This window comes from Odontesthes bonariensis, chromosome 2 (assembly GCF_027942865.1).
Source record: "Odontesthes bonariensis isolate fOdoBon6 chromosome 2, fOdoBon6.hap1, whole genome shotgun sequence".
Classification (NCBI taxonomy): Eukaryota; Metazoa; Chordata; class Actinopteri; order Atheriniformes; family Atherinopsidae; genus Odontesthes; species Odontesthes bonariensis.
Window position 1 is genome coordinate 7,864,881 of NC_134507.1, and position 121,460 is coordinate 7,986,340.

Here is a 121,460-nt window from a genome sequence, read left to right on the forward strand (position 1 = left end):
GCTGTTTTTTTTATTTTATTGTATGAGAGCAAAGAGAGGCGCTTTCAAAACACCTGTGTGGCCCATCTGAATTAAAGATGTTCCCACTGAAATGATTATCAGGCTGTTTTGTAACCGTAAGGTCGCCTTGTAAAACTCGAGCTTCCAATCTCAATATCTGAAGGCAAAACGCGGTAATGTTAAACAACTCGGACCCCGTGACAAACTAAGCCTCTGCTGACTGTTTTCTTTTAGACGTCGAGCAACGCTGAGCGACCTGACATTAAACTGAGTGCAGATATGAGATCGACATCAAGAAAAGAAGCCTAAATCAGACACGTTGTGGACCTAAAAACAATATTAAAAACCCAATGAGATCGTGAATTAGACAGAAAACATACATGTATGCAAGGATCATTTATTTAACTTCATTGTTTGGTGTGTAATGCACGGTGGGTTTGCTTTAAGCATATATACAGTCATACTAGATTGTTAATTTGAACTTTGTTTCCTTGCAACATCTGTAATTGTTGTAAAAAAAAAAAGAGTAATACTATAGAATAAAATAGTTTTGTAATTCCGTAGTATTAATTTATTTATTTTTGTGTATACTTAGATAGTATAATAGCATAAATAGCTTAAATACTACCAGTCAACAAAATAATTGATTTACATATTGGCACTTTATTCGTAGTTCACTGTGAATCATTTTAATGGCCATAAACTAAGAGCTTAATTAGACTCGGGAATGTAAGGGAGTACTATGTGACAAATAGCTGGTTCCACAGAGATCTGTTATAGAACTCTTAGTGTTCCCTCCCTGTACCTGAATTTTAGGATTCCTCCATACTTTGCAAAATGTTCCTTTCTGATATTGTGCTTGCGTTATGCCAGAGCGAAGGAGCTGAAGGTCATCCGCTAACCCCCCGGTTGGAGCCACGGTTGCTCATAAATGTAAACATACGACTTAACAACGTCCCTCTACTTATGTTGGCTGATGATGGGAAAAATGAACTGGGGAATCAACATATTAGCTGTGAATTCGCTGAAGATCCCCAGCAAATGAGCTTTAGTCATTTTGCTGTCTTTATCTTGATAGTAAATCAAATATTCATATTGGATTCGCGGCAGTAGTGCTCAGAGTAGGGTGGGTCTTTTTGACATGCTAAGGGAACACAGATTGCAGATGGACTTGTTGTGTTGGTGCATCAAATGGTAACCTTCTGTGTTTTCTTGTGTTTTCAGCGTTATTAATATTGCTGTCAATATGTTGGGGCCTTAAAGAGACCTGCAGTACCCTATAACAGCAAAACAACTGAAAATACAGGCATGTTGTGAAACAAAGAGCTGATAATGGGTTTGAGCTGGAACATGGAAAGTATCGTGTTGGTGATGGACTTTTTGGTTTCACTCACTCATTCGCCCCAAAATGAACGCCTAAATAATAAGAAAATATCGAGAGGTCCTTCTCTGCTCTTCTAAGAAATGTGAACCGCCTCGAGCGGAGATTCAAAACATGCCCCCTCTTTTCTGACCCCCCCTCCTCTCCCGCCCTCACAGTTTCCATCCAGTCCCTAAATCAAGATCGTTCAAGCAGCATTTTTCCCTCTTTCTCGTAGCAGAAGTTGAAGCGCTGCCCTCAACCATACCTCCAACGCTCTTCTAAAACAAACCAACATTAATATCCAGCATGCGAAGCTGCTGCGATCGGTGAAAACCTGTCACGGGCCTTATTTTATGTTTGTATCAGTCCGAGAGACTTCACTTGTTTCAAGCATTCTTTTAATCAGGCCACAGTCTTAACCAGAATTTCATTTGTCCAAGCAGTGGATGAAGCGATCCACGAAGCCAAAGCTCTCCATTCATTAGACTGTTTTAATGTGCCTGAAAGCAGTTGTGCAAATAAACAAGCTGTTACAGAGAAAAGAGAGGAATCCCTGTGTCTGTGCTGGAACCCAGGAGGGAGCACCATTCCAACTTGGGCCTTTTATCATATTAATCCCACGCAACGTCATCTTGCTGGTCCCCCCAAAAAGGACTTATAAATTGCCTCTAATAGGCTTCAAATCAAGCACTAATTAAAACTGCATTAACCTTAATGAATCAGAAAAACTGAGACCCCAATTTATTGGAGTTGTGTTTATACAAGAGCTGGTTTCAATAATACATGACGCAAGCGGCTGTGTAGGATGAGCCCTTCTTCCTAATGCGAACCTCCTGTGAGTGTGAATGTCTAAGTGTGTGTGCGTGTGTGTGTGTGTGTGTGTGTGTGTGTGTGTGTGTGTGTGTGTGTGCGCGTGCGTGGTGTGTTTTGGCCCTCGTCATCATTACAGGCCTTGTTAGAGGTTAACTTTAGCAACATTCTGGCCTCTTTAGCGCCGCGGAAGGAGACGAAACCGCACGGTGCCAATCAGCGTCACAGGTGTTCATAATTGTCTGTCTAATTGCTTCATTACTGGTGAGGAGGCCTGAGCCCCGTCTGTGCCGCCACCACATCTGGATTTTTGGGAAGCCCTCTCCAGCTCGAATGAGAAGCCTCTCCTGAGTTTTAACATGTATCTGCTTGTTGCCGTGATTTCCCAGGAGCTCCTCATTTATTTGCACGCCGATTCTGCCTCAAACACCTTTAATGGAAATTCCCATGGCTGGTGGGGGTGGAGCGCTTGCGGCAATTTGTTGACGAGGAGTGCTCATTTGTTTAGGTTGAATGGGAAAAGATGTGAGGGAAAAATATGATAATAAAACATGCAAATGATGTCAGTGTAGTCGTTGCCCCAGTTTAGCAGTTTTCCATCCTTCCGTCTTAGTGTTTTTCTGCTCTGTCCCAGTCACTCATACGGTTAGAAGACCCTTGAGATTTCCCCCAAGAGACCTGCTGTCCTAATGAATCAAGCCTCTCCAATACGGGAAGGACCTGAGGGGGGGAAACAGTGATTCTTTATTACTGAGACTTCAGCAAACCTGCCAAACTCACCAAAGGTCCCAATTCACTCGTGTTATGTCAGATTGCTGACCAAAGTCAAAAGAAGACAAAAAGCTACACCTTCATAATGCCTAAATCGTGTGGTGAGGATGGTGATTAGTCAACAGAAAGCAATGCTTCTCCCAAGAAGGAAACAGGCTGTAGATTAGGCTGAGGTCACCGGCGTTAATGAGACATTTAGCATGCCATTCTCAGGAAGTGCCGCAGAAACCTCCCCTCCCAGTGGGGAGAGCTCCAGGACGCCCCAGTGAAACGGTACGTGAGGGGACCGAGGCTCGACCTCAAACCTCCAGTCACCTTTGCCCACCCGCACAGGCTGTTATGTATCCGTGCTCTCATCAAGCCCAGGCCTGCACGTGCCAATTAAGTCCCCGCCATATGGATTTCAACTGTGGCTTTTGGCAGATGCTCTCTAACTTGTCGCTCAATCTGGCACGCCAGGGATACGGCGTAACCTTCTGGGAGTTTTTGGGAGATTTCTGTTAGATTTTGATGATCGCTCCTCGTCAGTAGATTGGTGTTTTCCCAAAGGTAAAATTGCAGCTCAGTGTAGATGTTATTTATACTCGAATGTGATCTCGGTCATTTGCAGTGCCAGCAGTCAGTCATTAGAGTGTTTGTCAATTTTCACCTGTGAGATGTGTGCTCAGTTTAGATGAATATTGTGGATTATATTTATCACATTACATCCCGGTTCCTGTGCGCCTGTTGTCAGATGTCGATGGGCATGTCAGTACTTGATTCTCCCTGACAACCTGAGATCCAGACTGCCGTCTCCAGTCAGGCATGCTGAAGTCCTCTGAGAGCTCCCTGGTGTTTCATGTAATGTCAGCACTAAACACAACATGCTAGTCTCGATTTGTATCATGCTATATGACTTGCTAATTCTCTGTCATAGCACAGGAATCCAGCTGTTATGAAGCACTTAGTTGTGACATTATGGGCTCACAATGAGCATCATCAGTTTGAGTTGGCTGTAATTTTTCAGTAAGTCAAAAATATGCTCTGGTTTGCTCTTACAGGCTGCGTGACGTCCTAGCACCGTCTATAACAGACTCCACAGTGACTATTTCAACTCCAAGTGGGGAAATATTTCATGTTCTTTGCAGTTTATGTGCAATAGACTTGGCCAAGGGACAAAAGCAATTGGAAGTGATTTATTTTCTTAAAGTAATTAAATGCCTACTTGATCATTTTGTCTGAGAAAATGTGAGAATGTGGCAAACAAATTAAAGGAGCACTCCATGACTAAACCTATCCCTGGGATTGGTGGAGGCATCACGAGTGAGACATGAGCCAAAACCTTCTTAATCTACACATAGCTACATTTGGGAGTTTGTGAGGAAACAATTCGGAAACATGCATTCTATTTCTGTTTGCGCCCGATTATTAATTTCAATTTATGTAACCCCACTTACTCTTACAGTTTAATTAATGATGCTTGTTATCGGCTGCGTTTAAGAGGTAATGGACAATGCTGAATTTTGAGTGTTTACAGTGCTGGAGAAAAAAAATCCTGCTTTACCCCTTTGTAATGGACTGCCAGCAAACAAGAGATTAACAGTGTTTGTCACTCTTCCTGCAGCTGTGTTATAATGCAAAGTAAGTATGGGATGGGATGGGGGGGGAGGCATTAAGCACATAACTTTGAAATGGTGACTTGAAATAGCCACCACGGTCAGAAGAACTGGCATGGCACCTCCGTCACCTAATCCATACCATAATTCCCAATCTAATTAGAGGAAGGCTCAGTGTTATAAGAAGGAAGAACATAGAGCGCCCAGAAAAGGGAGGACATAAGAAGTGAGCGGAATAGAAAGGAGAGGAGGAGGAGACAACAAGCAAACAGTGAACAGAACAGGTAAACATGACTGGCTGTGTGCACATGCTTAATCTACTCTGTGTGATTACTGACGGCAGGAGCCGTGGAAATGTGCCCAACACTGAAACATATTTCAGCTATAAATGATGCCAGCAAGGTGACTGGGTGGAAGAACTCATTTGCTTGAGATTTTAGTCTCATTATTTCATAGTAATAGCAAAGCAAGCTTTGAAAAATAAAAAAATAAAATACTCAAATAGTCCAACACACTCAAATATTCCACTTAAGAATCAAATCAATCAGCAAGCCACGAATAGAACTTTAAATAGCATTTTCAAGAGGCAGCTTTATTACTGTAAGACCTGCAGATCTGCCAGTTATTCATGTCAACGTTACTATTTATGTTTTTTACTTCTTGCAATGCCACATGGTTATTTCATGAAGCTTTGGGGCCAGTTTTGTTTGTATCATATGCATCCATAAAGAAGCAACGCTTTAAGTGTATTACTTGTGTGAAACTACAACAAACTGCAGTTTGTTTAAACCACAGTAGTCTGATTTTCCATTCCTTCACCAAGGCTGAATTTAAATTGAAAAAATAAAGTAAAATCAACACTGACACTGTTACAGGACCTTACTGGTAGTTATCCTTAGCCATTTTTATCCGTTATTTGCTTATTTTTTTAATAAAAGAAACCCAATTAGGATCCGAATAAGTATTGTTCTACTTTGTCATACTTACTGTATGCTGTACATGAATTAACATCTAACTCTAAACGTGTAAAAATGTGTGCTTAATCAAAGCATTTTGGATTGAGCATCACAGATTTGAGTCACAATATGTAAGAATTGAAACACTTGCATTATTATTAGTGTAACCAGCTTTATAAAAGAGTTGAAACATCCACCTTGAACATAACAGGCTAAAAATACCTCTGTGCGACTTTTTACTTCTGACCACACACGCTGGCGTTCTCACTTAAAAGGTTTTGAGTACTTCTACTAACTGATAACACTGATAACAAGTTTAAGATGAAGCTCTGACCAATTCAGAGGGGATTTATGAACGTTAAGCGGACAAGGATACGTATATTAGAATTAATAGGATAATAGCCTTAGAATGTTAATGAGTTAAGCTTGTATGTTTTTAATTTCACAAGACTCAGTAGACAAAAGTAAGCCTCCTGCTAACACATTTTATAACTTTGTCTTAGTATTGTTTCAGTAACCATAATGCCTGATTCAAGAGCACACACTTTATTCTTGAATTCCTGCCTCCTTCGGGTCTCTGTGGAGCATTACTCAAACAGCAAGAGCTCAAAATAAAAACCAAAGTGTTACAAAGAGCAGGAAAATGTAGCGCACGTGCCTAATCTCTGTTTGTGAAACCTAATGTTTCCCCCCCTTTCATCTGGACAAGATGAAGTCATTTGAAAAAGCCTGGCCCTGCTCGGCTTCAAAGTGTCTGTTTGAGGTCTCAGACTGGACACTTGCTGCAGGTGCAGTGTTGGAAACACTGATGCAACACCAGAAATGTTCAGCCCTGTTCCATACGGGAGGTGTGTGTGGGGGGCATGGCACAGGGGAGCAATGAAGTCACCTCATGCGCCCACGTGGATGGACAGAAATTCAAATTTCCAACATTTGAAGACCTTTCAGAACCGAACTGCATAAAACGAAGTGGTGAGATAAGATGCCTCCCCTGGGTGGCCAGGTGAAAGCAATAAAAAAAATCTCTCGGCTGCTTTTTCAGATACAGTGAGGCTACAATAAGTTAGCTGAGGATTACGCTGTTAAATAGCCAGAGGCTCGGCTTGTATCATCAGCCGGGATAACTGCACTATTGCATACTACACAATCATGCATTGCCAGTAATGCGGTCTGTTCTATGAATTACATTCACGGGGAAGTCTGTAAACTCCCCTGTGATGTATCTTTGTAGGTTAAAAAATTAAATACACTGATCCACAAGTAAGATAGATGTGCTTACCAAGGTCAAGGAGGCTCCCCAGCGTAATTACACGACTACCAAACACAAAGGCCATTGTTATTGGACAAGTATAATGCCGCACATTACCAGAGCAATACAGCTGTTTCTATCAGCGAACACTAGCTAGGGAAGACATAGGGCGGGCATCAATTTAGCCTACTTATCTAAAGTCTCTAATTACTTGGTTTATTTGATAAACAGAACAAGGAGAATCCTTAAATGATTCTGCGAGATCCAAAGGGGATTAATTTCTTACTCCTTGAAAAACAAATCACTGGTAGAATCCCATATTTCACTCTTTAATCACGCATTAATTAGGAGCAATAGGGCACCAGTTACACTTGGCATTTGGTGAGATTGGAAAAGAAAAAAAGGGGGCCTGCATTAGCCTCTCCAGAGGAGGAGGCGAGCACATCAGGCTAAGACAAAGACGGCGCAATCAGACAGAACAGCAGGAAGTGTGAGTTGGGAGAAGGGGGATCTGAGCTTTTTCAAGCCCCATTCCCACACAAAGTCCTCAGGCAAAAACTCCAGCTGGATACTTGACAATGATCTAACAGTGTGGATGAAATGTTTTATGATGGGTTATAATGTGTTGTTTTTGTGCGGGTCTGTAAAAACACATCATTACTCATGTCATGTGCCGTCCTCCCAACTACCACAAGTGTCTCTGTAGCGGCCACGGGCAGAACAGATAACACCGTCGAATACAACTGAAAGGAGTTTGAACAACAAACAAAAAAGTCACCAAAGTGAAAGAGAGCAACAGATGAACCAGTCTGTAAGATCAGTGACGGTGATCAGTTTGTTTTTGAGCATTTGAAAGAATTGTGGAACAGACTTAGAAGTGACCAGAGGGGAGTCAAACTCTGGCTGGCAGGTTCAGCTGGAAAAGAATAGCACTCAGGGAGAAAGGCTTAGTACAAAGCAGGGGCTAAACACCTTGACTGTGTCTACATGCATGGACTGACTTAATGAATGTCCAATTAAGGCTTGTTTGAGCTACGCTATTTACAACCAGCTCACGAAAACAAAGCCAGTAAGGACTCGTTCAACAAACAAAAAAACCCATTTTTTTCTTCTACTTGTAATAGCACTGGCAGTCATTTGTATTTGTTTGTAACTTGTGCTTTACCGAGTGGCTGCATACTCGTTTACATCAAACAGACGTGAAGGACCAGCGCTGACGAGAGCCCCCCTACTTGGTCTCCTTACGTCATCACGGTTTGAACAAAGAAGCACTTGAACACGCCACAAAGAGAACTTCCAGCTGCTGGCCAGGAAATCCAAATCATGCCTGTGCAAGAAAGACATGGCTTACCAGCGCAGAAAGGGGCGGCTGGACATGCGTATACAATAAGAACAACAGAAAAAACAACAACTAGGCAGCGTGTGCTTTGTGTTTTTCTATAATTACAGACAGAACTGGTGTCTGTTGAGTCCCAGTGATCAGGTGGTCTTCGGCTTCCTCGCTCCACGTGGACGTGTGGTCTTAAAAGTGTTGCTCGACGTGTCAAGTTAGCCGCTTTCTGTCGTCACTGCTGCCCTCCTTCTCGTGCCCTCATTCGCTACACTGAGCAGCCAATCACAGTGAGCTCTCTCACCAACAGACATGATGCAGATTCTGCATGTCTATATATATATATGTATATCCTACACTGTAAACCCGGAATTTGTTTTCAATTAAACATTTTAGTGTTCATTACTTATTCTATTATGTTTTGTAAAAATCTATGTAATTACTAAATCAAATTAGTTCTTTGGATTAGAAATGTGAAAATATACACTGCAATGATCATGTTAAGCAGAGATTACATATAAAGTTACGTTCTGTGAGGGAGGGGCGGAGCCTATTTGAAGTTCAACTGAGAGTCAAGACCCGTCCTGTGTGAGAGCGTGACCAGCTCGATTTTTGGAGAAAACTGAATTGTGTATTTAAAAATAAACTGTGGATGTTTTAAAGTAGTTTTAACGACACTAAGTAGACGGAAGAGTGTGTAAAGCAATTATTAAGATCGGTCTGGTTGCTAAACGTTTGCTAAAGGTTAGCTTAGGACTGCACCAGTCTTAATTCATTATTGCTGCAGTGAATTATTTGTGTTAATTTTTATTTGTTAATTTCAATGTTTTCTGAAATAAAATAACTTGAACAATTTAAAAGTATTTTTTAATTTCTTCCTTCCCATACAAATTTCTTTTTAAACAATATATTGTGGCGTGCTTTGGGTGTGTTGCCGCATTGCATTATGGGTGCTCTCTGTTCCCCGTTTATGTGCTGTATTTAGTGCTGTGGTAGAGTTTGTATGTGTTTTATGTTTATGTTCTGTACGCAGTGACGGTGTAGTACAAGGTTTTTGTTCGTGTTGCATTTTAACTAAATCTGCACCATAACTGAAAGTGGTGAGATAGAAAGTTACAACCACTTGTTCGAATACATGGGGGTTGGTTGAAATTCACTATTGTTCCTGTGAATTGTCTGTCAAGATAAAAGTGCTTATTGCAGGAGGAAGTCTGGACTAAGCCTTTTCTTGCCTCCACCTCTACCATTACTACAATGGTATATACAAACTCCAAATCAAAACAGTATAAGTCATTAATTAAAATTTGAAGACAATACATTACTTATATCAACAAATGATGTTAAGAAATGCTTTTATATATATTTATGTGCATTTGACCTAAAATGGTTGGCTAGACCTCAGAAAAGAGATAAGTTATGTGAACTAATGGTTTTGAGTAAAGGTTACTAATGTAAACTTGAATATGTCTAAGTTATCTATGCCAATACAACTTAAAAGGTTTAGTTTCATGTTTTGTAAAAACTTAAACGGGATAAGGCAACGGGTTTCCACGCGATTTTCTAGTAAACTCAACTAGTTCGGGTTAAGAGTGTATGCATGTTGGCTCTGCTATACATCCACAAACTTTTTTTCTTTTTAAATCCAAGACTGGGAAAGTACTTTCAAACACACTGGATCTCTTACAGCAACCCGAACCAACTACTTCTAAATGTCGATTATGTCTTTGCTCAACGTCTTCTGGTCGACCCTTTATCTGAGATGAAAACCGTATCAAACGCAACGAACAAAATGAGCTATAAAATGCGTTTTGAAACCATTTTGCTCTCAGGCTGTTTTCTGATTCCACGAGCTTAAATAAAGAGGTAGCTTCTCAAGCAATCTTGGTCTTGTTTGTTTAACGTAATTACTACTTGTCCTCCCATCCTGCCGGCCCAGATGATGCATGGAAATTACCATTCCCCTACTTCAATCAAAGCAGGAAAAAGAAAAGGGAGAAAGGGGGGAACAGAGGCGAGCAGATGGGAGGGGGAGGCGGTGGGAGAGGAACTCTGTGAGACACACAGAGCTCCCTCCCTGCATAACAAGAAAGGGCACTGTCTCTGATTAATTAGCTGGAGTTGGTAATCAGTTTAATAAGACTGAAGTTGATGGTGAGAGGTCCCCTTTGGCACAGCCATGCTAAGCTTAGCACTCTGTTCAGGGCCTTCGCTTTCTTCCACCAAGTAAACACGCAGTGTCTATTTACATAAACAGTTGTTTCTTTTTTGTGGGGGGCTATTTTTCCTTCCAAACCGCCTGAAAGCCTAACACCACCGCTTAAGTCATTCCCAACAATGGCAGCAGGAACTGCAGACAAATTCATGAATTTTTCTACATATGAGAACTAATTAAATTGAGGCCTTATTTTTTTTAAATGAATATGGTGTGAGGTACTTACTGGCCCTATGCACACAAAGAGGGTACAATTCAACGATTGAATTCTGGCTCGATAGCATTCAGTCTTTTGCCATGGTGAGCTATACAGATGGCTGGGGTCCTTTTCATTCTGTTCTTTCTTAATGGCAAATCTCATTATTGCAGTTATCACTGTATGGAGAAGAGAACGGAAATGATGGGCCTCAGAGGCGCGCCGTGTGTGGGAATTTGGTACCTGTCTATTGGAGAAAGTGATACTTGATGTAAGGTCAGATCACGGGAGGAATGTCGAAGTAAATTTTGCACAACTGATTCTCTGAAAATATTTTCTTTGTTACAAAGCGTACGGAACACTCGTAGTCGCTGGTTTCTCCATTTTCTCACATGTGCCGCTGAGAGTTGGACTAACCCAGCTCTCATTAGTGCATACTGAATGTAAAGCAGTTTGGCTTAAAGACTGGAAACAGCAACATCACTTTGCTAAATTAATTTTCATGTTTTTATAACCTTAGAATGAGCCGTCAGTAGTTATCTTTGGTCCTTCTACATAGCAGAATGGCCATATTTGCACTGGAGTTAGTGGCTTTAAGTGCTATTTTGCGAGAGGTTTGAGGGTACGCATTTCAGAAAGAGAGGATCGTACCTATTACGTATTTCAAGAACAGGCAACAGTGCACGAATCGACCTTGTCGAAGGAGCAAAAGTAGAAAGAGTCGAAGCAGGTTTGGGATAAGCAAAGGCAGAAGACTAGAATAGTCACTGGTGGGACTCTTCCCAGATTAAAATCACGAATTGCATACAAACATTTTTGGACTGGTGCTTAGACATCGTGTTTTCTTCTCGACAGATACCCTACTTATAAGATTTATAGATGCAATTAGTTGCTAGTTAGTGGATGGATAGCATGTGAGATGGTTGCTAGCTTTGCCAACAGATGTCAGCAACTGTAGCAACAGAAGATCCTGCTCTTGGACCGCCTTCCACGTCTCGTTTGTTCTTCAGGCTTTTCTTCTGTCACTTGTGCCTGCGTTGTGGCAAGTTTGGCGCACTACAAACAAAGATTGAGCTGCTAGCTCCTACTCCCTAATCATTAGTTGACCATTCAGAGCTGCCGAGGCTTGTTGGGAGGGAGCCCTTAAGCCAAGTTCTCATTACAAGATTTCAGCTTCATCAGATTGTTCACACAACACAACATCTTTCTCTTGTGTTTGGGACTTTTAAAGTCCTAGTGTGTTCACGCTTTCTTTCAAATTTGACATCATCATATAAAATCAGTTTTCACACTCAGACTATGCAATGTGCATCAATGCTCATGCCCATCTAAAATTGTTCAAAGTAGAGTAATCATAGGAAGATTCTCTCATGAGAAAAGCTGTTTAAAAGTGTAACTTTACTTTCTACATTTTTCATTCCATCACTCTGAATGTAATAAGTGACTTAGACTCTGTAAAAAAAAAAAAAAAAAGTTGTTGCTGTCATGGCCGAGCAGTCTCTATCTAAAGTAAACTCTGAGGACCAAATTGGAGATAAGGAGGCACCATATCACCTTGTGGCGTTAATGATCATCCACTGTTACAGCACGAAGACAGTCGAGTAGCAGATAAAGCACAGAAATGATTTAAGCTGTGCTAAGTGGTCCATTGTCATTCAAATGATAAATTATGCCTGGCAGAGGTTTTAAAGTCACTTTTTACAAAGCGCTGCTGCTGTTTGTGTAGCGACAAGCTTTTAAGGAGCCGGAATGGAGGGAATTAGTTGGGAGAGTCTGGAGTTCCTTTGGGTTTGGACACAAATTGGTTCGCTGCTCATCGGTTCTGCCACCATCTGTCAGACAGGCATCAAACATGGCAGCGTTAGTGTTCGCACAACACTGCACTGGTGACACAATGCCGTGTAACTGAGGATCTGAAATAAACATGACTGCTTGTATTAATGTTGCAGTGAGAGGATGATTTAGAGTTTAAGTTTACATCACAATAATGAAAAACTTGAATCTTTTCACTCACCTTTGGGAGGTCAAAACTGATGGTTTAAAATGATCTGTATGCATTTCGTATTAAATTCCCAGAAACCTTCCTCCTTTTAAACCGTCTCTGCCAGGTATACAGCGTTCACTGCGAGCCACACCCCAACTGCTGCTCACTACACCTTTAAGCGACAGTGATGCAAAAATAAGACGCTTTTATGTCTATCTGTGAACAAAAACATAGATTATTATGCAGGCCATGTTTCACCCACTTGTGGAAAATATGTTCACTCGCATCTGAAGGGTTAATTCACCGACCTGCCTCTGACGTGTTGCACTGTAATTACAGTTTAAGTATTAATTGATCAAAAACAAATGTGGAGCAGCTTCTCCCCCCCTTCCAATAAAGCTGGTGTTTGTAATTTTCTGCTGCACGGTCAGCACGAGCCAGTTACAGAACACTTCCCTGGGACAAATCGAGGTAGTGTTGATTACCGCTTCATTTCTGGTTGATTTAGATCATGCGGCGTCCATTCTTAAGATACACGGAGAAAAGCAGGTCGGTGACAGTTGTACAATAAAGCTGTCACGCCCGCGTGTTCGGGGCGAAATCCAGACTACAATAAAGATCTTTGACACATAAACACATCTTTGTATTTTGCACAAGCTGACCGGAGAGACTGGTCAAACGAAATATTTTCTTCACCTTTTTGCAGGTACCTTCCCTGCTTAAGATGTCATTACCTCTGTTGGAACTGTTAAATGGTTCCATAAAGAGAACTGAAATATTCATTAACTTGGTTAATAATTCATTCAGATAAAATGGAATATGTGCTCTGTAGAATGAAGATGAATACAAAATGAGTGCGCGCTCAGCACATTTGTGCTTGGGAATGCTTTTTCCGCTGCATGATAGCAAAAGGAAGAAAATTAATAGAAAGTTCATTTCAGTTTTTTTTTGTTTCGACAAGTTATGCTAAATGATAAAATTGATGCTTTCCAAGCAGTTTATAATGAAGAAAATATATTTCACTGACATTATATGGTATGGTTTTTAATTACAGCGGACGTGCACTTTAACAGTTTTCTATGAATTACAGTCGTCAGCTTGACCTAATTGCCAGTGCACTGTTAAGCACTTTGTACTCTGCCGGCTGAAAAATCGGAACCATAACCTCTGCTTATCATGCGACAAAACCCTGCAGAGTGACTCGTGTGCATTGACAGATTCACGGGGAGCTTGAAAAACACCCAGTTGCTGCTCCATATGCCACATCAAAAGTGTCCTTACTTTCCCATCCGCAAACAGCTGTAAGTGTGTCCAAGTTGCTTCAGTCAACACCAGAGTGGTGAAGTGTTCCCACACTGTCACACTGCAGTGTAAACACCACTCATCCAAACACTGTCAAACTAATTTCCCCGCGCCACAGAGGTTCACTTTGGCTTTCAGATGAATCAATTCCTCCTTTAATTATCAGTTGTGACACCCGTAATGGCTGGAAGACGGTTGCGCTGAATAAATGGCATGTCTTTTGTGTTCAAATTCTGTGCATCTTGACAAACATGACCCATTAAACAACCCTGTGGCCTTTATTTCAAGAGTGATGATTACACTAATTAAAACTGCTAAACATCGGAGAGGGCTGCAGACGTGCCAGAATTAAACAGGTTATTAAATCAGCCGAGGAATATGTCAACATCCGCGCTGCCTGCCCACTCCCGCAGTGGAGGAGGGAGACAAAAATACAGAGTATACCCATAAATTACACAATTTCTTTGGCCCCTAAAATGCAAAGAATAACACTCAGGGTGTACTTTGTTGGTTTCCTGTAACAAAACTTGTGTCTACATGACAGAGCACATCATTTTGCCTCGTTTCAGAACTCAGGATTTATGTCCATACGTTTTTTGCATCCATCAACGACACATAAACGGAGCTGAAAACTCCTCGGAGCTACACTGGGGCGCGAGGTGTGAGCTGTTTGGAACATCGCCGGCCTTTATCAGCTGCATCTCGGAGATCTCTCCTCTCACTTAATCCTCTTCTCACCGGTGATAGCGGTTAGTGATAGAGCCGATGCCTTGTTACCAGCGACACATGTTCCCTTTCTTACAACAGCAGCTTTGCAACCACTTAATGGGATTGTTGTTGTTGGTTTACTAAAACCCCGCTTAACACAACAAATTATTTTCCTAGAAGTGGTGCGACTTGCGCCCAAGGAATTTGTCTCCGAGTTTCACAACAAATCAGCCGAGGTCAGGGGCTAAGACTGGCCTCCAGTAACAGACTACTGAAAACAGCTTCTCGACATGACGAGAGGGGAAAGTGGATTTTCCAGCTTAAAAGCAGAATCATCTCCGCTCAAGGCATTATCCTGCGTTCAAAGAGATTAATAAAGAAAGATGGTATTGATACGCAGCTGTGCTGCTTTTGGATCGGCTCAGATCGTGTTCGCTGACATCTTCAAACCTTTAAAAGTGGCTATGTGGGTTTTACATAAAGAAAACACAAATATCGATGCTTTTTGCCCCCCCCCCCCAGAGAGCTGATAAACATAATCCAATAGCAGCGAGCACAGAATAATTAAACTATTACCACTCAGTAGTTCTAAAATGCTTCAGAATTGTCTGCGAGGAAGTTTTTTCTCAAGCACTTGTGTGAAACTTAAGAAACGCACTTGAAGTTTTTCTCTTTTGTCCCTTTAATGAAGCATCTCTGATGTTTCCTCAGTCAAAATATATTTTTCAGAGCACTCATCAAAGTGAAGAAATCCCACGCTGCACTTTGATGTGCTTAACACAGTTTTAACTTGCGTCTCATTACAGAGATAATTAATAGTTTAATTAGCACCAATTCTCGCCAGCTGACATCTTTCCAGACGCACAGTGAAGGGATGTGAAAATGCACACGAGTTTCTAAATTCAGCCCATGTTTTTTCCACTCTCATTTAGATTTTCTTTGGCTAAGGTGTTTTGTATCATTGTCGCCTACAAACTTTTCTAGCTGATGCCGGGTTAAATCTTGCTCGTACCGATTTTCAGCCTGCGCAGCAAAGCCACGAGAGCAGCCCACCTCACGAGAGGACAAACTGCTCAAATATGTGCAATGCAAACAACTTAGCTAGATTAATTTTAATTCTCATTACCTTGAAGCAAGGCAATCATCTTCCATGGTTTGGGAGAAAAAAAAGCAAGCATTACGAATAAAAGTAATTATCTTTTTTTTTTTAAGGTTTTTTTTTTTTTTGCATGCTGTTTGCAACTGAGTCTTCCCGGAATCTGAATGAGCATTTTTAGTCGTGTCGAGTTGCTGTCGAAAGGCAGACGCACGCTGCTGATCTAGAAAGATCAAAGCAACTGGAATCTTTGTTTTGTTTTTTTGAGTTTACAGATGCTGAACTCAGCTCAGCACACAATGAGCAGCAAGTGTAGGCTGGAGAGGGGAAGAAAAAAAAAAAAAACAGCATGTGCCTCTTGTTCACGCCGACAAACAAAAGCACGTCTTCCAGCCCGGGTGAGAGCCAACAGCAAAGCGTCTCTTTTCAAACTTCCAGTTTACGACCGCTCACAACAGTTTACAGCAGCCAAATTTCATTTTCTGCTCCCAAATCCGATCGCACATTATCCTGTACATTGCATTAGAGTCCTAATCTTTTCTTTCTCTTCCTCTGAAGAAGAAAGGAGCGCCTCCGTGATTAACCCACTTTACAGCAATAAATAAACGCATCATCCAGTAATGTACACCAGATTTAATTTGAAGGGAGGGAGAGAAAAAAAAAGGGCCAGAGCGCTGAAATCACTGAAATGTAATGAAAAATAACACAATGCAGACACCAATGGGCGCCTGAGGAATTAATTTGAATTCTCCATAATTTTTTCTCTCCCTTATGCTCTCTGGATTGGTTTTCTCTCAGCCAACTGCCTGACTCTCCAACCCCGCCCCCCTCCATCCCCCCCACATGCTTCTGGTGTAAAGTCTTCAAAATATACAAAAAGGAATAAAAAAGAAACAGGATCAGTCGACTATTTAAAAAAAGTTTTTTTTTAATTAAATTAACTGAAAAGAAGAAAAAAAACATGTTTGTCACATGAAGCCCATGTTGCTTTTGGTTTCCCATCGTTTCTTTGCCTCGAACCTGCAACACACACATGGAAAAAGAAACCTTAAACTCCTGAAATCTCTGTCGACGTAGTATTTTAGCTGTCAGCTTCGACATTAGCTAAGATTCAGAGAGCAGCTAATTCTCCCAAGTGTAGCTCTGTCTCAACTGTACTTGAACCCAGAGCGTCCCGCTGATGATGACAAACGGTGATGAGGACAGAGACTGCGTCATACCCCCAGGCTATTTGGTTCTTCCTCTTCTGTGCTGCCCTCAAAGCTTCCTCTTCCTGTTTGCGTTGCACGAAGTCACGGCAGTCGGCGGCTTGAGTGATTTTCACGCCCATCTTTTGTGGAGACAGACAGAAGAGGGAGCAGAAATTAGTCTGTGGCAATAAAGAATTCTGACTAATGTGTGAAGGTGGCATCAAAAGTCCCCGCTGCCTGTCCTGCCTCCTCCCCAGCATACGAATACTACAATGTCCTACGGTTCATTCATTTTTACATGACAGGACGTGACACTGGAGTCGGCGGTTAGGGTAGAAGAGCCGTCTCAGGGAAGGAACCACAAAAGCATACATTATTTCTAACCATGGAAATGATAATAAACATACATTAGGATGCAGAATACAAGGTTCCTTCAGTTTGTTTATTAGCTTGTGCAGACGTGAGACAAGCCAATAGCCAACCGTATGAACCTTTGTGGAAGCATTCAAAGTGCAATAAGCAGGGGTAAAATGAGACTGTTTGATGTGACATCCTGTGCTAAATGCTATAATCCTGAAGCTAAATTTCTTTGTTTGAGTGTTTTCTGTTTTTCATGCATTGTCGCAATGATGTTCAGGAATGGCGAGGGACTGAAAGACCCCTTCAGTCTCTGAAGATATCTTTCTGTGTCTTTTTCTTTATGTTTGGGATCACTGCATTTTTTTAAATGAGTTTGTGGCCCCTCTCATTACACCGCATGGTGGATAAATGGTCCACACTAACTAACACATTTACAATGTGCTTCTCATTCAGCCATTTACACAAACACTCTACAGTGCTGCTTATTGGATATTTGTACTTTGTATGCGGAGCGGTTCTCTGTACAATGAAACCCAAAGAGCACACCTGGGGTAATACGGGGTCACACCGACCTGAGGAGGTGCTCGGTGAGGGGATGCTCAGGAAAGCTAAGGGCCGAAACGCTCACATTTTTGTTGTTGAAGTAGTTGAAATTAAATTTAAAGCTACACTAAAGCAGTTTGTGAATCTTAAAACAATGTGCGCACATCCCAGGGCCTGAACACCGCCCTGGTGGGTCCAGGGCGCCGCACCCTTTTGCTTGACGGTCCCCTTGACATTTTTTGTGGGATTTTGACGTTGTCTTTGTGGCCTCTTCAACATACCAACAAATTCATGCGAATGGCTGTACATTTGCAGGGCTCATGCAAAGGTTTTTCTTTTTTTAATGACATTGGTGTTACATCCCACAACTGGTGGGGGGAGCTAAAGAGTAAAACAACAGGCCAATTTGCTAGTGTTACTTTAATTGAGAGTGCGGATGGTTTCAGTCCTAGCATGGATCACAGGATCATAGAGTAACTTGTTTTGGTTCAATCGGCAGGCAAATGTGCAATAGTCTATAGTAAACATATTCTTTCTTGTTTTTTGCAACCATTCAGAGAGAGGTTTAGTTTGAGTCATATTTTTAAAGCTCTCTCACACATCACTTATTTTCTCCTTGCTTAATGTAAAAGATGAATTAACCAAACAATTAGAAAACAACGTGAGCCATTTTTGCCTTTTTCTCCCCCTCAATATTAAAAATGTTGAATTTGCGCTCTTTTCGCTCGTCACTATTGTAAAGGAGACCTTTCCGTTTGGGGTAATGCAAGCAGTCCCTCAAATCAGAAGTGAAGAGAATGACCGTGACTGCAAGAGGCAAACATTCAAATCCCAGGGAAGACATGTGCGTATTGTGAAGCAGAATAATCCCAATAACCCCAGTCACACAGAAGCTCTGGAAACAAAGGGCAAAAAATCCTGCCGCTTTTTTCACTCCTGAGATAGGTTTATTATTCAAGCAAAGGCAAACTTTGATAAACAACTTGGAACAATTTCGCCAAACCTTTTGGTAATTCTCCGTAATATTCAGAGAACAATCAGGGGGAAGAGAAAGTCTTAAGGTAATGAAGAAATGTGCCACCACTGCGCCACTTGAAGGGAGGAAAAAGAAAAAAGAAAAAGACCTGCTGGAAAAAAAATGTTTCAATTATAATTAAGTGGGATAAACTTTATTAGAAAGACTGAAACTAAAATATCTCCTAATGCATGCTGGGATTAAGCAGGTCAGAGCGAGCAGGCAGGAAAAATTAAACTCTAAAGGCTTTTTATCACCACATTTCAGGAACCAAGGGTGTAAAATGTTCTAATTTGGGATACATTAAAAGCCATAAAGGTCTTTCAAAAAGATTAATGGTACTTTGCTTGGATTTAAGATAAGGGCTTCGGCTGGCTGCAAGTACTGGGCTCCGGCTGGGCCCTCAAGGCATTCATCTATACAGTCACTGGAAGATTTGTTAAAGCGTCTGAATAACCTGAAGCGTACATGCTATGACAGTTCTACAGCTCTTTGCCATTTTATTGGTTTTAAATTCCTCAAATCGTGTTTTTCTCCTCTTAAGGAGAGTTACAACAGATGATGGCTCAAACATTTGCAGCAGATCTCGCAGGCAGATAAAACCACTTCAGGGTGTTCCCTGCTAAATGTTCGAGTGGTGTAGGTGCTGCATGTCTTTGATGCACGCTGAGATTATGAACCACACGATTATTAAAATGTTAACAAATCCGAAAACAGCTCTCTGTGTTAGCAAAAAAAAAAAACTCCATATTGGCTGATTCAGGGAGCAAATCGAATGAAACCGCCGGATGCTAAATGGATTCATTTGGAGATTTACAGACTGAGCTTTTTTCTTTTTTCTTACACAAGGATTACCCACATTAACCAGCTTTCCTGTGGGGATGTGTCTGAAATGCAAAAGGTCTTGAAAACACACCTTCTAAACATTCCTAAAGCAAAAGCCCACTTCTGTGGACCTCGTCTTCCCCTCTTTAAAATTCACAACACAGCCTTTACTATATTTAAAGCATTAAAGGTCTTAAATTTCCTTTTCTTTTTTTTTCCCCCCCCGTTATTATTATTATTATTATTATCAGTTTAGTCTACTATCCCCGATTGTCTTTACTGGAGCTCAACATTAATGTCAACCAAGTTACCTAGGAGACAGAACAGATCAAAGAGACAAAAAAAAAAAAAAAGCCCTCAAATGTCTGATTAATCAAGCCTGCAAACAGCTTATTTCTTTTAGCCTGCATGCAAGTATGAAAATGAGATTCCGAGAGCAGTACATTGTGCAGATTTGTTCATTCTTATCTGAACAAAGCCAGCGGCAGCTTATTTCATGGATCACTGGCACTGTCAGCGCTGTGGCGCCGAGCAGGTGACGGCTCCTCTTTCTGTGGCGAGAACAAAATTAGCAAAAAGTCGGCACAAATTAGCCTCTCATATTTTCAGTAATATGACATTATTTTTCATTTACTTTTTTTGATCCACTTTTCAGGATCCCCCCCCCCATCCCTCCCCCCCTCCCCTGCTTGCATCTTAGTGCCAAATCCTTTCGCATCAGAGGCTGGTGGAAAAACATAAGAATGGGAGTACAAAGCAGGAATAAAAGAGAGACACAGGAAACCTCCTGCATTCTTTGTTTAGGTGGCGCCTAAAAAGCAATTCTTCCCACTCCACCACATATTAACGTACGATTAAGAGTCCATCACAAGCATGTTTCCGTGCAGTGTTTCTCTCTCTTGTGTGGCCCGTGTGCAGCCCTGCTAAAAACAAGGTTTATTCAGAGGATTAATTCTCTGACCTTTGGAAGAGTTGCAGACGAAAAAAAAAATCCATCCTGCACAATGCTGGCACTGCAGCAGCAGCAGCAGCAGCAGCAGCAGCGGCGGCTTAGGGCCACTAGGAGGGTTAAGTCAATAGCACCGCTTTCTGTTCATTCATGTTTGGGTCGTCATGGAGACTCAAGTGGAGACCCAAACATGAAGCCGTGAAAAGAAAAGAAGACTAAAATAATGGCTCGGCTGCTGTGTAAACTATACGGAAGACGGAGCGAGTCTATCTTAGGAACATTTTCACACTTTTTCTTTTAAGTGCCCGTTTTATTGCATCATTACCGAGGCGTTTGATAAATGAGTAGCGCGAGGATCACAAAAACACTGTGGCAATTATTGTGCAGAAAGACAATAGCTGAATGAAAGATGAGCAAAACACGTCTCCATGTGGATAAAGTGTTAAAGCTCCTATTAACAATATGAAATAAATGATGGCTTTAAGGAAGAAATGGCCTTAAACCCATTCATAAATTTTCTATCCAGGAAGCCCCTTCCAATTAAAACGTGTGAGAGGTGGATTAACAAGGGCTATATGGCTTTGCCTCGCTAAATCACCTCCCCGAGCTGCTCTGCTGCATTTGACGTGTAAACGATTAATGACCACCCTAATTCCTTTATCACACTACCTTAATGCCTAAATAATGTGGCCTTAGTCAACTTTGGAAAGCAGGGCTATATAAGAAAGGAATGAATATCAGATTAGGCAGCTTGTGTGTTATTTCTGCCTAATTTCTTGGGAGTGAGGCAGAGGGGAGAAGAAAAATGTGTCTCTGGCCACAAAGCCTCTGCGCTGCGAGGAATACTGGGAGGGGTCAAAAGATCAAAAGGTCAATTAATGCCACCCATATCGCATTAAAAAGGAAGGAATACGCAGTTCATCGGGTTAGTCTTTTGGAAATCTCTCGAGCAAAGTAATGGATCACCCCAAGCACAATTTTGTGTTCTTGCAGGATCACCTGACGTGACAGTGCAGATCTCGAGGGTCATGAGAGCTCTTTTGCTGTTTTTTGGGGGTTTTTTTTGTTGCTGTTTTTCAGTTAATGCACAGTACATTCACTTGTGTAAATGTTAAGCACAACAAAGAGTTTCTAAACCAATAGACGTGACCTGAGCTTGTCATAAAAAAGAAAGAATCAAAAATCATCCTCACTGTTGCTTTGCAGCAACTGAAGAGATTAATTACCCATCATAATCAATGATAGATGATTATTGTTGTTGTTATCTTAAAAAAAAAAAGCACTGAATTAATTGGTGCTTAGGCAACAGTTTTATGGAAAGGGAAAAAGGTTACAATTTCAACAATTCCTGTTATTTTTTCATTATTTACCGGCACAAACACAGAAACTATTCAGATTATTGTAAACCAAGATAATGAAGCTCGGAAGATTCTCTCATTGGGGAAGATGTAGCCTCATAAGAAAATCAATGATCTGTTGATCGTTGAGGCGTGTAACTGCTTAATGTGCTTCCATTCCATCCTGTTGGGTAGTTTAGCGTATCAGTACGTCTTCATTTTTACGCTCCGATGTTTTGTTTGTGGCATTTGAACATGCAGAACTGCTTCAAACTGCAGCTCTCAATTAAAAGCAGTGAAGTCCAATATTTCTGTCCAAATTGTGGCATAAAAAAAGACTCAGGAAATGGAAATGACTGAGTAAATGTGCACCTAATATATAGGCGAGGCAAGTTTATTTGTATCGCACCTACAAAGCAATTCAAAGTGCTTCTCACAACACATCAGAACAAAATGAGCAGAATAAAACATTTAACAAAAGAGGCAACAAGACCAAAAATAAAAAATGTTTTTATTTCTATTTTTTTAAATTATAAAATGTACTTAAGACAACTTAAAAATAATTAAAAAGACTTAAAACGGTCATTAAAATCCTTAATAAATACTCTCATCAGACGCAGCTGTAAACAAATGAGTCTTTGACCTTGATTTAAAAGAACTGAGAGTTTCAGACCTGCATTTTTCTGAAAGTTTGTTCCAGATTTTTGGAGCATAAGAACTAAAAGCTGCTTCTCCCTGTTTGGCTCGGACTCTGGGGATGGAAAGCAGACCTGAACCCGAGGACCTGAGAGGTCTGGATGGTTCGCATGGTAAAAGGAGGTCACTTATATGTTCAGGCCCTAAACCATTCAGAACTTTATAAACTAACAAGAGCATTTCAAAATCTATTCTTTGAGAGACAGTGCAAAGACCTCAGGGCAGGGGTGATGTGATCTACTTCTTTGGTCCTTGTGAGGCCTCAGCTCCAGCTGTGAGCGCCAGTTCACCCAAAAAAAGTCCTCTCGGAGCACTTTATGGAGATGGGGAACACCTTCAACACAAGCCCTGGCTCAATCCAGTTTAATTGTCAACGAAATCAAGAACAAGAAACTAAGTTAAGTCCAAATACAAAAAACAAAAATTGCCCTCCCAGAAAAAGTTGATCGGTTTTCCTCGGGGAGGCCTCATAAGAGCTTTCGGTAATCTTGCCTCCACTTTGACAAGCAGAATTACACGGCGAGCCAAAAGAGAGCCACTCCAAGCGAGGCACAGAAGAGCAGGCATCGCTCCACTTTTCCTTTCCTAGTATATCTGATGCTAGATACACATGTCGTGTCATCTTCAGGGAAAAGACAAAAAAAAAAAAAGAAAAGAAGGGGAAAATCTCTGAAAGTTCGCCTGCTTTATGCACACTGTATTATCTCGCCTCTTCTGAGTAGGGTAGGCTTATTAGCAAGCTTTGAACTCACACTTACAATAATATGCCATCAACAGTTTTATAAGCTAATTAGAAAAAACAGTTTAATTAATGAGTGACTGGCAATAAAATGGCAATCATGAAAAAGGAAACCGAGGGTGCTAAGCTTCCACTACCACCAATTAAGGCCTAATTACAAACAAATTATATATGTGTTTTGCTGTGGGCTTTAATTTAAGAGAAAAAAAAATGGCTTTAATTAAAAGCGAAAACATGCTAATTAATTAAACAGCACACAAATCTACATTGAAAAGTATGCTTTGTCTATCAAGTAATTAATGAAATACAATAATCCAAATGAGATTCCCAGGCATTTGATAATAGCTTAGTACCCATTTCAAAAATTAATGGGCGAACGTTTAATGTGAGTCATCCAGAGATACAATAAAAGTTCATTCAGTGATAAATTGCTTATGCTGAAGGAAAAAGGAACAAAGAGGAGAGTTTCCCCTCAACTCTCAGCGAGGTGGCCTGGGGGGGGCTTACGGGGGAGACGGAGTCAGACTCCGGCTCTGATGTGGGGCGGGGAAAGTCAGGATCTGATAACATCCACTCTCCACAAAAGCCCTGCTCATTAATTTTTTTGATTACAAACACGGGGCATGGCAGGGAGAAGGTGGCGAGAAGAAAAAAGGTGTTAAAGAACATAAATATCATGAAACCCTCTTAGTTCAGCTCTTTGTTTCAACTAAGCCACCATGTCTCCTCTGACAAAATGCCGCAGCACCTTTGTTTCACAGCATTTAAGCGAGGCTTTCCAAAGGGTAGATTTCAAGGACAGTGGGGCTTTTCCTTTCAGCAGCTGCTTCCCTTGAAATATGAGCTCCTACATAATGAGGGATATTATAACCGTCCGCATGTTCAAAAGCCACAGAAACAGCTCCAGTTATTACATATTCATGTGGCTAATTATTGTCTATTAGGAGGGACCAATTTGACTAAACAGTGTTTACAGAAAACTTCTCCAGTCAAGTCCACCCTCTAGTCAGAAATGAGGCTAGCGGCGTATTAGCTTTACAAACATTTTTGAAGAACCGGGGGGGGGGGATTTCAGGCAATCAGTTAACAAGCACTAATCTTAAAGTTATTAGTTTAACAGCCATAAGTCAGAGGGCCGGTGACGAGGTTAATGGATGGAAAACTAGTTCTAGCTCTTCATACATCAAGGAAGTCGCCTGTTTATGATAACCATCCACCACATTTGAGCAGATTTGATGGATATGAAGACCTGTCCACTCCTCCTACTGACTGTTCTGAGATGGCGTTTTGCAATGGAGCTCAAACTACGGAAGCCCTCCCTCCTTATAGCGTCAACTGCCTCAACAGTTCGACAGCAGATATGTCTCAAAACTTAAACTCATCCCTCCAAAGTATCGTTTGGACCGAAGATTCAAAAACAAAAAACAAACGAGAGCCCAGCAGCAATTTAATGAGGTTTTTCAATTTTCTAATATTGTTTAACTCCAGGAAGTCGTGAAATGGGACTCGACTTCCCTTTTTGTAAGAGACTGTAAAGAGTTTGTTTTGAAATTGTAATGCCGCTCTAATGGCTGTGATGAGCGCTACAGGAGGAAGCGTGAGCTCTAACGCGGCATGACTGTCTTTTGCCAAGAAATGTACTCACTGTAAATAACACGGCGGCTGCTAACGAGTTCAAAAACAGCTCAGAGACTTTGTTTATTGGTCATACATATTTTCTTGTGAGAATGTTGTTGAATGAAAATCTTCAAAACTTTAACTGGCAATTCAACTTATTGCCACTTATTGCCGGGGTTAAGAGACATTGCCATTCTGTTTTCAGTTCTACTGACCACAATAACCTTGTAATAAAAGTGTGATAACTCTAACTCTCAAGTCCTGACACTTTGCAAACAGTGAATACATTCTGAAATCTGAAATCGATACCAGTGCCAGCATTTGAAAAAGTTGGGACATGGCAAAGCAAAATGTGGTGAAAACATCTCAGAACTAGTTAGCTGCTTAATTAGCAGCGAGTCAGTAACACAACTGAGTATGAGAGGAGCAAATTTGGGGAAATTTCACAATACGTGGAACAAAAGGTCGTGAACCAGTGTTGACTGGCGGTGAAAGTAGCGCTGAGGGTTATAAACGGGCCCGATACTGTGGTGGAAACCTGTGCATGGACTCGGGAACGCTTCCTTTAAGTAGGACTGTTCTGCGGTTGGACAAAATAAAATCCGAGCCGCTTCTTTTGGAATTCACAGACACCGCATCATTGCAGATGGAGCCTAGTGTGTTTTTTTTTTATTTTATGTCTGCTACTGTGTTCTGGTTTTGGAAAGAGATCTGATGTCTGTGTCAAACTTTCAGGAAAAAAAAAGAAGCGTTTGTGACTAAATCTAAAAAGTTATCAACCCACAAACTAACCGATGGCATTGGGAGGCCACACAGTATTCTGCAGTGCTCAGCAGATATCAGCTTTTTGCAATGGTTCATGTACCAAGAAGGGGCCAAAAAAAAAATAAAAAAATCAGTCCGTCAAATATGAGCAGCCGGATTGCTATCGAGCTTCCTGTCGGGCTTTGATCAGTTTATAATGTGTCCGTCGGTCACAGAATGAATTAATTAGCCCATATGCAACTTGCTGAAGTTCATAATAAAGACTGATAATCAAAGGATGGAGACCCGGTCTTTCTAATTGGAGCACTTGCACCTTTTAATTTACTGGACCTACTGAAAGTGCTTAGCTGCTTTCATTTGAACATCATTCTGCATCCTCTAAAGCTTGTGAAAAGAAAACTAAACCGATTAACAGAGTTTTGTGTGAAAAGGAACCCTATCTGCAATGTTTAAACGAAAGCGTTAAAGAGCTTTGGCTTAGCAATGCAGATATTATACATTTTTTACTTTTATTATACATTTGCAGCACCTTTGGAGGCGCTAGTATTCGCTTTGAAAAAAAAAAACTAAAAAAAAACAAACTGAACACGTCTCCGTGAATTAATCGAAAAACAAAAGCTTTCAGCCGCGGGAGACATTTAAAAGCACCAATAAGAGGAGAAAACCTTCAGCTGCGGTATCCGGGCAGAGCGTTTAAGAAGTCTGATGGATGAAAGAGGGCATATCTCTAAAATTTTGTATGGAGGCTTCAAAAAAGAAAAAAAAAGGTTCTTTTTAATCGAGTTATTCTAATGCTCAGATTTGAAAGGGGGAGGAAAGTGGAGCAAGCAGAAATCATTAATTGATTTGAGGGAGTAGAAAACAAAAGGAACAAACATTTTTGTTTCATTAAAGGGGGATATTCTGACAGCAAGCTCCGTTTCTTCCTTTCATTTCCTTTTGCTTTGAGGAGATAAGCGGGAAACCGGAAGATTGAGGATGTAAAATACATTGAAACATTGTCATCCAACGTGTATCGGCATTTTCTTTACTGAACAATGCCCAGAGGGACAAGCAGGCCTCTTTCCATCTTCATAGCTGTCGGAATGCTTTTGCATTTTCATTTTTTTTTTTTTTTAAATAGAGAAAACCTGTTCCTATTCTTCCTGTAAAAGCCTGCCATGATCCCGTCTTGCTGTTATGACCGTAAACAAATTAAACATCTAAGCCATCCCATAGCAAATGAGCCACTCAATTATAACCTTGAAATTGATTCTGGCCACAGCGGAGATTATTGATCCTCTAAATGTTTGTCACTGTGCTCTTGTCAAATGTGAACAGGATTGCTCTAAATGCTATCTGCATTACAGGCTGCATCGTTTAAGGTTTACCATAATCCTTCCTAACTAAATCAGAATCCTTCAAACTTTGCCTCCTTTGCTGCTCTTTATACGCGCAGCACGTGGGGCTGCTTTTCTTTTACGCCGGAGTAAACACGCACAACTTTGCATCGCTTCAGTTTGAGGGATTTGAAAAAGGCACATTTTTTATTTATCCCCCCCCCCCCACCTCCCTTCAAATGAAGTTATCACCGCTCAACAATGAGTCGCAGCTGCCAAACTGCTGTCACGTCCCATCACTGTTCTGGCAGCACATAAGGCAGGTGCCAGGGAGGCGAGAACCTCAGCTCAGGCTAAAACCAATCCAACGGCCCCGTAAGAGGCTTTCTGAAAGTACAGCGCAGGTGCCACTCACAAGAGCTTTCAGTTAACTCCCCAATTTCTGACCAATCTGCTGGCAGTTATATGAAATTTAAAAGGACTCTGGTGCTGCAGACAAATGCCCATTACAAAATGTAGATACCAGGCCACATTTGTAAGGCCAACTCCATGAATTGAACAAACCCTCCCCCCCCCCCCCCCCAAACAGTGTTTTAGGAGCCTTCCTACAAATTCAAGCTGATGAATTTTCCCGGGAACATCTTTCCTGAGAATGTGAAAAAAAGCCGGAGCAATATATAATATATAATGAAATATTATGCGAGGACATATCCCATAACTTTCAAGTCAGAGGCGTCATTAATCCCTGTTTATTGCTTATGTTTGGGTGCACGTCTTGACATTTCTGATGCATAAAAATACATGTGTCATGTGTTACTGCGTGAACAGAATGAGGAGAGGCCATTTCAAGCGACCCGGTTTCTAAAAGGGAAAATTCCACTTGTTTTTCTGCATTACATGACGCAACGTATCCGCTATGCCAAAGGTCGGGTCTTTCCAAAAAATTCAAATAAAAATTACAACTCAAAACCGGATTTTGGTGAGAAACAACATAAAGGTTAAAGCAGGTTAGCCGCTTCCAGTCTTTACACTTACCTTTACACCTTTTGGAACGAATGCTTTAAATCTGATGGCTTTTAGATGTATCAGGCCAAAATGAGGTTAAATTAGGTGACCGACACTGGCGTTATGTTATGTAGCAGCGTGCCCAATCTGATACATCTATTCCTTAATATAGTTGGCCTGTACCCGTGTATTTATATGCAAACATATAAAAAGTCCTGTTTGCAAAGTTAGCAGCAAGGCTATCTTGGTCCGCCGCTGCCATGTAAACAAAGCAGAAACAGGTGCATGTGTGTGTGTGTGTGTGTTAAAGGTGATTAGCGATCTGATGTCACAAGCCCCAAATCCCAGGTTTCCAGGACACAAAAAAAAAAAGTTACACCCTGGATGTAAGTCCAACCGAATCTGTATTCAATCTAATTCTAATAAAACCAGGCTGACGCACCCAGATGTCTCAGTAGAGAGTAGAATTAGTCCTTCATGTGCACGTTCAATGGGACTCAAACTGGCCTGAATGCTCCATGCATGATGCACAGTTCCCATTCTGGGTTTAAACCCCGAAAGCAACGGAAGAAGCCATTACTCAAAAAGAGAAAAAGTTGGAAACAATGGAGAATTACCTCAAGGGACGGTGTGCATCTCATTTGTGAAAATAAAAAGGTACTGCACGCATGAAATTATGAAGAGATGTAAAGCTGTCCAATTTACTGCTCGACATGGTAGTAATTGGCTGCCAGCCAAAGTGTTTGTGTCAATTATTTTAGTCCGTCGCATTATAGATCACCGCATTATAGACAAAAACCCAGTACACAAGTGGAGCTGGGCATACTTCTGTAAACAAATCGATTCCCTTCCCATGCTTTTACACTGGGATGAGGGCAGCCGTCCAGTCAGTTTAACCGTAGCTCGACTAAACTGCATGTGAGCATACTGAATGAGACGTTTTTGGAATGAATTAAAACCTTTTGGTTCAAAACTGCATGACAAAGTGTTATAAAATCATGCCTCTAACTAACATCCTCACAAAAGCAATGGCCACTCATGGCTATTGAAGTACCCCCCCGCCACAGAAACTGCACATTAAGAAACCTGGTGGCCATAACTTAAACCACCAGTATCATTACAGCATGTACTAGTTTGTTTTGTGTTATGCTGACAATAACTTGAAATATCACTGAAATGAAAAAAAAAATTGAAATAAAAAAATTCAAAGTACAGCGTTTCCTGAACTAATGGCCCCTCCCATTTTGCAACTTAATTGAAATCCTTGCCTGACAATGAAAGCCTGAGCCTGCAGTATGCTCCATTACTGTGTTGCCTTTATTAAACGCTGCTGTGCTGTAAGCAACGCTCATCATAAAAACAAAGAAGTTTAACTTTGATGCTCAAAAGTACGGCTATTCCCCTCAGTGGAGAAGCAACACTACAGCTATGTGTCTTTTTAACCGCAATTATATGTGTGCGGGCTACATTTTATGCTAAATTAGTTTCAAACCACTTGATCCTTGATGCCTGCCAAGGCGGTTAGTTACAAAACTTCAGGCAGTGCATTTAGGGACATGTACACTTCAAAGGTATGAAACTCTTACCTGGAGAATGATTTAACAGTTGGCTTGAAAGCGATGTACCCTTCATTAAAAAGCAGAGCCAAAAGTCCTTTAGACACTGCAGCACTTCAAAACTAAGGGGAGGGCTTTCCATTAACTCAATGGAAAAGGGCTGCAGGACTGAATGGTGGATGTCTGCGTGTGTTTTTGTTCCTCTATGTCTTTGCAGCAGAAATGGCCACGGATCCATTAGCCTGATTTGTCACAGCGGGAGCACCCCAAAGATCTCTTATCGGCTCAACGTACCTCTCGAGTGGCGAGTCTGTCGCTCATCTCCTCCGCCTTTGCAATGTCCCCTTCAGCTATGGCCTTCTCTATGCTCTTTTCTAGGCCGGACTGCAGAAGAGAGGAAGAAGGAAAAAAAAAAAAAAAAAAAAAATTCAGATTTTTTTTTCTTTTTAGAAATAGAAGTAGAGAGAGAGAAAAAAAATATCAAAGAGTAACTTCAAAAGTCCCCAGGGCCTTATTTTTAATATGATTGCCATTACCACAAATATGTAGATTCCGCTTCACAAATGAAAACCTTTTTGATTGGATATTAGAGAGGAAATCTTAGAAATGCTACAGGAGATTACCAAACATAAATGTGGTTCTTTAATTACACATTTCCATTACAGGCCAAAGCAGAGGAGGGTGGGGAGGGGAGGTGGGGGGGGTGCAGAGAAGCCCCCGGTTACTGATGGCGAGCCAGTTCTGCTGTGATGAGCTCAATCGGACAGGGCCAGCCGACACATTTCTGCAGCCCCCCAAAAATCTCATCAGGGTAGGAAAATATACCGGAAAGAGGCGGTAATTATTCATTTGCCCCCCTGTGAATTATTTTTTTACTGTAAAAAATAAAGAGACAACACCACAAATTTGAATATTAAACAAATTAGAGAGAACATTTTCCCTGCAACTTTCAAACAGAACTCAAACTGACAAACCATCGTTTTATATGGCCTGAAATGTTTTTTAGGTTACTGAATAAAAGCCATTAGGAGATGAATTATGACATCTGGCCACTGGCAGCTACAATATATTTATAGCTCCTACTCAAGCGACTGTGCGAAAGTCTTGCTAGTATCAAAATATTATTAATTACAAGACTCTGCATTTGAGGAATGATGGAGTCCCTCATTATGTGGATGTGACAAGTTTTGTTTCATTCAGCTTGTTAATCGTTTCTTTTATCCTTTCATAGTTGCCTGATTCAAAATGAGGCTAAATCATCAAAAAAAAAAAAAAAAAAAAAAAAAAAACTTCAATTTTATGCTGCTCTGAGATAAATTAAGCACAAAATAACCATTAAGGGGATTTCAAATTGAAATGAGAACAGTTCCCATTCACTGGGTCAGTTAGAATGTTCTTCGAGCTTGCAAATATTTTTTTGCTTCCTTGGCAATTTGGAAGCCTTTGCAGAAAGTGTTCATTCATCTTTAAGTGTTTTCCAGCTTTCCATTTGTTTCAATTACGAAAAATTAAATAGCAGCTGCACATATCACTGTATTATATAACCGTTTATTCAAAGTTCCAGCTGTAGTCACAGAATCTGTACAAGGTCCCTGTTCCTTTGTGGAGCAACATTTGGATTTTCCATCATGTTTTTTTTTTTCCAGGGAGAAAAAAAATCTACATCTCACTTTAATCTTAAGCACAGCAGAAAGGAAAGTCATCCTAATCTTATCACTAAACGTGGCTGAGCGTAATCCCTAATATTCTTCTCTCTGTCAGGTTGACTTACTACAGAGGGTTCCCTCTAATCCACATGTCATATCAAATAAAACAATGAGAAGACACAGTGCCACTGAGACACAAAGGAGATGTGAAGGTGTTACTAACAGTTACAACAGCCACAGAATTAAACCTTGCAGGATAAGTTGGAGGGTAGTCTTTGTTACCTTTGGGGGGGGTTTGAAGCATGCGGGGGGTTGAAATCGATCATTGACACCAAAATACTGCTTAAGCTCATCCCAGGGCTTCTCTCGTTCCTCTTGACACTCTCTGACAACAACAAAAAAAAATGTCTGTTAATGTCCACAACATGCAGGGTAGCACTGCAGTAAAACAAACTATATATTCTGTAGTCCCACTTCTTCCTTTAACCTGATTTCATTTTTACAACTGTGATGAAATCATATCGGCGCGTTTTGCTGCAAAACAAATACACTTATTTGAGCTGAACACAATTTCTACACCTAATCGTTACACTTGTTTGCTTCACCTGTGCAAAACCAGATGCAGGAACCTTCCAGAAATGTTGTTTTCCACAAACGTGATCCGTGTTTCTTATGTGGTTCAGTGACACAGACGGATTTTCTGTGTCAAGATGCTAAACTTCTAATATTCCATCAAATGAAAACGCCGCAACTTGATTGTTGGCATGTTTCTGTTATCAGCCAAAACTAAAAATTTGAAAAAAGAAGAGCCCATTAACTAGAAGCACAACGACGATGGCTAAAAGTTACACTGCAAGGACCTAAAACTAATAACAGCATGACATCAGATTTAGAAAATGGATGGATGGCTGGATGGATGTATAGATGATGGATGGACAAGCGTTGTGTGTGTATTATTCAGTTAATAATGAACTAATTACTCAACTGTTTGTGTCACTCAACCAATGCATTGTGATTGTGATATCCCTACTTTTCATGCTTTACTTTTGTATATTTGGAAGTTAGTTTTGAATTCACAGTCCACAGCTACGTGGTACAAACTCTCCTGATTAGACACTGCAACAAGTTGTTACCTTGTCTCTGTAGGCTCTTTACTTTCTGCTCCTGTAAATTACATAAAAGACACACATTTATATTTTGTTTAATACTTACATGCAACAGAACACCAGCTAAACACAATATTTAAATAACACAGGGAGGAAGAGCACCAATATGCTGCTTCATTACATCAGTGCATGGTTACTGCTTCTACCTTTCTTGCGTCTTCTTCTTTTTCTTTTTTCGGGGAATTTCATTGTCTTCATTTCCTCTTTCTTCTTCCGAAGCTCCTCGAATTTCTTAAAAACCCACACACACAGTGAAGTGAATTCACAGCACCACAACATTGATATATTTCTGCTGCACTCGTGCAATGTGCACTCTGTCCTATAGGGCTCCCAAAGTCTTGCATGCATCGTTCCACTTAGCTGTTAGCTCAAGTTCAAGCAGGTCTGGGGATAATACATACACGGTAATGTAACTCGAGAGTTTGCTTCACTTCTGCAGACGGCACCAAAGCAACTGGCCGGTAGCTGCTACTATAAAGCACCTCACCGCATATTACAACAACCTACTTGCCACATCTCCGGGGATATTCCGGGCATACTGCTCGTCGGGGAGTCCTTGTCGGCTTCTCTGTCAGTGTGGGTCGACTGTGCCTCCACGACCGAGCCAATGTTCTCCGTAGCACATCTCAAGTTTTCAGCTGAACCATTTTTACCGTCCCTATTCTGTTCAACATCATCTCCCTGCTCATCCTCTTCCTCGTCCGGACTAAGCTCTTCTTCAGTCACACCTTTTGGCAGGAGTCCGCTGTACATAGCGAGTCAGTAGTTTGCATTCACATTACAGAAGCATTTCACACTTCAGTATGTTGAAAATGTCCAGAAAATGTTACACTGCTGTGTAAACAGTGCAAGTTCCCATTTCCGGGTAAACACTGTGACGCTTGATTTAGGAACGCGCTCATTGGTTGATAGCTAGCAGCAGTAAATATATCATCCAATCAGACCTGCATTCAGAACAGCTTAACAAGGGCGCGTGTGAACGAAACAAAAGCTTTCATTGGTTGTTTTTTATTGCAATCTCACCCTACAGAAAGTTTTCTTGCGATTGTCTTTGTATTTTTGCTCGTATAGCGTTGTATTTGGTCGGGTTAATGGGTTATGGTGACAGTATAGCTCTGAATTGAGACGTTGAAGGAATTCAGGGGTTAATAGTGGTAAAAGCATGCTCTCGACTTGAGAAAAGTCGAGAGAAAACTGTTGGAGACCATTTCTAATTGAGGTGAGCCTGGGTACTAACAGGTCCATGAATTACCAGGAATCATTCAAATGTTAACCTATATTTGTGTTATGTTCTGGGCGAGATAAGCTTCCTTCTATGACCAGTAGTTCGCAATTTGCTCAAAGTGCTGTGGGCATTACATTATTATTAGAATGATTAGCATGCAAATCTTGCATAGCCCCCAGCACTGGCACGGGCATCTACCCTAAAATTGCTCTTTCACAGTCATTCACATTAGGCTCTCTTTTGGTTGCATCTTATTGCAATGCCCATAATATACATAAATTATACTCTGTATTTTGTGTGCCATATGAATGTAGTATAAAGGATAAATCCCATAAATGCAATGTATATGTGAAAAGGTCAATTGCTAGGCTGCATTGTGTATGATATTGAAGTGTTGTGCGCCATACTGCATTTCATTTATTTATTTTATTTATCTCTTTTTTTATATATATAACTTGGAGTCCTTGAAAGTTCACAGACTTTAATAAGAAGCACATAAACGTTTTCTTTCTAAAATACTGCTTAAAATTGGCTTGATTTTAAGTTCAAGCTGGCAGGGCTGAGACACTTTCTCAATTAACCGATTGAATAATCAAGATTAATGAAGAACTATTTCAATAATCATCAAGTGAATAATTTGATCACGTGATATGGTGTGGCTCCGTAATCATACTTCAAATTATGCACATTTGTTGTTGTTTTTCAGTTTTATTTCAATTAATGGAGTCCTTTTTTAAACAGTGACCACACAAGGTACTTAAAGGATAAGACCGGTTTTTTTACATTGGGCCCTTGATTTCACATTATAACATGATGTTCTACTCACCCCTGCTTGTTGTTTGTCATTTGGAGCTGTTCCGAAGATATTCGCGAGGCGTCTGGCTGCTCTCTTGAGATATTCGGCCATGAAACGGTTTCCTATGGGCAAGCTTAAACAGGCACAAACTATGCTTTTTATAATTTATTAATTACTGTACACTAGCACTGATAACGTGGAGGTGTGTCGCTTACTTAAAAAAATCCGGGTTACTAATTTTGAATTTTAGCCGAATGAATAAATAGGCAGCAGGTCTGTGGGCTGCCTGTGGTAGTAGCACGACGATGACGTCAGTAACACCCACTTTACGACGAAAAAAACAAAATTACAATAACCCGGATTTTTTTAAGTAAGCGACGCACCTCCACGTTATCAGTGCTAGTGTAGAGTAATTAATAAATTATAAACAGCATAGTTTGTGCCTGTATAAGCTTGCCCATAGGAAACCGTTTCATGGCCGAATATCTCAAGAGAGCAGCCAGACGCCTCGCGAATATCTTCGGAACAGCTCCAAATGACCAACAACAAGCAGGGGTGAGTAGAACATCATGTTATAATGTGAAATCAAGGGCCCAATGTCAAAAAACCGGTCTTATCCTTTAACAGTGTAATTCGGGGCTTTGGAGACTTATTAACCAAAACATGAAAATATCGTATCAAAAGCTGTTAATCTGACCAGACATTCAGCACAAGCTTTTCACACTTAATGACTGATAAGAAAAGGGAAAAAAAACAATATTGAAATGTAATACTGAGCCCCGTTTTCGACACAAATGTAGTACCGAGAAAAGCTGGAGACCTCACTTGCTCCTTGACCCTCCCGTAGCCTAATGTGAGAGATTTACACAGTCTTGGCTAAATGCAGTGTGTATTAAAGTTGTCTTATCAGGCTTATGCTATATTGAATGTCATCTCGGACATGTAAAATATCTCATCCCCAGAAATGTGCAGCCATTAACTGGTATCACTCACTCAGCATTATCGTGACTTTAATTACATGTGTGACAAGTTCACGAGCACATCAGTGACTGAAGGTAAATGAGAGTCGCAAAGTCCTGCTAATACTAAACAATTGTGGTTTTACAGGTCTGATTCATTTTCTTATTGATTACTCTGCTTTGTGCTCTATTTCACACTGGAATTAAAGTCTCTCAGCCTTCTCACCATCCATGTCTCTGTCTCTCCCTCTCTCCCTGGCATGCGCTCCAGTTCATTATTTCTGTCATTTCTTGGTAATTTGGAGTTGGCTGTTTAAAACTTAGAGCCTCTTATTAAGTTTTGGCCATGGTGGATAAGAGGCAGGACTGTAAGAGCACAGAGATAAACTAATCATCTTAAAACCCTAATTATTAGTATCTTACTGTGACAGACTGTTTTTGCGAACCAGCCAAATTGAGCCTCAAATGAGGAAAGGCATATCTGTGGAAGTGGTAATAATTTTAAGTCATCTCGATCTGGCTTGGTGTGGCAGAATTCATTAGTGGAGATTAGCAGTGTGTGTACAAAGTAAATGAGATATCTAATAGCAAACGTGGAGGTCTGGGAACTCTTAATTTCCTCCCCAGTATGAGGGATGATGTTAAGAGGTGATTATATATATTTTAACATTTTGGCTTCAGCTACGTCGACTTGCCTGCTCCTCTGCCAAACAGTTACACTAAACAGAGTCACTAAACTGTTGACCTCTCACCTTCTTCTGAGTGTCTGCTCCAGAGAGGTGACAAATTTGAACCCCAAATCAGATTAAACTGTGTTCCTCTGATGCAGTGACGAGCTGGGTAGTTTTTTTTTTTTTGTGAGAATATGAGGGAAGTTAATTATGTGCGCAAGGAGAAGGTTGAGGGGAAAAATAATAAGATTACAAAGAATAATTTGCTGATATAATTACACCAAAATTGGGTACACACAATCGTAAAATACATGTATTGCTTGACCTGGGTTAGCCAGTGAAATAAATCCTCCTTCTATAGCCTTTGTTAATTTGTTTTTATCATCTCCAAGTGGTGTTTGTGCAGGCAGTTCAATTTGCATGTGTAATTCCACTGTGCAAATTGACAACAAGTAGATAATTCGAGGAAATAGGCTGGTTGCAGGCCCCTGCTATCTTCCCAAGCCTATTCATTTTGAGGAACCGCTGAGGCATGAAACTCATACATCAACTATTTCCTGACAACGCTTAGGCTTATTGTCCCCTAAAATGTCATTACAGCCATTATTTATGAAGCTAATTCATTTATTAAACCATATTTACTCTGACAGAATTTGTCACATTCTATCCATATCCAGAGCATTGCTTTTGAACATTGTCTTACCGTGAGTATGTGCGGACACGTACGACTCAAAGTTTGGAATCAACCCCATATGTCACTCAGAGTAGTTGGAACATTGCAAAAAAAATAAAATAAATAACAGCAGTTCTTTGGTTTAATAACTTTTTTCGGGGGGGGAATTATAATGGCTAGAGCCTATATTCTGTCACACAGGTCCACTGAAAGCAGTTTTTATAATCACCTGCAACCTTTTGTGTACTTCTGCTCAAATAGAGTAGTTAAGAAGAACTTAATCAAATGCACTGCAGCCCCTCCCCCGACAGTCTCCTGTGCATTAGTCAGTTTTAACGCAGAAAGAAATATTACCGAGGAGTTTTTGCATCAAGCCTCCTGGCCTGTTGCTGCTGACTTTATGGATCTGTCAGTTTAGTGCAGCACACTTCATGACAGTGTGGATAATTTTCAATTGTGAGCGATGAAGTAACACATGGGGGGGGTCATAAATTTTAATGTTACATGTTCTCCCTGGATAATTCCGTCACACCATTCTCTCGCATCTCTTTCTTTGGACTTACCTGTCACCCAAAAGCACTTATCACAGCAGTGGCGATGAGTTGTGTTTGAACTGTTTTACAATATTGATTTGGAGGCATGACATTTTAATTAATACTGGGTGTTAGCTGTCATATAGGCAGCCAGCCTCGTTGGTTGGAATATGAGACAGGCGAGGTGGGGGCAGTGAAGATAAGACTAAAGCACTTACGGGGGGAAAGGCTGTAAAAAAAAAAACAGGGATCAATGTGGAAGGAGAGAGACAGTCATGGGTAGAATTTAAGGTGGAAAAAAACAGTAATGTCTGTGCACACTGTACTCCTGTCAAAGCCCATTCTGTGCCCGATGACACAAATCACTGAGACACAGCGTGCCCTCTGTCTTCCACAGGTTGCAGAGCACATCGTGTTATTGGGAGACTGTGTTGCCAGCCGACCCAGAGAGACGACCGGGGGGAAATTAGGTAACTTTGTGGCACTCCATTGAACAGCAATAAGCTTTCAGGACTTAGCAAGCATAAACACATTAAACTGATGAGATTCATCAGCAGTCTTGTGTCAAATCTATTGAGCCCACAGGCGGAGCTCAGATACTGCTCACAACAGAGCTACGGACAGGTTAGAGGCAAACCGGTGCTATGTCCCCCGTATGCTTTCCTGGTTTATCCAGAATGAGCCAGGTGGGGTTTTTCAAACTGAAATAGGAACCTTTAGAGGAACGAAAACAGTCAGCCCCCTTAAACTACATGGAAATAACAAGATGTTTAAAACACTGTAAGCTAAAGAATTGTTTTCATGATTGATTAATTCCTTTATTCTTCTTTTACCTGAAATTTGACCATTTTTAGCATATTGAATTCACAATTTAGGCTTTTTCCTAATGATTATGACCTTGATTATGATAAACCTTCACGGGTTTGACATCAGACTGTGCTTGGATAAAATGTCCAGAAAAATAATATACAGCAAATCGCCAACAAAAAAGGCAGCAAGTTGAACATACACAGTATAAGCAAACATAAACTAGAATTGTTGCATCTACACAACATGAATCTATTTGCAATCTGTAGCTGATTTTTCAGTTGATTGCGTCTTATCACCCAAAGTTATTTCAGGGTAATACTTGTGTTTATGAACAGTGTAAATCGGTTAGGAATATGCATCGGATCTAAGTGTGGTTGTAACTGAATGTCTGGGAAAAGCATAATGCCAAACAGGAGCACACAAGGCATTTCTTCATTTGCAGTTAGTTCACCATATTTGGTATCTAATTGGTGTAATCTCAGAGCTGCCAAGCTGGAGGGACCTTACCCTGATAAAGTGATACATTTAAATTGAAATATTTCTTCTCAAAGGTAAGAAGGCCCTTCAACTTAATTTCAACCATTTATCTGTTGTCTGTTCCTCTCCAAATCATTATAGCCCCTCGCTTTTTGGATAGTTTCACTGGAGGCAACCAGATCGGCATGAAATTAGCTCAGTTTGAATCTTTATATGGTCCAATCAGATGAGCTGAGATTTAATCTTTGCTGGCCTGCCCTACCAGAGTCCGACCCCTCAGATGAAATGGACTACATATTCATAGGTTCCCTTGCATGGTTGATTATAGCGGCATAGATTGAATGTACAACCTTTCTTCTGTTTTTCTTTATCCAATTTCCCTGTGTGCAAAGGAAAGATTGAATATTAAATATGAACTCCCCCTCGCTGATCTAAGTGAAGCTATGAACAAACCGCATTTGCTTTTTCACAGCCACACTGTCCACATTTCATCCCATATCTCAGCAGATTGTCATTTTGAAACGTTTCCCTTCCACGATTTCCAGCAGCCCACTGTGTAAAATACACTGAGACGGAGTTGTATTCTGCAGCTCCATGGTGCGCGTGCCGTGATAACTATTCATTACTTACCCTGACATAAAATAATGCCTTGGTGTAATGGGAAATAGTACCTGGTGAATTAATTGTCACGATAAGATCTAGGGTAGGAGGTGTAAATGCCATCTTAAATTATATGCAAAAAAATTTGAACTTGTCTCATTTGCATTAAAGGAGCAGAACAATGCATAAATATTACGCTTTATTAGAAAACAGGGAAATATACTAACTGGAAAACTGCTTGATTGAGTTTAACGACTGACACACAGAGTAGGAAATAGGTGAAATAGTCTATAACTAGTTTTTGACTATTGTATGCACTGACTATACAAACTTTGTGTGTGTGTGTGTGTGTGTATGTGGATAGAAGGGGGGTGTTAGGGGAACATATCTGCGTAGATGTATATAGATTCATATATACTCATATATCCCTTAAAATAAATTTGTTTCTCACAACGATGCTACGTCATTTTTCTCATTACTACATTCAACTGCCAGGGGTGATTGTCTCCTGCAGTGGTTCAACATTTTTAATTTACTTATTGCACAAAATGCCAATTTAGAAACAAGGAATTAAATTGGTCAGTTCCTAGATAACAAATATTCAAATGTACTGAAGGGACATACTAATGTAATTTGTTGTATTGTTTCATTATGTGCTCGAACACATTGAAAGGTCTAACGACAAAGCATATCAAACAGGTTGGGTTGATGACATTTGACAGGAAGATTTACTAAAGCCCATCACTGCAGTGATGAGGATACAACTGGTAAAACTGCAGAGAAGCAGCTTTATTTTATAACGTGACTTGATTGCTCGTCCTGATTTGTTTTCATAAATATGCCCCACTGGACTCCGTTTATAATTGAAATGATGGTTGTGTTTGTAACGGCAGCTTTTGCAGCCATTGGGTTTGTCCCTTTCACCTTTTGCTCGACCTTTAAAAGACCACCTCATTTTCAGAATGTTTTTTGCGTTGTATACAGTGGGGGGAAAAAATTAATCTATTTGTCCGCTTTCACAAAAGAGCCCATTGCTAATTAAGCTCATACAGTACAGGAGGTTCACAGGTAACCTCTCCATCACGACATCATGGCACAGGAGGAGGATAAAAGCCCCCACATTGGAAATCTCCTTCTCCTGAGAGAAAGAGAGGGGGAGAGAAAGTAGGAAAAGGAATGCCTTGCCTTCCTCATTACACTGCTGTCATTTACTCTTCATCCCCCGTACTCTTTAGTGGCATTAAGATGGGATGTAAATTTGACAGTTAACGCTGTTAGAAAATGGCTAGTTCAAGAAGGGCAGGAATTAGAGATGGGCATTAGGCGCTGATAAGCTCCTTTCCTCTGCCGCGGCGGCTGCTTAACATTCATGGGAAAGTCATCATCAAACAACGTTATCACAGCTCTGTTGACGGCTGAGGAACATCATCACTATGATAATTTTTTTTATAGCTGTGAGCCAAAAAAGCCCTCTTTTATTTCAGCGGTTTGTTAATGAGATAGGAGCTTGTTGGTATGGGCAAATGCAAACTTGCCACTCACCAGCATTAGTTTGAGTCCTCCTCACACCCCCCACCCTCCACACTGTTTAATGTTGCAAGGAGTGGGGGAGGCATTTTTTTTTTTTTTATGTACTCCTTTCGAGGGTGCTGTGTGTACATTGCTGAAGGAGGGCCTTTATGTGTACCTTTGCAGATCAGTCGCTCAAAGAGAGGAAAACACGCTTATATCAACAAACGCTCTCTTCTAACAGCCCTGTAGCTGGCAGCTGTCACTCACCTGGGATTTAGCAACAGATCTGAATAGAAGGAGAATTTTGATATTTATTGAAGCTGAGTAAACTCCCACCAGCGGCAGCATATGATTTTTACTAATAATGATGAAAAGGCCACTTAAACTGTCGGATCTAGTGTGTTCAGCTATTATAGCTGTAAATCATCTTCATTGTTTTCTTCCTATTTAGTTATTGTGCTCATACAGTAAAAGCTCAGTTAGGAGTTTGCTCGGATGCTCTTTTTTTCTGCCCTGCTGCCACTGGAGCTATCCGCCTATGCACTATAGCTGCCAAGGCTAAGCAGCTTTCTTGTGGATAGGGAAACAAACTGTGGGCTACAGATACCAAAATCTGATTTTGGCTTTATCACTGTTTGTGTTGTGGGTTAAGGGCGATTTAATATTTCGAATTCTTTACCAATGGAGACGGCAAATCATCCTCTAACTTGTTCTAATGACTTCTAAAACTTTTTTGTCTGCGCTACAGTTCAACAATGGAGAGAAGTTATTTCATGTACTAGACAACATCAGTTTATAATGACATTTTAGAGTAAGATTTAAAAATAATAACAACAACAATTATGGAACTTCTTTTTTTCTATGCTACAAGCATTAGGAGATTTTGCTGTACAACAATTTTGCTGTATGCACCAGCCACAAGACCCACATTTGACTCCAAATCAGACCCAGATCCATCTTGAGCCATCAAGGTATAATACCAGCTTTGAGGTGTAGTCAAATATGAACTAATTCTTCTTCTCGTCTGTTCACCAGAAATCAGAAATGTGGGCAATAAGTTAATGTGTGGTGCATAATTCACGCGGTGACTTTGTTTTAGAGCTGCTACTTATGATGCGTCACACTGTCAGTGTGTTTTAGTTCTGTCTAAAGGATGAGACCCTGTGTTGAAAAGAGCAGTAGTTTGCGGCGCGTGTACTTGAGGCATACTTAGAGCACCTAAAAGAGTTTTCTTAAATTCTGTCACACAGCCCTGACATCTCAAAACCAGGTAGAGGAGCGCAGCATCAATGTCCCTCCTCTGTGATGTAGTGAAGCTCTCTGTAATCATCATGGCAGTTGGAAAAGTCAACACTTTCTGGCATAGAATTACACCAGACAGCATTTTGCATAAAATTTCACTGTGTCAATTAAAATTATCGTGCTCTCAGGTATTGTACTGTTCATAAGTTTTTATACCCAGCTTTTTAACCCAGAATACCTTATGATAGTTGGATAGTGCCTGAGTTTGTTTGAAACATTGTTAAATAATTTGTTAAAATGAAATATGCTTGTTTTTCCTTCTTTGAAGCCCTAACGAAGATCAATCAATTTGGATGCACATGAAGCCAGAGTGTGCCACACGGCTTTTGAAAATGTTTCTTTAAAGCAACCACGCAACACAAAAGGAGGTATTAAAATCAAGTTTTCTTTTTATTTTAACAATAAAAGCGACATTACTTTACCCTTTTGGGATTAACAGAGGTAACTAAATTTCCCCTTGGGCTTAAACTTAACCAAACACGAGCTTAGGAGATGTGCTTGTTGAAAAAAAGCAAGCCCTGCCGTTGTAAACAACACTGAAAACTTACCTATCCAGCTTTCTACAAACTTCAAACAATATCCCACTCCACAGGGGGGCATAGTCTTGATCCATTATGAACACATACCTTAGAAAATGCACAGAACTCTCACAGTAACACGTGGCACCCTTAAACTCACCTCCCAACAGAACAAGAAATCAAAGGGGAATAAATCCAGGTTGGATGCTTTTACAGGTGTAGATAATCCTCCCATTTGTAAACATAGCTATGATCAAACTGAACGTTTTGCCAAATAAAAGGTGCCTCTTGTATCCAATTGTTGAAAGAAAAATCTAATTTTCTTTTAAGGAAAATTGATTTTCCTTTTAACTTTTCTCTTGAAACCACAAATCTGATCACTCGAATAAATCCATCTGTTGACCACTGATTGTAACTACTGTTACAGATCCATCCATCCATTTTCTATACCCGCTGAATCCGTCGGTCGGGTCACGGGGGGGCTGGAGCCTATCCCAGCGGTCACCATGACAGATATGGAGTAAAATAACATGAATCAGTACAGCTCAGTTTAAAAACCCAGAAGAGTACGGGGGATGAAGCGTAACCCCTGCTTATTAATTGCTGGTTTTGTTTACAGCTTCAACAGATTAAAAATGGCGTTTGTGAGCGATTGTTACAGAAACGGACCAAACCGCAGCGTGTTATTGAGTAAGTCGGTGTGTTGTACAGTTGGGTTTCTTTCACTGGAATGAAAAAAATATATCACAGATGTTTTGCAGTCCTTTTTGGATCAACGGCAATTCTGTCCTTTAAGTTGCATTCTCCCCACTTTATAGTGGTTTCAGGGCCCTTTGTCGGGTTCAGCTTCCCTCTGCATTGTAGGCTGCCACTGCTTTGTGTGAAGCTCTGTTATTCAACACTTTGAGAATGTGGGTTGATCTTGTGTTTCTGGTCACAGAGCTGTTATCGTTGTCAAATGACTGATAAGAGTTGTTTTTCTTATGATAGAATAGGTACACTTTGAGCCATTCTAAATGTGATCTGGGGTTAGGTTTTTGCCACACCAACTCATGTAGCTATAGTTTGATTTTCCTTCTTTATGGTAATGAAATGTAATTCCTTCCTTTAGTGACATACACAGCTCTTATACTCAGTAAATTATTCCCTTTTTTGCCCTTACTTCCATATTTTGAAACCATTACTTAATCACATTGTCAAAATCCCCATTCCTTCTCATCAATCCCACACTGAGCTTTATTTGCAATCCGCTCTGTCTTTTGCCCTCCCTCCATTTCTCTCATTCAGTTTTGCTTCGCATTGGTGTTTATTTATTTTTGAGGATGACTGGATTACCCCTACTGAAATAGCTGTTACTCAGATTTTAGGTCATCTGCCAAATCCATTAGGGAGAAATAAACAAATAACCCCACTTCTCTCTGCCATCCACAGTGGCCTGCTGTTTCTCATCTCGTTGCTTTACAGTCATGTTAATGCAAAGTAATCTGCCCACGTTTTGTCTCCTGCTGTTTTAATGGTCATTGTGTTGTGGGAAATAAACATTTCATGACGATTATACGTATGTCAGAACTGCAGACGAATGAGTTGCCAGCTTAATCACTTGTTCAGTATGGATGCAGAACTACGTCACATTATTATCAATAACTGACAGCTTTTAGAACACCAGAACCAGCTGCAGTAGTAGTCATAATTTGTAATGTATTAATTTGTAATAAGCATGTTTAATGAAACTGATACGGCAGTATTAGTTATTAGGTGTACAGTTTCAGCAGAGACAAATCTCCTCATTCAGTACAATAAATATGACCACATGAAAGAAATAAAGTGAAGAAGCAAAGAGCATTGAAGCTAACGAAGTGTATTACACACTTATTAAAGTAATTTTCACTTTGCCTCCCAGACCTGGCCAAAAACACTTTCAAATTCTCATTGTACTCCAAGGTAGGCAATGTGGAGCTTTTTTTCCCCCCGTTGTTAACTTTGAAGTCAGCTCAAAAACGTATAGGTAGACAGGGGTGGCATCAAATAATCAGCAACTTCAAAAAGCATGCTGCCACTTAGCACTCCTAAAGCTAATGTCCCCAAGACATTCAGAATGGAAATTATTCAAACTCATTTAGTGGCAGCAAATTGGTCTAAGTTCAATCAGAAAACAGACTGACACTGAACAAGAAGTGCAGCCTAATTATACTTGTTTGTCAAATGAAAATTTCATTTGGGCAGAAATGAAACCTCCGAGCAACTTCTTTTAAGGTGAGCTCCTAGTTGTATTATCAGCTAAATGCAGTAAAATCCATAATCATACGATGATAATGAAAATGGAGCCAATGTTAACATTTAGGCTTCCAATGCCCGGGGCACATGGCGATAAAAATTAAGTACCATAGTCCTCTGCCAGGCACGCTGACACCCGGGCTGGTCTTTAGCCTCGTAGATGCGTTTTTGCATTTTAAAAACTTTATCAAAGCACTGTTGCAATGTGGAAAATGTCAACGTGAAATGCACTGAAGGCAAATTGGAATTTCATTAATAGTAAAATTATTGCTTTTGACTGATGTATTACTATGCATGTTAAAAGCTGGGGAGTGGAACGCTCGTCTGTCTGGTCGGCAGCCTTGCCTCCTCTTGTCCTGTGCCATTCGCTAAAAGTTAGAGATCTACTTTCCAAATGGAAATGGAAATGGAAAGTTGTTAAAGTTGCAGGAAGCGAGGAATATCCGGTACGAAGACCTCCGTCTAAGTGGTGTGAGCACCAATGCACCTAACAAGTATACATGCTGAGATTATGACTTTATTAAAAGGAAATTAGAAGTGGACATTGATATGTCATTTTCTCCATCTGTACACACTGTAGCATGGAGCTGATGCTCATTGCTTGATTGGCCGACGCAATGTGAATATGTGCAAAAGAGCAGAAACGTGTGTTTTCATTGTTATGTGTGGTGACATGTAATCTTACCTATAAACGACAGGCCCTCGAGATCCCGCCTGGGATCGGTATCTCGGGTAAAAAGGCCTAACCTGATGTGAAGGTATGAGTTCCCTGAGATTTACACGCATTTCTGAAGCCGTGCTGTTTATTGATTTACCCTCTAATCCTCTCAAAGTCAAAGCTGTCAGTGACGGAGGAGGACATGAGAACGCCGTGTCAGATGGAGGACATTTTCTTTGCCAGATTAATTTTGATGGCACACGTGGCATTAATGCTCTCCTGTTGGTTTTCACACTGTCCAATGTGGCGCAGACTGGACTAAAATGATTTATTCTGTTAATGCCGGAGACCAGGCGGCAGAATGGAGACGCTCGTCTCTGTACAGTTTTAATGTTTTAAACATTGTGTTTGTTTCGGTTTGTTATTTGTAATCACCACAATTCCCAAAGTGTACTCTGATGAGGTAGAGGAAAAAAAAAACATCATTATACAGGAGAAGAATGTGTCTGCTACAGCATGTTGGAGTGAGCTAACTAGTTTTCTAATGAATTTAACAATTTTTCGGGAGTTTATCTTCAAAGTGTTTTGACCACTGAAATGAATTTGAAATTGTCGGCAGGTTTTAACAGGTTGCTTTGTTTGTCAGAAATGTCGGACATGGACAGTGTCTGATATCGATTTGCTATTTTGGATAAGCTTATTTTTAAGATTCTTGACAAAATTCCCTGATCAATGCAATTCATGATTTGACTTTACCGTGTCTCAGAGCAGTTCGCACATCGGCTTCATCTTTCTGCGTAAATCTCTGCCTCACCGTCAGTTATATGTTCATTTTGTTACCATCAACACTTTTTCTCTCAGTTACAGCTACAAGTTATTATCTTCTGCTCAGCTTTTCTGCCTCAAATAAAAACTATTTAAATATTTATTGTTTGGAATGAAAGGCTTGTGCGCATTGAGACTTGTAGTCTAAAGAGAGACCCTCTCATGGAATGGATGGTGACTTTGTATGCTTGAGGTGGACTGTTAGAGATGGACCTGGTCTCATACGCACAACTGTGGACAGAGGGTTTATTTACAGTGCCATATGGATTTTATATATTTGTCATGTCGGAATCTTAATAATATATTATGATATAATATTACTGTCGGAACTGTCAAAAAACAGGATTTTCTCCCGTTAAACATGCCTTTTTAAATCAGTCTAACAGTTGCTGTTCTCTTCCGTGTCACATAGCAGTGCAGCCCACAGCAGCACATTCTCTGATAACATCGACATTTCACCATCACTGACAAATTACACTGCTACCTGCTTTAGTGCAGGCTTTTAGTCATTTCAAAGAATTTCCAGCCACACAATGTTGTCACCCCTTTCATCTTGTTTAATGACAGTATTAATTGGATTTGTAATGATGTTTTAGGCAAACTTATTTCAGCAGAGATCAGTCAGACACTGGCCTTCGTGATAACGATGAATTGTGCACGTCTGGCATGCAGCAGCCGTGGATTTAACACAGTTGGAGCATTTGTAGTGGAGCTCTGACCTCTTGTGCCATATTGTGGAAGTGCAAAATTCCTGTGCCGTGCTGGCACTGTTGGTAATACCAAGATTTCTAATGGAGTAGCTTTCTAAGTATGCACTTCATTTTTAACTAATGAATCTTCTTCTAGGTCATTTTTACAGTTCCATGTAGCATTTTGTGAACCAATTAGGCGTCCTTCAGATAACCATTAGGTGATGTTTTAGAAAAGACGGAAAAAGGATCCAGAAGGATCCATTTGTGGGCTGGTGAAGGAACCTTTGTCAGTTTTCCGAAAGGACATATGTGAGGGCGGCCTAACCCGAGCTGCTGCAACAGCTTGTAACAGAGCAAACTTGGTGTCAATCATTTCATCATCGCATTTGCATTTAATTAATGTATGTCTCGTGTTGCCCTATGGTTCTATTCTTTCACATGGCTCATGACCTTTGCTGCTTGACATCCGCAACTCTCTCATCATTCCTGTCACCCTCCACCGAGCACAGTTAAAGCAGAAATGTCATCAAATATTCCTAATGTTCCTTAATCCCTCAACAATAGTGTGTTAACTCCTGTCACATGCCACAAAGCAGCAGGATGAGGAACCTTCGCCTGACTTCTGCTTTTAAATGTTACCTTATTAACTTTGACAAACAGTCCGGTGTGGCACAGCCAACTGTAGTCACTGATCCACCCAAATTCACCAAAAAAGAGACTGTTTCATGTTCCAGAGCCAACATGAAACAGCCATGCAAGGAGCTCAAAAAAGAATCCAGTTCAGTGGGAATTTCAGGATCAACGTGAGATGATGTGGAAAATGATTAGGTGCCGTAATATTGCTTTGACTGGTACTTTGTGTCATGTTAGCTATGAAAACACACCTAATCTTACTATGCTGTCTATCGTTTTATTCAAAAGAGCTACAGTAGTACCGTAGTTTCTTGATTTCTCACTCAAATCTATTTCGTGATTGCCATTAAAAAGCAACAAAGCAATAAACAGTGACAGTGACAACATGCAGACACCAGGGAGACGGCGTGTGAAATTTCTTCCATTAAATTTGCGTTTGTGAAAGCAGGTCTGATTTCATTCATCATTTTAAACTGCTGGCACTGACGTGACCTCATGGGTGGAATGTCCATTTTTATCATTGTGACCTGCTTTGTATTTTTGTTGAAGCTTCCACTCAAAGATTCTTAATAAAATGAAAAACCTTGGGGGAAAAAAATTACGATATGAAACTTTTAAATGAATTGGACTCCACAGAATGTAAAAAAAAACACATCTTATAGATTTAGCCACATTGTTTTAGATGATTTTAAAACTTGCTAGTGCTTTTTCGTTTCGCTCCTCATGGATCCTAAAAGTATGACCAAAGCAGCCCCTGTGATATAAATCCTTTATCCTTTATCAAACCTGCCACTGGCTAAACTTTTATAAAATCTCCTCAAATTTGAGGAGAAATCAGCTTTTAAACAGAATATGACAAATGTGTTTTTTTGTGTAAAATTCTTAATATATTGGCCCAGTTTTCTGCGGCTCCTCTTTTTATCAGTCTTTTAAGTTGAAGAGCACATACTTAAGTCACGAGAAGGAAAGTTAAAAAAAATTATGAGTTGTGCCGCGTTGCTTTTGCTTTGTTCATTCATCTTGTGACGCCATCTTTGTTGGCCTGATGAATCCTAATGAAGCAGCAATCTGTCCCATTTACTCAGCAATGAGGGTAGCTGGCAAACTTTGTCTGGAAAATGAAACTATTATCTTCAACTAGACACGCACAGGGCTCAATCTAAATAAATAAAGTCGCACTTATCTAGTGGCCAGTGTGATTACTGTAGCCAAAGCTGACATCCTAAATTGACTGTCTTATCGTGTTGAAGTGACTTCAGCAGAGTGGAGACAAAAGCAAAATTATCTTTAAACAGTTAATGATGGTTCCTTGATAAGTTGCTCCACAACAGTTTTGATCAATGAAGCATGCATTCAATATGTTGCCTATTTAGATATATGAGATAAACTTGAGTGGTTCTCTTAATGGATCACAAATTACATTTCCCTCTGTGTAAGGTAATGCCTCCATGGCCTTCTTACAGACAGTATGAGTTCTTACATGTTGGATACGCTTTTCGGAAAAGTGAAGGCGAGCTGCATTCTGAACATCTACTTCCTTGTCGATTTTATTCAGTCTGGTGAAGATGCATCATTTTAAAACATGAACAAGTAAACGCTCTTAAGCATCTTTTCATGAGCTGCACTTTTGAGTGTTGTCCACTGGTCAAATAATTGAAAAGGGACCTTTAAGTAATCTATCAGGAGCAAGCTTTTACTACCTCATGTGTTAAAGCCTATGAATTGAATTTGCTGTGCTCTCCCACGACAAGACCCTGTCAGGTGGGAGCTCCCCGCTGAGGAAAATGTCAAAGCTATTTTCCTCTTTACTAGTCAATGCAATGCTTGTTTAATAGTAATTGGAATCTTATCCGGCTGTTTGCTCATCATTTCCCGTGCCTAGTTATTCAACACCTAAACTCCATTTAAGTTTTTAATAACATTTTAGAATAGCTCCTGTTGAGGTAAACACAATCTGATTACCTTGATGGATTGAAAATGTATGTCTGACGGTGGTTTGTTTGATTTGTTTATTCAAGGGAACTCAAATGGAGAGACTTGAACTGGGGCAAACAAACGGGTTCTGTATCTTTTCCAAGAGGGTTTACAGAAACTGAGATTATTATTTTGTTAGCCTCTGCACTTCTCTGTTCCCCTGTTGAGAAACGCCAAGAACCAAACTGATGGTGGTTGGGCTGGAGTTGTTTGTTCACATGGATTACTTTGTTTGTAACATACAGAAAGGATCGTGTCATTCCCCACATTGTCTCCGCCTGTTTAAGAGTAACTGTCTACTCCAGGTTTTTTGGAGTGATATTTCTAAAAACTGAATACGTGCAGTGTCCAAGAACTCAAGAAGCCAATCAGCAGGAGTCTACAGCTATTCCGTGATAGTTTTGGATTTCTCTTCTCCATAAGCCTCTCATTGTGCTGGAGGACCTGCTTTGTACAAGTGCTTGCCAGCTGCTTTCCAAATGAGGTTATAGTGTTTCCCTATCAACTGTAAATTTCAATAATTTGTTGGAGGGGCCTCTCACTGTCAGTTTTTATCATATTATCAATGACGACTCAATTTCCCTCTGCCACTCCATCTCAAGCACTGACCCCCGGCCCTATTACAGTCCTGTAATGAAGTGCAATGGAGTGGTAATTGGTCCACATTATACCAGATCAGGTAACAGTAGACTTATTTTCTTATCACAATGAGCCCTGCTGGTGACTCTCAATGAGAAACCAAACACAGTTCCTTTCTTATGCAGGCTATCATCCAAATAACATTTCAGCTAGAGACCCTTTCCCCATTTCAGTTTTCCATTTCAAGATTGCACTCTGTGTCCCCGTTCCGTGCTTTGTTTCTGGTTTCCTCCGCTTTAAAAGTCTCCCAAACAACCTCCGAGGCAGTGCAGATATGAGGTAGAGCCTTTCCCTGAATGGGGAATTACAGTAAACGAGATGGTAACGTGACCATTGTGTCCGAAATATTAGATGCGTGCTGCTCCGCCTGTACCCTCCATTATAGCTTCCTGCCCTGGACTTCGCGGTAACATCGGGTTCTAATATTTTTCACGTTTTTTTGTGGCTACGCATGTCTCAATTAACGCATTTTCTTGAGCTCAGGAACCAGTTTCCAAGCGTCAAAAGGCATTGGCATCCTAGTGTCAAACTAAAGATGCATTTCTTCCATTCCTCGAAAGTGTTGCTTCATGTTCATCCGCTTGCTTGTGTGCATTGCAGAAATCATTTGTCTGTCTGCCACCAAAAAAAAAAAAGATTTCATAAATGAGTAACAATGGCTTAGCTTAAAGTGTAAAGCCTTTTTTTGCCAAGGGGTTAACCAAATACCCAAAAACTATAAGTAAAATAAGCCAAATGTTTCAAACTGCTTTACACTGACACTCAAGAAACTCACGAAATAAACCATTCTATACTTTTATATATATATATATATATATATATATATATATATATATATATATATATATATGTGAAACTCTGACTAATCCAGTGCGAGACTTACAGAATATTACCGAGCTGTTAGTCATCGTCTGAACTCTGAAGCTTGGAGAGGCAGGATGTCAGCCCTCTGTTGTGGCTGACACACATGCTCTGGTAGGGTAGAGTCTCTGTGTGTGCAGAAAACACACAGAGCACTAAAAACACAGGATATTGGATAACAAGGTTAAAATATAGGAGCAAATATATTCCCTTATTAAACTCAGGCTGCCAGGATTTGATTTGAGCCACCTAATAGATAGTGGTTTCAAGGGAGCCCAAACAAAAGGTAACGGGCCGGTCATGCTTATGGTAGCTAATGGCAGATTTAGAAGAAATTAGGGGATTCTTTTTCTACAGGAAATTGTACTTAAAGGCAGGTCATGGATCACCCTGCTCTTCATAGGCAGCTTCAGAGGTCTGCGAGTGAACTTTACAAAAGTCTGCATCATGACGAGAGGTCAAAGCAGTCATGTTATTGGACGAAGGCAAAGATGCGTAAATTTGCTTAATGACTCAAATTCACAGGCAGGTGTATGAACTCTTTTTTTAAACTATTAAAAAGAACTAAAGACGAAGGACGTGGCAAACACTAACAAAAGGTTTTAGTTGGCGAACCACAAAAAGCGGCGTCCTGGCTTCGTGTGTATCTGTAAGTTTGTCAAACTGCATGTGATGGTTCCCTGACAGCAGTGGGAAAAGCTGTTTGAGGCGCTGCCACGGACTCTCGTATGAGCACTTTTTCGGGCTTTGATTAATCAGTTCTCATCCAGTCATCGAACACCGTTGGCCTGACCTGTGTTTACTGGCATTTACCTAATTTTTTATTAGGTTTAAGGGCACACAGGCCTTGACAGGAAAATGCACCTAAAGTATAGTATTCAACACTTTTCATTTGCACGAGTAACTCCTTAAACAAGATTGAGATGAAAGTTGGGCTTTGCAGTCCTTTGGTTGAAAGTGTTCATTTCTTTTGGTTGGATTTAAGTTCAACATTTGATATTGGTACTTAATTATCTTTCTGCATCCATAAAATGTGTTTAGATGCAATTTTTTTTGTTGTTGTTTGTGTGTTGTTGTTTTGGGAGGGGGCTCCATGATGAAATCTTCGTCGTTGCTTTTTTTTTTGTCAAATAAAATCATATCAGTAAGAACTCTTTCATGCTTTTCCTAAAGAAAAACAATATGTATATATATGGAAGAAGGCAGATTCATTATATATATGAGTGTGGCATGCAAAAGTCCAATACTTACAAATATAGACTCTGTAAGTGATAAATGACCAATGAGTTTTTTCTTCAATCTATATAAGTCAATGAATCCACATAATAACGTGATCTGAATCTGATGAGAAAGAATCATTTGCTTGGAATATTTTTTAAAGTGATGACATGAAATTTCCACCAATGAGGAAAACAAGACATGTCTGTCGTTGACACACTGTGATTAGGTCTAATTCAATATTAATGTACACCTATGAAGACATGCCTCTGTCTTCCCTTTGCACTCTTTATAGTCGCTGCTGTCTTTAGTTTTATTCTTCTGAAAATTGCCCAGCGGTCTGTTGGCTGGTGTAAATGAGTGTTTCCTGCCCCCTAGTGGTCATGTTGGAATATAAAGTAGAGGAAAGGTTTTCAGTCAGACACTGTGGGCCTCCACATCATTATTATCAGATTATCGCATACATATTTGAAGATTGAGCCAAGAGAGCCAGATATTGCAATTTGAGACCATTTAAAACTATGCAAAACATTTTAAAACGAGACTGTTTTGAAGCATTTTTTTAGTTTCAGACTCTGGGAAAGTTAAAAAACTATAAAGTCCCACCAAACTACTTGTTTTTTTAATCGACAAATCACTCACAATCAGACTACTTTACAAAATACTTATTGCTATAACAGACCGAAAACTTCTGGTTTCTTCCATTATCTGATTGCCTAATGAAACTGCATGGAAGCCCTGGAAGTCTGAAACGTCACATTCTGAGTAATAATTGCACCACACGGATGTTTCATTGATCACATCGACTCATTCGTCATTTGACTGAAGAGAAACAATGTCTGTGGTTGTGTGTCTACTGGCGCCGTATGTGTCTGGGTGTGTGTGTGTGTGTGTAATTGTCTTTGGCTGGATTTTGAGCTCAGAGACATCTCTGCTTAAGATTGAATCACTAAAGTTATTAATGCAATAATAATAACACTGCCATTTGCTATATCTGTCACAGTAGGCTAAATGTACATACCTATCAGAATTTATAGTGGCACAGAAACAATGAATCTGCCTTCTCAAAGTAGGTTTTATTACCAAGTTGAAGCATCCACCACAGTGGAATCTTGATCGTTGGTAAGACTATCAGGCTGTTAAAGTTTTATGGTGAGCTTGCGTTATTTATTTGAACTATAGTCTTATGGTTTGACTTCATAAAACTTTCACGACCCATCGCACCTTGTTAAGGAAGTGAAAAAACAGAAGAAGCAGATGAGTCACACAAAAGGTGAATTGATATTCTAAGTGTGTGTGTGCGCACATTTTTTGAGAACAGAGAACAAAGGTGTCCAAAGTTGTTGCCAACAGATGAGACTCGAGGCCTTGTGCCGGTCTTTGCTCCAGGGTCTGAGCCCGTGCATCTAAAATTGAACACGCTAAGCCTTAGCTCCCCTGTCTTTTGTTTTGAGTTTCAAGTAGTTTTGCCCCAGATTAACAGCAAAGTAAGCGACACATGCACTTGCAGTCAGGTTGCACATTTTGATATGTCCGTGTTGCATTTTGTCACTTCTTCTACTGTTTCAGGAAGTGGGGCAGAGTCACCAAAATCAGGAAACACAGCATTGCTATTTATACAACTGAGCAAAGAGCATACATGTAGCTGGTGAAAGCTTGTGTCGTGTCACTTGACGAATAAAGGAGCTTCAGAGAACTTGAGAGACCGAAAGGAAATATTTGGGCATATAATGTTTCTTTTGAGGTGATTTTTTTTGTGCATTTTTTGGGGCTTGAACCATGGAGGAACCAATCTCAAGTACTGAATCAGGTGAATTTGACACGTTCTCTCTGACTTTCTTGAGATAGTATCAAGTTAAATGCGTAGCAAAAAAAAAAACAAATAATATCTACATAAAAGCATTATTTTAGACTTGGTTGTCATCGCTTTCTTTTATATTCTACTCTTGAATGTGTGTTTATTTATTAATTGAGCTGTATTTGACAGAGCTTTCATTGAGAATTTTCTTTACGAGTTTAAAAAAAAAAAAGAGGAACCACACATTTTAGCATCCGTATGGTTGAATTCACGTGTCATTTCGTTAACAATTCCCCACACATCTAAATTTGAGTCAGTGATGTTAGTTATCATTAAACAAACAGATGTCGGCTGTCGCTGCGCTGCCATTAGTGGGAACTGTGAAGAAGGTGAACACTTGTGTTGGGTTTCTGTCCCAGCGAGCGTGTACAGAGGTGAACTTGACCTGATTAAACACTGTAATGAGTCAAACAAAATTACTCTGACCAGTGTTGACACAGTGCGGTGTTTGCACAACTCCTTGTTGGCTCTGCACTGAAATATCAAACAGTTCGGACATTCATTCTCCGACCACAGTCACCTTGACATTACGCAGCCGGACAGCTGGTATGTTGTGGAGCATTTCCACGACAAACACAACCTGCTGCAACATGGAAACTAACGCATAATATCACTAGTGTTATGTCATTAGTGGGATTTTTGAGCAGGACTGGGAGTCATTTCACATGTTTAGGCCTAATCAGAGGTGTTTAAGAGAAGATGAGGAATTATTTTCTGTTTGAATACATGCACTGTACACACAAATCACACTGTGAGGTTTCTCTGCTTTGCAGCCAACTCCGAATCCCTCCCAACATACGAGCTGCTGATTCTGCACACCGCTGAGGCCGAAGAATGGGCGACGTATTTGCAGCAGATCTTGGAATCTTTTCGAAAGTTCCACAGAACGTCCATCTTGCCGTATGTGGTGAGCTCGGCCGATCAGCTCCGCGGATATAACTTTGAAGTTTTCCAGAGCTGCAGGTGCATTGTGCTGCTCCTCTCAGGAGTTTTCATGGACATCCTCTGCGACCACGAGCTGCAGGGAGCACTACAGAGACTCCTTTATCCTCCGCACAGAGTGGTGGCATTTCTATGTGGAGTGTCAGAGGATGACATCACGGCAGACACTTTCACAGACTGGCCAAGCTGGAGGAAACTCTATGCTGAAGATGAGCCTTCCGTTTACCTTTCCACCATTTTGGAATCGATCACTGACAGTATGCCAACTTTTTTCACATTTATTATTCACTAAACTAAAACACAGCTTTTGGGGTGTATTCTTACATTACAGTCATTTTGCAGATGCTTTTATCTAAAGTGACTTACAATAAGTGTGTTCAACATTGGCAGGCAAAAGTACTTCACGTCACAAGAAATCATAAGTGCATTTCCTTCCAAAACTATTCTTATAGGTTTATGCAAAAAGCTATTTAGAATGAATACCAACTGCTTACTGGCCCAGTTGGAAACATAAGTTCAAGTTTCAGTTGACGTAAATTACAAAAAGACAAATCATTTAACTGTAATTGTTATTATTCTTAGACATCAAACTTTGATCCTCTGGAGTTAAAGTGAATTAAGTATCGTAGTGAATTTGATTGTCAAAATTTGGTAAGAAAGGGAACTATTGTCTCTAAAATATCTCATTGAGCTATTTTAGAGACAATTTCCTGTCAAACTAAAATAACCTCAAAAGTTTGTTTTTTTTCCCCTCGTGCTGAATAGTCCCCATTGAGAGCGACACAAGTTTTACCTGCACAGTATTAGATATTTCGAAAAGCACAAATGAAATTCCATTAAGCTCTGCTGAGTTCCGGTGCTGGCAAGAAATTTGGCGGTTTAAAATTAACTCAAACTAAAATTAGCTTTCCAAGTAAGAAAGAACACAGGTTAGCTCCTTAAAGACTGAACCGGATGATGTCAATCTATGTATGATAGATTTATACATAGATTTGTACATATGTCTAACAAAGATGTTTGATAGATCTATAATGAACGGAACTCATTTTTGATGATAATCTAACTCTTTTTAATTTAAATTTTTTTTAGGCAGACGAGCAGAGGCCAAGCTTGAGAGCGAAGCTGCTGCAGTCTCCGTACGTTTGCATATGACACCAGACTCTTCAACTGAAAATCCCACCTCTCGTGAAAAAGAGGAAGTTGAGGTGTTAGAGGAGCAAAAATACAGCGTCTTGAAGGATGAAGAGCCTGTGATGACTAGGAGTCCAAAAAGCAGAGAAAAAAGTCCACCCACACACCTCAACTGTCTCACCGTTCAACCGAACAGAGTTCTGTGCGGGGTAAGACAGAAACAGTTCCAGTGACACCAACAGCAGTATTCACCTGGCCCTAGAGATGCTCAAAGTTTTTTTAATGTTATTGAGAATTATTTCCATTTTGTCGTCATTGCTGCGACACAATTCCTATATAGATATTAGGGCTGGGCAACGATTAAAATTTTTAAGCTATTTAATCACATGATTTCCCTGATTAATCACGATTAATCGCATTTGTACGCAAAATCCAAAAATGAATTCTAAAGTAGTGCATAGCTTTTAGCATTTAGTTTTATTTTAAATGTGCTGCCATATGAATGAAAGTGCCATAACATTTGTTGTGCAAACACACTTTTAACATCAGCATCTTTCTGTAGTTTTTATGTAGAAGCCTCGCTCCACTGTCTGTTTCCTTGAATGACTTGCTGCTATCAGTTGTGTGTTTTGCCTTTAAGTGATATTTTAGACTGGAACTACTACGCTGAGAAGACAATTCAACTTGGCAGTGTTTACAGATGACTTTAGTTCTGTCGACTCCGCTGTCTGGAAGAACTTTAAAATGAAAATGGCCGAGTAAAAGTTCCGTACCCTTCTCCATGTTTGGTGGATCCGCCAATTACTTTCTTTTCCGGTTCTGCAGCAGACAGCAACAGATTTTTACAAAATAAAAGCCTGTGAGCAACAGACTTTTACAATAATAAAATAACTAATAAAACCTGCACTAATGCGCGATAAAATAGTTATCGGTGTTAAATAATTAGCGAGTTAACGCGATAATAACGAGTTAACTCGCCCAGGACCAATAGATATATTGTGTTGCTGCTACTATGATTTTTAATTAATATCAATAAAATATTTTGCCCCAGTTCTTGGTTTCTTTATTTAAAGAGGCAATGTCTGAAAATAATGACCAACATGCCATTTTATTGCACTTTTCTGTCTTTTGAAGGAACACGAGACACTTTTTATCATTTTCGCAACCAAAGTGGATGACTGCTCAGTTGCAAAAGTGGAGTTTTCATCTGAAAACGTTGCGGCAAAAAGGATGCCAGTCACTCTGGAGAATGAATACACAATAAGTGTTGCAGCACCTGGTAAGTATCCACAGGAAGTCATTTGACCTTAAACTATTCCATGTCTTTTCACCGCTGAGTGCAAAATCTTCCAAAACGTAAATCTAAAAAGGATTATCAGGTAATCTGCATTTGTTTTGTCTAGATATGCCTGCTGGAGTGATCTCACTCACTTTGTACACTGAGCGATCGTGTGTCAGCCTGAGGCCTGTCACATATTATACCAGTATGGGAGAAGTCAGTCGGTATCTTGAAAAGGCTGCTGATCCAGTTAACTTCATCTGCCAGGCGAGACATTTTGCCATATTGTTAGGAGAATTTTTGTCTCTTTTGCTTGTTCTTCAGCTTTATAACTTGTGCTTTTTTTGTATTTGTTTTACTTGCAGGCCTTTAACTTCACATTGAATGCAACAGAATCTCTGGACACCTTGCTAACTGACTCATTTAAATCCAGGACGCCTGCGACTGGTCTTCAGCTGTTTGGTGTCAGACAGATTGAAGAAGACAACATGACAGCGTGTGAGTTTAAGTCCTTTATTTTATTTTTCCATTAGTTGTTCCATTTGTTGCCTATTCTACTTGAATGTTGTTTGACATGTATTAAGAGAACCACAGGAAAAACTCTGCTGTTTGCTTGTTCCTTCTTTGTGACGCTTGATTGACTTTTTAAAATGAAACAGCACAGAGTAAAAGCAGCATTTAGGAACCGACATGCAGTCAAAAAAGTGGTTGTTTGCCTTTTGTTTTTCAGATCAACGGAACGAGGAGCTTCCCACTTTGCTCCACTTCGCTGCTCGGTACGGCTTGAAGAAGCTTACCACTGTGCTCCTCAACTGTCCCGGGTCTCTGCAGGCTTACAGTGTGATGAACAAGAACGGAGACTACCCAAACAAGCTGGCGGAGAAGAGTGGCTTTATTGAGCTCAGACATTTTATGGATGAATATGTTGTAAGTCAAGTGAGAAATCTGTTTCGCATGCAGTCTCCAGCAACATAATGCTACATTTTTCTTAAGTGTCTGTTTCTTGTGCTTTAACTCATTCAGCAAACAGCAGACATGCTCAACTCCCACTTGGAGGACGCAAACAGTGGCGCAGAAGTATATGAGACGATGTTGGGAAGCTCTCAAGATATCATGATGAAGTACTCAGGTTGCTCAGAAGACATTTACGAGTCAATGGTGGAGATCAACCCTGAGTGTGCAGACGGCCTCTGTAAGATCAGATTTTATTTACTGGTTCTAGCAATAAGAAATGAGCCTTCTTCAAACCTGGTGGTTCCAAATGCTGATGGTGCTGCTTTGTTCTTTTATTTGATCTATTTATTTATTATTAGACGAAATGATGACCGGAGCAGTTGAGAATCCAGAGGAAGCGATGCTCAGGAAGTTCTTCCAAGGTACGCAGTTATGTGACTTTCATGCAGATTGTGTTAAATATCATCACACACTGCATGACGTGCATTCATGTGTGTGTGTGTGTGTGTGTGTGTGTGTCCTGCAGCGAAACCACATGCCACAAAAGACCAGGTCGACAATCTGTACCCTGAAAACGAGGAAGAAGAAAGACATGAACAAAATAACTTTGATCAGACTGAGGATGAGATTGAGGATCCATACAATCTTAATATGGAAGATATCTATGATACTGTGGATTTAAACAGCACCTATGGCCCAGCAGTCCTAAATCGCCCACCAGCCCCTATCCCCAGACCTGAGCACGAGTCGGAACCTGACAAACCTGCGACCTACATTTCTAGAGGTATTTTGCAGTCTGTTTTTTATTCACTTTGTTTATTCATACGTTGTTTTTTTTGGTTTTTTTTAATGTTCTTAAGGCAAAAGCAGATAAATGGATATTTTTGACAGTATTTTCAGATAGAGGTACATCCCAAAGTAAAGCAACGGAAGCAGGAAGTCCTGCAGGTAAAGCACAGTTTGACTAAATCTTTGTTTGTTTTTTTTATTTATTTTGATCTTATGCAGCAAAACCAGGTGCTATTAATGGTTTTCGTGTCATTTCAAGTTCGTTAGGCCATTTCAGTTAAATGTTGCATTGGCTGAGTTTAGCTTCAGTAATGCACTGTTTTTAACAATGTGCTCACATGTAACTCGTGCACGTATATTAAAGACACATTATCGCCAGCCAGATTCGTAATGTTCGTGGTAGAAGTGTTGTGAGACGGGCCTTTAAATTATACCGAACAGGTCAAACAAAGCCAGAAACCATTACTGGTGGCTTAGTGGTCAGGTCTAATTTTTACTCTCAGAGAATGTAGCTAACTGAGAAAAAAAATGCACGTGACCTTGCAGTGCAAACACGCTTTAAACTGACATGGCGTGTATATGAAACCACCTATATCTCATGTTCTCTGTCCCAGAGCTTCGTTTTTTTGCGAGCGTACACGATGCCGAATTCCTCAAAGTAGTTCATCTAAGGCGGTGAGAGGAGAGCATTAAAGCAGGATGTGTGATTATCATTTGCGGGCCGAGGCTTCTGAATAAACTGCAAATATGAACAGTACTGAACGGCAGTAATACCATACGAACGTGATGCACTCAAAACAACGATGAACAAAAGTCAGTTATATGTTCTGCGGAACTGTTGCATTGAAATCAAGAGTAAGACATAAAGCAGTATTTCATTTAGACATTTTGTGGTTTTATCACGACATCTGATGATATCGCTGGAACCAACACGAGACATTTTATCATACGGATGCTGAGAAAATTGCATAATTGCACCTACATGTCACACAGTACTCTTGTGAATTTTACAGTGTAGTTAATTAGTCTGGTTTATTTTTCTGTTTATTTGTATATAATATATGATGTCTAATTAGAATAATTTATAAAGACTAATTTATTAGTACATATATGTGATATATATATATATATATATATATATATATATATATATATATATATATATATACAGGTAGACTTTAGAAATATGTAATGCTTTTTTTTTTTTAAATTTTCCCTTTTTGATCCTTTCAGTTCGGCCAATAAATGAACCCCCCACATCAACTTACGATCCTTATGCTGGGATGAAGACCCCCGGGCAGAGGCAGCTCATATGCCTGCAGGAGAGGGTAAAAGTGGGGGAAATAACTGTGGATGAGGCAGTCCAAGAGTTCAAGGCTTGGCAGTTTGACAACGAGAGGAGGTCGTACTCCTTACGCTATCAGCAGGTTGATCCAATTCGCAAACTTTGTCGTCAAATAAAGGCTGATTGATGCGCAAGCAAAAAAAATATAATTTTTTTTTTTGTCCTTTCTTTTCCAAGGACAATCTAAAGAAATTACGGGACAGCATCACCAGGCGTCACAAAGAGAGAGAGAAGTCAGGAAAGGAACTCGGTATAATTCATTGTTAGAATGTATTAATTGTGTAACTTGGAGTCATATTTCTATGGTGCAGCTTTGATAGAAATATATTCCCATGATAAGGCAAATGATATGATCTGTTTATGAGCTGAACCGACAACATCCTGTTGTTTTCAAAAGTTACGATTTTTGATGTGATCTCTCTGTCTCGATCTTAGATTTCGAAATAAGCGCTCCAATGCAGAGGAACTTATATTGGGGCTCAAACGTGACATTAGAGTGTGCTGTCTATGAGCCGACAGCCAGAGTGATGCCTCTGCCCCCTCCACCGGCTCAGACTATCCAGAGAGGCAGCTGGAAGACAAGCAGCACATCCAGCTCATGCAGTAAGTCCCAACACTTATGGGTTTTTTTATTTCCTTTTTTTGTTCCGCTGCCATTTCACCCATTGGTGAGATAAGTCCCCCTTAGAAAAGAACCGCATATGGATTTAGATATGCTCCAACACAATCAAATAAAAAATTCTTAAATGACAAACAAAGACCATAAGAATTTGAGAGAAAATAGACCTCGCTGAAGCAAATAAGATATTATTTCAAAGGTAAAACCTAAGATTTGCCAGTGCGTTTCTTTGTGTAACTGTATAGAGTATAATTGGTCTTTTATATGTCTAATAGTATATCTTTTTGTTATCAGCTCATTCGGCTTCATTCACACTGATTAGACCTTTGCTCTTGCTGTAGTCTTTGCAGTTATACTGACAGCCCTCTCCTTTGCGCTGCCTGAATTTTTGTCTGCAGTTCTAGCACAAATGTCTCAGGTGGGAGGGTTTCCTTAGGGGGTTGTTTCCATTGGCTTGGGTTTTTATTGAATTACAGCTTAATTCCCCCAATGTTGCCCAGTGTAGCTGGCTACAAACTTTCCAAGAAGCCCACCAAAACAAACACTCCATGTAGGTGGACTAAGCACCAAGGTCTCATCACCCATTTACAAGCTATTGTATATTTCTACAAGATTTAAATGTTAACTATTGATCTTTTTTTTTTTTGGCTGTACTTAGATGCTTTGTGGTCAATAGAGAGTTAGATGATAGTTGCAGTATTGATACATTTGGGCGATGGCTCACTAATCTTCTCTGATTCCTGTAGCTAATTTCAATAGCATGCTTATTAACATAAGCTGTTATATTATCCATATATAACTAAGAGTGAAGATAGGACATTACGGTAAGAAATACTCTGCAACTGGCCTGTGAACCACTCCCTGCACACGAGCCGTGTGTTTACTCAGCTATCACTCAATCCATATATGGCAAATGATCAAATGTTATCTGATAAAAGATAACCTGAATTGTAAAGTTTGGCTTTACTTATAGAAGACGTATTTTGAAAGAATAACTTTTTTTCTGTGCTTGTGAGCACATATTTGGGTGTCTGAGGTCACTACCAACTAAAAAACTCCTAACCCTTGCATTTTGTGTGTGCCGTTCACATTTCCAGGGTAAAGTTACGTTTCTTTACAAGGTTGTCCAGCCTCCTTCTTCAATATCTTCCTCAAACCTCAACTTCAGAAACTTCAAACAATACTGCATTCCTGTAACTCGTAAGAAGGAAGCTGAAGCTTTTTCTTTGCTATTAACATCAAATCTCATCATTAGCTATATAGTTCACTTAACTTAAAAAATAAAGTAGCTGATTATGCTCTACGAGGGCTTAGTTTAATGTTTTATATCCTGACAAGAAAATGTGACTTCTAATTCGTGGTCAAAAGAATTTATAGAAGGGCAAGTCCAGAGTTTATAGAGCCGATATGTGATGGACGAATTATGATGGGAATTCTTCATGGTGTTATTAACTAGCCAGTGGCTGTTACATTCTGAGGTGTTTCAACAACTTGGACCTTCAACACATGACTAGCGACAAGATCGTGACTAAAAGAGGGATCCGTAACCTACCAGGTGTACAGGCCATGATATTTGAGAATGTGGTATGAGCTCTATGGCTATTAATTGTTTGCTCCGAGGGTTAATTAAGTACTACATGTTGCAAAAGAGGCAGATGCTGAGGAAGAAGAGTGGAGTCAGGTGGGACAGACTTGGCAGTTTAGCAGTTGCATGCACAAAGCATGGAAAGACAGAGAAAATACTGTTTATGATCAAGTCTCTCGGTTAAATCTTGTAGGAATGCTGTTCAGTTTGTAGATAAGTGATAGGAAGGCTGCAAGCTGTAATGAGCGGGAGCATAGGAGGCATGCAAAAAAGCCGTCACTTAAAGAAGAAAACAACCCAGCAGCCAATGGAAACAAACCCCTCCTTACACCGAACTGCAAACAAAGCAGCGCAAAGCAGAGGGCGGTCAGCTGCAAAGGGAAAAAAACGGAAGAAAGGCCGATACTTTTTAGAATTTACCAAATCTTTTGTTTGCAAACCATGAATTTTACTTCTAAAAGTTACTATTTTTTTTCCTTCTCACTCCATTTAGTCTGTGTTTTGCATGTGAGGTGCAACAGTTTATGTAAGTTACTGTTGCTTTGTGATGGACTAATAATCTATTCATAGTGCCTGCACCTGCTTTATTGTCTATGCCCTTGTTTCTTTATTTCTCATGCAAACGGTTGGGGGAAGTTTTCATTCCATCAGGGCTCATTAGGTATAATTTTCTGCTCCGGTTAGAGGAACTTGGGAAGGATAAAAGAGATGATATTACTCAAACACTTGCACTGAGAATGCAAAACGTAAAATTTAGCAGACTCTTCCAATTGTCAGAGCTCGCGCTAATCAAACGCCTCCTCGACACAAATTGACTTTGACACTCATGACACTCGGTCATGATGAAGGTCTGTGTCTGGAGTGTATGTCGGGAAGCTGTCGCTCGCTGACGTGAACGCAGATGGATCTCAGAAAAGCTTTGAGTATTGTAGAGATACAGCACATGAAGCTCACTTTCAGAAAAAAAAAAGACCCTAGCTTATTTCCTGAGATTGCTCAAAAAGAGAAAAAGGTGACTCACACCATGTAACTGTCACATTTTTTAACTTTTAGCTGACAAAACAAAATAGACTAATTAAAAGCCTGCGTCCTTTTTATGAAGATTACAGCACAGTCAGATTATGTTTTGATTTGTTAAGCCGTTCGGTTCCTGCGTGTGGTCCTTAGCGGGTCTCAGAATTAGGGCAACCTCAGATGAACAACAACATGACAAATTTCATTGTGCCATTAGTTATTTAGCCAAAACCAAAAGTGAAATGCAGAAGCAGTGTCTAACAAAACTAAGTTCACCCCATGATTCAGCACCTTCTAGAAACACCGTTTTTTTGCAATAACATGAAGAAATCATTTTTGTATGATGTTATCTGACTCTTGCATCGTTGTGGAAGACGTTTGACCCACTCAGCTTTACATTGTTGCTTTTCTTTTTATCAGATCCTGATACATCGATATGTGCTTCCTCTGTATGTATATATTTTTTTTACATTATCCACAGACCAGAAAGAATAAAGAGGACCTTAGACTGCTACGATTAAAGTTATTTTTCGTTTCTCTTTAACAGTTTCCTGTCGCATTAGAACCCGCTCAAAGCTAAAGGAATCACTGAACACAAAACATTTTTAAGGACAAACACTGAGCTGTCACAACACTGGTATAACTTATGATTTTGGTATTCTGTTCTATTCTTCCCTGCAGACATGTACATGTCTGTGTGTGTTGTGATACTTAAAGAGACATTTTTAACCTGAGGTTAATCTTACGACACGAGCACTAACCCCTGAGAAACTGGAAATCACGTGCTTTCTTACTACATTAACTTGTGGTTTTTTTTGTGTTTTGTTTTTCCTGCAGGCACAGAGAGCAACAGACTCAGCACTCACAGCATTTTCAGCTGCAGCAGCGGGACAGAGCCTGAGTTTGAGGTGAGCTCCTTACGACAGGTGCCCTTGCATCATCTGGGCACCTGGTGATGTTATCTTCACACAGACCCATGTCTTTTTACACCACAAAAAGGCCCACTGCACCACTTTATTTATTTATTTTTTTTTATTTAGTATTATTATTGTTTTAAATTATATAGCTGTTTTATGTCTTTTAATTTATTCTTGTATTTTCTTCTTTTAATTTTTTGTTTTTATTTTTCTGTACAGCACTTTGGTCAACTGAGGTTGTTGTAAAGTGCTTTATAAATAAAATTGGATTGGATATAAACCAGTAAAACTGCACCCAGGGGTAGACGGGGGGGTTGGTTTCAGTTTGATTTTGTTTTCAAAGCCTACTTCAGTTTTTCATTTCCCCAAAAATAAAGTGCACGTTTACTTATATTTTAGAACAGAATTGCTGAGAGGCTCCAAACGTTTCTTTTTCTCATCAAATGTGCTTGTTTTGTTTCTTTTAAGGACGCAGTTGAAAATCTCCCTATTCCACCTCGACCTCCGCGACTATCCGATGCCACAGCGCTGATTCCTCCGCCCAGGATCCCTCCACGGATCCCAGAAAGGTCAGCCTAAAGACTGGTGATTCACATTGCTGTTCGATATTACTGTGTGGCGGAAACAGACAGGGAGACTGTCAAAAAAAAAAAAAAAAGGAGAGAAAAATCTTCAAACAGCGGTGAGCGAGACAATAAATGAGAAAGAGGAAGCACTCACCCACCAGCGAATTCGCAGCTGTGCGATAGAGAGGAAGCCAGTGAGAGAGAGAGCGAAGGCGAGGATGTTCATACTCTTACAACATATGAATAACTTCTGTGCACGGAGATGTATTCTGAGAAGGATTTCTAATGATAGCGGAGGCGAGAGTGACTTTTAAGTGGTTTGATTATAAATAGCTTCAACCAATCCTTGTAAGTTTGTGAAACACGGCAGATGATTTGAGCTCTTTTAAGTTTTATACATCTCTTAGTCCTTTGAAACAGAACAGGTTACAACTATATCACGCATGGTATTAAATCATTTAGGCTACAGCTCTACAACATATGCTATCATATATGTTGTGTAGCATCTTTTTTCTTCATGTTCGCATTGTGGAGGAATTAAACAATTTTTTTTAAGTCTCTTAAATAATCAAATAAACTATGATTCTGTGCATTATAAAAGCAAAATTCCTCTTTCTGTTTAATCACAATGTAAATACATCAGTAAGAGGCAAATATATGAATAACATGTCTTATTTGTGACACAATGGGACGTTGAAATCCCCCGACCTATGTTTAGTGCATTATTATAGACCAACATTCATTTTTCAAAGTGCGGGGAAAGAGGATGGGGGGGATTATAACACCTACCACATGTTCGCACTGAATTTTGACGTGGTGGTTTAATTTTCGCTTAAAGGAACTGTGAGATCTTATCAAGAACTTTGTGTAGGCGTGTGTGTGTGTGTGTGTCTGGTGTGACCGTGTTCGAACTTTTTCTAAACCGAGAAGATTTAATGATTGAGCTGTGTAATGCATGAACTGTATGGGAAAAAGCAACATGGTGTGATTAATACAGGTTAATAACAAACAATTAATACAAACAGTCAATATGACACTGTAAGAATAAACGTGATTAAAAGGTTTCATGGTACAGAAATGAAGCTCACGGCCAAAAATTATACTAAGCGATAGAGAACAGTGTATAAATTTCTATTTACCATATTGACTCAGTGCATAATCTATCAGTACTTACATATTTGGTGAAAAAAATGAAGAATTAAAATTTGATCAAATGCCATGATGCAGTAATGTGAGCTGTTCGATTTAGAAACCTGTGGGCGAAAGAACTCACAGTGAGAAACAGTTTACATATTGGGGACTTCTCCAGCACGATGAAAAGGGGGCAGTAGTTTAACCCAGTAATGATGCAGGAAAAAAACTACAAGCTAAACTCCCTCTGAAGCTAACTACACTTACTTAAAGAGTTTTTAACTCCTGTGGCATCCATTTGATTTTTGCAACAACATCAAGTATTTTGAATAATTAGAATTATTAGCTGATTAATCAGACTGATTCCAGTGCAAACTCTTTATTTGTTAAACATATTTTAAAGCTGAGGCTGGAAACAAAACAAAAAAAAGGTAGAATAAAGCATTTTGTATCAGGAAGCTGTTAGTTTTGTAAAGTAAATGTCAGAATACAAAGTGAAGTAGATTCATTTTTAGGTGTTACGCTGCCACATGCAGTGGTTCAGTGATCCTCAGAGGCATGAAAAACAGTTTGCCACACTGAGAAGTGAGAACTTTAAACCTTTTATCTTATCTTAAGTATCTCAGCCTTTATATGGCAGCACAGACTAGCAATTCAAATAAAAAACAGAGATTTAAATGTACCGTGCAAAAGATTTGGAGCCGCCCCTCGTTTCTTTAATGTATTGCAAGGAAAACCGGAAATAAGTGCACTGATTTATTGAAGCACGAGCAAACAGAAGTGGAAATACAGTATTTAAAGAAAAAAAAGCTTGTCAGACATAGTTTGAGAGGCCTAAAACATGTTTTGTTTTTTGTTTTTTCGTGGATGCAAGTGAAGAAATGGGAACAATTTATGTATCTTTTCAACAGGCTATCTAAAGTGCCTAAAGATACTATTTAAATTGGTTCTTTGCTAAGTTGCCTGTTATGTGTTGGCCCAACACTGGTTCCTGCCTTGAGTTACCTAAGAGTTAGAGTTAGACATTTGCACAGTACTGTACATGTAAATACTTTATTCATATATTCATGTGTAACACGAGTAACATCAGTGCATCACAAAGGATTTGGAGAACTCTAATTTTCTAAAAATAACTCTGAGGTTGCACAACACTGTACAGACCACAGTTTTCACAGTCTCGAGATGTTTGTCTCAATTGCTTAATTCTTCCTTTTTTATTCCTGTGGACTGATGAGCACAATGAGGTCACAGTTTACTGTATCTGTTTTAAAGCTGAGAGCCTTACAGCAACACGGTATGTTTCCGACAGGGTCCCCGAGATGCTGCACGAGCGCTACATATCCTACCCGACGCGAGCAGTTCCTCAAAGGCCCTTGTGCAGACAGCCAGATTCAGCACCTCCCCTCCCTCGCCGAATGCGGTGATGCCCACACGTCTCCACTTTTACTCTTTAGAGTTGAGAACTTATAAGGTGAACTGAAGAGAGGCGTCTGTGCAGGATGCATTTCTCGATCAGCCATCGGGATTTAATGAGAAGAACCCATGCAGAGGAACACTTTTTTTTTAAAGAACTGTTTTTTTAACAGGAATTAATTGTATACATCAGCTTTTTTAACAGAGTAATTCAGTCGTCATATTTCATTGTATGGGTGTGGGTATGTGTTAAAGGACATGTGTGCGATGCTTAGTATATACGGTTTGTTGTGGTGTGTTTTTGCTGTGAAAACTTTGACCTGTAAAACATTTGGAACATTTAATAATTCTGCTATAATAGTTATTGAATGATCATTGATGACGGATGATTAAAAGTAATATATCAAAATTTTTCAATGTATCCTTCTTATCCTTGGAGAATTACCTGTGTCAAATCTGGATTTTGGTGCTGCTTTTAGTATGTTCTGTTGGACATATATGTCCATTATATACAATGTAAACTCATTTAGCTACCGGAAGGTGTCCCCATTTTAGTTGGGCACTAAAACCCAAGGTGTGTTACACAGTTTGAACACTTGATGGTGCTCTCTACTTAGCTCCTGATTTAATCTCATGATCCACACAGCAGTTTAATCAAATTACCACACTTCTATGAGCGTAAACGAACCAAGACTACTGAAGGTGTCGCTCTTAATTTGTTTTGGGGGGAGTCTAATAAAGTGTAGACAGTTGGGACTTTCGGTTGAACCTTTCATAATGAAAACGTTTATTGACCGACAATGGGAACTAATGAAGAAGAAATGTTTGGCTGCACATTATTCAGGAAAGCACCAAGTGAACAAACATGAGTAGAGGTAGACCATAAAGTCACATTTAATGGACTTTCTTGTGCTGTGAATATTGGCTCTTGTAAAATATTCTGGTGATTGTTCACAACAGAAATATCTGTTCTTTTTGTTAGACCTCTACATCTGAGTAATAATATAGTCTCGTGTATTTTCCGTGGTTGCGGATTCTTCTGCTCCAGTAAAACATATTTAACAATGGGTAAGTTTACTATGGATTGTTGCGTTGCTGTATATGGAATGATTTAGTGTGATTCAGCTCATAGTTTTTTGGTGTAATGGAATAAGCAGCATATTCTGAGCCATGTAACCTCCTCAGCCTCCTACCAAAACAAAGTAGCTACCTGGTCAGGCTTTGGTTATGAGAAATAAGGCCAAAAGTAAGTAAAAGCACCCATGTGGTGGACAGAAGAAAAAAAACATCCTAATGCATGCCTCTGCAAAGAAACGCTGGCCGGAGTGCAGGCTTTTGCTGTGAAGGACACGCGCCCTGTGACGTCTGTTGGTGTTTACGCAGCGTAACGCCGGTGAGTGAAGCGCTGACAGGACGCTGGTGGGGAGCAGCGGTTACTCGGAGCTCAGTGAAGTGTGTCTGCAGCAGTAAGCCCAACGCTGGATCATCAACACACAGAGGTGAGTGTTCCTGCTCCGGATCACAGTTAATATGGATGATGCGGACCTCTGAGGTAGATTTTCTCAGGGTTTTTTTGGAGGGGGGTGGGGGTTATCACTTTTCTAACACCTGGATTTAGTCTGTAGAGGCTTATAATCGTATGACGTGTAACCAGCACCAAATGTAAATGTATTTCTTTTTGATGGCTCAGCCCTTTACTGTTATTTTAGCAGACTTTATCACATACAAGCGCTCGTGCGAGTCAGTAGATTTAAGATCGTGCATCTCGGCAGCGCGCAGCTCTGGCTTTGGGACAGTTGCTGCAGTAGACACAAATCCATACCGTGGAAATGCGACTCACCGCCTCTGATGCTGACCGCCCAGAAGAGAGTACAAATTCTGACTCTACACCATCCTGCACACCACCTCGTTTTAATTTTGTTTTCTTTAAAGTTTTTCGGCCAGTATTGAAGCTTCTGTCATTGTAAAACAGGGAGCAGACCTCAGACTAACCCACACGCATCCAGTATGACTGTGACATCAGGACCATGCACTTAATGGAATGCATATTATGCGGCATAGAGATGTTAGGGACCATCACTTTTTTTTCCCCCATGCTAGATTAGAAGTTTTGTCTTATTTCGGTTAAAGAATGACCAGCTAAGCACCTTTGTTGTGCTACTGCACGGTAGTATTAGTGCGCATTCTCTGCCTCTATTGACAAAGGGACATGAATGTTTAACTACATGATGTGGTCTTACAAACAGGTCCTGCCTGCTCCTAATGAACAGCATGGGGCACGGACGACTGCTTCACAGCACAACAACACATTTATGTGCACATTCAGCTCTCAACAACACATTTATGTGCACATTCAGCTCTCAACAACACATTTATGTGCACATTCAGCTCTCAGCTACACTGCCACCGGACATTAGTAAAAGAAATTGAGCTCAAGTGGTCTTATTATCTCAGTCCAACAAACACGCAGCATGAGCCCCTTTATCATTAAGTGTACATCCGTTTATGAATGATATTGAATGCCATTGGAGAAAGAGAAAAAAAAGTCACCTTCTTTCCAAGATGAGTTGCTCCTCCTCTGGGCAGTTGTGTGAAAGTCAGCAGATGTACATGTGTCTGCCTGTGTTTCCATTCATGATTTTGCTACAAGGAGTCTGCGTAACGTGACGCTGAATAAGTTTGATAAAATATTAACCCCCCACACAAATAATTCACTAAACTGCTTCAAGGACAGAGGGAAAGCAGTCCTATAGCTGATCTATAGCTTATCGCAGATGTGTAGCTTGTCACAGTCTCCCCTGCTCGCCCCGTCACATGGACACAGCTAAAGGAGATGTGCAGAGATATGGTTGTGTCGAAAGTACAGGACATTCTTTAGCTCCCCACACATCCTGCATGTTTTTCATGTTTCAATAATATTGACTAAGTAGCAGCTTTGCAGTGAATGAAGCGGGTGCCTGATTTGCAGTATGGCAGAAGAAGAGGTGTACAGTATGTTCAGAGAAATACTTGCCTCTCTCATGTGTTTGGGGCTCAGCAGAGCATCCAGTTTCTCTGACTCTTATTAAAGTGAGCCAAATATGAACGATGCAATGTTTTTGTTGAGTGTGAAGAGATTCAACAAGGGTGTGCTTTTGTTCATTTTAACTTTGACATTAGACATTAGACTCTTTGTTTATTTTTGTATTAGCTAGATTTAGTCCTAACTGTATGCGATGAAAGATTTTCTCCATGAATTAATCAGCATTTTTAGGGTGTTTCGATATGTCTCGACTGGATTTCAGGGTGCGGACAGTTGCTGTATAAATTCTAACAGAGCGTGAAGTTTGAACTTTTTTCGCTTTTATTTCATCATGATAAATCACGGTCAGCATGTTGCAGTTCAGTCTTTTTGGTTTTGACAAACAGAAGTGATAACCTCTCGGGTAAGGAGAGGACCTGTTGAAATGACCCCGGTACACAGTTGTTAATATTTCATTAAGCTCGTTTAGCGTCGTATTACACAGTTCTCCTAAATTTAAGAGGAGCAACTCTCAGAAGCATAAATCTCAAAACTGAAATCATTGTACGAGCCAGCCATTGTGATTGGCTTTTAGTTTTTTCTTACCGCACAGGCAAAGAGAGTCTCATTAGAATTTAATTGCTTCGCCAAATAAGTGTGGCATAATTTGTTACCGAGTAAGATTTGAAAAGAAATTGCCATTGCAGGGTACAGTTTTCCAACTGCACTTATGTGCTCAGAATGAGTTTAAGCTAAAGAATGTAGTCTATTTGACTGGAAAACAGCCAAATAATTGAATGACACTGTTCTCCTCGTTAAAGCATATTTATTAGCCAGTGTTTATGGAAACCACCTGCTTAGTGAAACTGGGTATTTGCATGACATGAACAACGACCTTGGCAGTGACAGTGTTTGTAAAAAAAAAAAACAGTCTTGTCTTTACTGTGAATAACGGATGGCTTTGGATCAGGCCGGATGTCTGAGCCAGACACCGGGTTTCTGTTTTCACTCCTTGTTAATGTTACGGCAGGTTGCCCGGCAACGCACTCCTCACCCCTTCGTCTGCTTCAGCCATCGCCTGCCATTGGTTGAAGTGGATGGTAAAGTGAAGCGTGAGGCTTGTTACAAAGACGCCCCCCGTTCATGGGTGCATGTAAACACGACAGTGAAAAGACAATATGTTGCTTTGGTGATGGATTTAAGCCAAACCCGCCCCCTTTCTTTTTGTCCTCATGTTGGATGTTAGCAAGGGATGGGAAAACAACAACATCATGGCAGTGTTTTGCAGATATTCTAATGAGAATCAGACGTTTTTTTCCGACTCACCATCCCACAAACTGAACCAACATTGTCAAGTGACACTAATACAGTTTGTAGAAATCCCCGTATGACATGAGAAACAGTTCTGCAGATCTGATATGTGTGCTGCCACCTGTGAAGCTGGGCTGTTATTGATGGAGCTGCCTGTTGTGTTTGTGTCTGGGTGTAACGAGACAAGTCATACTGCGCCCACATTCTTGAAATAGACCTATGATGGGGACCCTCTGGAGTCCCGCTGCACGCTCATTTCACACGAGGATGCCTTCATAGCACTTAAAATTGCTGGATTATCACATCGCTGTTTAGATTCCCATTTAGCCGCTATATCCTATGACTCAATTATCAAGTAGTCCTGTCACACAGGCGCTCAGAGAGTTATATTAGGGAACACGCTCAGAGCTTCCAATCCATGTTGGAGTCAAAACATCCAGCACTCTCTAAGACAATGATTTAAATTGTCATTGCAGCTCACCTAATGTCCTGTATCTAAGCCGGGAGGAATCTGTAGTGCACAGCTGAGCTCATTATGTAGTCATGACATAAAATAAATATCATGCGTGTCTCTTACTCACATTCCCATATTAAATACCACATCTCAAATAATTGATTCATTGTTTTTAATGATGCTACTTCACTTTTTTATTTTTTTGGGGGGGAACTTTTCACTCAGTATACAAAAGCAAACTCGGAGCTACTTAAATATGAATTGTTTATCCTCTGTGCGAAGCCTCTGATCCAAGCTTCCTCACTCTTGGAGTGTAGCCTGGAGGGCTTTTTGTGAAGATGCATTGCCTTGGGTAACATTCTTATTACGGTACCTCTAAAATCCGAGCAGACTTGCTATAAGGAGCCTGCCGCCTCTAACTGTTGTCTGCAACAGGCAGTGTGGTCCATGCATCCAGCTGCTGTCCTCCCCAGGACTTTCACACATAGGAGTCAAGTGCTCCCTGTCCAAAGGATCTGGCCAGGGCCGCATCCAATAAGTATTTGAGTTTCTCATGGACACCCTGACAGGCTGTGAGCCTCTCCAAGTACTCAAGGACATGGGCATCATGAGTCAGTTTTGCTTTTCGCTCAAAAAGGGACCTTTGAGGGTCAGGGCACATCTTTAAAACAAGCCCTTATTATGATAGTGATACCGTTCAATGTCTTTGCTACTGTGATATTTTATATTGTTTGGGGTGGCTGTGGCTAGAGTTGGTTGTCCAACAACCAGAAGGTCGGCAGTTCAATTCCCACTCTCGCTTGGTGGAACTGATAGCTGGAGGGGTGTCAGTCCACCTCCTTGTCACGGCTGAGGTGCCCTTGAGCAAGGCACTGTACCCCATGCTCCCCGGTCGCTTTCATGGCTGCCCACCGCTCCAGGTTGGCATCTGTCTCTGAGTGTGTGACCCTGTGTGTGTGTGTCAACAGGTGCCAACCTGGATGGGTTGAAAGCGGAGGACGAATCTACCTTCAGGTATAAATAAAGTCATTTAACTTAACTTATTTCATGAATTAAGGTTTGAAGAATTTAAAAGCATAGACTCCATGTCCATACAGCTCAGCTTAAACTCAGTTCCATTATCAGCATGAGGGTGTAATCCTGCTTAGAGGCCTATAATGACTGTAGTGTGTAAGTTACATGCATTTCCTTTTATGCTGCAGTTGTTTGAAATGAACTTCAAATAGCTTTGCTCCAGGAATGTGTTGAATCCCAGGCTGCTGTCCAGCATGGAAGCTGTTTATGGAAGAGAGTTGGGAGGGTCTCAATTAAGGGGATAAGCTGCTGCTCTGGAGTGGCCCTTTCGAGCCATGTTTGGAGCTGTTTGGTGATCTACACGCAGCACTGGATAGCTTCTCCCTCCTCAGCCATTTGTTGACAAAGCAGAAGTCAAACGGTTTTACGTAACAGCCCTTTCTCTCTGTCCACAGTACAGCTGAGTGTGTGATGAGAGCTCTTTTGTGTTGACATAGCACAGTGTCAAGGCAGCCTCTGAACGTTTCATGGAGAGACCCCCTGCATGACACACATCATAGTTCAACTTAGTACCACCCTGCCTTTGTTTAGTTTTCAGAACGGTCAAACAGAAAATCTGGAGGCCAATCCACACAAAGTTGCTGCCAATAGAAAAGAAATTGTACATCGTTTCAAGGAAAAATAAATCTACTATTATCTACTAGGATTAGACCAATAAAGTCTAGTCAGTTTAAAAATGTTTCTTTTCAGTTTATTCTTGAAATCAAAAGACAATTATTTCCATATGTCTTTTCTAATCAGCAGGTGTGGATGCTCACTTTGCCTTAAAGGGGCAGAAGTTCAGAGTGTGAAGTAATAACAGTTATTACGTTATGGCCCAGATATATTTCTTAGAGAGGGTGGCATGCTAAGACAGTAGCGCTGACCCATACACTCACAGACAGTGAGACATTGCTCATGAAATAACATTATAGTTAGCTACAGTGCGTCACCTAATGTTATACTTTAATGCAGTGCAACAACTGCTATGAAATAGTTTACATTTGAGTTGCGTAAGATGAGCAAAATGTGGTCTTCTTTTGTTCCTCGGTCAACACAAATGTACCTGATTCCTCAAACTGAGAGTGCTCTGACTGCAGGTAAGACACAAACGTGTTATAAGTACACAGCGTTTTGATGCAAGGGCCCCCAATTTAGCATTTAAAAGTTTTAGAAATGTTGAGTACGGCTTCACTATGGCAGGCCACTATAGACATTAGCGAGTTTTACATAGAAAAACCCCTCCCTGTTCTGAAAAACTGATATCACATACTGAGCTGTTGAGCCACACAATATTACTGTTTGGTAACAGTACTGGTAATTACTATTTGGTAATTGGTAATGGTGGATAACCCTTTTTTTTGGTTATTCTTTTCCGATTTCAAAGGCTGTTTGGTATTTTTGTGGTTATAAACCCCTTTTTACACTGGTCAGAAAAATGTTTACTAACCGTAACCTTTCTGAAAATGACAGCAAGGACTCGCAGATAAAAAGAGATGAGGCTGGTCGATTTTGCCTGTCAGCGAGACATTTGGCAGCTGTGTACAGACCACCATTCTTTGGTCATACTTGTTCTTCTTCCCACATTCTTTACCCAGGTCACTGGCCTAAGACATCTGATCCCAAAACAGTGAATCAAAATCAAATATCAGCAGCAGCAGCAGCAAATCATCATGCAGGGTAAACATCAAATATGTGTCCATCGGGATGGAGTTGAAGCTGGTGTCTCACTTGCCACCTTTAATTTGAAATACATTTAAGTTAAACATCTGTGGGAAGCAAGTATATTCTTTTCAGTTCTTTGAATATAAATGGAGAAACAAACGTATATTTCAGTGTTGGAACTAATGTTCCCTTAAAGCATAGGAAGTTAATTGATGAGACTATTTTGCTCTGTGGATATGAGGCAAGTGAAAACGAGCGGTTAGCTTAGCTTTACATAAAGTTGCCGACTTTGTTCTGTGAAATTGATTTTAGAATGGTAATATTTTTGAATTACCATTTTAAAGTCAATCTTACAGAGCACGGTTAATTAAACGTTAATTTTCACTTTCTATCACTGTCAGCTGTTGTGGCTAGCAACTGTGACAGCTAAGTGGGCCAGCGACAGCTAGCAAATATCTCTCTCTCCCAAACATTAGCTAGCCCTAGCTTCCCATTTTATAGGTTCCTTACATGCCCTTTAAACTATACAGCCGCATCCTTCCAGTAGGCAAGTGGTCAGGAATTGTTCCTCCAGTGTTCTTCATCGAACGTAAAAGCTGTCTGATCTCGGCATTTCACCAATAGTTGATTTCTCTCATGATATACCTTGTGAAATATACAAAAGAAATTCTTATGGACATGTTAGCAAGGTATAAAATAACATTATTAGCAGTCAATAATCACAGAAATCCTTCTTAATGTATGTCAAAATACATTGACATACAATTGCCAGTAATTGTTTTTGCTGTCTTACTATTCTTAAGATTTAGTGTCATAGCTCTAATTATACATGAAAATGTTATTGTGGAGTTGAATTGACAGCGGTATTAGGGACCTTAGAGATGGTTCAGTCATCCAGTCACAAATGGTAGCCATCAGCCTCCAGCAGTCTGTCTGTGCCTCCTGCCCGTCCTGCCTGAGCATTTGGAGGGGGAGGAGGATTTTATATGTTGGTCTGCACAGTTGCTGAGTAGGTGACACATTCCCAGGTGGCATGTGGTGACAGGTCCATCTGGAATCGCCTGCTGTTAAAAACAAACAGACCCCCTAGATAGAGAGGGTCAAGGTCAGTGCTGGGACCGTCCCACCCAGACGACCCTCAAAGATCAGCCAGACAGCTTTCTCAGAGCTTTAGAGGGAGCTGTTGAACGTGGGCTGAGGACTATCCCCGCACATCATCAAGTAGGTAATGTATCACTCTGCATCAGTAAAGCTGTTCGACAGTCGTTGCCTTTTGGGAGTTGTTTGTTTTGGAAAACTATTTCTGAAAAACCGAGAGCGTTCAGTAGCAGTTTATTTATCTGCATGTGCGTGTCATTCAGTGGCTGAACTGAGGCATACAGATGGGATTTGTGACTGGTCCTTAATTTTTTCGATTTTAACATTTTTAATCAAATCGCTGAAGAACCCAAGGCAAAAATGTGATCCTGACGGCGAAGATATTTTCTGTCTAACTCAGCATCTGTTGCACTTTAAACCAAATCAACAGATGTTGAGGTAACCTCGTATCTGTTTATTTTTCCAAACAGATGAGCCAAGTTTTTAAATAATTGGTGTCTAAAAGCTCCCCAGATTCTATGAAGTGACTGTGCATTTAGCAATTTTACAAGAATTGGGCTGACGCAGTCCTCTCTTATTTTCCTGTTTGTCTTGGCCCAACCAACACTGGCCATCTCAGTGTTGCAGCACTGCTCCCCTCTTTTTCACAGGCTGGATGGATGGCGTTTCTTGCCCTGCTTTGCTTATACGTAGCTCTTCCAAAAAAGGCCTGGGGTGATTTCTGCTCTAGTGTGTTTATATAGCAAACTGAACACTGCATGCTGTCATCATCTCTTTATTTATCATATCTGAGAGGTTCAAACTGCATAGCAGTGCTTGTTTCTGCTGTAGATTCACCGGTTCACATGAGGATACGGCAGGAGCAGTGTTCACATAATTCCAAGCACTTCTCAAAGGAATGCCCGTTAATAGTTTTGGAAATAAGATCATGGATCTCATCCTCTCTGGGATGCTGGGGGTCAGGAAGCCAGTTGATTTTAATAGAGAGAGGAAAAATAAATACACACTCTCTGATGCTCAGGGACAGCTCAGCACCGAGGCTGGAAGACATTTAAAAGGTTTGAGCTCGGTGTGCCCTTGAGACTTGTTTTGGAATCGCTCCCATTTTCCCCTCGTCCATTTAGGGCTCTTTGTGGAGGTTTCCAGCTGGAACGTCAGTCCCCGCCCTATTCCACAGGTTGGCTTATTTACGGCGACTTGTAAACATAAACTCAGCACAAGCTGAAACAACCAAGTGTAAAACCATAAAAGGTGATTTAGATTTGAAAAATTAATTCGGTAGATTGTTCTGTTCACACTTTTAACACTATTATCCACAGTTTACAAGTGAAAAAGCTGTCTAAGTGTATTTGTGTGTGTGCACAAGTGACTGCACGGTGAAATAAATTTAAATGTACAAGTTAAACATCTGTGGGAAGCACAGTTCTTTTAATTTCTTTGAATATAAATAACAAGCTTATATGTCTGTGCCTTTCAGTGTGTTTGGATCTTGATTCAATTGGCCTGTTTCTTGGCGTTTGAAATGGGGACATGTCTTAAATCAGCCGTGCTGGCTGAGCTCAATGGGAGGCCCAGCAGAGCAACGGGAAGTGTTTCACAGCTACCTTTCTGGTGGCCTTGGTACTGCTTCTGCATGCTCCACTGATGGCGCTTCGATTAGCACGTTTGTTCTGTCTCGCGGTCCTCTCTCTAGATCTTAAAAGGGAACACAGCTGCAAGTTTGGTTTTGTTTTTGTCATTTGTCCAGTGTTGGTTAGCTTCCTTGCTAATTTTAAAGCTCGAAAAAAGTTCCCCGACAGACATGTCTAAATTGCTGGTGCATGTGAAGGTTATTTTGACACGGGTCTGATCAGCAGGCAGCTCCAGGATGTGTTCCATCTCTTTCAGCTGGGATGGGCTGACCATCAAGAGATGCCTTCATCCTCTTATTTAAAAGAGGAATCTCCAAAGTTATGTAATTGTGGCATGTTTTTATTGTTGCAACACTCGTTTAGCCTCTTTATGTATGTTTTCCACACGCCATTGACTCTGACCTGTTGTTTAAACCTCTACCCTGTCTGTTGTTCTGCAGGGCTCTCCAGCAGAGGGCAGCATAAGGCCAAGAGCAACTCCCAGTAAGTCTGCTCTCTGTCTCTGTCCAAGTTCATCAAATAACTCAGTAAACCCCATGTCTGTCGCGCTGGGATTTTAGCTAAATCAGTTGATGTTAACATATCACTTACTAATAAATAGTTCCATTCTGTTTGCTGCAAAGAGTGGGTGCAGAGGCACAAATAATGCCAATTTAGAGCATATATGAAGAGGGATGTTTTTGTCTCTTCGTGTTTTATTGGTTTTGTAGAATCAGGTCCTCGAGCAGTTTGCGCTGTCAGGATCACACCTCTGAAAACCATGAAAGGCTCTCCTGACCTGATTCCCACCGCAGGTAATGTTTCCCGCCACATCTTTTTCGCACCTGCAACTGCAAGACAACTCAAACCCGACAAAGAAAAATAAAAGAGGCTTAATCTCGCCTGGGGTGTTAAATTTTACAACCTGACAATAAAGAAAATGAAAAAAATGGCACAACAATCCCCGACTGGTCTACTTTCACTGCCGACAGTGATGGTGGTAATTAATTAAAATATTAATTCCACGGCCTGGTTTTGATGCTACAGTTCTATTTTCAGTCATTTGGGCCATGAGGTGGCAATAACTTGAATTCCCAGCAGCTCTGAAGCCGGAGCGGAGTACTGAGAATGTAGCATCCACGGAAGCTGTGGAAACGAGGGTGTCATTTTTAAATGTGTTCAGACTTGGACCCGAGCAGAGTGTGCAAAGGGAAAGGAGTCGTGACTCTAAGGGCCACGCTCGTGCACATAGACGATGAGGACTGCGTCTGCGAAAAGCCAAACGTCATCACAGCGCCAAGTAAGTCAGAGCCTGTGCCCCATCCGTTTCGTAAGAGCTCTCTCCACATGATGAAATAATATTTAGAAGGCAGTAATAATTTCATGGCCATGTTGGAAAAAAAATGGCATGTCTTTGTGGAATGTGGACAGAGGCCGTAATTGTTGCTGTAATTTAGGAGGCATTTCATCATGATATTTAGTTGTAAAAATTCCATACATGCCTTTTGGAGCTGTTTCTGATGTCAGGATTATATAACTCCTCATGTTTTTGAAGTGTATGCGCAGTTGTTGGACACACTCATAGAGTCATGATAAGGGGTGATTGCTCATATTTCCATGCCAGTCAAAAAGCTTCTTTGTTCCGGCCCGCCCACACTGCACTTTGGACCCACCGGCCTTGACTGTGGGCTTGTTTGTTACTTAGAGCACTCTGGAACTGGCCAGGGCTGTTGGGGAGATGCTTTAATTGTTGCAGAGCCTGAATAAAAAGGCCATTGGAACAAACGATCTTTGCAGCTCACTGAATAGGCTTTTTGTTCTCATGACAAAGTTCAGAGATTGTGGGAGAATCTTGTTTTTTTCCCTTTTCTGGGGATATTAACAACACTGTGCATGAAAACCACCAAAGAAAGCACTCACCCAGCTGAATGGAATGGAGATTCATTGGGACAGCAATTATCCGTTATGGTTTGCTGTAATGAGTTTACAGAATTGCTCATAGTTTTTCTTCTTGCTCTACTGCCTGCCTAACTAAGAAAGTTCTGGACTCTTTTCAGGTGGCTGGGCAGGCCAGATTAATGGAGACAGCGCTAAAGCGGGACTGGCTGAGGGAGGCATCAACACCACAGCTCATCTACCTCCTGAAAACAACACTCAGTGCCAGGTACGTTTACCTCCAATGAGATCTTTGCTCCGTTTTTAAGCTTTACAGCAATTAGACCTCTGTGATCTTTTCATTTCTCTGTTTGATATCTGTGAAATTTCATAGAAAGACTATTCTCAGATCCTTGACTCTTTCAGCCCTCAAGTTTTGTCTTTTTTTTTCCTGCTATTTTTAGGCCAAATTACCCAAAAGCATAAACGAAAACCACGCTCCCCCCTCCACGGACATTCAGAACTGTTTCACGTCTACTCCCCGTTTTGGTTATCCCAGTACGAGCTCGGTAAACCCCACCATAGTCCTGCTGCAGCACAACAGAGGTGAGCACTGTCTGTAAGCCGTGGGTGACGCATATCGAGGAGAGCATCCAAATGCTATCGGAGTCTGTCATTAACTCGGCCGTGGGAGACTTTACTTGCCAAGATTTGTGGTATTGTTTGCTAAGTCTTAACAGTGTGTGTGATCCCTCAGCATTGCCTGTGGCTGTGGAACATACAGAATAACATGTGCTTTCACACGCTGGCTTCACTGCTTGGTCCCATTTCACCACCATATCTCTGTGTGTCTTTCTCTCACAACAGTGCAGCAAAAGCATCTCTCTCATTTGGAAGGTACGCATTTGGGTTCTGGTGATGAACAGATACTTTGATTCATTCTTTTATTTACTGCTCTGTATTTCCAGGTACAGCCTCAATTTTTATTACAAGGCAAAAATCTTTGCTTAATGTATTTAAAATAAACCTAATGCAGTGAATGACTCACTTTTTATCTGTTAGCAATTTTGGTAGCCTTCCTCGTGTATTGTTACTAATGAAATCTGGGACAAACCCTATTTGTAGTAGTTGTTATCCCTTTCAGTAACACAAATTTGCATTACAGAATGGCATCCCGCTGTTTGTGCAGTTAGATTGTATTTTCTTTTCTCTCACCTACTTGACACTCGATGCACCAAATTTTTTGGCGCTCGGGACCCGTTCATACTCTGTTGCAAACACTCACATGGATGCAGAGTTGTTCTTAATATAGTACCTGCTTGGAATGTGCGGAATGCCATCCGCATATAAGCATCTACAGAAAAAGGTATCTCTCAGAAGTCTGTGGACAAGTCAGCATGGTCACAATAAATGGGAGGTCGAGTGGCCTCATGTACAGTACATAAACAAATTCTGATGAGGATATTTCTGGGCACGCAGACCCTACTGGAATTCTGCATACTCGCTGACAAATGTTTTAGTGTCACATCCCTGATATGTGTCAAAAACGTTACCCTTGAGGCAGCAGGTGTGAGCTGTACCAGGGACAGCCATGAAAGTTGCTGTTACCTATGCTTATACAACAGATAGGCAATCATACCGAGATTTAAGAACTTTAATAATGCATAAAGCAAGTCATCGATGAGCAACTGAAAAAGTTGAGTTAATTAGCATTAAGTTATATATTTGCTGAATTCATTGCACCCACGAGGCTGGCTCTTTCAGGATAACTTTGTCCGATTAAGCAGAAGTAAAGACATTATGGAGTCTCTTCACTGTAAGCCCCTCGCACACACAATGCACTGCTTCTTGACGTAAGCTAAACCAGTTGTATACAGCGTTATGAATGGACTTTCCTGCTCTGTAATTTTAAATGAATGCTGTGGAAATAGTCTCTTTCTTTTTATATCCCACCTGTATTTATTGCATGAGGTCTGGATCATCATCAGTGCTTGATTTAATGCAAAACAAATTAGTCCCGATGTGACCTGAACCTGTCCTGCGAGTTATCTGACATGTCACTAGAAATGTGCTGTGAACTTTGAATTTTGTCAGTCTTTCAGGCTTTTTTGGATTATATCTTGCTGTTGTGCTTTACAGAGCCAACTCCAGAGAGGGACAAAAGCCCTGACCCTGGGAGAGACTCTGTGAGTCCGGTCTCTGACATGGACGGGAAGAGGTTGCGGCTATCACTGCACTCCCCGGTCCTCAGTCCTCTCAACAGGCCTATTGTGCCCGTGCGGGTGAGCCACAAAACCAACTGTCCAAAGAAGACCAATCAGCTCACTACAAATGTTTAATTGGTGTTTTATTTCTATGATGGATTGGTGATTTTTCTCATAGCAGAAGATGTTTTATTTACATACAAAAGCATTACAAACATTGTAATGGCTTGTTTTTTTAATGTTTGTCCTTGTATTAGCAATAAAGCTTTCCGGACTTGTTATAGCAGGTGAAAAGCACGGGAAATAATAATGTTTCATTTAAGTGTTAGCCTACAAAGTACCAAAACTCTAAAGCTTTAGTGTTTGACAAGTCAAAAATATCTGCCAAACCAGTATTAAAAAGCAGAGGGTTGATCTTTGTCAGATGTTCTTACTTCCCAACTAACGATTTATAATTTCCACTGTTTCATTTCAGAACACCGAAAAGTCCAAAGACTGGTATAAGACAATGTTCAAACAGATTCATAGGATACCTGGTGAGTCTTTTTTTTTTTGTGTGTGTGTTTTTGTTTCCTTGTTGCTGTCCAAGATTCTTCTGTGTTTTTGTTTGTGCGTCTGTGTTATGTCACGCTGTCCTCTGTCTCTCCATCACTGTGTTCAGAGCCTATTGAGGAAAATCCGTACCGCCCCACCTACATTTTCCCTGAGAACTATGACATTCACATGAAATCAAAAGGTATATGACGGCAGTAACTCTGCTCTCGTTGGCTTTACTAATCCGCGGCCATCTCGAGCCCTCTCAAACACTACAACTCTTTTTTAAATTTCTAGTACCTGCTCGTGAAAAACACATCAAAGATGCATTAAAGTTTCCTAAAATATTATGTTATCTTTTCTTTGCACCAAAAAAAAAAGGTTTTTAATTTTGTGTGTGCAAGTTCTATGCAGATTTAATATAGTACATTTAGGTATGTTGCAGATAAAAAAGAAAATGAATAATTGTTTCTTTAAGCTGCTTCAGAGTCGTGTATTGTGCTTTCTGGCTCATTGCCTGACATGTTTCCTGCTTTTTCTGCTAGTAAAAGTCAGGCTATCTGTTGTGGAAAAGATCTTTACTCTGAGTGGTACAAATATATTAAGTGGAACAATCCATGATTTGAAGAAGACGTATCCCACCTCTACACCTCTACAATTTAAGATTATTCACTGATGAAACAAAAACAGACTTCAGCAGTAGCAGCACATTCTTAAGTCCCAAAGTCTTGTTCTAGCTTATCGCTCCACGGCCTGTCGGCAGTTTGTCCGGAATTATCTCAGTAGACACTCGTCAGAAGATCCACAAAAACTTTGCCCTTTCACAGATACCTCGACTGAATCATTTAGCCACAGAGATGTGGCCCTTGTCCTGTGTCCATCCCACTGGACTATGACCTAATCCCAGTTCCCCACCCAAAGCTCTGTTAAGGCCTCACAGATTTCACTGTAGTGTTTGAGTGAGTTGATGAGGGCTACAAATGGCATAGAAATGAGAAATAGGCCCGACAGTGAAGGCATGTGTTGTCTGGAAACAAGTTATCAACATTAAAAAAAGGAAAGTAAAAAAAAAGAAGAAAAAATAACCCAAATTTAAGATAAGAAATCAACAATTGTGCAGTTAATCACCACAACAGGGAGAGGCTGTCTTTTACAGATAAACTTTCTTCCTCAGGCCGAACCCAAACATGCATGGTTTGTGAACATTTTGTAAGGGTCAGGACATTTACACTTACGCTGTGCATCACAAGTTTCGCTAACCTTAGAGGAAAGTCGGCAAATTTATAGACCCCGAGAAAGGACACGTTACAGCATTGAAAACATGCATTTAGGGCTCGTGCACTTGGTGAAATATCAGTTTGGCAGCTCAGAGTTATTATGCATTAAGTAGAAATATCTGAGTTCATGAGTGTGAAAACTGGGATTGGGCCAAAGAAAACCAACTTTTACTGTCTTGATATAAAACCACACCCTGTAACGCTCAGTCTATGAGTGATGATAATAGTATTGCTCAGTGGTGTCCCTACGTGTTGAATTATTAAACAGGCTTTAAATATTGTGCGACATTAGTCCCACAGTGTTACATGTGACGGTCACATATTGTGTCATGCATGACCCTAATGATGTTATTATTTCAGAATGATTAAGAAAGTGTAATCATTTATACAAACTCCCCCTCACAGACTGATGGGACTGGTGTGCCTTTTGTTTTTAATGTTCTAGGAAAATGGGACAATGTAAGGTACAAAAAGTCAGGTTAGCATCTTCGTCCCTTCCTATTGATTTTATCACAGAAAATATAGTTTGGGTTGTGAAAGTATTAACTTAATCATGTATGGCTCTTAACAATCTTATCTACACAAACAAAGTTTTTCAGAAACACTCTGAAAAGTACATTTTGATGAGAAGGACGTACAAAGCCTTCAAATCTTATTGAACACACTCACACATGGCCTTTTTTCCCCTGTTAACCATCTATCATTTATAGCCTCTGACACTTGTCTCTTCTTTTTCTTTTAATGTTTGGTTCATTGGTTCATTTTGTAGATGCTTTTTCTAACAACTTTACAGAGCATCATCTCTGCCCATTTCTGTGCTGCGGAAGTAGTGCACTGTTTTAGCCACTAGATGGTGCTGCAGTGCTGCATTGTAGTTGTGGACTGTTCTCCACAGAGATGTAGCTCCCTACAACCCACATTTCTCCTAATAAACTTCTCTAATTTGTGTTTAGGTTAGATGCTCCACAGTGTTCGGTTCATGGTTGTGGTTCTGGATCTGACACTTTTAGAGAATATTTATTTTTTAGAAACAGGGAAAGGGTTGTGAATTAGCATATTTCACATCAATAATCTCTGCTTAACACTGGATGTAAATTAAACAAGTATCATGTGAGACTGTGACTGTTATGATCCTTTAAATGTTATCTTACAGAAAAGTATAAAGAGATCGCTCTGAGTGTGGCACTTTGGCCCTGTGGCTCATTCAGTCTTGATGCTCACTGATGCTTGGATCCCTTTTTAGCTCCGTAATGCTTCCAGTAAAGTGCTTTGATTTGACACACTTTGATTGTGTTTGGTGAGCCTGTGATGGTTAGCCTAATGGAAGGTGTGAGGCAAGGGGTAAAGGATAAAACAGGATTCTGAATTATTTAGTATTGTGCTGTAGAAGTAGGAGATAAATTTTTATAATGAATGTTTTGTGATAGCTTTCTTCTACCGTTTCAGACGACGCTCCTACCCCCTTTGGTTACCTGGAAGATGGTGAGTTTCGGAAAATGGAATCTTTGGATCACCGTTTACCCAGCATTAAAAGTCTGTTGTTTACCTTGAAGCATAACGATTGATCGGTTGTCTTTTTGTTGACGACTTTCAGTGAAAACTGTCCCGCGCTCGAAAAGCAACGACGAGGTTGATTCAAGAGGCAGATCCATGCCGGTGCCAACGCGCTCCTCTTCCCTGAAACCCTCTGCCAAAAGGTCAGTATCCCTCATCTGCTCCAAACCTTTCTTATGATATCAGTTTGGATTTTAGTATTATTGTTTGTGTGCAAAGAAAGGTGCTCTGTGATACAATTTAGTCATTTCGAATAAAATCATTTCTGATCATATAAGCTCTATTTACATCCATCTTGTTGACAGGCAGCTTTCCCATATATGACCGTGGCTGTAATAATTAGTACACAAGTGTCCACTTTAATGTGAGCCGTAGTGAGTGTTACTAAACATGACTGTCCAAGGCAAAAAAGACTGTTCCATCTTCCTGACTCTTGAATCTCAGGTTATTTTGCTTCCAGAGGCTTTCATTGCTGTGTCCTCCAGCGTTTACATGATATCTGATTAGTCTGACCCCCCTACACACGCACACACACACGCACACACACATATGCCAGCACTGACAGAGGCTCATCGGCTCTCAAAGAAATGAATGATAGAGTGATAAAGAGGGACAGGTGAAAGAGGATAAACTGTTGCCCACAAAAGCTGCTGATGACATTTTGAGGACTGACCTTCCTCTGCGGCGCCGCCTACCTGAACACATCTATGTCAAGGTGACTGAAAAGATCGTTAATGTGAATTTCATAAAAGAAATTGTGTTTTTTTTTACTGGTGGAAGTCAGTGGAGTCATTTCAGCCTCGGCAGTCTGTTAAGAAATTCTCTCCGGAAACGCTGCGTTCTGTTTTTTGTCACTGGGTCCAATCTTGTTTACGTGATCTAATTACAGCTTGGCCCCAGCCGTGAATTGGATTTTCAGTCTTATCATCATTAGAAGAAGGAGACAGACACATAGAGAGAGAGAGAGAGAGAGAGAGAGAGAGGGGGCACAACGAGTGCCAACGTCATGTTTAAAATAAAGAAATAAATAAGAAATAAATAAAAAAAAACATCTCAGCCTATGCTGGTTGCCATGGAGACCACTTGATAAGGATTGGCTCTCTTCGATCCCACACCCCACCCCTCCCTGACACCCGCCTCTCCACAGGAACGAGTGGGAGCCCCCAGATAAAAAGGTAGACACCAGGAAGTACCGCGCCGAGCCCAAGAGCATCTTTGAGTACGAGCCGGGGAAATCGTCGGTGCTGAAGCTGGAGAGAACGGTACGCCAGCCGCCCGCCTGCTTCTCTCTCTCTCCTCCGTCTGTCTGTCTGTGTTCATGCTGTGTGAGCTTTCCCCCATTGCACCCATCATCTACCCCCACCCCCCACCCCAACCATCTCCTCTGTATCTAAGCTCCCTGGTGGCTGTATCACTAACAGCTCGGAAGGCGACGTGTGTGTAGCCACCACATTCCTAAAGGGTGTCCTGTTGCAGGGACAAACGATCCTGCTTGGACGCGGGCAGGGGGGAGTATCACTTACAAGGATAGCCGTTGTCTTGCTGTCTTCAATTTAAGGTTATTGGGCTGGATCAGCGAGAGGCACCCAGCACAGACACAAAGCATGGATCTGGTGTGTCTCCTTTGGAGGAAGTGTGACGCTGTCTGTCCCACTTACATCTCTGGACCAGACAGCTTGTGGTGAATCAAATGATGATGAGGAATTATTCTGTGTCCTCACCGGCTGTTTTTTTTTCTTTTCTTTTTTTGAATTTCAAGACTTTCAAGTGATAAGCATTTTCTTTTATATGATAAAACATGTTCATTGTTTTGATGGGGTAGATAGGTAGTTATGCACTTCCTGCTTGTTCGATGCCCAATTGCATCAAGCTAATAGATGAAGCTAGCTGCTTTCTGAGATCTGGCTTGATCCCACTGTGCTCATTAGGGTCCGCTCCAGTTTGTCCTTTGACTCTCTAAAATAATGAACACTGTTGTTTTTCCTCTACGAGCTCAGTTATTATGGAGCAGTATCCTTCTTGCTGCATCTTAGGTCCATTTATTTCACTCTGTGTATTAAGTTGTGTTGGATAGTTTGACGGTTATATACATGAAAATTGAGTATGCATGTTCTGCTCATCATATGTATGTGTTTGTTGATTACAAAGTGGAAATAATGTGGTGTACATGAATTTATTTGACGGTTGCACTTTGTGCTTTAAGGTTAGGTTAATATCTTGTTCAAGTTTTTCTTTTTTAAAGCAATAGAGATGCACTTTTATTGAAGGAGGCTTAAGTTGTTTCTCCTGTTCTGAGAGAGTGTGATCAGAAGTATAATGAAGGTTAATGTTAGGTTTCAGCAGTCAAATCAAGTCAGTATCTTCCCAAATGAAAGCCTTTTTTTATGCAAAATATCCACTTTGTATTTGATGTGATGATTTTTCCTTGCTGGGCTGCAGTGGATGGTAACTGTATGGACAGGAGAAACAGTTACCTTGTTAATGTTTGAGATTAAAGGACCCACTCTGTCCAAATATTCAGCGAAAGCTGCTTAGCTTAACTTAGCACAAAGACTGGAAACATCTAAACAGCTCAGTAACTCACATATTAGATTTTTTTGCACTTGATCTGTGCAAAAACTAAAGTGTTACAAGCCTGACAATTATTTGGCTGGGAGCAGTGACTTCCTGGAGTCTCAGTCGGTTGCCTGGCAACCATACTCGGCAAGAAGACAAATGAGATATCACGTATTAATTGGTGAGCTTAAGAGGTGCTAGCAAGCAGGTGTTGTTACTGTTGGACAGATCCAGTCTCACTGTCTGCTCCTTTTTTGCCCAGTTTTTATGCTAAGCTTTGTTAATCAGCTGCTGGCTGCGACATCAATCCTCTCATCCAACTGTTTGCAAGAAAGCAAATAAGTATCCTCTGAAAATTTCAAACCATTTTTAAGATGGACTATAGAAAACAATCACATATCGTCCCCCTTCCTCGAGTTCAGTGTACACCAGCTGCATTATCGCAGATGTATTTTTTTCTTGTCAGGTAGAAACGCTGGCTCAGACAACTATGTCTGATTGGCTCATTACCGTGGTGTGTATATGCTGTGCTGTCTGAACTGTCTTCTCTTTGTCTTTCTCCTCCTCTTCTTGTTGCCATGCCCCTAGACTCAGGATGTAAGTCCAGAAGATGTAGATTTAGAGAATGAGCCTTGGTATAAATTCTTTTCAGAGATGGAGTTTGACAAAGCGGTAAGTGGTCGCTGTCTGCAGTTCGACAGCATATTGTCATTTATTGCATGTCATAACATCCATGTTGGAATAATGTCTAAACAAAACTGTCTTGCCTGCGAGGACTACCTCAGTCTCTTCTCCCTCCCATTCACTTGCAGCAATTTATCGAATCATTTCTTTATTTGATCCTGCACATGAAAAACGTAAATGCCCGTTTCGTGTCCCATCAACACAGCTTTATGAGACAAACTGCTAAGCAACTTTCATCTGCCTCTCATCGCAGTTTGTCATGTTTTCCTGAAATTTCGACACATTTTCAGGATGTTCAGTGTTCAGTACTGTGCAAAGGTCTTTAGCCTCCCCATCATTTCTTTATATACTTCCAGGAAAACATAAAATAGGTGTAGCAGTTTATTGAAACATGGAAAACAGTTTGTATAGTTCGAATGAACTCGAAAGTCAGTATTTGATATGAGCACTCAACTCAGCCTGTACCCTCTTAGACATGTTTTTTTTGTCATTTCTTAGTAGTTTTCTGGAATAGTCCTCCAGGCTTCTTGAAGGACACTCCAAAGCTCTTCTTTGGATGTTGGCTGCCTTTCAAATAGGCATAACCTCAACCTTTTCTCCATGTTTCCCTTCTGTAAGAACGGCTTCTTGACAGCCACCCTTCCATGGAGAGCATTTCTGATGTCCTTTTTTTAATGGTGATACAGTTCATCTGCTGTACATGTCTTTTTTAGGCCTGCCACTTCTTCTTTTGTCCTCCAGTCAAATTTTTTGATGACGCACTGCACATCGTGCTGAAATTTGCCAAGTTTTCAGGTAATAGCTCTTGAGGAATCACCTTCTTGGTGCAAAAGATATTTTTTATTTCTCTCAAACTTGGCATTATTTTTAAATCGAACTTAAAATATGTGAAGAAATGATGTGTCTTTGTAACAAAGTGTCTAAGTTCTTCTTTATGCTGTAATGATTGATATAGGTCAGTGTTAAATGGCTTGATAAAAAAAAAAAGACACTGTACTGAAAATGAGAAAAACTTCTGAAAAAAGATCTTCTGAAAGTCTGGAGAACTATTGCAAAAAAATCACTTTAAAAGATTACAAGAATATCTGTCAGCTTGGAAGCAAAATATAAAGAAATGACATTTGCACAGTACTGCCTATGCATATAATCATCAATGCAGCCCCCATTTTCATGGCAACCGAAACAGCCTCTTGTCATTCAGCATAATCACCTCAAACAGTTTAAAAAGATGTTGTGCCCAGTGGTGTTTAAAATAGTCAGCGAGAGTCTATTTTTGTTCCCCTCAAAAAGAGTTTCTCACCATTTTATTTGCATCTGGGAGCCTGAGCGAACACATTCGGCTCAGGAAACGAAAGCTGTCTCAGTTACTTGAGCTGTGGCCTTTATCCCTGTACAGTTCAAAGTTTGAAGATGTCGGTGATTAATTAGCTTTCTATTTACTTCAGTATTAACAGAGGTACTCATGATTAAGAGTTAAATGATAGCAGCAAAGGCTCATCATCTTTATATCTCCGTTCCAGTATTTCTGGTCTTCCATGTCTTTAGCTCGACGCCCCCAAAGAAACACTTTGTCTTGTTCACTCTGATATGCATCCGAACAACTAAAATACACATCATAAGCTGGAAAACCGGATCGAATGATTCATCTAGAAGTCACTCCTCACTTGGAGAGGCTGCAGTCCACGCGAGCATCGGGCTCAGGATAATCCCAGGCACTTGAAATAATAATTGCTGTCTGTCTGCTGCACGATCTGTTATATTTACCAAGATATCCACAGGGTGCAGACATGAAGCCGTGTACAGTCTTGTGACAAATCCGTGCTTTGGCTAGCAACAGAAAAGTGTGGCGCTGGCCGCCCACAAACAGATGTTGATTCTCCTCGTGCTCTGTCAGTCAGAGCCACACCCTGGATCATATGAGGTGGCACCACGGGCTACGACATGAGGTCATGTCCGAGCATCTTCCAGAAGCGGCGGGCAGACGGTTCTGTTCCGGGTTAGTGTACATGTGAAAGACGTCCCGGAGGCGGCCGACTGTGTTTCATGGCAGCCTGGATGTTTGCCAGATGCGCTCGGTTTGATGACTGGCTCCTGTTTAATGTCAAAGTCACTTCTAAAGCTGCACCTGGTATGTGCGGTATTTGACCTTAAGGCTCAGCCAGACACAGTGGCTCATTGGAGTTTGATTGACGTATCAGTACTCACTTGGTAGCAGAGGGAAGATATGGCAGGAAGTCTGAAAAAACGGAAGTTACACGAAGCACCTTCTCAGCTCTGATTCAGTTAGGTCTTTTTCTCATTAACACCTTTAAAGCACCGAGGAAGAACCATTCCGCTAATGAAGTGCAATAATGAGGGGAAATGTCTCTGATGATAATAATCATATCCTTTGATCTAAATCTTTATAACAGTCTTAGATTTCATCCAAATACCTCTAAAGAGCAGCATCACTGTTAGTAAAATATGCACATTGTTTCTTCCCCATCGTGGCCTGTCAAATCAGCATTACTTATCCACTAGAGGCCTCTTCGAGTCAGGTAATAGCCTCAGAGTTAAAAAGAAACCTGTGGCTAATCACACTAATAGTCCTTCTGATTAATACAAGGAAGTTAAAGGTTCAAGAGGAGTCTGAAAGCACATCCGAGCACAGTTACAGTCAAACGCTGGCTCATCGATATAGATAGCTAGCTGGAGCTTGAATTCCACACATATTTATGGTCAGGAAGAGTACTTTGGCCCCTTACAACCGACAGAGTGACTCCATCTGTTGAGCATATGCTGACATGGGAGGCTGCTGCCACACTGTCTCAGCGCTGAGTTACTTGGGAGGCGCCCGCCCCCCCCCACCTGACATATTCTAAAGGGGGCAACTCTGTAAGCCTGCCAGCTCATTGTGCTCTAATATTTAACCTCTGTTATACACTTAACCTTTACCTTTAAGCATTTAGCGGAGGGAAGACGAGGGGCGCACACGGCAGCAACAGGCCCCATGGGGGTAGCTGTTTTGTTTTCATAAGAACATATCAACACAAATAAGGCACTGGAAAGAATGGGATTCATGTTACCATGACCCACTCATGATCGCTATTTTGACTATGAAAGCGGCATTCAGGAGTCTGAGCTCTGAGTGGCCGCAGACACCTGTTAGGAAACACGCACATGAAATTCTGCAGAAACGTTGTCATCGGTGTGCCACGGAGGCCCTCGCTCATGGCCATATACAGCTTTAAGCATGTAGTCACATCCTTTCTGTGGGCCTGTGCCTCATCCGTCAAATGGGTTATCACATCTGACTTTTATGCTGTCAAACCCCCATCTTCTGTGTGCTCCATTTATTTAAGAAACTTTGATTTCACCATCACAGAGTGATGTGATGTGTTGTGATAACATTGCATGGTTAGTCAGAAACTTTTACCCTTTTAAATAGAGAAAAGTTCATATAAACTGACACTAATCAGGCATCTTGGAAATAACCAGATCAAGATTCCATTCCTTTACACCAGATAAGCCGTCCGTGATTGTTTCCTGTTTACCTTCCGCTGATGCTGTGTGTGCGTGTAAGCCCAATAACCCACGAGTGTCAGAGGACACTATCTTTTCCCCTGATAAGACATCTGAGGGGGGATACAAGACGTGGCGAAGCAAGGAAGAGCAGCAGATTATTCAATGACACTGGTGTCTTCTCCCAGTCGCTATGGAACATTTGGCTTTATAAATAGATCCGACTATAGACCTGCCAGACTGATGTTCTGCTCCTACAAAGATAGGCACTTATTCTGAAAGGTTTATTAATGATCATTCTGCCCTGGCAACTAAGTGGAAAGGCATGTTGTGGCAAATGAGCTGTTCAGAATGTTCCCTGTCTGGTCATTGGTGTGGGAAGCGGAGGCTTGGTCGTGCCGTGGGGAAGTGGATGTGGTATTAACAGCAGGGCCCTCGCTGGCTGAGGTGGGGATTGTGCAATCGTATTTGCAAACAACACTTGTGCTCATATTCATAGTGCCCCAGTCACGTCTGTTATTTTTACCTGCTGTGACGTCCCGAAAGAGGGAAGCAATAGAAACAGTGGGCTAAAATTAGTTGGCATTAAACCATTCAAAATGCTGGTGGGAGTTGAATGAATGACCCCCTCGTGCATTTTTTTTGCTATTAAATAACAGCTACACTTACTCCTACAGTCCTATAATCATCTATGAACTCACTTTGTGGTTAATTTCCCTCTGCCTAAGTGTTTCCTTTGTCTTTATAACATTGTTATAATTACCTTTTTTTCTGGAGGAAACATGTTTTACTATTTTTACTTTGTCATTAAGTATTTGTGTCTGTTTTGACATGTGTGTGTGTGTGTGTGTGTAATTTGGCCTCCTCGCACCACCAGCTGGTTAATTGTCTCTCGGTCTGGGTCCGGTGGTAATGAGAGTGACTCAATACCAGACAAAAGAGATGGCTTCACTGAGAGACAGTCACCCATTGGCTGAGCTTGTGACAGCCCCCTCCCCGCATGGGCGCCCCCTGACCGATGCACACCCGCCCACCCCCCCACCCCCCCCTCCTTCAACTCTCTTTACTGCCGCTTGTTTTCTCCAACTTGCATGCAGGCCAAAACACACGCTTACCACTTCATGCCAAGCCCAGTCCAGAGAAGCTCAGAAGCCCGAGTGCTCGACACAGAAACCCACAGCAGCCAGAGAACGATAAGAGAGGAAAAGAAGAGAGAATCTGGCCCTAGCTAATGCTGCTGCCTCTGTTCTAGCTGGAGGAGACCTTCCTGTGGATCTATCAATGACTTCTTTGTTTGGTTTGTTGCAGAGTGCCCCCTCCTTCAGCCCCCTGGAAACCACCTCCGACCTGCAGCAGTAGTAAGTCCCCGCTTCTCCTTAAAATCTGATTACTTGTGTTTCAAATCTCGCTTCATCCTTCCAGTATGTAGTTGATTATTTCAGGTTTGTTATGGGGATAAATGTCAGTGAGAGATTTCTCCAGCCCACAGAGCTCGCCCGCCTACAGCGGCGGGGACTCCTGTTTCCTGAGGAGATCCTGTTAATGAAGTAAAAAGCTTCCAGAACAGAGTGTCCTCTGTCTGCTTTTCATTTTTTCGGGGGGTGGGTGGTTGTAGTGAGGCGACATGGCTGCTATGTGAGGATTTATTTAAAGACGGGAACCTGGATGTCACCGGGATAGAGGGAATTCACCCAGCTGCTGCATAACTTAAAAAAACCGTTATCTCCCCCTGAATGTGCGTCTGCAGCTCTATGACCAGCTACTGGATAGTGAAAGATGATGCTAACTTAGATTAAAACAAACCTCAGCCAGCCTTTGATCTTTTTGTTTCTGTGTGCTGAGACTCACAGCGTCTATTTTTGTACGTGTAATAAAATGTGAGGAATTTAGGAGCAAGCAATGGTGACTGTCTCACGCTTTCAGTCCAGTGAAGATAAACTTCTCTCTTCGTTTCTGCTCTCCATCTGCTACAGTCATTATGTCATAATAGCCAAGTACTTTAAAAGAGATTCCCAATCCAGCATTTTGATCCATTGACTTTTGGTTAATTTGAAAGGAAGGAGTCCCTGATTAAAGGGTGGTGGACGTTCGCTCACCCAAAGGTTTTTCAAAGGAAACCTCAACTCATAAACTGGCTTCCCTTCAAGGCACATACGTGTATGGCAGGATGTCTCTTTCTTTTTTTTGGCCACAGTTGAAACTGTGAAAAACTGCTTTACAAAGATCATATCTGATTTTAAATTCAAGCGTTTAATAAAAGTATTGTTTAATTGATAAAGCGCCATGTGTTTCAAGGAAGCAAATCTTTAGTGTTCTCTGAAAAGTAGTTAAAATAACATGAAGATGCCGTTAGAGTTGGAAGGTTGATATAAATAATCCGGCGTCACAACAAAAGCTGTCACCATGATGCAGTAGAACTCAGTTACTAGCATTTAAAGGAACGCCTCATCACCCCAGATACATAAACATTGCTCTTCAACGGCAAGAAGTGCTCCCAGTGGTTCTCTCTCAGGTATCGCACTGGCATATTAATCTTGCATAGCTGTTGTGCTATACATTTCCTGCATAGCATTTATGTGAATTCTTGTAGTTAACCTAGAGCTAGCCCCGATTTTAATAGGTCTCAACAGCCAGCAGTGCACATATTTTTCTACCAGCTATGAAAGAGCCTCTTGTTGAGGTAGTGAATAAGGACAGTGACGTATCCATACATTTGTTCAAGCTTGTAAAGCTCTGACTCGGCAATACTGCAGATGTCAAACGCAGTCTGGAAAAAATGTTCCTCTTTTCCCATAACACCAGTAAAAATGGTTTGTGTCTGGTTTTGTTTTGCTTTTCTAGAGGTTTCTGGAGCCTCAGCCGGTGTAGTGACTCTGTTTGCTAGTACAGTGAGAGGGGCAGCGTGAGTAACACATGACAGCATGTGAAAGAGAGTAAAGCTGAGAGTTGTACAGGTGCATGGCAGGGGCTGATGCGCCATGTGGGAATGTTGAGAGAATATTTATAGAAATCTACACAGTCGGCCTCTCTGGGAAGCCAAGATATCTGCTGTAGCCAGTGTCTTCTCTCAACATCAGCGTCTTAATTCTGCACATTCCCTCTCAAGTTTGGCTTTTTCTGATTCTCATCATTTTGTTTCCCACAAGTCTGCAAAGACAGGAATTACCTCAAGATACGCTAAATAAGAACCAGATGACGGCTCATTACCCAATTTGTGTGTCTCTGTTTATCATAAAAACATGCAACACAGCTACTCTGAACCTGACTGTTTTTAATTAGCTGCCTGCGCTCCTCTCGTTTGTGGTCTAGCTCCTCAAGCAAGTCTGGACACAGCGAGGTGGAGAACGACAGAGAATCGTCCACGAGTGAGCCCACGGCTCAAGAATGCGAACGACATGTTTACAAGAGCGTCCTGGAGGGTGGGGACATTCCCCTGCAAGGTCTACGAGCTCTAAACAAGCGCCAGGGCAGCTCATCCTCCTCTAAAGGTAAGGCATAAGCTCCTTTACATATGCAGCGCATAAAATCTCAGGTGTGTGCGTGTTTATGTACATGGGTGTGATAGACTGCACTGCAGGCTGCTAAAGGCCTTTCATGCTGCAACAAAATCGAGACACGTAGTGATGTTCGACTGTTGAAATTTTCAGACAGGGATACATGTGTTTCTGTTTACCTTTCTGTTGGAATTCACACCTTTTTTTTTTGCTCCCGGAACTCAGCATTGGCCAATCACTTCACAGCATTCACCCCCCCCCCCCTAGCTTTTGAATTGTTATTCATGCCGTGGACCTTTTCATCAAACCTGTCTTGGCCATCTGCTTTGGAAAACTCACGGAGGGAGGGAGGCTGTCTTGTTAAGTCGATGAGAGCTAACCTTGGAGATTTTCCCCCCTCTTGCTCCAGTTGTGAGTTGCCAGTCGCCGGGCAGGCTTAGGGCAAGAGTCCAGAGTGTTCTAGCGCCAGGGAGTGGAGGGCCAGAGGGGGCACGGATGAGGAGGTACAAGTGAGATAAACAGAGCTCTGCTCTTCACAACCCAGCCAGACGAGGTGGAGATAAACAGGAGGGACACAGAGGGTGGGCAGGCATGAGGAAGTCAGCTGTCAGTGTGAGGTCAGGGGCTGGAATGCTTGTGCACATGGCCAGGGAGAGAAACACTGGGGGTGGAGAGGAGAAGAGATGCAAATAAGAAAAAGGAAGGGACACTGTGATCCAATACATATCATTGCATTGCATGTGGGAAGACGCACAACAGATATCACTGTTTAATGTGTCTGCCCAAAGTTGGTATAGTGTCTAAAATAGTAAATACTATATTTAACAAGTGTAAATATTGTAAAAAAAAAAAATGGTTTTGGAGCTAAGCTATTTAGAAGTACTTGTTTTAGTTTATACCAGTTTGATTAATCAAGCTCTCAAGTCAACTGACTAGCACACTCCCTCACTGAGCTGCTGCCTGAGGCGCCATCATGATCATTAGTCGCTTACTGTTCATGACACAGAAGGTAACGTGTAGACAAGCCCAAAGAAACAGCCAAATCTGAAAGATCAAACGCCTCATCATGTGTTGCTCTCTTGTGGTCATGGAATAAAATAAAAAAAATCTCTTCTAAGCTTTCAGTTAAAAAAAAAAAATGTAAAAAGACGCTGCTTTCAGGGCTTTTTAGTGGCCACAATTGTGACTCTTAACTTGCCATATGCCATGAATAAAATATCAAATCAGCTTCCTCAGCGTGTGTGTTTTCCTGGCAGATATGAATGTGACAGATCGGTCACTCATCCCACAGAGGCGCCTCACAGCATGTAAAAGTGTTGTGTCATTTTCCGGTACCATCTGCAGTGCTGTCACATGCATACTCTCGCCAGGAACTGACATGAGTTTTTGTTGGAGGTTTTTGACAGACATATTTTACTGGGCCGGATGACTCAGGATACATTTTTAGTTTACGGCCATGTAGCAGTGTATTAACAGCACTGCCAGCAGCCACTGCAGCCGTCTGCCTAATGGTTTAAAAGTGGAAAAGATCTGTGTGGGAGTCGAATGCTGAGGGATAAAAACCTTGACTCCTTACCTGAAGATGACATAAATAACAGAACAGATTTATTCATTTTCTTTATTGTACCATACCACAGTTACAACTATTCCTAAATAATCTCCAACATCACATAACATTTCATTGTATATTGCTGTTTTAATACTTGTTTCCAGTTACACTGATGATACAGGGAACTGTGACAGTACATTTCCTCTGGTTCCATTTCTATAAAGCATTATTCTTCACTGCAGTACCATGCTGTTAGTACAACAGTCATTTATTACTTGATGCCCAGTGCATCAAGTCTGCTTCTTCTCATCTACTTTTTATGGAATTTGGTTTTTAACCTTAGAAATATGCCTGACTGTTTTAGTGTGTATGTGTGTAAACCTGTGATCATTGTAAACTAATATGTTGTTTATTCTGTTGTCCTGCATGCTTGCCAGTGGATTATAAAGGTGGGAATGGCTATATAATTTCACCCTGCTCCTCTGTAAATAGTCGATCGGTTCTTGCCAGTAATGCAATAGGTGACCAGTGTAAGAGTAAGAAGTCTCTATCTGCTGCCAAAGCCTGCATACCCCAAATTCTGCCATCTAAGTTCAAGCCCAAGCTGCTGCCACCCAGTGGCAACAGTCAGGAAAGCAGGACTAAAGCTGTCAGACACCCAAAGGCCCACAGCTGCGAGGATCTCTACACAGGGCCATGTGACACAGACTGCGCTGCAGCTGAGGAGAGCGAGAGCAGCCAACCAGCAGACTGTAAGTCCAGCTGTGGCAGTGAGTCTGCTGACAGCCTCAGGAATGTTTCCCCTGCAATAAGGAGGAGTGCTTCTGACTTTTCCAGCCTGTACAGGACCATGCATCACATCCAGAGGCCCAGCTCGGTTGGCTGCAGCCCCCATGGCAGTGTCCGCAGCCTGGCTTCTCTTTTTGAGAAGTCAAAGGCAGACGGTGAGAGGTCAGATGGGTGTAACATTCCACGTGACAACGTGTCATCACGAGTCAGTGATTTTGAAATGATCATTCAGCGATCCAGCTCCAGCTCAGCTCCGAGTCGCTGTTCTTCCCTGCCCACCCTGCACTCCAGCCACAGCCACAGCCCTAACCATAGTCCTGCCCACCTCTACATGGCGTCTGCAGTGTCGGCTGAGTCACTTACTGTAGCCGGCACCACACAGACAGATGTCTGCACCCTTGTGGAGGCCGAGGGCAAAAGCTGCAGGGAGGAGGCCCTGTCACCAGACAGTATGACTGTGGAGGACGCTGCCTCCTCAGAGGACGGACATACCATCAGGACTGAGTCCCCCTGTAACTCAGAGGCCGAAGTAGAGCAGATCTTCAATAAAAGTTTCCAAGAATTAACCCACCAAAGTGTCAGTGAATCAAAGAGTCCCTTGGCACAGTTTACAGCATCCCCTCCACAACACAACCATCTCCCCCACCACCACCACCATCTCCTGCACCACTTGAACCATCAGCTCCTCCTGAAACCAAGCAAATGCAAAGGCTCCTGTCCAGCCTCCTACACCCGATTCACCACCATCCTCAGGCATGAGAGGCAGCAAGCCACAATCCAACAGGAGAGGCCACCACCTTCGGAGAAGAAGACCACTCTGCCCGGGAACCTCTTCCTCATGGGCCCTGCTCCCTTCAGGTTACGGAAAAACCTGCAGTCCCACCAAACTCGAAGGACACTGTTAGCCACCAAGGTGACAATGGGCACCCAGAGGCCCTCCAACTTGTCACCTGAGCCCGGGCCCCTAATCCCGCAGCGCCTCTCCTCCCTGGAGGTTCTTGAGAGGCTGAGTAACGGGGAGGGGAGCAGCACAGACCACCTGAGTAACGGGCAGGGTTTGGACGCCAACGGGAACCTACTGCAGCCGCTGGCAGCTCACCGCAGAGGTGGCTATCTCCATCCCTTCACTGCTGTCACCCTCTCCCTCTGTGGTCACTCATTTATCTCGACTCTATCTTCACCCCGTGTCCCTTTTCTCCACAAAGCAATGCCACCGCCTTCCATTCCTTGTCTGTGTGGTGTGTTTAAGTGACAGGGAATCCTCCATGTCATTCTAAGTGTGCTGTTTGGTGCTCTTCCATTTCATTGTGAATGAGCATGGCCCCAATACTCATCAAAACACTACAGTGACTGTAGGAGGTTCAGGAAGCTTTTGGTAAAGTATATATTCTCCAGACATCAGATTTGAGCTGTATGCATGAGTTCTAGTGGCTGCATCGATACATTTTACATCGATGCAGCCAAAGTTTTTTATTTTATTACATCTTGATGATGTAATGCTGTGGCAATAACTTTGAGTACCTTAACTTATAGTTAATTGCCTGTCCTACATAAGAAAATTACTTTCCCAGAATTCATCTCACATGTAACAGAAGAATAATGGGACTTAACATTGCATACGCTTTCTCAAACTGATGTCTTAACTTTATAGTTTTGGTATTTTTTCTGTGTTTTGTGACACTTCTGCCATCTTTAAATCCCAGAGATGGGATGTTTCCTGCTTTGACCTATAAAGGGTACTCGGAGCTTCAGACACAAACCTGAAACATTAATAGCTGTCCCACATGGAACACAGGTTGAAACCTCTATGATGGGATAGAGAGCATATTGAGTGATAATAAAGTGGATGCTGGTTGTTCCATCAACATCAGTCATTTTCTTTTTATCTCAAAGTTAGAGTAGTTTTTTTTCTTTTTCCTGCATTTGTTTTTTCATGAATACATGTTTGGTCATTCTATTCATTCCTCTGTGCATGTAAATATACATTTAGCCTTATTTTGGTGTGTGTTTCTCTTGAATGTGCAGTAATGCCGGTGTTCATTTTCAGTATGCATGGTTATAATCATTGTATCTTTTTTTATTCTGTTGACTTGAGTTAAGGAGGTGACTGCCATATCATCGCCTTATGTCTGAACATTTTTGTTCTTTATTTCTGAGTTTGCTTTGAAGTTGTCAGGGAAACCTTCTCTGCATAATCACCTCTTTGTTTCTGTGTCAGACTCCTCCCCAGCTCATGGGGAAAGCCAGGATGAAGTACTGAGGAGGCGTCATGGTGACAAAGAGGTAATATTTCCTAAAGTTGTGAAGTAAGAATTTTTTGTAATTTAACTTCAGCAATAGACACATTGATATTAAAGTAAGCTGTGTTGTGAATGATGAAAACACATATTGTACATGACAAAGATTTTGTTCGGTGAATAAAAGAGTAGAGGAGACCCATATCTAGAATGGACAAACAGTGCAGTCTGGTTTCCTGGCAGAAAATCTTGGAGGAGCAGAGGCGGCTAAAACGGGAACAGGAGGAGGCTGACACAGCAGCCAGGCGACACACGAGCATTGTCCCGACACATCACCAGTTCATCACCAACGAGCGGTTTGGAGACCTGCTTAACATCACAGATAACACGGAGAAAAGGAAATCAGGCCTAGAGGTACAATGCAGGGCTGTGTCTTATCCTTCTGTAAGCAGGAAGAGAGGAGGCAGATGCATTGTCATTTTGTGTGTCAGACTGAGGGCTCGGGTGGGGGGGGGGGTTGTGCCACATTTGTCAGCAGGCTCTCTGCAGACACAGATGGCTCTGTCCTCTGAGTCCAGAAAGGGTGAGAGCAGGGACAGGAGGCAAAATAAGTGCTGAGTTTGTCACTGAATATATACCATCGACATTTCGACTTTAGTTCACTCTGTTTACTAGTTAAGTAGTGTGTAGTTGGAGTGTATTAGATGCAACCCGTCTGGGTTTATCAAGGTATACCTGCTCATTAAGCTGAACAGTCTTACAGTAAACAACTCACAGGAGCTTTTCACTGAGCATGCTCCAGAGGTGAAGTAATCCAGTCAGTCACAAGCACATCATTCCTGTCATTGCTTGAACATTTATGTTCACGGACACTGGAAGGGCAGCTCAGACAACACAGATTTACAGCTCACAATAAAGTCCAGGAAGTGGCAAAGCCCAAAGGGAATAACAGCTGAAATGGAGCAGATATAGGTACTTAGGAGTATTATATTTTAGGGAACCCTTTAACTTGCGCAGTAATAATGCAATGATACCTCCACTTGCACCCAAATCACCCAAATTTGTTTTTATATATATTTTCACAGAGAACTCCAGCCATGGCGCGCTTTGATTTCAGAGCAGAAACGCTAAAGTAAGTGGAAATAATCAGATTCTGAGTGTAAATATGGTGGAAAAAAATGGTAGTTAATGGCTTTTATTGTGATTCACTGCGTTTGCCAACATTGAACAAAGTGTTTCCTAGAAAAACTGAAAGTGACGGGAAATTCCTGTTTAGGAACCGTAATTTTATGTGCCTAACACTGCTTTGTTGTTTCATTTTAGGGAATTGCCATTTCAGAAGGGAGACATTGTGTACATCATTCGACAAGTAGATCAAAACTGGTATGAAGGCGAACATCATGGAAGAGTTGGCATTTTCCCACGAAGCTACGTTGAGGTTGGTTCTGTCTGCTTCCTTTTACACAAAAACTAATTGCAGCCACGGCTGTTTGTTAAACTCTTAAGCCTCATCGTCTGACAGTGATTCATAGAAATATGTTTCGCCATATCTAACTGCATTTGAATGTTTTTTTTAATGACATTGCAAGTCACCATTTGAGTCCTATTGTATTTGTTGGGGTCGGTCAGCTTTTTTATTTGATTACGCAGCTGCTCCCACCAACGGAGAAAGCCCAGCCAAAGAAAAGTGTTCCAGTGCAGGTACTCGAATATGGAGAAGCTGTTGCCCGCTTCAACTTCGCGGGGGACACAGTGGTGGAAATGTCCTTCAAAAAGGTGTGGAGCTGGTATTGATATTTCAATGCTCTTGTCACTAGCTACTCTCCAGTTAGCCATGTTTCCTGCATGTTTTCTGAACGTACCTCTGTCTGCTCAGGGAGAGAGGATCACACTAATTCGCCGAGTTGATGAGAACTGGTATGAAGGCAAAATCTCCGGCACCAATCGGCAAGGCATCTTCCCCGTCACCTACGTAGAAGTGCACAAACGGCCCCGCATTAAAAACGGCGTGGAGTATCCCGACCCTCCTGTCAGCCACTCGCCACAGCGCAGCACCAATGCTTCTCCTCAGGTAGAGACTCAAACTGAGATGCGAATCATATCATGTTCATCCCTGGATGTAGAGGAAGATAAAGCCACTATCTGGTCGAGCCACGTTGTAACTGCTGCATCACTGATGACTCGGAAATTCCTACATTTAGTCCTTCACATGTTCACCTCTTTTAAATTGTTTTATTGGGTTGATTTGTCTCATCTTTCATTTCCCTTTCCTTTCTCTCATCCCTCCTCTCTCGGCCTTCATCATCCTGTTACGCTAAAAAGCTGTATCGTAATCGTCTGACCACCTCCCCCCTGCCTCTCCCTCGCTCCCCCCGCCGCTCTGTGTCCCCTGAGGTCCATGCCATCTCCAGTGAGTGGATCTCCCTGACTGTGGGGGGTGGGAGTCCCCCCGCCGCCCCCACTCCTCCCCTGCCGCCACTGCCCACTGTGTCCTACCGTTGTGGCGAGTACCTGCCACCGCCGTTCTCTGTTAGCCCCGTGCCTCCCATCACCGGCAGCCCATACTGCATCTCCCCCATGGCCTCACCATCTGCCTCCCCTCTCCCCCCTCCTTACCCGCCCAGACCTAACTCAACCACCCCCTTCCTCACGTTCACTCCACCTCAGGGGGAGGACTTCCTGCTCTCCCCTCCCTCCTCGCATCTGTCGCGCAGTGTGAGCCCTAGTAGTGGGCCGGTGTTGGAGGGCTGGCTGAGGGGGGAGAAGGAGCTGAATGAGGGGGAAGGCGCTGAGGGGGACAGGGGCCGAGCAGCCCCGGGCAACAGGCGAAATAGCCCTGCAGAGGTATCTTCTGCATGGTGTGTGGTGTTGCATCACTCTGGAACATGGGCTTTTGGTCAATGTGTGACCCTCCAGATTAGATTTTCTGAAGCACTGCAGTGGATATGTGTTCATGTTCATGTGTGAAACGTAACTGTATATTTGACTGGAGTTGGTTTTAGCTCTGTGAAGGCATGGAAAAGCAGAGTGGTCATTGAACTGGTCATACAGCTGCAAGTCTGCATGATGTTGTGTGCAGTGCACTACTAACACACAATGGTTTTACAGTGTTTTTTACAGTGTTTAGATTTACCAGCCTTTAAAGGACTGTTAGCGGAAGTACGGTAGCACTTTATATGACAGGACATGCAGAAGATTGACAAGACACCACTACAACCATAACATGACACCTGTCTTAAACATGAAGGAGTCTGTATAGATGTTTATGACTACTACCTTTGAGGGTCATTTGGTTACTTCTGTCATTTCAATGCCGAAATGACATCGTTTTAAGGTATCTGTGTTTTCACAACCTGACTGACCAAGACAGCGTAGTCTCTCAGTGTCCTTTTTACGAGAGTCTGACATTACCCAAAGGTTAGGGGTTAGGGTTATATGAACAAGCTTATATGACACGACTGTAGGTCAAGGAAAAAATTCACAACACAATTTTATAGGTTGTGCGACTGTCACGAGTCGTGACAAAACGTAAATGACAGCTGAACGTGATGCCATGCTGGGATTTATTAGGTTTCTGTTCATTTATTAACCAGCCCTGCGACAGTTAGCCATCTTTACGACATGTTATTTAGTCTTGGTTAATGTCAAGATTTCATTACAAAGACGTGTCAAACAATGTTGACTTTGCATTAGAAAGGATGTAACTGAGCAAATGAAAACAGTCATAAACATTCAGAAAGACTCCCTCGTGTTCATGGCAGGTGTCATGTCATGGCTATGATGGTGTCGTGTCAGTTTTAAGCGCCCCCACAAATAAAGTGTTACCAGTTATGTATTGCTCGCATTTTTAGGATTGATCTCATGTTGCTTTGCCTTTGCAATGTTCAGCATATGGTTGCATGATGTTGTTGTTCCACCTAAAGGTGCGATGGCTTAGATGCCAGTCAGAGGTTGGCAGTTTATTTAGAACAGTGACATATTTATTAGGATGTATTTATAGGTTTCACATGTTTGCCTCTGTTTCAAAAGCTGTTGCGAGGTTGAAATTTCCACCTACAGGGTAACGCAAGCTGGTTGGTTCTAAAATACGGTGACGTTTACGGCTCAAATGCTTCCATTTTTAAGTGGCTGTTCTGATTTTTTGTGTTGCAGTTTGTGAAAAATGAGGCTGACCATCATGGACGGAGCTCCAGAAGCCCTTTGATGCTTTTTGACATTCAGGATAACAACAATGTTAACTCATTTGCGGTAAGATGATAGAATGGGCTCTTTTTCAAAAGATGTAAAAAGTTAAAGTGACATCATTGTCTGTTTAACATGTTAATCATACCATGCTTTAAGATCCATTTGACTCACATCATCTTTAACTCCCATTATCTCTACGTTGTGTTACCTGTTAAGACTTGAGATATTCCTTTTCTAGTAGTTTGGCATTTGGGGGAAATCAGAATTTGCTTTCTTGCTGAAAGCTTAGTGAGAGGATCAATATAAATTTATGTTTTTGGAAACAGTATGAAGCAGGAGCTCATTAGTTCAGCTTAGCAGAAAGGCAGAAAATAGCAAAACAGCTACCCAGTGGAAAAAATGCACTTAAAACTCATTTTGAAAGAGGTACTGGAAACTTGGCAGGGTTTTTTTAATATCATAGTAATGTGATAAAACATATCATTATTGGTGTCACAATTCTAAAGATATTAAATTTCAATTAAAGCACATCTGCATTTCATGGGTTCAGAATGCCATCTGCTGTTCAAACCCAATACTGACATATAGTCTTATCTGTTCAGGATATCATGAGCTTTACATTAACGGACATACTTGGCCTCCTAATCAGAGCCTATTTGGCCCAGCCTTTGCCCCTGAGTCTGTGAAACAAAGCCTGCTTCTCAAGACTCATAATCCAGCAGAGTTTTTCCTTGGTTCAGATATGTGCTTTTCTTTCTGCTTAGAGGCCACCTCGCTTTTGTCTTGGCTTAGGAAAGGGTGAAGCTAAAAGGTATTTTCTGGGGGTTGTGTGCAGCAAAAGCCTGCTCAAAAGGCTTTCGAGCTTTATCTTGAGCATTCAGATGTGAATGTGATGTCAAATCATCTGCATGTACATCTCAGCAAGAAAGTAGATTACCTAAAATGTCAAGCCGTACCTGTCAGCTTCCCCTCTATACTGCATGCTCATACTGACTAATATCGTGTCAAAGTAAACTAATGTTTCATATTTCCTGTCTACATGCTCCCACTCTGGTGTCCTGCCTTGTCATGCCTCTTCTCCTGGTCTCCTCAAACATCTCCTCTACTTATTCTCCTGGCTTTTAACGGATCACTTCCTTTTCTGCCTTGCTACTTATTGGACCTACCTTCCTGTTTCGCCCCCTTCCTTCCTCCCCTCTTTAACTCCTCACCTCACTTCATCTTGGCCTCCTTTGGGACTCTTGATGGGGCCCGCTGTCTGTCCTTCTACTACTACTAGGAGGCAGTGTGTAATGAAATCTTGAATATAGCTGAGACCTCGGTGAGGTACTGCAGCACCCTGTCCCACCACCGTAATGACTCTCTCCATAGACTTCACCCCAAGCCCAGTAAACAATCTCTCATCATTTCCCAGCAACCCCAGTCCCACAGCAGCAGCCCGGAGCCGAGCCGTCTCAGCTGTGGAATGTGAGTGTGATCTGCTTCAGTTTCACTCAGTTTCAGTTTTCTTTTTACATATATATATGCATGTTTTCTGCAAACCCACCCATTCAATTATCTCGCATTTTGTGCTTTCTCTGCGTTGCGTATTCACAAAGTTTTTTCTTTTTGTGCTGCTCCAGTTTCCAGGCTTTGTACAGTTATGTGCCACAAAATGATGATGAGCTGGAGCTGCGGGAAGGAGATCTCGTCAGCGTCATGGAGAAGTGCGATGACGGCTGGTTTGTTGGTATGTGGATCAGGATACATTCCTCCGCACTCACTCTGTCACATTAATGCCTATAGGGTTTCTGTAGAATGACAGCAAAGCACTGCATGCGTGCAATGGGCATACTAAGGGCTCCTGGAGAATTAGAACCATCGTCACTGTGTCACAGCCCTCCATATAGGGTTTCTGAAGAATGACAGCAGAGTATTGAGAACGATATGCATGCGCAATCCTTGTCAGCTATTTTTGTCTAAAACTGAGATCATGTTAGCTTTAAGTCTTCAAAGAATCCTTTGACTTTCTTTTTTCTTGAGCAATGTTTGTTTTCTTTTTCTCCACAGGTACGTCAAAGAGGACAAAGCAGTTTGGGACTTTCCCTGGGAATTACGTAAAGGAAGTTCAACTGTAAAGATATCTAATCTGGCTGTAACACATGGTTGCCTGTGAAGCTTGGGAAGTCATTACTACCGCGCATGGCTGTTGGTTAGAATAGTCATTTAGCCAGGCCAATATAACTTGTCTGGGAAAGTGATCAGTTCGGCCTGGGGTATGTCAAACTGCACGAGGCGAAGATGGGGACAACTCACTGCCCAAACCTCAGCAACGGTGTGCACCGTGATCGCATATTTCTCACTTTTTGACAGAATTCATCCGTCTCCACATGTGCAATTACTCTGTGAAAACGTCCCACAAAGTAGCTTGTGTTGCACAAATCTTGGCTTCCAATTTGTCCGTGTTATTCATCAGTACATGAGTGTTTACGTAGCACCTCAGTCGCGAGGCAGGCAGCAGAGCAGTTTAGGGATCAAAAGAGTGGATCTTATTACCTGAAAGAGGACTTTGGAAGAGTAGAATGTAATTTTCGGTTGTGTGGGGTCGGAGCTGTTTGTCATCAGCTACCTTTTAGGACCAGAAGTGAAAAACACAATTTGCCAAGTGTAACACAAGCCATGACTTTAAAAAATAACTTTTAAACCTTTGACATTTAAATCAGCTTACCATACAGTTATGAAATGTTATGTGATTGCTCATTCTCTGTCCAACAGAACATTTCCCTCAGTTTAGATTTTAAATAACTGCTTAAAGTATTTTTCCTCTGGAGTCTGATTATTTTACACCTTATGTAAGAGTCCCCTTCAGAAATTGGTCCGACCCAGCTGTTTTGCTTTCTTTAGAATTTTCTGAATCCTCATGATCTCTATTGTGGCCTGCTTTTGAGGAGCATGACAGCTTTCACATCTCAGTGTTTGAATACCACTTCAGTATTGCCTTCATTTTCTATCAACAAGTTTTTTTCTGCAGTTATTAACCCAGTCATTGCTTGTCCAGAAGCTCTAAATGCACTTTGTTCTCTGTTACCACAGCTACAGATACAGGACACATGGACTGCATTGCGTGTCTCATAAAAGTGAAGAAAGAACCATTTATATGCTCATCTTTTTGTTTTGCAGAAATATATTTTTGTCCTTTTATAGCTCTCTTGTTAAAACAAAAGCAAACTGTGTTGGCCAATTATTGATGCCTTTAAGGTAGCTGATGGTAGAGACCCGACCTCAGCGAGACTACAGGACAGGCGTGGTAGCACTTAACTTCCTGTTTGGTTATTTAGGAAGATCCTACCTAACAAGACAAAAGCAGATTAATGATCAAGTGAAAGCCAACAAGTTATCTTCGGCTAAGATAAAACAGTTTTTACATGCATATCGAGATTTTAACCATGCCCTTACTGACAGGAATGTATATATACGTGTAAATGCCTACAGAAAACTAAGAGGCCTTCCAAATACGGCCATGTATTTTCTTATGAAATGACTGCAACCGTATGGTCAGCGTTAGTACAGCATGCACTGTAAAATCGACAAACTAATCAAACTGGAGCATGAAACATGAATCCCAACCTTTTCAGTATTTGCACCTTTAGCTTAAAGCAAACAGGCGAGGGTTTAGGCTGTTCGTCGAGCTTTAATTTCTTCGAATTCTGCAGTCAAAGCATCAGAGGCATCTTCCTGCGAGAACAAACCTCCCGCATCTCCACCACTGTCAGACCGTGTAAGGGTACATTTTCTAACACCGATAAACACCCAAAAAAATAGCTATTGTATTTCTTTGCTTCTTTTTTTTCATGAAATTCCTTGTTGTCACCAGTCACTGCACTGTGCTCATTAGTCCAGACCAGAGCTGTCAAGTTGTACCTGCAGATAATTCTCAGTGCTTGTTAGGACCTGCTCAGAGCAGCATATGGATGTAGTTTGTGTGGAAACTGCTTATCGAGTAGTTTTTAGTGTAAATCAGGACATTTAATATGCACAAAGATGCTGTCCGTGCAAGACTGTCATCATCATTTTACCGCTGATACAAGTCTAATCAAGTGGCAGACTATCAGTGGGTCTACCTTTTAGTTAAAGCTTGTTACAATTGTCTGATTACATCAAATCTCTGAACTATAGAAAAGTAACTCACTAGACCCAGCAGGGCATTTCGCTGTGGCTTTGTCAGTGCGTCTGATTGTGTAAGCTACAGTCACAAAGTGATAATCAAAACTGCTGCGTGGCTACCACACGAGTCAAAAACAAAGTTTAACAATTCAAGAAGTATTTGAATTCAAATCCGCTACAATCAGTGTTTCATCCTCTTTGTTTTTTGGGGTTTTTTTTTGCTGTTTAATCAGGTTTTTTTCTTCTTGTTCAGATCACCTTTGATTATTTTGCCAGCATCAGCAAGGGAGTATTTTCTTAGCAGGACAAAATACGACACTGTGGGTTTGTCTGTGTAGCACTGATATAATGTTCACTTGTTTTGGTTCACCACAGAAGCCTCCACTGCTGGCTAAACGCGTTTGTTCCTCTGTAACTTCATCTCCTCATAAATATGATGACTGATCTGTAGCCTTTGTTAAAGTTGTTTTTCTTCCATGTCAGAACAAAAAGAGACTGACGTCAAATACACTTGATGGTGGGCAAATAACCAATAACTCATTTAGTCTGAAAACAAATCACTATACACTCTGTTCATTGTTCTCCACAAAACATCATGGGATGTGCGAATGTATGATTATATGAATGTGGTACAGGCAGTGTACGCTAATATGTAAAAATGATGTCTAAATTTCATCTTGAGTGAACGTGCAGACTGTCCCAACGGCAGGGCACAGGAAGGATTGTAAATATGTAAAATAGAAAATAAGCTGCGAGTGATGAGAGTGACTGACTGAGCTCTCTGTCACTTGCAGTGGTTTATTTGCCTGAAGGATTTTTTTGGAAAAGCACAGAGTGGAGCGTTACTCAGCACAGAAAGATAGACTCATGAAAATTACGCTGCCATTTGTAAGGATCATAATGCCTTATGTTAGATGCAAAATTGTGCCTCATTGTCATTTCTTTTTTTCTTTTTTTTTTTTGAGTATCACTGAAATTTCTCATGACATTATTTAATGTAACCATGATTTTCCGGTTAATCCTAGTCTCCACGATGGGAGAACATTTACTAAGAACTTGTCTGTTACTGTACAAGTACCTACGAGCGTGACACAGTGCTTCATAATGAATTAATAATCAGAAGAATGGAGTACTTTCATGAGACACACAACCTGCAATTGGTTTGGTTTGTTTGCTTCTATTTGCAGTGCTCTTACATTGACGATATTAGAATAAAAATACTATACACTGATGTGACTTCGGTATTATGCAATATTTAATAAACAATTTAAAACATCTGGTGTGTCACTTGTTCTGTTTTTTTGTGAAAGAAACTCCCATGAGAACAGAGTTTCTCAAGCAAGTTGAAATGCAAACTATGCATGTGAGTGGGGGTTTTTTTAAGGCTTATCATCGGAGTCAGTGGTTTGGCTGTCTATTTCTGGGTTGGTGAAATACACTTTCTTTAGCTGTGTTGCATTCCACATTGTAGGCCTACATGTACAGTACCTCCTAACCCTTGCTCCCTGCTCAGGGAATATCAGATAAGAGAGTTTTCCCTTAACAACATTCCTGTTACGAACACCCTTCAATAACTCCAACGCAGACAGCATTCTTTCCATACATTACTGGTCACCCAAACACCTGAGATACAGAGTTTTTAGCACTGAAAACTAATAATAATGACACTTTCACATCAAAGCTAGCAAAAACTTTGTTAGCATAGCTTGCTGGTAGACTTGTTTAGTTGTCATTAATAGCCTGTTTCCTGAAATTATTATTATAGTAATGGTATGTTCCGAGTTATTATGTGTAATAATGTTAGAATAGAGAATGTTAAAGTACGTCAGGCCTTGTTGCATGCTAGGTAAGGAGCGCCATCTTGAGAGGTTTGCTCTCATGCTACCTTTGCCTACTAAAACAGTGAGTTTTTCTTTTGTTTGGCTAAAAATGGACAAATCTAAAGGAGATGGGAAGAGATGGAGAAAGAAAAGGGGAAAAACAAGATGGGCCTTACAGATAGTGACTGAATCGCACCCCTAAATGCTAGATTTGATAATTAATAAGCTGGTATTGGGCTAAACTCTGATTCCCCACTAAATCTTGCCCCCTCTTTTGGCCAATTTATCACATTAACTAGGGTTATTTCCAATGTATTCAGCAGTGTGTTAATTTTGTAGAGTCATAAGCTGTGGGTTTTACAAGTCACTTTATTATTAATTGAAGTTTTAAACTTCAAACTTATTAGAAACGCGTTTCAAGCAGTGGACACACAAGTTCATCATTTGGTCATTAGGAGTAGAAATAGATATGATAGATGTGATTTTAGAGGTTAATCCTAAATCTGAGAGTAAAAATACTCTTCTGGAGTTAAGGTACTGGGTCTATGTATACAAAAAACACCTGCAGAGCACGCATAAATACAGCATGGTGTCAAAATGAGCTGAGCTGTTATGCCATCATCCCATTCTCTATAGGCCCAGAAATCATCTTTTTTTTCTAAAGATATTAGATAACTTTTCGAATTTTCAACACCTGTCTTAACCTCCCAAATTACATCCATAATGAGAACATTAATAACGGGCAAAGCATTTGAACAGTTTAGCAAACTTTGTTTGTTTGTTTGTTTTTTTGTTCATGACCCACTGACTAATGGGGTAATCTGGCTAATCAACTTAATGTGACCCGTTTTCCAGTTCTTCCCCCCACAGCTCCCAGTTCCCGTTAACCTGTGTGTTTTCTGCTTGCTCCACTTTAGATTCCCCACTTAACATGGCTGAACATCCTGTGCAGTGCGCTTTACAAGGAGCTGTTACTCTTGTTCATGAGATGGGTTAAATCCCACTGAGGAGATGATGACCAAGCATGAAGTAATAGTTTCACTATCCACCAAAGCTGATTCCACACACCGAAGGGGCTGAGTATGGGCTTGTATGGATACATTTAAACCCCCTCAAGAAAGAAAGAGTGTGTTTCACTCAGTCAGTGTGCCATGGCACTTAAGCAAAGAGCTCCTCCTGGCAGGAATTCGGGTTTTGGGAGTGGCACATTCCACATCCTGGGATTTAGCTCTACCATAAATGGTAAGCTTGCACATAACGCGGTGACGTAACGGCATGCCGACATCCCTAAAACAAACAGCGGCGCTCACACGAGAGTGGCGAAAAGTGAAGAGCTATCTCTCCGCTCTGCTTTCGAGGAACCTCCATTTACTTGGAAAACTGACGTGGTCAACAAAGTGCCGCACTTTCAAGAATTGTTTGGGTTGCGTTTTTGTGTTATTACTGCAGCTGGGATAGCCTCCAGGCTCCCTGAATAGGATGAGGCGAGTGTGGAAGCTGCATGAATGAAAACTTGTTCCCGTTGTTGTTGTTTTTAAAACTGGCTTTAAGTGTACTCACAACCAAAGCAAAGATTACTCCATCTGAGTTTTATTTATGTAGCGTTAAATCACCAATAAATCCAACTCACCATGATAAAATCATGATTAAATCAAATGAAATTCATTATATTACAAATCAGTCCATTTCATTTGGAATTCATTCAATATTCGTAAAGTAAAGCTAGTCATTAGTGTTAGTCAAAATCAGTTCAACTGAGTTGAGTTAAGATGTTTTTTCTGTACGGCAAGGCAATTTTATTTATAGAGCACAATTCATACACAAGGCAATTCAAAGTGCTTCACAGCTACCACAAGAAGGCAATAAAAAGAAATAATAATCATAATCATAATAATAAATATAATAATAATAATAATAATAAAAATCAATAATAATAAAAATCAAATTAATAAAAATAAAAAAATTAATAAAAATAAAATTAATAAAAAATTAATAATAAAAATAAAAAATAACAAAACGTTACAAATAATCATTAATTAATTAATTTAAAAGTGAAGAGTGCAGATAAAATACTTTCAGGTGTCATATGCACAGCTAAATAGAACTGTTTTCAGCCTGGATTTAAACATTGTCAGAGTTGAGGCCTGTCTCACATCTTCTGGAAGACTGTTCCAGATTTTAGGAGCATCAAACTGAATCCTTGTTTAGTCCTGACTCTGGGCACCAGCAGGAGACCCCTGTTCAGTTTCTTTGAAGTGGCAGAAACCAAAAAAATAACCAACTGTGGTATCATGTGACCAGAAGCGCAGTTAGTTGAGCATCAAGGAGCCAAAGTGGGAGTCAAAGTGACCCATCCTCTTTATTTACGATCTGTGGTCCCTCGGTTATCAGAGAGGAAACTTCAAAATCGATTCGTCCAGCTCCAACCTGAGGATCCACCCCCTTTGCTGTAATGCTCCGGAGCTGTGGTTTAGCGCATGTCATATGCAGAAGGAACTGAGCCAAAGGGCTGAAGTAGATTAGTTATTCTCACAAAGTTGCCTACAGTGTTGAAACCATTCACATCATGCCTCTCCGGGTGGTGATGCAGGGTCCTGGCCCCTGGGGATTCCGGCTGGTTGGGGGAAAGGACTTCGAGCAGCCACTGGCTATTTCCCGGGTAAGTTGACTCTACACTTGGCAACTGTTTTTACTTCAGGGTAACCACACCTGTGCTCGTCCCGAGTCACCTTATCGATGCCTCTACAACTTTATTCCAAGCAAAATTTGCAGACTCCACGTCTTCGGGTTAACGGGAAGCTAACGCTAGCGTTAGCCACCTCTGTACTTTATTGAGGTGCGTAAAGTTAGCGGCTATAACCTGTTGGGACCGTGTTTTACATGGAGCCCCTGTTCGTGGGAGAAGATGATGAAACCGTTTGTTGTCTCCATTTATCTGTTGTTGTTTTTTTTTTAAATGTTCTTATAGACAGTTTAAGTACTGTAAAAACGATAGCTGTAATCAGGGGCGAGGCTAGGGTATTTTTAGTGGTGCTAAGGCCCCACCGTGAGATAGCTCGGCACCCCCCTGGCTCAGCACATTTTTAAAATATTATATAATGCAAAAACACTTTTTTTTTTTTTTTTTTCTGCTCAAGGATGCATTATTTTAGTGACTATTTTATTTATTTTCTAGCATTTGTTTTTGTTTTAACTCTTTACTCCCAAAATAAATGTTGAGTTCTCTTCAATATTTGTCTCAGGCTCTCTGTTATCCCTGTCCAAGCCACAGTCTTTTGAAATTAAAAGGGGTCAAAATTGAATGTTGTAGGGGAAAACACTACTCAAAGCTAAACTAATACGGCTCCAAAATTTATAAATGTACTAGTTCGCCTCAATTAGAGAGAAATAATGTGCCTCTGTGAGCACTGGGGGCTGGGCACCCCTAAAGACCAGATCCTAAAATCGCCCCTGGCTGTAATATACTACTTTTTTTTTTTTTTTTTGCCTTACCTTATAAGGGAAACGGGTCCATTTTTAAAATTTTTTTTCATTTTCACTCACTTCTTAATTTTGATATTTCGCTTCCTTAACATGTCTTTCTGTTGCACACTAGCAGTACAGAAATGATTTTAACGTGGGAGGTCTGTGGCCCCATCAACTAGCTTCAAGATGATAATTCGTAGTACACAGATAACAACTTGTGGAATTTCATAAGCTGAGCTGTGCTCATACTCTGTGGCAGAAGTTCTTGCAGTTTTATTTGTTCGTCAGATCATTTATTGCCAGATTTGAGTTAAAACTGTTCTTATCTTAGACCGTGTTAATCCTGAAGTTTTACATTGATGTTGACAGTATTTTTTTCAATAGAGTGATTAAGGAGGTATATCTAAAATTTTTAACTTGTGTTCAGAATTCCCATCTGGAAGTCTGTACTAACAGTTGTTCGGTTACTTTACAACACCTTGGTAAACATGATACAAAGCTGTTATGCAGCATCATACAGGAGGACCCTTTAGCGGCTGTATTGTAGCAGTATTCCACTCTCCACTGTGTACTTTGCCTGTGTGGAGGCTGCTGTTCCTGTTGTAAACGTTGTCCACTCCACCCATGGAAAAGCGATTTTTGGAATTCCTGGATTGTGCCGGTCTCTTTCTCTTTCTCCGCTTCCAGCTATTATCTCGAAGGATCATCTGCCCTCTGGGCCGCAGACTGAAAACTCTGCCTCTGTTTACTGTAAACAGCCAAATGTGTGTAAAGGTTCTCGCGGGTCAGCTTTAAAAACTGCAGCTCAAGTAGATCTAAAGCCCTGATTAGAACGGAGGTTTTCAGCCTGCAATTTAATGCCGCATTTTCCACACGTACCAGATTAACGTATGTATTTTTACACGTTGGGGCTGGGTATTTTTAAAGAATCTTTGGGCAGACAACTCTTTGATAGTTACAAAAAAACAAACAAAGCTGTGAATCTGACGATATCAAATACCCTAACACCCACTGACCCATCTTACGTTCTGGCTCAGGAGTTGCTTTTGATCATTAAGTCTGTCTCTCTGTTGTAGGTCAACCCCAGCAGCAAAGCAGCCCAAGCTAACCTGTGCATCGGAGACATCATCTTGGCTATCGATGGAGAACCAACAGAGAGCATGACTCACTTGGAGGCGCAGAACAAGATCAAGGGCTGCGGCGATGAAATGGTGCTCTCCGTAGACAGGTAGGTCGGAACCACGTAGCCACGGGCCAGGAAAACTGTGAGTAATGTGAGACAGCCGAGCCATAATCCAGGTGTTCAGCGAGTGATTGTATGTTGGCTCATTCTTTGTAGAGGGTGGATTTCTTTCCCTTTGTTTTACTAAACCTCTTATTCTGAGAAGCGTCTGTATGCCAGACTATGTTGCAATCCTTTATTTATTTCACTGCATTGCATCATAACTTTCTGGCAGCAGATGAGTTTAATCAGCACGGATGTTGAACAAGATTCAACAGACAGACTGAAACAAATATGCTTGTTTGTCAGAGGGCGGGGGGCAGAAGAAAGCAAGCACATGCAGGTACATGCCAGGGCTCTGCTGCACTCAAAGACGGAGACAGAGTATCATGGTCATGTCATGTGCTATGATGCAGGAAGCCACAGCCAGAAACAAACCAAAAAAAAAGATTCCCTTTGTTGTGTTTAAACCCATGATTTGCATCCGTTAAGCCATGTTTCCCTTCTTCTGCTTCTCAGGTCAGAAGCTAAACTGTGGTCGCCACTTTCATCTGAGGAGGGGAAGGCTCATCCGTACAAGATGAATCTTGCATCAGAGCCACGGGTGTGTGTGTCATCATCAAAGCTGCATCTAGACTTGAAACTTTTGAAATTGCTCCCCCAGCTCTGTCATTTAGAGTAACATCAGGAAGTCCTGTATACAGGTAGCCATGCAGTTTCTGGAAGCCTGAATAATTGCTGCTCCCTATGTCTGCAAAGGCTTGTGAGTTTTTTTTATTACTGCCAGCAATGAAGTCATTGTTTGCTTCCCAACAGGAGGTTTCCTAGGAGACGGTAATTTATCAGCCAAGCTCTGACGAGAGCCTCAGTTCCTGCCCGCTGAGTGGAAAGTTGAGGCCAGAGTGTGTATTCGTGTAGGAAATGGTGTCCCAGGCCGTGTGTGTGTGTGTGTGTGTGCGTGTGTGTGTGTGCGTGTGTGTGTGTGTGTCACAGGTCATAAATGTTGTGCATTCTTCTCACACACTTAAGAGCTCGTGTTTTGAGCATTTGTCCGAAATCCCTCACTTCAACGCGACTTCGCTGCTGTGTGAACTCCGACTTTTCGGTCAGAACACTTTATTTTTGGAAAGTGCACACGGCTGCTGGGACTTTGTGATTTTCTGCAATTTAGATGTCAGAAGCTTGATGCATGAGTTATGTTTTGAGGCATTTCCGTGGTCCCGCAGTGCAAGCATGAGCTGGATTTGTTGGTATTCGTGTGCCCACTTTGATGGCATGCCAGTGTCATTATATGTTTGTATATAAAGTCTGTTGGCTGGTGTAATTACACAAGAATCCATGCCTCGCTAAATTATGTCAAACTTTGCGTTAAGCTAGAAGCCAAACTTTAAGAAGAAGAAGAAGAAAGTATTTTATGTTATTTTTCCAAAGTCGGCAGAAGCGGCATTATCCAATTCATTCCTGTAAACTCCAGAGACGGGATGTTTTCAAATGCATGTGGTGTGTGTGTGTGTGCACGCAAGATCAGGACAACATTTCACATTCACCAGAAAGCAGTAAAAGTCCACTCCGCTCTGCAATGTTTGCACGTACTGTGGTGCATGTTTTGGACAGTGTGTGAGCTATAATTTTACAACCATCAGACTCCTGTTACACTTCACAACTTAAAGCTTATCAGAGAAAAAGCCTAAAAAGAAATATCTCTTTGATGTTAGTTTTTTTTCCTTTTACAGGAAGTGAAAAACATAGGCTCATCCCACAACAGGAGTGCCCTGCCTTTTTCTGGTTTTGGCTCCAAAGTAGTGACCAACCAGTACAACAGCCCCTCTGGCCTGTACTCTTCAGACAACATCAAGGACTTCAACTCGGCTGTGGATGAAGTGAAGAACATGTCGGCAACTGATGACCCCAACAGCAAGTGAGTTCTTTTTAAATGAATTAGACGGCGAGCTCTGACGTGCTGCGTTGGCTTTGAAGAGCGTTTTTTTTTGTTTGTTTGTTTCAGAATTTGTACAGTGACACGAATACTAAGTCAACTGGTGTTTCGGATCACATCGTGCACTAGATCGGTCGCTGTCTTTACACGGTGTCAAAAGTTCAGAGGAGCCAGCTCAGCTGGTTTTTGCTTGCTGTGTTTTGACAACAAGCAGAAAACCATTGGAAAAGTTTCAAAATTTGTAGAGTTTGGAGTGAAAGTTGATAGCGGTAACAGCATTTTCATGTGAGAAGAACTTATTTGCATGCAGATCTGAAACAGGACTGAGGTAACTAACTGAGGCTTCGCCTGTGAGTCACAGAAGATGTCCTCATCAGGTTTTAACTTGCTGCTGTTGTAATGTTGTGTATTTCCTGTGAGCCATGACAGGAATCAACTATTGCCTAAACTTCCTCTGATTGAAAACCTACACGGAATCAGAAACTTATTCGGTGATACCTGAAGCAGTGACGGGGCTTTTGGGTGATACGCCCTCTCAGAAAGGGCCTGTGATCTCCAGGGCCTTTGCCGTCACGCTCTTTGGGTCGACATCAAGACCGTTATGAGTCACTGTGCTTAGCCTTTGCCTCTTTGGAATGTTTGTACATTTTTGCATGCTATTATTCACGCTCGCACTGAAATTAAAACACCGTCTTTGTAGTGCTCCATCAGATCCATCAGGGGTGGGCAAGCGGCCGCCCATAGTAGAAGATTCGGAGGTGTACAAGATGCTGCAAGAGAACCAAGTGTCTGACGAACCGCCAAGACAGTCCGCTTCTTTCAAGGTGCTTCAGGAGATTCTTGAGACGGGTACGGATACCGTTTGGTATTTGCAGCTTTTATCAGTGTTGTATTGCTTTGGGCACACAGTTAAAGGGACATTATGTAATTTCTTCCCCCATCTAGTGGTGCAATTTTATTTTGCAAAGTCGAATGAATTTGCTCTCTAGCGCCTCGCGTTTTCAAATGTGCGCTGCAACTTCTTGAACTACGGCAGGCGGTATGTGTCAAGATTCAAGAAGCTGTATAGATTCAGACTCAAGGTCCATACAAACAAAAAGACATCAAGACACACAGTACAAAGGATTACATAACACACATACAATAACACTATAAATACAGATGACAGATAACATGTCAGATAACAGAAGTTGACATAGCCTTTGGTGTGCAAGCAAAGCAATTAGTCATATTCCAGGAGTTACCGGAAGTGACGTCGCCGCAGCGTTAGCAGCAGTGTGTAGTTGCTATCTAAAAAGTGTTCTTTTAAATAAACTCCCGGTAAACTTACAAACTTTCTAATGCCTCGTTTTGTCAGTTAAGAGCCTATGTGTACTACGGCAGAAGTTTGGTAACAATCAATTCATTATTAGTGGGATAATTTACAAGATAAAATCTATTTACCATTAGCGCCAGTAATAAGCCATTCGGCGGACGTGACGTCAAAATGACGTCATTTCCGCTTGCAGGCCTGGCGTTGGGGAAAACGCGATTCGAAGTGCTTTATGTCCCTCTCTGCACTTCGTCGTTTTTCATAGACCGGAAGGACATGGCAGCCTCCATAGAGCTTACCTGCTCTATGTAGATACAGACTAGTTATTCTTCACTCAGGAGGATAAGTGAGGTTTTTGACAGAGATAATTTTACACCAATGACGACTAATTTATGAATGAATATGTTGATTTGAGCTAATAAATGACTTAATATATTACATAGTGTCCCTTTAAAGACTCAGTTAAACATCAAGTGTTTTTCAATCTGTATTTCTTATGTTTGAAGGTGACTCAGATAAACCATCAGGCTTCAGGAGTGTGAAAGCACCCACTACAAAGATGGGATCATCAGTGGGGAACACAGAGAAATTGCCCGCCTGTGACAAATGTGGATCAGGGATTGTGTAAGTATCATTTTTCCTCAGCTCATGTTTTACAGATGGGGGATCTTTGTTTTGTTTTTTTCTTTCCTTTTCTTTTTGCTCTGCACATAAGGAATAGATCTGGTCATTCATTGCTTCATATTTCAAATGAATCGACTCTGCTGCGGTCCATCTTGCCCAAATGGCAAATGTGATTATTTTTCTCTGACGTTTGTCTCCACCTTGTGGCTGAATGTTGTAAATACCACAAGACCTACTTATATTCCTGAACCCCTGCTGCTGTTGAGTCATTTGCCTCTTGTGTTTATGTTCACCTGCATTGGCCGTCTTTCTCTTAATTTTTCTGAAACGTTGTGTGTTATGTTTCAGTATGCCACACAATGCCATGATTAAGAAAATGATGAAAAGAAACAAATCATTTCTACATTTCTACATAAAATGTCTGTAGTAGTAAGAAAAACATCATTAGACCTGACTTGTATTCTTAGTAACTTCCTCTTGATCACACTTTTTTCTCTTCACAAATCCTTTAAAATCTGGTCCATAAATCAGCCGGGCTAAAGCTTTGAAACTTCTGCCAGATGTAATGCTGTATTTGCACTCCAGGGGGATGGTGGTGAAGCTGAGGGACAAGTTCCGTCACCCGGAGTGCTACACCTGCACAGACTGCGACGTCAACCTGAAACAGAAGGGACATTTCTTTGTGGAGGACCAGATTTATTGCGAGAAGCACGCGCGCGAGCGAGTGACCCCGCCTGAGGGCTACGACGTTGTCACCGTCTTCCCGAAGTAGAGCTGTCGCTGAGCCTGGCCTTGGACTGCACACCACTTTAGTACAAGACGTAACCCAAGACCTAACGTGTAGCTCATGCTTCTTCTAAGACTATAAAATGGTTGTTTGAAATGTTGATTTGCACATTGACTCTGATCTGCATTCCAAGAGAGGACTTTTTGTTTTTCTCTCTCTCTAATTACTTTTTGTATTACAGACACTGTGTTTAAGTCGTGTTTTTCCATGTACATGTTCGGTGTGTTTTTCAAAACCACGGAAACAATGAAACGAATACCCACCCCCCAAAAAAAAATAATTTTTCACTGTTTTTTTTAATTAAATAAATACAGTTTTATACAGCAAAATGAAAAAAACACATTAGAGTATCATTGCCAAATAAATATTTTAGCTTAAACCAGTTTTCTGTATTGATTGTGCTTTCTGGTCTTTTTGTAAGGAAGTCTGTGACTGTAACACTGCAAACTGGGGGTCCCGGGGTCCCCCCACCCACTCCTTTGCAGAGTCTGTGTTGAACACAGTTTAAGTGCTTAAGAATAATAAAAAAAATAAAATGCCACTGCAATGTTCCATATGAGATTAAGCTATGTTTCTAAGAACCCTAATTAGTCACGTGACTAGGGCTGTTTTAGCTTGATTGCTGATGGAAAACACCTGCTGGGACATCAAGTGCCTCCAGTCTTGAACTTCTCCACCTAAGGTTCCTCTACACATTACTTTGTTTTTTTTTACCAGTTAGACAATCCATATATAAAAAAAAAATAAAACTCAATGGTGCCATGTATGTCTTAGATCAGTGTCGCCACATAGAGACGTGAAATAAAAAGTAACGGGGATGGAATTGGATAAAGTTTTACAGCTCGTTTCGGGAACGGAGACGTAAGAGTCAGCAGAAGTCCCGTAACAAGACTCTGAAGATGATGCCGAGTCCCACTCGACGGATGAGTCACTCGCGGGACTGCTCAGAGCGGACACAGCCGGCAGGTAGTCCAGCGTCAGACCGTTTTGGTCGCCAATACGCAGAGTCTCGGTCAGAGCCCAGATGTAGTTGCGGGCAAAGCGCAGCGTTTCGATCTTGGTCAACTTGGCATCTTCGGGCAGCGCCGGCAGGATGCTTCTCAGCGCATCCAGAGCCGAGTTCAGGTTGTGCATCCGGTGGCGCTCTCTGTCGTTCGCCTTCGTTCTGCGCCTGCCGCGCTGTCCACACTGCTGACTTCTGTGGTTCACTGAGGACACTTCCCTTCTAAAAACTTTCTGTGGCTTTCGCGGCCAATTCCCTGTAGTGGCGTCGCTTTCTTTTTCAGGGTCGAGGCAAGTTGGAGAACATGTGGTGGTCGTCTCTGCAGCCCCAAGGCTGCGCAGGTCGTTAGGGGCGCACCACAGTTTGAGAGACATCCTGAACAGATGAACACTTTAAATTAAAGTTGGAGCTGATGCAAAGTCAAAAGGTCTTACAGATGTCTTCCTATTATTATTATTTTTTTTATAAAGAACCATTAAAACAAATTAAATGCAATAGACTGTGATGTTATCCCAATTTTCCACCTCGTGTAACTGTTTGAATGCACCACTATCACTAAAAAAAAAAAAAACTTGAAATTTTACTAATTCTAGACATTTAGAAAAACAAATTTTAGAATAATCAGTTGAACGACTATCTGGAAAAAAAATCTAAAACATCAAATAGCAGACAGGAACTTCAGCTGGATGGATCTGTTTGCACTTACGTTTGTACTCGTGCCAGGTGAAGCGAGGATGAAGAGACAGTCGTCCTCTCTTGCAGTCGGAGGCAGCAGACAGCTTCTATGAGCAGCTGACAGTGAGGGATGGCTGCGCATCTCTGTC

At 41.1% G+C, this 121,460-nt stretch overlaps 5 protein-coding genes and 1 long non-coding RNA gene across 8 annotated transcripts; 4 read left to right on the forward strand and 2 right to left on the reverse strand.

Moving 5' to 3' along the window:
* Positions 1–16,477: 16,477 nt before the first annotated feature.
* fam204a (family with sequence similarity 204 member A) lies at positions 16,478–33,170 on the reverse strand. The gene is made up of 7 exons (XM_075483713.1): positions 32,808–33,170; positions 32,447–32,531; positions 32,268–32,298; positions 31,417–31,519; positions 29,783–29,872; positions 16,793–16,902; positions 16,478–16,592 (listed from the first exon to the last, which is right to left on the reverse strand). The coding sequence occupies exons 1-7, from the start codon at positions 33,051–33,053 to the stop codon at positions 16,541–16,543; spliced, it is 717 nt and encodes a 238-aa protein (XP_075339828.1). The 5' UTR covers positions 33,054–33,170; the 3' UTR covers positions 16,478–16,540.
* A 20,594-nt stretch (positions 33,171–53,764) lies between these two features.
* On the forward strand, positions 53,765–68,073 carry pik3ap1 (phosphoinositide-3-kinase adaptor protein 1). The gene is made up of 17 exons (XM_075475206.1): positions 53,765–53,960; positions 54,782–55,207; positions 56,040–56,290; positions 57,216–57,360; positions 57,485–57,627; positions 57,726–57,858; positions 58,091–58,287; positions 58,384–58,552; positions 58,674–58,736; positions 58,841–59,098; positions 59,206–59,262; positions 60,337–60,530; positions 60,626–60,698; positions 60,884–61,051; positions 64,504–64,574; positions 65,052–65,152; positions 67,590–68,073. The coding sequence occupies exons 1-17, from the start codon at positions 53,930–53,932 to the stop codon at positions 67,702–67,704; spliced, it is 2,595 nt and encodes an 864-aa protein (XP_075331321.1). The 5' UTR covers positions 53,765–53,929; the 3' UTR covers positions 67,705–68,073.
* Positions 68,074–71,500: 3,427 nt separating this feature from the next.
* On the reverse strand, positions 71,501–76,126 carry LOC142389966 (uncharacterized). The gene is made up of 2 exons (XR_012770419.1): positions 76,052–76,126; positions 71,501–75,822 (listed from the first exon to the last, which is right to left on the reverse strand). It is a non-coding gene; the product is annotated as an uncharacterized LOC142389966 (long non-coding RNA).
* Positions 76,127–76,271: 145 nt separating this feature from the next.
* Positions 76,272–109,742, forward strand: LOC142389952 (sorbin and SH3 domain-containing protein 1-like). Of its 3 annotated transcripts, none has more exons than XM_075475225.1 (27): positions 76,272–76,398; positions 78,347–78,389; positions 78,617–78,700; positions 79,069–79,185; positions 79,943–80,049; positions 80,225–80,366; positions 80,628–80,657; positions 81,900–82,042; positions 82,440–82,500; positions 82,626–82,700; positions 85,222–85,257; positions 85,370–85,472; positions 86,477–86,591; positions 88,474–88,557; positions 93,379–93,428; positions 95,380–95,558; positions 100,121–100,185; positions 100,383–100,553; positions 101,225–101,271; positions 101,463–101,577; positions 101,790–101,915; positions 102,016–102,210; positions 102,462–102,983; positions 104,292–104,387; positions 105,604–105,791; positions 105,947–106,053; positions 106,374–109,742. In XM_075475225.1, the coding sequence occupies exons 3-27, from the start codon at positions 78,667–78,669 to the stop codon at positions 106,439–106,441; spliced, it is 2,976 nt and encodes a 991-aa protein (XP_075331340.1). In that variant the 5' UTR covers positions 76,272–76,398; positions 78,347–78,389; positions 78,617–78,666; the 3' UTR covers positions 106,442–109,742. The 3 variants fall into 3 exon arrangements, with proteins under 3 accessions (XP_075331340.1, XP_075331331.1, XP_075331350.1); XM_075475216.1 differs by having other exon boundaries at positions 76,314–76,402; positions 105,739–105,791; XM_075475235.1 differs by lacking the exon at positions 102,462–102,983 and having other exon boundaries at positions 76,314–76,402; positions 105,739–105,791.
* Positions 96,156–100,113, forward strand: LOC142398577 (sorbin and SH3 domain-containing protein 1-like). Its single transcript, XM_075482631.1, has 2 exons — positions 96,156–96,181; positions 97,606–100,113. Exons 1-2 carry the CDS (start codon positions 96,156–96,158, stop codon positions 99,152–99,154), a joined length of 1,575 nt encoding a protein of 524 aa, XP_075338746.1. The 3' UTR covers positions 99,155–100,113.
* Positions 109,743–112,717: 2,975 nt separating the features above from the next.
* pdlim1 (PDZ and LIM domain 1 (elfin)) lies at positions 112,718–120,015 on the forward strand. The gene is made up of 7 exons (XM_075475256.1): positions 112,718–112,946; positions 114,829–114,980; positions 115,494–115,578; positions 116,708–116,892; positions 117,611–117,759; positions 118,729–118,846; positions 119,432–120,015. Exons 1-7 carry the CDS (start codon positions 112,854–112,856, stop codon positions 119,616–119,618), a joined length of 969 nt encoding a protein of 322 aa, XP_075331371.1. The 5' UTR covers positions 112,718–112,853; the 3' UTR covers positions 119,619–120,015.
* Positions 120,016–121,460: the final 1,445 nt, after the last annotated feature.

Coding starts and splice junctions, on each gene's coding strand:
- fam204a (XM_075483713.1), bottom strand. CDS start 33,053: ATGTACAGCGGACTCCTGCCAAAAGGTGTGACTGAAGAAGAGCTTAGT. Junction 32,532..32,807: donor TATCCCCGGAGATGTGGCAA/GTAGGTTGTTGT, acceptor TGGGTTTTTAAG/AAATTCGAGGAGCTTCGGAA. Junction 31,520..32,267: donor AAAGAGCCTACAGAGACAAG/GTAACAACTTGT, acceptor TGTTGTTGTCAG/AGAGTGTCAAGAGGAACGAG.
- pik3ap1 (XM_075475206.1), top strand. CDS start 53,930: ATGGAGGAACCAATCTCAAGTACTGAATCAG. Junction 57,628..57,725: donor CAGTTAACTTCATCTGCCAG/GCGAGACATTTT, acceptor TTTTACTTGCAG/GCCTTTAACTTCACATTGAA. Junction 61,052..64,503: donor CAGCACATCCAGCTCATGCA/GTAAGTCCCAAC, acceptor TTTTTCCTGCAG/GCACAGAGAGCAACAGACTC.
- LOC142389952 (XM_075475225.1), top strand. CDS start 78,667: ATGAAAGGCTCTCCTGACCTGATTCCCACCGCAG. Junction 80,367..80,627: donor CCTGCTGCAGCACAACAGAG/GTGAGCACTGTC, acceptor CTCTCACAACAG/TGCAGCAAAAGCATCTCTCT. Junction 101,272..101,462: donor TTCAGAGCAGAAACGCTAAA/GTAAGTGGAAAT, acceptor GTTTCATTTTAG/GGAATTGCCATTTCAGAAGG.
- LOC142398577 (XM_075482631.1), top strand. CDS start 96,156: ATGAGGAAGTCAGCTGTCAGTGTGAG. Junction 96,182..97,605: donor AAGTCAGCTGTCAGTGTGAG/GTCAGGGGCTGG, acceptor CTCTGTAAATAG/TCGATCGGTTCTTGCCAGTA.
- pdlim1 (XM_075475256.1), top strand. CDS start 112,854: ATGCCTCTCCGGGTGGTGATGCAGGGTCCTGGCCCCTGGGGATTCCGG. Junction 115,579..116,707: donor ATCTTGCATCAGAGCCACGG/GTGTGTGTGTCA, acceptor TTCCTTTTACAG/GAAGTGAAAAACATAGGCTC. Junction 118,847..119,431: donor AAATGTGGATCAGGGATTGT/GTAAGTATCATT, acceptor TTTGCACTCCAG/GGGGATGGTGGTGAAGCTGA.